Raw genomic sequence first — 144,179 nt, 5'->3', positions numbered from 1 at the left:
CCTAGTTTACTCATAGAATTGTTAGAAACAAATTTTCTGAATCTTTGGTGATTGATTATGTTTTTCATCTGTTTTCTAGCCCACACTTGATTGATACTTTTATAAGGATAGAATTTTAAATAGGTTATATCCCATCTGAATTTTTAAGTGGTTTCTATGTTTTTCTAAAACAAATAGAAAATGAATACTTTCAAAGTTCCTCCATACATGTTTCCCTAACATTTTAAGAATTCTTAGAGAATATCATATAGTGATATAAAGTAACATTACTTCAATTTAAAAAGAACCTTAGACAATGAAAGAAGGGTATAGAATGCATAGTAATGACATTTGAGATTTTTTTAAAATTTTATTTTATTGAAGCAGGGGCATACCCAGTTGTGCTCAGGGCTTACTACTAGCTTTGTCCTCAGGAATTACTCCAGATGGGTTTCAGGGGACTATATGTAGAGCTAGGCATTGAATCCAAGTAAGCCACATCAAGGTAAATCCCCTTCCCACTCTATAATCTTGCCCTGTTTAGTAGTTTGGGGGAGAAACCATACTTGAAAGTACACAGGGGCTATTCCCCTCTCTGTCCTCCAAGGGGAATAAGCCTAGAGCAAAACAAGTGCCTTAACCCATTTATTATCTCTTTGAGATGAAATTTTGCTTTAATGTAACACTAACTAAAAAAATGAGAAAGCTACAATGCAAATTAAATGTAGTTTCCTTTGTTAATAAATTATTAAAATTCCAAAACAATAATAGTAGAGCACCACATCAAGAGCCTTTGAAATACAGGACCCTGAGAAACTGCAGAGATAGTATACTTGTGAAGCTGACCTATTGTAATATCTGGCTCTATAGATTATATCCTTAATCAACACTCTTTCATTTCACTGAAAATTACAGTCCCTTTTATAAAATACATAGTAGAACCCTTCTTTGATGCAGAATTTCAGAGAATTATATTTAAAGTGATAAAAACAATAAATGTGCAATACCATGTTATTCATATGAGTGGAAAGACACTACATATATGTGGAATATTTTTTTCTGTATTGCTGAGAAAAAAAGCGTTAAGTGTGCTGCATTGTGTTGCATCTTTTACAGATGGATACCTGATAAACAGACATTTCACAGTTCCAAATTTATGTTTTAGAGCCACTCCAACACTTGAAATTTGTAAGAGAAACTACAACTCATTGTTGATTATCACATCATAATCTGCAATTCTAATGGATGTTTTTATTGATGTTTCCTCCTCATTCACCTTGCAGATAGCATTTTAAGAGTTAGCACTTAGGTCTGCCTTAAGTTGTAAATCATGGGTGGTAACAGAGTGTGATTTACTATTATTCTGCTGTGTGTTCTACCTGATCCCGATGGCCCTATTGAAATGATACGGGCTTATCAATTTCAAACCAATTTTTGAGTTGCACATGTTTTGTTTTGCTGTTTAAATCCTGGATTGGTTTCAGATAATATGTATGACATAAAGTAAATTATGGAGATTAGCTAATTCAGTTAAGCTTTTAGACATATAACAGATGCTCACCAAATAGTTATCACACTATTATCTTTAGAAGAAAGGATAGGAGTAATATTATTTTTCAAATGACTAAACATAATAGCTTTGTACAAGAGAACATTTCAAAATATTCTAATTCAGACACATTAATGTATAGCTTCATAAACAGAAATGAATATTCAGCTTCTTTCAAGAACAGCACTGATACTTGTACAAGCATTCCACCAGTTATGGCCTACTGTCGGTCTTTGACTAGCTAAGATGATTTTTCATATTTTTAGACATATTTATATATATTTGATATTTAGATATATATTCAGATACATTAAACATGTTTATTTTTAAATAAAATCAAGATTTACAGCATCTGAAAATTATCTAATTTATATTTCAGTGACCATAAATATCAAAACAGCCATACATTTATTCACATATCGTCTGTAGTTATTTAACAACAGTTGAACTGCTGTATTAGTGAACTTATGGTACACAAAGCCTAAACCTTTACTCTCTGTATCTTACCAAACCTTTACTTCTTATCACAGGCATAATCAAACACTCAGATTGCTAATACTCTGCCTAGAATTACATCACCTGAAGCAGCTGGCATTCACCATCCCAAACAATGCTGGTTCCATAGTCCTGGTCAGTTTGGTATCCTCTGATACTTGTTGCTACTCTTTTGGCTCAGCTTCTTGTCACAACCACAATTCACACTTACATCCGATAAGACATCAATTGCTGTGAATCAAATAGAAGATGCACAAAGATCCTACTTAGATACAAAATGCTACTCTAACAGTTAGTATTTAGAAATTTCAAGTGTTTTATGGATGCAATTTTTAAATTTTTGATATAATTCTTCATAGTGTATCTTTTTTTCTTACCCACTATGGATATTAAATACATTCTACATACTTAGCATTCTTATCTAAGAGAGTGGGGTCTAGAACACAGAAACTAGTTTAGGGCAGAGGAGAGAGTTTGAAGGTGGTAGGATAAAACATTCAAGATAACTGGCTTAGTGATTGACTGTTAAGGCACAGAGTGAATAAAGGAAGGAAGGATGGATGGAAGGAAGGAAGGAAGGAAGGAAGGAAGGAAGGAAGGAAGGAAGGAAGGAAGGAAGGAAGGATTGGAGTGCTTAAAACTTAAATCTTGCTAAACTTCAAAAGTTGGATCTGGAAAATTACATTAAGGACGTATAGAAAATATGAGTAGCACTGTATCACTGTCCTGCCGTTGTTCATTGATTTGCTCGAGTGGGCCCAGTAACGTCTCCACTGTGAGACTTCTTGCTACTGTGTTTGGTCTCAGGGACCTTGCCAAGCTATGCTGTGTGGGTGAGATACTCTCAGTAGTTTGCCAGTCTCTCCCAGAGGGGCGGAGGAATCGAACTCCGGCTGGCCATGTCAGCTACATGCAAGGCAAACACCTTACCACTGTGCTATCACTCCATCTGAAAATATGAGTAGTGAGTGAAATAAGTTCTGTGTCTGAATGCCCATAGTAGAGGTCACAAATTGTGGAATCATCTCCCTGCCCACCACTATACACTGCCACTCATTTCCAAGAATAATAAATGTGGTAGAACACAACCTTAAATGAATTAAATGTCCATTTCTCTTCATTTGCACCCCTGAATCTGGACACCCCCTAGCTGACCAAGAATGCACTGAAGATCACTAAATCAGTCGAGCTATATCTGCCTGTTAGGTATTAAAATTTTGTTGGAATCTTCCCGTGTGTTCAAATGACTTGGATTAGATTAATTTTTTTTTATTTTGCTTTTCAGGTCACACCTGGCGAAGCACAGGGGTTACTCCTGGCTCTTGCACTCAGTAATTACTCCTGGCGGTGCTCAAGGGACCATATGGGATGCTGGGAATCGAACTTGGGTTGGCTGCGTGCAAAGCAAACGCCCTACCCACTGTGCTATCTCTCCATCCCCTAGATTAATATTTTTAATAGTATATTATGTTGGAAAGCTTATGGATAAACAGATACTCTGCTATATTGCTAGTGGGAAAACAAAAGTTGTACAATCTGTATAGAGAAAAGTTGCCAAATTCTAGTATATTACATACTCATTTCCCTTTTGTCACAGAAATTCCAATTATAGACATATAAAGATACAACAGATTACAAAAATTATGTCCAAGAGTATATTTTCAGGACATTATTTAGAATAGAAGCAAATTGAAAACAATCACATCTATTACTAGTAGCTGAACAAACTTGTGTTGGCAAATATTTTTAGTTAAAGGACAAATAATAAATATTTTGTACTCTGTACAATCTGGCTCTATGGTCTCTAATGCAGGTATTCAACTCTGCTGTTGTAGTACAAAAGCAGCATAGACAACAAATTTCAATGAAACTTATTTGCAGACATTGAAATTTAACTCTAGTACAACTTTCTTTGTGTTTCATTGACTGAAGTATCTTTGCTTTAAAAAATAATTATTATAACACCTCATTTACCAAGTGTTCATAATACTTTTGTTTCAGGTATTAAATGTTCCAACACAAATCCCACCACCAGTATGACCTTCCCTTCACCAGTATCCCTAGTTTCCTACCCACCACTCAAACTTGCCCCTTTAGCAGGCAAAATTTACTTCATATTGTTTGTTACAACACAAAAAAATGGAATTACCAAATTTAGATCAGTAAGTGTCAATGAGAAGGAGGAGAAGGAAGAGGAGGAGGAGGAGGAGGAGGAAGAGGAGGAGGAGGAGGAGGAGGAGGAGGAGAAGGAGGAGAAGGAAGAGGAGGAGGAGGAGGAGGAGGAGGAGGAGGAGGAAAAGAAGAAGGAGGAGGAGGAGGAGGAGGGGGAGGGGGAGGAGGAGGGGGGAGGAGGAGGAACAACTTTGAAACTTGTATAATAACTCAAATGCAAATTGCACCATGGTGCTCCCGGAACGAAAACGAAGTGGTGGGAAAATTGTGCCACTGATGCATTTAGAGATCGGGTAGAGAATTTTTCTTAGGGAAAAAGAAAATAAGTTTAAATTTTAAACATAGTGGGTAAAGTGAAATGTAATTGGTGATTGAAAATCATTGCAAGTTGGCACTGTTACATAAGATAGTCTAATGTTCAATATTATATAAATTAATGTCAATTTATTCAGGTTACTGAATCAAACTAGAAGAATAATGTCACAATATAGCACTGTAGCACTGTCCTCCCGTTGTTCATCGATTTGCTCAAGTGGGCACCAGTAACGTCTCTATTATGAGACTTGTTACTGTTTTTGGCATATCGAATATGTCACAGTTAGCTTGCCAGGCTTTGCTGTGCAGGCGTGATACTCTCAGTAGCTTGCCTAGCTCTCTGAGAGGGGCGGAGGAATCGAACCAGGGTCTGCCCAGGTCAGCCACGTGCAAGGCAAACACCCTGCCCGCTGTGATATCGCTCCAGCTCAATGTCACAATTTATCTGTTAAAATCCATAGATGATATAGTGAAAAGAGTGGCAATCAACGTATACTGTAGTTTTAGTTATAGTCATGTACCCATATCGACCTGTTCTAACCAATGTGACGCTTGGTTGTGATTCACTGGTTAGGAGAAACAGGGGCCTTAAGGAGTAAATGAGAACTCTGCTTTTTGTCCAATTTTTCTATAAACATAAAACAGCACAATTAGACATTTTAACTATTTTTTTTTGTTTTAAATAGTGGAAGGATTGCCACAACTTATGAGGCTGCAAAATAAAAACTGCCAATTTGCTCCTTCAGTGAAGCTGCCCTGAAAAATAAACTTTGGAATAAACACAGAGGGCACTAAACAACAAGTTGAATTTAGGGAGACCATCACTAATAGCAACAGATTGGAACTTAAGACTGTGGAATGAGCCCTCACTCTGGTGACAGGTATGGTGTACAAATGATGCATACATCACAAATCACAAATCATCCTGTTATTCGTCGATTGCCTCGAGCAGGCCCCAGTAACGTTTCCTTCATCCTAGCCCTGAGATTATATTCAAGGCTCTTTAGGAGAATGAGACCCATCATTGTTACTGGTATTAGGCATATTGGGTACGCCACGGGGAGTTTGCCAGACTCTGCCGTGTGGGCAGGCTACATTCGGTAGCCTGCCAGTTTGTCCAAAGTAGGAATGAGATAATAAGATGTCATAATAAGATGTCACATAATAAGTGGTCTCAGCATGGTGGTGGCTGGTCCTGGAGGTCTTTGGCTGCCGGAGCCCTGGACGGGGCAGGGAGGAAAGCTCAACCCGCTCCCCTCCAATGGGTCCCGGGGAGCGAGGACAGTCAGGCGCGGGGGCAGGAGATGCATACATAAAAACGTATAATTAACAACTACCCACTTTGTACATACCAGTTCATCAAATGGTATAAAAATGATTTAAAAATCAAGAAAAATACTAAAAAGAAAAAAGAAAAAAAAACAACTACAATTTTTTGTGGGGTTTGGGGGTTTTGTAGGGATGCAGGTAGGGTTGCTACACCTGGACGTGCTCAGGAGTCACAGCTCTGAGCTCTGGATTGATCCTGAGAGTGACTGAGCACCCACGGAGAGAGCTCAAGGAATGAATTCAGGCCGTTCCCATGTGAAAGTGTGCTCAGCCCACTGAGCTAGCTCTCCAGTAGCTTAACTGTTTAAAGGAACGTGGAGTCTGTACTACCACCATGACATAAATTGTGTATGTATGTGAACTATGAAAATCATGTAAACTCTGATACCTCAATAAAAATTATAACAAAAAATATTTAAAAAAATATAAATAAAAATAAAATGTAAAGATGCTATTAGTTCCAGGTAAATCCAAGTTCAACAAAAGCAGCAGTGTATATGTTCAAAAAAATAAAAAGATATTTGAGAGGTCTTAATTAAAAATCATCTCAGAGAAATATTAGTTTTAAAAGGAAATTGCTTGAGACAGGTGCGATTTTTTTATTTAAAAAATTTTTAATAGTGAGACATCATGAGGTACAGTTGCAGACTTGCACATTTTTGTGCTTGGGTTTCAGTTATATAATGATCAAATACCCATCCCTCCACCAGTGCCCATTTCCCACCACCACGGATCCCAGTATCCCTCCCACCCCCCATCCCTCCCATTCCACCCTGCCTCTGTGGCAGGGCATTCCCCTCTGTTCTCTCTCTCCTTTTGGGTGTTGTGGTTTGCAAAAGAAACATTAAGTGGCAACCATGTTTGGTCTATAGTCTACTTTCAGCATGCTTCTCCCATCCTGGGAGGATCCTCCCAACACCTTTATTTGGTGTTCCCCACTTTATTTGAGCTCCATTTTCCCCTAGTATGTGTGGTTGGCCTCCAAGTCATGGAGTAAAATTCCTGGCACGAATCTCAGCCATTCTTGGGTGTTAGTTTCCTATTTTGTTACTTTATGTTCCCCAGATGAATGCAATCTTTCTATGTCTATCCCTTTCTTTCTGAGTCATTTCGCTTAACATGATACTTTCCATGTAGTACCACTTGTATGTAAATTTCGTGACTTCCTCTTTTCTAACAGACAGGTGCATTTTTTTTCAATGAAACAACTTTAACCAAGTTAATCAGCAATAGAAATACAATGACATGTAAAGCCCCTTATTTTGCATGTTTCAATTGTCTGCCATTATCTTTACTTATGTCACAGCCACTTTAAGCTCATACTTATTTGTGGTCTCTCTCTCCTCCCACTAGACACAGTGAAAGTTCATCATTTCCTAGATATGGTAAATAATTTTTCTGTTTAAAAAATAGAATGGGGAGGCTGGAGCGATAGCACAGTAGATAGGGCATTTGCCTTGCACGTGCCTGACCCAGGTTCGATTCGCAGCATCCCATATGGTTCCCCGAGCACCACCAGGAGTAATTCCTCAGTGCAGAGTCAGGAGTAAGCCCTGCGCCTCACTGGGTGTGACCCAAAAGCAAAAAAAGTATTGTGGGGGGCGGGGGGGCAGAGCAATAATATAGCATGAAGATGCTTGCCTTACACGTGGTGGAATGGGTTCAATCTCCTATACCCCATATAGTACCCGGGGAACTACAAGAAGTAATTCCTGTGTACTGGGAGACTGCAGAACCGGAAGTAACCCCTGAGCATCACCAGGTGTGATCCAAAATACAAAAATTAATTATTAAATAATAGAATTGGAGGGGGAGTGACTGTGCAGCGATTAGGGCATTTTCCTGCATATGGTTGACCTGGGTTTCAACCCCAGCACCCAATATGTTCCCCTGAGCCCACAAGAAGTGACCTCAGAATTCAAAGCCAGGAATAAGCTCTGAGCTCTGTCAGTATAGCATTTTCCACTTGTAGATCCCAAAAGGAGAATATACAAGGTAAAATTATGAACTATTATTCAACCAAAATTTGGTCATACTACATGGATATGCAAGAACAGCCAAAATAAAACTGCTAAAATTAAAATTCTGAACTCTATAATGATTAGCTTAATTAAAAAAAAAATAAAACAATCTGAGTGCCAGTTAAAAAATTCCTCGAGTAAAACAACAGCATTTGCATCTGAAAACTGATCTTTCAAATATGGTTTTTGAGAAAAACCTCTCTGTCCAAGCCATGAATGGCTTATTCATGGAATTTTAAACAACTGCATACTTTACTTGCACACCTCACCTGTGTTTTGTTTTTTATGCACATAAAATAATTTCATAAACTAGAATCCACAGTTCACATGACACAACAGGGAGCTGGAGTGATAGTCCAGTGAAAAGGGCACTTGCCTTGCACACAGTCAGTATCTCGCCCGCAGGGCAGAGCCTGGCAAGCTACCTATGATGTATTCGATATGCCAAACACAGTAACAACAAAGTCTCCAATGGGCCCACTGGAGCAAATCGATGAACAATAGGAGGACAGTGACATATCTTTACTTATAAGTTGTTGAAGGTGGGACACCCCTGGTGAATCTTCTTTTTAGTGGTGGAATAAGGTGGTTATTGTTCTGGAGTGCCACTCACATTGAATTTATGGTTTGTTTAAATGAGTTTGTGAGGGACTCGTGGTTTTACTGTTCATCAGTCATACAGTGAAGCCAGCACAGCAGTATTAAATGATAGCACAGCAGTAGGGCATTTGCCTTGTGCACAGTCAGCCCGGCCAAGCCGGGTTCGATTCCTCCATCCCTCTCAGAGAGCCCGGCAAGATACTGAGTATCTTGCCCACATGGCAAAACCTGGTAAGCTACCCGTAACATATTCAATATGTCAAACGCAGTAAAAACAAGTCTCAAAATGGAGACGTTACAGGGCTCACTCGAGTAAATCGATGACAGCGGGAGGACAGTGCTACAGTGCTATCATTGATGCTTTTTTTTTTCCAGAAAATTTTTTTTGCTGATCGTGTTTCTTGATACAACTGGAAAGACTGGTCTTTGTACCTGATAGATATCTTACATAATAATATAAATTGCAACATATACTTGGCTGATTCTATGGAAAATGATTGGAATAAGACTACCAAAATGAACTGTAACTTCATCAACCAAAAAGTTTGCTTGTTTATTATGTATTCTTTAATATTTGCACTGGTTTGTGATGCCCCAGAATTTCAGGATAGCTTCATACCCCTCTGTGTATATAACACAACACACCCAACTACTGCTTTCTACTATCATTATAACTCCTGTGTGGTTTTCATCATACACCTTCTTTTGCCCTGTAGTAAACGGTTTGCCTTAAGGTTAAGTAATAGTTTTGGTGGGTTTTGTTTGTTTTTGTTTACTTTGGAGCCAGAGCTAGAGAGGCTCTGGGGCTATTCCTGGCTCTGGTATTCAGGAGTGGCCTTGTGGCAGTGTTCACAGTAGTATGTGGTGCTGGGGTCAGCTACAAGCAAGCACTTAACGTCTTGTACTATCTCTCCATCTGGTATGTTTGTTGTTTGGGAGGAATTTGTTTGCTTTTGTATTCATATTACACGCATGGATGAATCTATACAACAAATGTCTTTTATTTCCTTTTTTAGTTCACTTAGCAAATTCACCTTAAAGTTCTACTCATTTTGTCCCAAACACACAACTCCACCTTTTTCATTACAATATATATATTTATATTTTATATTTATATAAATTAATGTAAATATATAAATATATTTTATGTTTATTTTATATATTTTATTTTATGCATAAAACATATAAAATAATATACATATTTCTATCCAGATCTAAGATCCACTTTGTGTCAATTTTTGGTAAAGCATGAGAAGTCTTGTTTATAATCTCCCGTCCCCCCCGACACACACATATATGATTATTCATGTTTTTCAGCAGCATTTGTTGAAGAGAGTATTTTTGCTCCAACAGATTCTCTTTGCTTCATGTCACAGCTGAGTGCTGGGGAGTCTATTTGGCATTTTATATTTTGTTCTATTGTTCTGTTTCTCTAACTTTTCTCCAGTACAACTCTACCTTTTTAACAGTAGTTATCCATTGAAGATTCAAAACAACTTCCTTTTATTAGTCATCTATTGATGAGCATTTAGTTTGATTCCATGTTTTAACTATTTGAAATAATACTATGAACATAGCACTACAAATATATTTTCAAATTCATGTTTTCATGTGCTTTGGAACAATGCCTCTTATTAAATGCTATTACTGGATCCTACTTTTACTTCATATAGGAATCACCGCATCATTTTCCATAAAGGCTGTACAATTTATACTCCTGAAAACAGTGTGCCTCAGTTCTTCCTCCATATCCTCTCCAGCATGTTTTGGATTAGAGGGCTTTTTCGCTGGTATAAGGTGATACTTCTTTGTATTTCTGATTTGCCTTTTCCTACTGGGCTGGAGGATAGCACAGCGGTAGGGCGTTTGCCTTACAAGTGGCCAACATGGCCGACCGGAGTTCGATTCCTCCGTCCCTCTCGGAGAGCCCAGCAAGCTACTGAGACTATCTCACCCGCATGGCAGAGCCTGGCAAGCTACCCGTGACGTATTCGATATGCCAAACACAGTAACAAGTCTCATGATGGAGACATTACTGGGCCCGCTCAAGCAAATCGATGAATAATGGGAGGCCCGTGACTGTGATTTTCCTACTAATAAGTGATATTAAGTTTTTTTTTTTTCATGGATTTATTGGCCATCTGATGCTATCTTTGGAGTAGTGTCTACTTAGCCCTTTTGCCCGTTTGAAAAAAAATGTTGCTGCTTGCTTTGTCATTGATTAGCTCTGTGACTTCTTTATATATTCTGGATACCTACACCTTGTCAAAATTATGCAACAAATATTCTCACAAAAGCTAGGTTACTTTTCCTTTAATATTTTCACTGTTTAAAGGATTTTAAAATTAATGTACATACTTGCTTTTGTTTTCCTTTGTCAATGTAATTGAGTCTCCTCGTATATCTTGTTTGTCTGTGGGGGCCACACCCAGTGATGTTCAGGGCTTACTTCTGGCTTTACACTGAGGAATCACAATTGGTTATGCTGAGGATACCATATCGGATGCCAGGGATCGAGCCCTATCAGCTTTATGCAAGGCAAGCACCCTACCCTACTGCTGTCACTCTGGCCCCAGCCTAATATATTTCTGAGGTAGATATTCTAGTGTGTATCATCTGTATGTCCTTCTTTGTTATTTATAGTCTCATGTATAATATCCAAGGTATTACTCCATTTTGAATTAGTTTTTGTGTAGTGTATTAAAAATGTTTTTTTTTACATTAGCCTTTATAGTTATCCTAATAGCAATTGTTTCTCTTCTCCTTTGCCCTAACCCACACGATTAAGTGCCTTAGCAAATAAATGCTAATATAAAAAGCTATACTGATTACATGGTAATCTACTTGGGTCATTATTTTTAGGCTAATTAAACCAACTCAGGGTTATTCATATAATGTCATAATAAGATGCTCATTATGTTTAAATGGGAAATGCTTATTTATTTTTCTCTTTCTTATCTTACTATTTTGAAATAAGTTACTCCATAATGGCAAAGAAATTAATGAGAACATATGTAGACATAAGCATTTATGTCACTGATTTAGAACACTGCAATGCTAGAAACTCAAAGATTTGATTTAACTGTGCTATTCCAATCGCATATAGCCATCCCTTCCCCTGATGGCAATTTTCATGCCAGATTTTTAATTTTACAATGAAGCAATTAAAGATCCAAAAGCATTGCATGATTTATCCAAGTTCCTCAGTGAAGATCCTGGACTTGAATGCCCGGTCTCCTTCCATTTATATCATGTTATCACTTATCACTTATCACTTAATCCCCGTTATTCATCGATTTATTCGAGCGGGTGCCAGTAACGTCTCCATTCATCCCGGTTGCGTGCTAGCGTAGCCCAATGGTATCTGTTCGTTTTAGGAACATGTAGAGCCTCAAACTGATCATTTAGGGTCTTGACGAAGAAGTCTGACCATCTTATAGGTGGGCGTCCACGTGATCTTTTGATGTCTCGTGGAATCCAATCAGTAATGGCTCTAGTCCAGCGGTTGTCTGTAAACCTCATTATGTGTCCAGCCCATCTGATTTTTGATGTCTTGGCAAATGAGACAGCGTCCCTGATTCTTGAGCGTTGACGAAGATCAGAACTCCGGATTCTATCTCTCATTTGAGTGAATCATGATATTCCAAGCATAGTTCTTTCGATTCCTCTTTGAGAGACCCGAATAGCGTTCTCATCCTGTTTTCGTAGGGTCCAGGTCTCTGAGGCATATGTTAATGCAGGAAGAATAGTGGAATCAAAGAGATGTGCTCGTAGCTGGAGGTTCTTTGTACTTTTAGTTATTTCTTCAATGCTCTTGAAGGCATTCCAAGCCGCTCTCTTCCTCCTGCGTAACTCAGGTGCCAGGTCATTCATCATGTTGATTTCTCGACCTAAGTATATATAACTGTTGCATTCGGAGATGGTGGTTCCGTTGAGAGCGAATGGAGCGTCAGGAACAAGGCTGTTTCTCACAAACATTGTCTTCGTAAGATTCAGCTGTAGTCCGACCTTTCCACACTCACGGTCAAAGTCCGCAAGCATTTGTGCCGCTTGGCTGATGTTTGGTGTTATTAGAACGATGTCATCAGCAAAGCGGAGGTGGTGTAGTTGCCGACCATCTATCTTCACTCCCATGTTTTCCCATTCTAGTCGTCGCATGATGTTCTCGAGGGTGGCACTGAAGAGTTTTGGTGAAATGGTATCACCCTGCCGAACCCCTCTCTTGATATGGATGATTACTTCTTTGTAGAATGGTGAGATCTTGGTAGTGAATCCGCAATAGAGCTCACGAAGGATCCTGATGTATTGAGTTTGTACGCCCTGATTGGCTAGGGCTTCCATGACCGCTTCCGTCTCAACAGAATCAAAGGCCTTCTTTAAATCAATGAACGTTAGACAGAGCGGCATCTTGAACTCCCGAGATACCTCAATGAGCTTGGTTATTGTGTGGATATGGTCGATGGTACTGAATCCTTTTCGGAATCCAGCTTGTTCACATGGTTGTCCTTCATCTAGTGTTCTGCTAATCCTATTCAGGATGACTCGAGTGAATAGTTTGTAGATGACAGACAATAGGCAGATTGGGCAATAGTTGCCAATGTCGTGGATGTCTCCTTTCTTGTATAGTAGTACAGTCCTGCTGGTTTTCCATTGGGATGGAACCTTGCATTCAGACAGGTAGCGTGTGAAGAGTCGAGCCAATGTATTGATGAGTACTGATGGTAAGTTCTTCAGGTGTTCAGGTCTGATCTTGTCTGGGCCAGGTGCTTTTTGTTTCTTTACCGACGAGATGGCATGTTGGATTTCGGAAGGGAGAACATTGGGAACGACATATCCATCATGTGGTATGTGGTATGTGGGCAAGTGGATGTGGCTATTAAAGAGATCTGAGTAGAAGTCATGAATAATCTTCTCCATTGCCCTTCTGGAAGATGTGATAGATCCATCATGATGTCGGAGGGCAGTCATCTTGGTTTTGTAGTTGGTGAAGGACAGGCGGGCATTACGAATGTTTTTCCCAGCTTCTGCTGCATCTACCAGTACTGCTGCTCTCCTGTTTTTGAGGTCATCCTTGATGGCTTCTCTGCACTGTTTTGCCAGTTCGGACGTTTGCTTGTGGTTGCCTGAGGCTCGTGCTAAGCCACGTTGGCGAATAAGTTCAAGAGTGTTCGAAGAAAGACGGTTTTTTTGTGGTTATCTCTCTCTTGGCATTCCTTACACAATCATGGAGGTGCTGAATCATTCGATCGTATTCCTCATCAATGTTGTCAATGACGGCATCTTCCCATTATATCATGTTACTTTAGGTAAATAGATTCAATTCTGCTTTCCCTTGATCTTTGTCAAAAAATAAAAATGTTAACATTGGGCTGGGAGATAGTTCAGTGATTAGGGCACTCCTGACTAGGGTTCATTCCCAGCACCACATGGTTCCCCCAAGTATCTTCTGGGTGCAGCAGGGTAGGCCCCCAGCACCTCCAGGGTGCCTCAGGCATCTACAATAGTGAAGATCCTGAACACTACTGCATCCTAGGTCACTTCTGCTGAACTAAGGCCATACTGGCTGAGAATCAAAGGTGGGACCCCAGAGCTCTTGAGTACCCAAAATTCTCTCCAGAAAAGTTAAAGTAGGATGGTTTCTTGTTCCTCCAACTTCAAGACGCCATCCATGATCTGTGTGTAACTTTGTGAGAGTTGCACTTTAGCAATGTAGCACTGTCCTCCCATTGTTCATCGATTAGTTTTAGCGGGCGCCAGTAACATCTCCATTTTGAGACTTGTTACTGTTTTGGGCATATTGAGTATACCACAGGGAGTTTGCCAGGCTCTGCTGTGCGGGTGGGATACTCTCAATAGTTTGCTGGGCTCTCCGAGAGGGATGGAGGAATTGAACCCGGGTCTGCTAAGTGCAAGGCAAATGCCTTACCTGCTGTGCTATTGCTCCAACCCTTATTAACTTATTATTTATTAATTAACTTATTAATTAACTTATTAACTCCAGAACTTATTAATGCTAGGATCACTGAAGTTTCTGAGAGTAGAGGTAGTAATGTTTGACTTATGTTTTTCTCTTACATTTACCCTTAGCTATAAAAAACAACAGTACAACAGGTAGTGCTCTTGTCTTGCACACAGCCAACCCGGGTTTGATCCGCGGGATCCTATCTGACCCTCCAAACCCCATCAGAACTGATCCCTAAACTCAGAGCCAGGAGTAAGAGCTGAGTACTGTCATGTGTGACCCCAAACAAACAAAAGCAAAAAATTTATATACGATCCAGCTCACCTACATAAATTATACAATAGCTCATCCAAGGGTGATTTTCTAGGACTACTTTTTATGTCACTACACGTTTCAAAGTTTCTGATAAGCTCTCATGGTTTTCTTATTTGTTTTTTAGGAGAGACTTTGTATAGAAGATCAGTCACTAATGAAAAATCTTCATCTTGTTGAACAGAGACCAGCCACGTTTCCCGGGGGCTATTGATTTGCTATTGCTGCTTTATGTGCTTCCCTTCCACTAACACATTTGGTTTGTTGGAAGGGTACCCTTCTATCCAAGATCATCAGGCATTCTTACTGAAGACCAGGTTTGTGGATTAATACTTAACCCTGTTCAAAATGACATCTTTCTCCCACTTTTCTTTTAAAATTCCAGGTAACCTAAAATAGAGCCTAACTGCTGGAATAGTTAAACTCAATGAAAGAGTCATAAATATATGGTTGATCTTATGTTTTGTAGAAAGACTAGACAGCCCCCAATTTACTTCTCACCAACAACTCCCCACCTGTTAGATTTGTGGCTCACAAATGACACAAATTGTTATAATTCTTAAGTCTTAGAGTTCAACTTGTTTCCAGCGTATTTAGGCTGTAAATAGAAGAGTCATAATCCCTATTTCACATGCACATGGTTGTGGGTAATTTCCTTTGGAGATGTTAAATACCTTTTATACTGTTTTCTTACATATCTTGACAAAGGTGTTAAAATTCCGTTGTTATATGGGAGAAAGGTCTTGGAGAAGCTTTAAGGAGTCTGGTAAATTAGTTACTTTAGTAATTTCCAACTCCAAGATTTATATAAAAATAATAAAAGAGTAACTCCTTTTCATCATAATCTTCAATTTTGAGAAGAATATACAGTCAGAAACTGAATTTCTGTCCAGTGGCTAACAGGTTGCTACTAGTTTGAGACTCCTGCTTCTTTGTGTCCTCTTTGAATTGTGAAGATTAGTGGCACAGTAGGTTATTGTGGGTTATCTTGCAGTTAGAAAGTCTTTGGGCACACATACTCCCAATTGAGCCCCAAACAATGTAGAGCAGGACTTCTTAAGAACAAAAGTATGTATCAAACACCAGTAATCTAGAAAATGCTGTAACTTAGGGGCAAAAATGGCGGTACAATACATGAGTATCTATAATCTATTCTTTAAGCAGGATCCCTTTAATGATCAATACATTCAAGATGATAGCTCAGAGAGCAATTTAGAGTTATGGTTTATGCAACTGAAAATCACATCGGCGAAATGTTATTAATTCTATATACCCATTAGGTGCAATACACAAACATGCAATACAATTTTTTTTAGTAATACTGTGTCAAGTATACTTGTCTTTTTTATTTCAAGATAAAATATCACAACAAAAACAGGCTGCTTGGAAGCTTCAAAAGCGTCAATCACTTTCATAGTTAGCGGTACTGCCTTTCTTTGGGGAGCATTTTGTATGAGACAGAATGTGCCCCTTTTTGCCAGGGCAGACAAAGGGAGCTGAATAGAGAGAATGAGAGCCATCCCACCTGTTCCTGATAGTAGGGGAGAGAAAGAAGAGACTTAGCTTGAAGTCATGCTTCTACTGCTATTTATATATCTTACTCTTTTATTTCATTTGCCATTTTCTTCTACACCTAGATTTTTTTCATATACAGACCAGTAACTTTCACTCTGTCACCACACTGGAAGATTCAACAGGGTTTCCCAAGAGCTGCCATCCCTCCCTCTGGACCCGAGTTTTTAGGCTTGCTCTCTGAAACTGAAAGGAAAATCTCAGTGCACGAATGATTTCTAAAATGATGTCACCTCACCTGTCTTTTACCCCTTTTCCCCAATCTTTTTACTATTCATGCTGTGGTAGAGGAAAATGCAGGAGTACATGAACAATGTATTCCAGAATTGGCCCCAACTCCCTCCTGCAGCTCCCCCGCCCACTAGAATCCACTTAAGTTCTGCCTTTGACCAGTCTTTCTGCTCCAGGTGACTGCCTCTGCCCTCCTTTGGACTTGAGCAATCTCTGCTGCTCCTTGCCCAGCTGGAGCCCATTTAAATCCCACTTTGGTTCACTTTCCTTTGTCGGTGCACACCCTGTCAGCCTGTTAGTCCCAGGGACCTCCTGCTTTTGATTCCCCACCCTATCTGAACCCAACACAATCCCAAGTCCACCTTCCATCCTCCTCCACACTGCCTTCCCACTGGAACTTTGCATCAGACCCCATGCCCACACATGCGTCTTCTTGTCTCAGATATCAGCTCTGCTGCTCAATGCTGTCTACACTCTCACCCTGCTGGGAGCCTGTAGGATCACGCTGTGGTCCTGGCAGACGCCTGACCTTCCCCTGGTTAGAGCTTAGGACATAGTTCTACCACCACTATGCCGTCCTGCCAAGAAATCTTCATGAGATAGTGGTGGTTGCCACAAGTCGGTAGCACCTTAAGCCTGTGAAGTCTGTGAATGGGAGCATGGGATCATGGCTCAGACCACTTGCAACTCAGAACTCCACCCTTAGCGCCATCAAAACAGCAGGGCTAGTGATAAAGAACTTTAGCTGCTTCAGTAGATGGAGACCGCCGTCCAGTTAGGTTCTCAAGTCCCACACACTCCTTTAGAGTATAAGAAGATAATTTTATATAGGAGGCAGTCTTCATATTTTTATAAAGACTCTACCATCCCGTCTCCACTTTTTATACACCTCTACAGTGTCTTTGGCCATGCAAAGGGGTGAAAGGAATACACAAAGTCAGAGAACTTTTTCTAGACACCATATTGTTTAAGCTTCACAACTTTCATAAATCCATGAATAAGCTCTACCTTGGACCCACACCAAATGAAGTGATTGAATTAAAATCACACACTCACAACTCTCTTATTTATAAAATGCTTAATTAGTATTCCATTTTATCCTCAAAACATATCTTGGAAGTAATAATAACAATAATAATAATAATAATAATAAAGAAGTAACTTTAGTTCAGGTGATAAATTAGTGAGTGGGGTACTGAGCTCCTAAACATTGTTTTCTGATATTAAAGAATAAGGTTTCTGTGTTATATTAGTCTTACTGTAATCTGGAGATTCTCTGAAAGGAATGACAAATTTCATATAGTAAAATATAAGACAGAACCTTATACTTTTTGTCATGTCAGAGCATGAAGAACAAAGATTTACAGCCTCATCTCATCCTACTTTTCTTCAGAGACCATTTTGATGATCTCTCATATCAAAGTAGAAGGGCAGATAAATCTTAACTTTTATTTTTTGTGAATGTTTAATGAAATTTTAACCAAATCACTGTGAGATACAGTTACAAAACTTTCTTTTTTAAACTTTATTTTTATTTTAATGAATCACTGTGAGATAGTTACAGACTTACATATTTTCATGATTACGTTTCAATCAATGTTTGAATACCCATCCCTCCATCACCAATGTTTCCAGTGTCCCTCCCACCAACCCCACCCCTTCCTACCCCTGGCCTCTGTGGCAGACACATTTCTTCTTACTCTCTCTCTCCTTTTGGATGTTATAGTTTGCAATATAGGCACAAAACAGCCATCATGTTTGGTCCATAGTCTACTTTCAGCATGCATCTACTATCCTGAGTGATCCGTCCTACCATAATTTACTTAGTGGTCTCTTCTCCCTCCCAGCCGCCTTTTCCCCCGAACACATGCGATTAGCTTCCAAGCCGTAAAGCAATCCTCCTGGCCCTTACCCTACTATCCTTAGGTGTTATTCTCTTTTATGTTACTTTATATCCCACAAATGCATGCAGTCATTCTTTGTCTCACTCTTTCTGACTCATTTCGCTGAGCATGATACTCTGCATGTTGATCCACTTATATGCAAATTTTTATGGTTTCATCTCTTCTAACAGCTGCATAGTATTCCATTGTGTAGATATACCAAAGTTTTTTTAACCGGTCATCTGTTCACAGGTACTCAGGTTTCTTCCAGATTTTGGCTATTGTAAATAGTGCTGCAACAAATATTCATTTTTTTTCATCTCTGGGATATATTCCCAGAAGTGTTATTGCTGGGTCAAATGGGAGCTCAAATTCTAGTTTTTTTGAGAAATGTCCATATTGTTTTCTAGAAAGACGGGACCAGTCGACCTTCCCACCAACAATGAAGAAGAGTCCCTCTCTCCTTACATGTATGCCAGCACCGGTTGCTTTTGTTTTTTTGGGTGTGTGCCAGTCTCTGTGGTGCGAGATGATATCTCATTGTTGTTTTGATCTGCATCTCCCTGATGATTAGTGATGAAGAGCACTTTTTCATGTGCCTATTGACCTTTCAAATTTCTTCCTTGAGAAAGTTTCTGTTCATGTCATTTTCTGATGGGATTGGATGTTTTCTTCTTCTTGAGTTCAACCAATTCCTTGTATATCCTTGATATTAATCCATTATCAGAAGGGTAATAGGTAAATATCCTTTTTCATTCCGTTGGCTGTCTTTGTATCCTGGTCGCTGTTGACCAAGCAAGTGAAAGCAGAGATAAAGAAAGGGGGCTGTCTTAAACTAAGAAGCTTCTGCACCTCAAATCTTGACTTTTAACAAAGTTTAGAGGGATTATAGAACCGTGCCCACAGGAGCAAATGTGGTTCAGGTGAGATTGATAAATGCATTTTCTCCATGTATGCCTTTTTTTTTCAAATTTGCAAAAGGGGTAAGAGGTCACTGAATAAGATGAAAACCTGTGAACATATGAAGAAACCTTCCAGAACAGTATTTATGGCAAGAATTATTCATAGCCTTGATTTGTTCTTTTCCTTTCTTGTCTGTTCTTTCTTGTCTGTTTTTCCTTTCTTTCTTCCTTTCTTCCTTTCTTCCTTCCTTCCTTCCTTCCTTCCTTCCTTCCTTCCTTCCTTCCTTCCTTTCTTTCTTTCTTTCTTTCTTTCTTTTTTTGGGCATAATCCCCCAATGCTCAGGGGTTAGTCCTGGTTATGCACTCTTGGCAGTGCTGGTGGGGGTCAGGGGGCCCGGGCATATGAAAAGTCAGGAATTAAAATGTGTGCAAGGCAGGCTCTCTACTCTCTGTACTATCTCTCTGACCTTCTTGATTTGTTCTTTAAAGACCAAAACTCCTCTGAAAAAAAAGGTGTTCGTATGCTCCAATAATTTCCACAATTAAAGAATAGTAGTTCCTATGCCAGAGTGATAGTATAATGGGTAGGATACTTGCCTTGCACATGCCTTGCACCCAGGTTCTATCCCCAGCACCCCATATACCCCCACCTGCCAGGATTTACCCCAGAGTGCAGAGCCAGGAGTAAGCCCTGAGCATCACCAGATGTGACCCAAACCCTTCTCACCATCTCACCCCACAAAAAGAATAGCAAGTTTCTGTTCTCAAGCAAGATTATTAAAATTATAGTAATGGTACTGCTGCTGCTATTACTACCACTGCTAATCTGTTTTAGGTTTTATTTTGGAATCATCTTTGATTTTTTTCTATCTTACCTTCAAATTCCAGTCCTACCCATTCCTTCTCTACTCTGTTAACATCTCTATTTTCATCACTTTCACTCTAATTACCATCACTTCTTGCTTTAATTCCTTTATCAACTTAAATGATCTTCAAATTTAGTTATTCCAACCAATCAATTTTCTCTCTAGTAGTCAGGTTGCTTTTTTTAAAAATAGAAAATTAATCATGTCACTTGTCTAGTGAGAATCCTTCAATGCCATCTATTGTAGTTATGAATATATCTGAAAACATTTACATGAATTATAATAATCTTCTTTATTTGGACTTTTTCTACACCTCCAGGTTCTCATCCTGTTCTTTTATATATAGTAAAAAGAAAATATGTAGTAAAAGGAAAAAGTAAACAAAACCCCAGAAACTAAGAATACTTTTTTAGGGCCACCCAATAGTGCTCAATGCTCACACTTGGTTGTGTGCTCAGGGGTTACTCTTGACTTGTTCAAGAGATCGTATGGGGTGCCAGAGGTTAAATTCAAATCAGCTGCTTGCAAGGCAAACAGCCTACCCATTTTACTACTGTTCTGTCCCTGAAGAATCATTTTTAATGAGTAGATAATATCTGAAGATCCTGATTCTGCTGTCTCTACTGGGCTGGTGTCCTGGAGCCTTCATTTCTCCTTGATATACTGAAAACATGGACTTGTCCCTACACTGATAGAACTAAACCAGAACATTTACTGACTCTAGTTCCAAAGTTTTCTATAACTTCTGTTGCTGCTACATAATGTCTGTATCAGAATCAGAGAAAAAAAATGGCATCTTCATTTTTTTCCCCTTTATGTTTTGACAGTACTGCCTATTGGCATAAAGAATAAGAAATAGGTTTATTAAAGTGTCTGCAAAATGTTGTTTCATGGCTTCCAACCCCTGTGATTCAGAGAGCAGAATCACATACTCTGGTGGCATGTATACTATTGGAATGGTGTACGCATGAAACCATCATTAGCAGGAATGTAAATCATGGTGCTTTATGAAGAAGGAGGAAGCGGAGATGGAAAACAAAGTTATAAACTGTACACTGGAGTCTTTCAACACACACACACACACACACTTTTTTAAGGAGTAATACCTATATATATATTTTTTTCCTTAGTCTTAGCCTAAATTCATTATTGAAACTATGTTGATATCAATTAGTAATCTGGGTCCTTTGGTACACAATCTCAGACAGACATTTCTCAATTCATTACTACATTGGCATATAAGTAATTTGCTGTACAATTATTCATTTAATATCTCTCTCCCTTGCTAAGTTGAAACTCACTGAATAGAGGATCTCTATTGCTTTTTATATTGCACTGCATGACACTTGGATAATCTGGAATTGTTGGATAAATGTATTTTCCATTGTAGCATTTAAAAGAATAGTTATTTAAATCGTTGTTAATAAACTCTCCAAGGATAAAATATTTAACAATTGTAAAAGTTTATTTTTATCATTAGGCAAAAGAAATTATTTTCTCAGGGACTGGCAGAAATGATGATATTTTAGTTTTTCAAAGAAAGCTATATGAATGTCAATTCACTATTATCCTTATTTCACAATAATTTAAGTAAATAAATGTTCTAAAAATGTGTAGGAAAAGTCAATTTAAGCAAGTTGAAGAAATTCTTGCAAGGTAGAAAGGGCAATTTGAAAGCAAAGATCCCCTGCATCTCTTAGTTCTAGACATCTTGGTATAGAATTATATATGGAAACAACAAAACTTGTTTACAAGCCCATATATTTACAGATACTTTATACCAAAATGATATGATTAAATAGTGAATGGCAACAGAAAGCACTGAAGTATAGTGAGGGAAATCAGGCTCAACCCTTCACAAATTGACAGGTGGCTCCCCAATTTAGTACTATTCATTAGTCTACTCCTGTGTTTAGCTTTTTATTCTCATAGTAGAAATAGTGGTCACCAGAGGAAAGCAGAGCTATCATCAGTCTATTACTTTAAAGTAGGCTACTAGTTCTGAAATTGGATTTTAAGAACACTATTGTTCAAACTGTTTGATTTATTTCTAAAAGGTTAGCTGTATCTATGCTCCTCCATTTTCATTTATTTAAAATAAATGAATCTGTGAGTTCCATATGTTTTGATGGGGGGGGGGAGTAGAGATTAGTTTACTGTCAACAAACTTTTAAGTTATTGCTGAGGAAAAGAAAAGACTAACAGGTTAAAGTAAATTAGAAAGAGGTTGATAAAAACTATAGAAAATGAGAACATCATGTGTTTTAGGTAGATAAGCAGAAATGTCACCTAGCGAGAGAATATGACTAAGTAAAGGAATGTGGGCTTGGGTTTAGCAGGAATGGAAGGATTTATTGAAAATATTTAAATATTTATGATATTGTTTGCTAAATGTTTCTGGAACCAGAGGCGATATTTGAAATCATGAAAATGTAGACACTGTAATTGATAAGGCAGAGTCTCCTGCCCCTGCACCTGGCTGTCCTCACCCGGGCTCCTTGGAGGGAGGCAGGTTGAGTTTCCCTCCCCCTCCAGCAGAGCCCCGGCAGCTAAAGACCTCCAGAACCAGCCAAGCCATGCTGAGACCACTCTCCACATGTCCAGACAAGTCTCATGCATGATGGAACTAGCGGAGGAACCCAGGCATGAGGGACCTGGGGCTAAGATCTCCAAGCCTGCTAAGATTGGGACTGGGCCTTCTCCACCCAGATCCCCCATCTTCCAGTAGGTAGGCGTCACACCCACCAGCTGCCGCCAGCGCCAGGTTGGTCCCATCAATCCATCAACGGCCAAGACGCAGAGACTATAAAACCCAGCTCCCCGAAGCGAGTGTCTGCAATCGCGGCCGCGCAACATCTTATTATTTCATTTTTCCTTTGGAGAACCTGGAAGGCCACTGAAAGTATCCTGCCCACATGGCAGAGTCTGGCAAACTTCCCGTGGCATACCAATATGCCAAATACCAGTAACAATGATGGGTCTCATTCTCCTAACCCTGAAAGAGCCTTGAATATGGGTCTTTTAAAACCTCAGGGTTAGGAAGGAGACATTACTGGTGCCTGCTCGAGGCAATCTATGAACAACAGGATGATTGTGATCGTAACTGATAAACCATTGAGATTTTATCAAGCATTTTATGGCAGAAATGCTGCATGCTGTTAGAGAGAACAAAGCAGACATGGGCTGGTGAGGGCACTATTTAAATGTTTACCATAGAGTACAGTATGGACTGACTGGGGAAAAGAAAAACCAAAGTGTGGGATTACAGACTTGGAGGTGGGAGAATACAGACATTGGAAGGCCAGGAGTGATGGTAAGAAAGAGTGGTAGGAAGACAAATGTCTAAATTAGAAAAAAGGTCTGAAGTGAGACATTCCCTCAAAACCCAAAAGTTAACAGTAGATTAAAAAGTGGTGTTTTTTTTTAACTCAAAAATTCCAAGTAGAAGGAGAGTAAAAAGGTGTAGGTTCTAAAGAGGATAGGTTACTCAACGACGGCTTACAGGACATAAAAGTAAATATAGGTCAACCAATCCAGACAATAACCTGGGTTGAAAGTGTGAGGAAAAACATACTTTTCTGTAGGAGACAAAGGAAAACTCTTACATTTTAAGAGAAAAATACATGTTTGATTTCATTTAAAAAGGCAAGGATATGGAAAATGTTCGTAGTGGACCAGGGGTTCTAAATGTCTCATGAAAAAAACAGTCTGGTAAAAATAGGGTGAGCTAGGATAGTGTCAAGGCAAGCAAACTAAGGTATGTTGGTTGGAAGTAATGCTAATTTTATGTCAAGAATGTTGATGAAACAGAATGTTGATGAAAGAAATAATTGTAAAGGCATGTGGAAGGTGTATTCATGAAAGAAAACCCCTGTTCCCTCCTTAAACTACTTGTGCCAATTTCTAACTAAAATTAGTTATGTGTGTGTGTGTTTCTACATCAATTATCCAGCTCTTTAACCAACTGGGTGTTCTACAATTCAATTATGATACTAATGACATTGAATTAACAATCCACACAGGTTAAAAGCCTAGTTTCACAAGACTGTCTGCATATCAGATGTCAATCAGTAAATCCCAGGTTGTCACCTGTGCTTCAAACGAGCCTGTTTCTAAGAGGTTTTATAGAGATACCTTCCAAGTATCTTGCCTTAAAGGATTTAAGAGCTAGACTCAAAATTAATACTGGCAAATGCCTCTGGCATGGACTACTGTGTATGTAAAGAAATGTTCCACTCTCCTTTCCCTTTTCCTCTGAGACGCCTATACAAGGAAAACAGTATAGCACCCTCAATCAGAAATCTTTCTTCAAATTTACAGAATATATCAAAGCATGCCTCAGAAGACTGGGTCACAATGAAATTTATTGACCACCCTGGTGCCCACCAGTCTGCAATATGTCTAAAAATAAAATTCGCTGTTCTCTCATACAGATTGCTTCTTGTGATCATCTAAGCAAGGCTATTCTCAAGGACATGGGAGTCCTACTCTCTAAACTACCAATGATGGGTCTCATAGCCTAATAGCTTGTTCTTCACCTGTCACCCTGTTCCTTATTGAGGCCAGAAGAGGGGGCAGGTGCTCAGAGGTTATACCCTCAGGATTACTCATTTGTTACAAAGACTTTCAGAGCTCAGGAAAATTCTTACTTACATTTACTAGTTTTCAGTAAGGACTACAACTCAGGAAGAGCCAAATAGAAAGAATACATAGGGTGTTGCTTGTAGAAAGAGGCACCAGAGCTTCCTTGCCCCACTTACCTTCCTTCCTCACCTACATCTGTTTACCATCCTGGTCCCTCTTCGATTTTGAGTTTTTAAATAAAGGCTTCAGGATGTATCATGATTGATTCAATAGTCATTGATGATTAAACCAATCTCTAGTTGCTCTGCCCACCCTGAATATTAAGGGGAACTCTGAATGTTTCAATCACCATATTAAGGTGGGTGGTTTCTGGGAAATATCTAGGAAGTATTCTGGGAAATATCCAGCTGGTAGGGCACACGCCTTGAATTCAGTGGACAGGGTTTGATCCTGGGCATCCCATATGGTTCTCCAAATCCCACCAGGAGTAATCCCTGAGTGCAGAGCCAGGAATAAGCATTGAACACCACCAGGTGTGGGCATACTTTCCCCCTCACCACCCAAAAGGTGGATAGTCTCTTTGGCAGTCAGTTCCTCACTTTTGAAGACTTACCTCTAAGCATAAATGCCAACTGATTAAAAAAAAACTTGTTATAACAAAGACATTCCTCCTACCCCTTGCCCTTGTCACTCAGGAAATTCCAAGAGTTAGAAAAGTTCTGTTGCACACACCAGAGAGTACATCAGATGCATATATTTTTATTTTTATTGTCACTATTTGTCTTATATTAATGCAGGAACTAATTACCATGGATTCAATGGCTTGTAACTGCATAAATTTTACTTTAGGAGTGAGAAGTCACCTGGTCAAAATCAAGATTTTAGTAATCTCATTCCTTTCTGGAGACTGTGGAGAATCTTTTGCCTATTGTGTCTTCTGAAACCTGTTATGTTCCTTAGCTTTTTGTCCTCTTTCTTTAAAGCAAATACCGTTGCAGATCTCCAGTCACTTTCTGAAACCACATCTTCCTTTTATTCCTTTGCCTTTTTCTAGATGTTTAAGAACTCTTGCAATTACACTGGGCTCAACTGAACAACCCAGGATATTCTCCCTATATGTTGTCGACTGATTAGTAAACTTAATTCTATTTGCAAAATCGATTTCCCTTTGCCATGTAACCTTACATATTCTAAGGTATGGGAATTAAAATGTGAATATCTTTTAAGGACCTCAGGAGACACACCACAGAGGTTTATTAGCAATAAAGAAGATGCTAAATGATGGAAGACAGTGTTCTTCAGAATTGGTTTTGAGATTTCAATTGAATGAGCCTATGAGTCTTTTTAAAAATCAACTTTTAGGCTGCCAGTGACTGACATTTGATTCCTGAATCCATGCTTTAAAATACTAGTTCCACTAGCTACTGCTGCTATTATCGTTACTACTGCCAGTAGGAACAAATATGATCTTCTTTTGGATTTCATGTGTCAGACATATTCTAAAGTCATTACATGAACTAATTTTATCCTTAAACAATATGGAGGAAGAGGAAGATATTATCCCTTTTCCTATTTTCATGCAAGGTACTAAGAATACCAGTAACTTGCTCAAGGCCACCAAGTAGCTGATTTGAGCTTCAGAACCTCTATCAGCCTCCTTATGTGTATCTCTCTCAGCTGGGAGTCTTGGAGTAGCTTATGAGCATCTGTTCTGAGTTAGATGCCAAAGGGTTCAAGTTAGAAATATAGTTTCAGGTGGAAGGAACTGTTGAAACAACTGTGGGAGAAAGTGGCTCTTCATTGAACTGAATTCAGCAGCCTTCCTTCCTTCCTTCCTCCCTCCCACTCTCCCTCCCTCCCTCCCACTCCCTTCCACCCTTCCACCCTCCCTTCCTTCCTCTCTCCTTCCCTTCCTTCCTTTCTTCCACTTTTGGGTCACACACAGTTAGCTATGCTCAGGGCTTTCTCCTGGCACTATGCTCAAAGATCATTCCTGGGTACCAGATGTGGTTGCCAGATATTGAACCCAGGTCGATTATGCAAGGCAAGCGCCTTGCTCCCTGGATTACCACTCTGGACCCAGAAAACAGATATATTTTGTTCAAAATCTGAATACAACAGTACAACTCTACAAATCTCTTTTTTCCCCTTACATTTAATAACTATTTTTTAACTAAAGATGACATAAAAGAAGCCATGCTGATTATAAAACCCCGAAAACTATTAAAAATAAAGGAATAATCTAACATGAAGACAAATTATAAAATTTTCTGAGAAATTTATAGCATCATTACTTATTGAAAACTTTGTTATTTGATCACTTTCTACTCCATTTTCTATTCCATGTGTCTTTTAAAAATATACCTTTACCTTTATCCATGTTTTCATTACTTTGAGGGCTTCCTTTGTATTCATCATCTTTTTGTTCACGTCTTTTCTCTTCTGCTTCTTTTGACTAACTCTTAGATAGTCACACTACATTTAAAACACTTTGTAAACAAACTGTCTTTTAAAAATACTGAAATTCCTTTTGTATCTTTTCCCTTTGCTTTATCATTGCTCATGTTCACAACTTCATTATCTGCTCCTTACAAAATTTCTGCTGTATATATAGCCTCCCAAATTCCCTGACAATTGATTCTAATTTACCTTTACACTGACCTCTGATTTTTCTGACAAACCTAATTTTGTAATTTCTTCTCTCAAGATTCTTTACTTTTTCCCATCATCTGTCAAGTAAAATGCAAATTTATGAGATTTTAAAAAAATCTGTTAACTATTTTGTCACCATTTTTACTTTTCCCCCTCTTCTAGAAGTTACTGAAATACCAGTTTCCAAAATACAATATATTTTTGTTATGATTCCACGACTTTTCAACTTTGTCCTTCTATTCTCTCTGCTTTTTTACCCTATCCATACAGAAAATTACAAGTTGGTAAGATGATTCAAATGTTATCTTTGATGCAAGGCCTTCCCAAGTTTCTCTTAGGGAGACGGGGGATGGCGTCTCCCTCCTATGCTGTACTATCTTCCATTGTTTCAAGAATGTTATTATTGTATCGATATTTGGGGTTAGGACTTAGACTTTCTCTTTCTCAGGCCTATGTATATTCTAGCACACAATTCAATCATTTTTATTAAATTAAACCACCTTTTATTAAACCTGCCATGATGCAATATCATAGCCTTTCTTTCTGCCAGGATATTAGGCCCTGAAACTGTAGTCGTTGGAACTCTAGGACCCCAGAGAAATGAGTTGTGTAAGTAAAGTTAGAATTTAGAAAACTTTGTAGAATGTCTATATGTTTTCATTGTGTTTAGGAGAGAAATGCAATTACTCTTTCCCCAAATAATATTATCTTTTAGTCCCATGATTCTCAAGTGCAATCAAGCCTGTAAGATAATCACCTAATCATAAAAAACAATTTGACTTGTTTTTAACCATGATCTACATAAATTATTCAACCAGAAATGCATGACAATTTAAAAAACCAAAAGAATTGCCTCCATATCATCCAGATTTTTTTCTTCCAAATCTACCTCTGCTTATTTGGATTATTGCCAATGAAATATAGCTAATTTTGCTTTAAAAAGATTTACAGGTATTAACGAATTGGTGGTTGCTCTGTGACCTTTAAGATGACAAAAAATAATAAATAAAATAAAATAAAAACTTTTGTAAAGGATTTGAGAACAGTCACTTAAAAACAGAGCACCAATCAAGACCCAATCAGGAAAGCATAGTATGTTATAGACAGAGCTTAATAGTATTGTTACAAAAGGATTGGAGGAGGCTCCCAGGCAGGAGGAAGCCCTGAGGTAATCCAGATATGAACTATGGGAAGCTATTGCCCCCTTTATAGCTGACAAACTAAAGGAAATGCTTGGGGTTACTGGAGTTTAGAAGCACAATGGAGAAATACTACTCAACTAGGGCTTGAACCGCTGAGAAGTGGACCTAGTCAGATTAATGCTGCCACCCTCAAGGGGTCATGATGGTGGTTCTTTGTGTGTAAAAGAAGTGGAAGCTGGAATCGATTGTGAATTGCAGAGCTCAGACTATTACTGCTCAAGTGAGGCTTAAAGGAGCAGGAAGCATACACCTAGGAATGCCTTTTTCCTGCTCCTTACTTTCACCTTCCCCTCCAGTGATTTCTATTGATAGCATCTACCAGGAAGTCAGGTGGCCAAGAAGTCAAGCAGTTTTTGTGACTCCAGACTTTATATTACAAACGCTGAGTGTGGAATGGTGAATACAGAGTAGAAAGATAAGAGCTTAATGAGCAGCACTAAGAGCAGTTAAAAACCAAGATTCTTGGGGCCTGAGTGATAGCACAACAGGTAGGGCACTTGCTCACATACTGAGACCAAGCTGGTTTGATCCCCAGCACCACGTATGGTCCCCTGAGCACCACCAGGAGTGATCCCTGAGTGCAGGCTGGGAAGAAGCCCTGAGCACTGCCAGGTGTGGGTTCATCCCACCCCATAAAAATCAGTATTTTAACCCAAGATTGATTAATCATCTTGAAGCTTAAAACAACTCAGTATGACCACTTGTTCAACACCTTAAAATGAATAGTCATTTAGACCTATTACCATATAACTTAGTTAGCATTTAATCATCTACTCTGGAATATATTTGACGGATACTATTCCAAGAATTTGATTTTGAACAAAGAAAACTAAAGGTCCCACCCTATCCTTGTGGAACTGTTGACGGAAAAACAGACAACACATAAATGCAGAACATGTCAGATGAAGCACAATGGTGAAAACAAGATGAAACAGGAGTTGGGGCTAGAGGGAATTTTTCCAGACTGAGTGGTCATAGACGCTCTCAAGCAGAAAGTGACCCATGACAGCGAAAGCAATATGAATGTATGGGAAAGATATTTTCAGTAACACTTATTCCCATTTAGAGTCTAGTAAAGACTTTGTAAGTGGGTGAGCTTTTATAGGTAAAGCAGAATTTGCATAATTCTCCCTTAGAAGATGACCGTGATTCCAGATAGGTAACAACTAGCTATCAGATATCGTATCAAGTCCAAACATTCCACAAATCATTGCTCATCTGTTCCATGAGGAGACAAAAAGATAAACCTTCACATAGTAGGTTACAAAAATTCTGCTGATTGTAAGAGGAACTAGCTGAAGTACATAATGGTTTACCATTACTATGAAATACGTTGGTTCAAGGATGTTTATGAAGTCCTAATAATCTCAAACCTTTCATTTGGATTGAGTGAATGTAAAAAAAAGAAAACACCTTACATAATTACTTTTTTGTTAATTCGTCAACCTTCGTTTTTAGTTAAGAGTTAATGAAATTTGATAATTGGCCAACAGTCTTGAGGCAGTAAGAGGGATGCACACTATCAGTACACTTAACCCAAAACAACAAAATCACGTTGGCATTAGGATCACGTTACTTTCTGTTCAGGTAGTTTCTTCATGGAAATATAAGCATACTTTAAATCACGTGCCAAGTTAACTCTAATTATTGTTTCTTAAACCATAAAGGTAAACTTATTTGCAATGTTAGAAAACAAAGAAAACATTACAAGTGGTATAAAAATAGGCGCTACTCTCCTGTTGAAGATTTAAAAAGATATATATTCTGGTACTTAAAAAAAAAGTAAGCTGTACTATTCATATTTCTCTGTAACTAGTAGTAATTCTCAACATGAAAGTTTTGGGTGGGATGTCTTCATTTGAAGATAAGGCAGTTTAAGATAGGCTATTAAGAAAGTACCAATATGAAGTTTTTTTTTTTTTTAGTAACTTTTTTCTTAGCTTTAAGAAGAACCTTGAGAGGTCAGTGTTGCCTATTAGAAAGCAAGCACCTGGTTTTTGTAGGGAAACCAGCCCAAGTGCTGCGTAGTATTTGTGCTTAACCTGGGTGCCTAGGTTCCTCCAGTGTCAAGCAGGAGTAAGACTAATCGCTGAAGATGCCGTATCAACACAAATCATTAGAACATAATGCGTGTATGCACATAAAACACCAGCATGGTGCTCATTTAATGCTTATAAAACAGCTATAAAAACTGCACTTTGACTCTCCCTTCACTTTAGGTCAGAAGAGAACATAATCATAGCATGCCATTAATCCAATTTCTCAAAATACGGAGGAAATATATATGTTTTTAAAGCTCCATATCATCCTTTTGAGAAGCACTAAACCTGCTAATCCCTCCAGGTCTCTGTAGCAATTACACGCGCTTCTCTCCAGCTTCTTCCCCCCTCCCCCAGCCTTTGGCACCTTTTCAAGTGTTGGCTAAATTACTTTTTCTGAATGCTGGGAACCATCAGGGAAGGGCGAGGGAATGAAATTGGCGAGCAGTATTAAAATTTGGTTGTTTAACATTTAACTGAGTATCAACAACGTGTTAAAGTGCTATCTAAACAGATAATTAGCTAGTTGCTGCGCAGTGGGCTGTCTAAATTTAGCAGTGAGATTAGGTTTAGGAGAGCGAAAATAGGAAAATAAATGATCTCAGGGGAAACGGCGGTGTCAGCGCAGTTGAGGAATGTCACAATAGCTACAATTCGTCAATTATGATCATCATCAGGGAATCTCCTGAACGAGGCAGGGCAAGGTCTATTCATAACAGCCTCCCGGAATTAGGTGATAGTAAAAGGAGTTAGCTGCAGGAGAGGCGAGGCAGGAAGGGGAGAGAGACAGTCTGGCACAGGCGAACCAGAGGAAGAAGTGGGTGCAGGAAAAGGGGGATCAAAGAGCCCTGGGTTTGACAGGATGGGAGGCGGAAGTTAGGAGAGAAAGACGCGCGCTGGGCTGGGGCAGGAATGAGGTGTAGCCCTGGAAGTGGATGAAATGTGAGGACAGTGGGTGGAGGGTGGGTCGGGAGATCCGAGCCACTGAAAGGGTGGGCAGCTCGACGGAGGCGGCGTGCAAGCTTTAGTTTAGCTCCGACAGGCGGCGAAGTCCTGGCTGGATTTCCTAATCACAGCACACCGGTGGCCCTCTGGGGGTGGCAGGACCCACGGAAAAGTAATGACATGGGTGTCAGGATTGAGGACGGGCGTCCTCCACCTCCGGGCCCTCTCTGGACAGTCCCAGCTGTCCACGCCCCCCTCCCCCGGGTGTACAGCCGAGCTCCGACCACCGGGGCTGTGCTGTGCGTGGTGGGGCTGCAATCCGGGGCGCGGGAGGGTCCCGGTGGAACCGAGCCGCTCCCAAAGAGGGACCCCCTTTCCCGAGGCTGCTTTCCCGCGTTGCGTTCAAAAGCAAAAAAAAAAAAAAACCAAAAAAAAAAAAAACCAGGCACCGAGAATAAAAAAACGACACGTGCGAACATGCAAAGGAAACAACACCAAAACACCAAAACGCACTCGAGGGCGCTCCTCTGGGGGTGGGGACCGGGATGGATGGGTGGGTGGGTGGGCGGCGGGGAAGTCCGTGGCCTCTCCTGTGGCCAGTCGGCCGGCGCGGACAGCGGGCGCAGCGCCGATGAAGCCAGAAAGCGCGAGCGGGGTGGGGAGTGGGGGTGTGGGGAGGGTCTCCCTCTCCTCGCCCGAGCAGCAGTTCCACCGAGCCGGGAGCAGAAAGGACGCCCGTGCAGCCGCGCGGGGCGGGGAGGCGGCGGCGGCCGGGCAGGAGGCAGGGGCTGGGGGGTGGGGTGGGGGGGCGCGCGGCGGGTCCCAGGAAGCAGGAAGCGGCGCCGATGGGCCAGTCGGGCGCTGGCCCGCCCGTCCGGGTCCCCGGCCGGCCGAGAGAGCGCGCCGCCGTCCCGCCGCCCTCCGCCCTCCGCCGGGGTCTGCGCCGGCCGCCGCGGCCCCGCGAGGGGCGGGGTGGGCGAGACCATTGGCAGGCCGGGCGGGGGGGAGAGGGGGCCGGGGCGCGCTCGGGGGCGGGGCCTGCGCGCCCAGTCCCGGGGGCCGGGGGCCGGCTCTTTGGCGGCGGAGGCGAGCGATCCCGGCCTCGGAGCGCCGAGCCGAGCTCCTCGTCGGCCCCGGCCGGCCCGGAGCGGGGAGGCGCGTGCGCGGGAGGGCGTGGCGGCGGGGGGCACCCGGGGGGCGCGCGGCTCGGGCGGCCCGTCCCCCTGCCGCGCGGGCGGGGTGGTGCGTTCCGAGTTCCCAGGAGTTCGAGGCGGGCGGGTGCCGGGCGGGGGGGGGCGGGGAGTGGCGGCAGCGGCGGCGGCGGCGGCGGGCGGGCGGGCGGCTCCCGCCTCAGCCTCGGCAGTGGCGTCGGCGACGGCGGAGTCGAGGCAGCCGCGAGCGCTCGGCTGAGTGTCCGCCGGCGGCGACGGCCCCGGAGCCGGGAGTTGGGACCGCGCGCGCCGGACCTTCCGCCGCCGCCGCCGCCGCCGCCGCCGCCGCCGCCGCCGCCGCGCAGAGCAGAGCCGGAGGCGCCGGGGCCGGGGCGGGGGGCAGCCCGGGCGCCGGCGAGGGAGCGGGCCGGGGGGGAGGGTAGGGCATGGCGCGGACCCCGGCGCCGGCTCCCCTGGGTCCCGGCGGCGGCCGAGCACAACTTTGCTCCGCTTCTCTGCCCGGGGCCGGGCTGGTGCTGCCGCCCCCGACGCCCCCGCCGCTGCTGCTGCTGCTCTTCCCGCTGCTGCTCTTCTCCCGGCTGTGCGGTAGGTGAAGCGGCGGGCGCGGGCGGAGGGGGCGCGCCCGGGGGTCCCGCGGGCCGCGGCCCGGGGCTGCGAGGCGGTTGTGCCGGGCGGTTGGCGGCGCGAGCGGCGGCCGCGGACTTTGGCTGCAAACTTTTTCGCCGCGCCCGGGGCGAGGCCGGGGAAGGGCCGGGGCCGGCGTGCGGCGTCGCCGGGGCGGATGGTGGAGCCGAGCTCGGGGCGGGGGTGGGGTGGGGTGGGGATGGAGGTTTTTTTTTTGTGTGTGTGTGTGTGTGTTTTGTGGGGCTGATGAGGATTCTTTTCTTTTCTTTCTTCCTTGCTGCTTTTTGTCCCCACGCCTCGTGCTTTCGGCGCGCTGGTGCTCCTCGTGGCTCGCTCCGGGGACCGTTAACTCCCCAGCTCGCGGGCTCGGGGGCCGCGGTGCGGGGATGCGCCTCGGCCGCCCCCTGGTTTTTTTTTCCGCGGTGAAACTTGACCTGGGATTTCGGCTCCCCCTCGGGGACCCGGGCCCGGAGGAAGGAATGAAGCCGGTGGGGCTCAGCCCAGCTCGCACACACCGCGCACGCCCGCCCGCCCCAACCAAGCACCGCGCGGCACCGCACCCTGGAGCCTCCCCACCCCACCACCCACCCCTCCTTGCAAGCCGGAGAGGGTCGCTGCTCTGACCCCTTCCCCCAGCCGGGCCCGGGATCGCTTTGCTGGGTCCACCTTGCAGCCTTCCCGGTGTGGGACGGACGTCCCTCCCGGTCGCGGTCGGTTCCAGCGAAGCCGAGAACTCCGCGACTTTGATTTGGGTGTTGCAGTGCCCGATTGCCTCGGCCGCGCGCCTCTGCTCGGCACCCTCCGGCCGCGGCTGCCCGTTCTCTTTTCTTCCCTCTGGGTAGCGTCTTGGCACCTCGGGCAGCTCATCCCCCTTAAGTTCTGGTGTTAGGGGTCGGGGGCGAGAAGCCTTTTCCGTTGAGGATCCGGGCCCAAACCAAACCAAACCAAACCAAACCAAAAACACGCAACAACTAAAGCCCCCTGCTTTCCTGTAAGAGTTGGGCGTTAGTGATTAGTAATGCAGCCGGGCGATGTTTGGGAGAAGGAGGAGGCGGCCAGCAGTCTGCGGAACCGCCCCTTCAATTGAGAAGACTGAGCTCTGCAGGACCTTGGGCATCTTCGAGGGTCCTTGGTGTAGAGGGTGCTGGAGTCAGAATTTAAACTTGCTCAAAGATTGGTTTACCGAAGATTCCTCTCCCTCCCTCCCTTCCCTTCCCCCCCTTGCTGGTACTTAAGATTGTTGCTGGATTTCAGTTGTTTTCTTCTTGACATCCTAAAATCAGAAGTCTTAACTTAGTATTTATTAAAAGGAGAGGTATGTGTGGATTTCTTGGGTAGTGTGATTTAGGAAAAAAAAAATAAATAAAGAGAATTCTGTGTCAGGTTCTGAGGGGAGGGAGGTTTTCAGGAGATTCAGTGCCCATAATATAGGCTGGCACTTCCCCCTACTAGTCAACTATGTTTCAAGCCCGGCAGTGAAAGTTTCTGATTTACAGTGTAATAAATGACACGTTATCTATTATGTGTTGTTTCTGTAGATTGCTTTCCGAATATTGGTTTCGAGGTGCAATTCTAAATGCTTATTGATGCAAGATTCTGTATTGAATTTGTGAATTGTTCTTTTCCATTCGGGGATGTGGATTAGTTAGGTGGGGAGGGAGTTGGAGGGAAGTGTTAACAATTAACCATCCTGATTGAGATTGTGATTAAAGACTGAAAAGAGTATTATTTGTGGCTGCAATGAAAGCTGAGCTAGGCAGAGCCTTGTGGAAGACTGAAGCTAGGTCATTGTACAATTAATACAAGGAAATAGAATTCCAGCAATACTTTGAGTGTTTGTGCAAGAGAAGTGTTGATTACTTTCTGAAGTAACTCTGATTTTTAAAATCGAAAAAGAAAAAAAAACAAAAGTTTAGCCATAGTGTACTTTTGGAAGGACTTTAGAGTTCCCAGAATCCAAACAGTGCAGGCAGTGGGACTGTGAGTTAGTGTAAGTGTAAATTGAAGTTTTTAAACTAAACTCTGCTTATGATTGTAGAAACAGACTCTAGCTTTGTGTTACTGTGCACTGCTCATTTAAAGAACTTCCTTTTTTTGGCTTAGAGTGTTATAACACCTTAATTTGTGAATCCTTATGACAAGTTTTTTTTTTCCTTTTCCTTCAACCTTTCTCTTTTTAGAATTCAGTCTTTGAGTAGGGCACAGCTGTCTCATGGATGCTTAGTAAGAAATTAGATTTTCTTCATCTAACCTGTTAATCGATCTCACACTCAGTACTAATTACCGGGTTAGGAATGTGTTACTGTTGAGTAGTCAGTTTGTAAAGCTTAGATGTTAAAGAGATGACTAATGACTCATTAATCATAATGATTTACTTATATCACATAAAGGTTTTCTATGTGCTATTTTTTATTTGCTGCTTACATTTAGCTTTTGCCTAATTGCGCTTAGCTTATGTGGTATTAACACACGATCATTTTTAAATCACATTTACTGGACTGCTAAAAAAACCTCTCAATTAGTACACTTGATATTCTGATGTATATAAAAAAACTTACTATTGGTGTACTGTGTGAGGTCACTGTCTTATTTGAAGCATTGAACTTTTAAAATGAAAATTTTATAAGTTGACACACTACTAGTGTTTTTTTTTTAGTTTGTTTCAAGAAACTGGACTTACAGTATAATCTAGGATGAATCTTGTTTCATTTAGTTTGTAATTCTGTATTTCATTCTCATGAGAATTCATAGAAGATAAGATTGACCTCACTTTGAAGTTTGTGTATTTGGTGGGGGGAGGTATTGGATGGGGGGGGGCTGGGCCACTGATGGTGCCTACCAACTTCCATGAGAGAATATTAGCAGATGTATTGATGAAAGAAAAGATAGACTATTTGACCCTTGTTAAGGTTCTGTTTGCGTATAGGATATGATGATTCTATTTTCAAGGTGGAAATTGAAGCTGATGGAAAAGATGATCTATGATAATTGAACGAACCTCTAACAGCAGTTCCAGTACTTTATATGTTCCTGGTATACGATACACACTTGGAGATATAAAACTTGAATAGAGCTAGTCCTGATTTCAAAGCGCCTGCTGCAGAGTGTAAAAGATAATAGTTGGTTATTGGACAGATTAATGTTCACCATAGAAATCTCTATGAGGTATACTGTGCAGGTGAGATACCTCACCCATGAGATAACCATACTGAATGTGAACTGAGGATGAAAAAGTACTTTCTAAAGTATCTCCGAGCAAGATTATCTTATTGAGGGTAATAAGGTTGTAGGTGATACAACTTTGTATTCTCTTTCTCTTCACAGTGGTTTAATTGTAAATTGGTAGGTTGAGTCTGTAAAATACTGCCACTGTAAGTTGTTGGGCAAATCAACATTAGTAACCTTAAGGTTTCCTTGTTTTAAAGAAGAGCTGAACTACTGCCTTATGGAATTCATGTGAGGATTAAGTAAAAGAAGAAAAGAAAACACTTTTAGTGCAGAAATACAGTAAATACCCAACTGTTAGCATTTACTATATTGTACATTGTAAGTCAGCCAACCTTGTGTTATTATGTTCAACCGCGATGTCTTAAATAATTGAGTTTTAGAGTTAATTGACTTGTATCTGCTCTTTATATCTTTACTGACTGTAGAGGATCCTTAGTACTTAAGTCATTGTTAAAATTTATTTCAAATAAATATAGTGGGGAATTTTCAGAATATTGGAGAATAATGAAATTAACTCAACTGTGTAATTGTTTGGAACCTGGTTGACTCACTTTAATGGTGGCGAAATCGTTTTTTGGTCTGCAGTTTCATAAGGTGACTTAGAGTGTCAGTGACTATTGAAAATGTGGAGTTTGGAAAAGGGAGTCAGTTTCACTTATTTTATCAAGTTACTGAAAATGTCAGTTTCGAACTTAACAATACATAAAGCCCATATATATGTTTCTACAACTTAAATACAGTTGAATAGTTAATCAGATTTTTACATTTTTAACAAGCAAAAAAGACCAAACCTTTTTTTCTTGAATTTAGCTACAATATCAGAAGTAAGCGTTTAAAAAAGCTAGGCAGTTATTTGTGTGTTTGTGCATATACTGCCTTATGTCTCTGTGTGTGCGTGAGAGAGAGAGAGGGAAGGAGGGGGGAGAGAGAGAGATATTCAGCAGCTACGATTTACATTTTGAGTCTAAATAGTTAAGGAGTAAATGCTTTGGATATTGGCTTTTATTTAAAAATGGAAGAGGAGCTGGCTGAAATACCCTTTTTAAGAAACAGAGAATTTGGCATTCTATAATTTACTCCTTAAAATTACAAACAATATAGTGCTATAGCATATTCTGTAATTAGTTTGCATAAACGAGATAGGAGTACATATGGTTTATAAGAGATGTGGCATTAATTTATATGCTACGTATAATTTTATACTGTAGTTAAGTAACCCTTAAATTACTACTGGAATGATTACTAGGGATGATTTTACATCATGTCATATTTTTGATTACTTATTTTTAATCTAAACTTTCTAAAATCTTGAATTAACATCCTTTCCTGGATTTAATTAAAAATTTAAAAAAATATAGTAGGTTCTCACATAGTCTATTCATTTATTAAAATAAAGTTTATTCCAAAATTTATCAGGTATGTGCTTAAACTATTTTCCTAAATGATTAAGTTCAGTGGAATTTTAATAATTTCAAATTTAATGGGAACTCATTCTGGTGATCTACATGTAGCCATAATTCTAGATATAGCCATAATTCAGGCCCTATGGTTGTGCAGAAGATATTATTTTGGTTACTTAGATTGTGAATTTCACAGATTTTCTTTAAGATAGCACCCTTGAATTTTAAAAATTTATTTATTTGTATTTTGACTAACATACTTTTTGCTAATTAAGATGACTAGGGAAGAATTACCTGTTTCTTTATGAGTTTACATTCAGAGGCTGGAATTTAAGCCATATATAATAACATACCAAGTCACAATTAGGGATTGACAGTATGCTTTTGGCGCTTCAGATTGAATTATTTTGTAGTTGTAAGTGGTAAATGATACAGATGGCTATAGATACTAGAAGTTGTTGTAACATTTTAAAAGGACCTTCATTTGGTTTCCTTTAATGATTTAAAACATTCAGATTTATTCTTAAAGAGGTCAATTAATGTACCCAGGAGTACTTTAGAACTCCTAGAGTTCCTTCAAAGGAAAACCTTTTATAAGAAGGAGGGAGGGTTTATGCAACACTTTTCTTGTTCAGGTAGCCAGAGTTAACAAAGTAGTCTTTGCGGATGGGTTAATACCACAACTACTAGAGAATTATTTTCAAAACAACAATTCCAGGCACCTCCATAGACTTGGATCAAATGGTTTTTTTGCAGGAAGGGTTGGGAGTTGGACCAGAGGATTGGGACTTCTGTGTTTTGAGGGTTTTTATCTTTAGATGATTCTTTCTTCCCTTGGCAAGCACTGTTTCATTTCAGCATTTTTATTAATGATTTGACCTGATGTATTGGTTGTTCTTAAGTAGGCTGCTCTATTTCTTTTTGAATCTCTAAGCATTGGGCTGGAGCCATAGCACAGCAGATAGGACCTTTGCCTAGCACGAGGCTGTCCCTCTTGGAGAGCCTCGCAAGCTACTGAGAGTATCCCGCCCACGTGGCAGAGCCTGGCAGAACCTGGCAGAGCCTGGTAAGCTCCCCGTGGCGTATTCGATATGCCAAAAACAGTAACAAGTCTCACAGTGGAGATGCTACTGGTGCCCACTTGAGCAAATTGATGAACAATGGGAGGACAATGCTACAATGCTATTTCTTAGCATAAAACATTTGATTTATTAAAAGAGTTTAGCAATCAGGTCAAATTTAGTCTAAAAGCAGCACTGTCCAATGGAAATATATGAGCCATATTCATAATTTTGAGTAGTCCTCATGCAACATTTACAACAATGGTGATATTAGTTTTATATATGTATTAACAAAATTTGTATATCGGTAGAAATATAAAATAATTCACACATTGATATTAAGTCAACATTTTACATTTTCTTGAAAGTATTTTGTGAAATTTACACTTACAGATTGTTATTTGGACAAACTGTACTAGAATGCCAAGTGTGACTGGTGATTACCATACTGTCTAAAGTTATGTTATGTAGTTCTGAAACTGATTGTTGTTTCTGAAGCAATAACCTTCTCTGTTCTTAACTCAGAGGCATAAAATAACATGACTTTTCGTTCCTGTTAGTCAAATTAGAAATGTCCGGTTTGAGATAAATTTTCTCTGAAACCTTTACACTTCTTCCATAGTTTTTCTTCTTTCCTAAAGTGTGATATGTGCTCATTGTATAATATTTCATTATCAGTTGTTTGGGGACATATAATCTCAGCAGAAAAGTCTTTACCTCAGTCTCTGCTGTATTTATGGAATAAACGTTTAAAGCTACATGTATATGTGTATACACATACATATATACACTATATATGGGTATGTGTATATACATATATATATACCTTCTGAGATAATTAATATCTATAGATATATTTTTTGGTTCTGTAAACTGCAGAGTATTATTTACCCTAGCATATATATTGCTTAATTAAGCCGCTTCTGTGGGACATGGCTTATGTTTGAAATGCCTCATTTAGGGTTTGAGTTTTAGCATAACGATTTGTAAATTTAAGATGCTAATCTTATTTTGCAAGGAGTGTTAATGGGAAGGACATGAAAAAAACTAGAGTACTAGATAAAAATAAGTGACAATAGGACTTCCAACTCAGTGTTTGGGAATATTGTATCGAATGTCTTCTACTGACATTTTTTAGAGGAAAACCAACCATTTTAATAAAAATGTTATGAGAGGCATATAGAGTAACTGGAAAAGGAATGCATTCTAGTAAAGGCTGATGATGCTTAGATCACCTTGAAATCAGAATATAGGGAGGAGTTCCTAGAAGAAAGAAATGATGGGGTGGGAGTGGAGGAAGTGAGAAGAGGGGGACTTGGAAGTAAAGGGGGAAAGGGCCAGGGGCTGTGAGTGTACACCAGTGGCGTAGAGGAGTGGTGTAACCATGTAACCAAACCACAGAGTAAATGGAAGCGGGAGGTCCAAACCGCAACAACCAGACTTTATGTGCCTGTCAGAACCGCAGTCCCGGCGACCTGGGGGTGGTAGGGAGGGAACCAGGGCACTGAGAGAGAGAAGTTGACACTGGAAGTGGGACTGGTGCTGGGACATAGGATGCCTTAAACCCACCTCTAACTTTGTAAACCACAGCGTCCTAATAGTTTTTTTTTTAAGTAGTAGGATCATTTTCATGTATGACTTTCTGTTTGTTACCTGTGATAGGTATCATAGTCATCATTAAATGATTAGGTCATTTTCGAAAATTGTTAATAGATATTTTTAATTTAGTCATAGCAACTGTGGATTAGATTAAGATTTATCTTATACATGTCCTGTCTTAAACTACAAATTCCCTGTGATTTTTATTTAAAATGAAAATAGTTGTAGTCATTCGGTTAGATACTAAATCAGATAATAAACTCTCTAGATTTAAGATACGGTTAGAAATTTCCTATTTACAAAATACAAATGCCAAGATTTTCCTTAAGCCTCAATTACATATTATTTTGCTCCCTGGGGGTGGGGAGCGTTGTGGGGTGGAATGCCTTCTAATACCATTGGTGAATCTTAGCTAACAGGACCAGCGATTTCGTGCAAGGCCCTGCATCTTTGGAATGTGCACTGCTGGTACCTGGAATTGAACACAGGTCTGGGCCATGCCAGGCAGGTGCCCTAACCGCTTAACTGTCTCTGAGCTCCCCTCAGTTTGTAAATATTTTACTGAAGAGGTTGAAGCAGAGGTTTTTTTTGGACTAACGCTTTGATCCTCTAGGGTGCAGGGGCTAGATCATGGTATTTCTGACCAAAATTACTGGTTACAGCAGGGCCTGTAACCATTAAAAGGTAAAAGGTAAATATTCACTACCAACAGAACCTCGAGAAGCATATCCAAATAATACAGTTGTATTGACTATCAATTTTGATAACAGCTTTCTATTTCTATAAGCAGATATGTTGTAAATAAAGTATTTTTATTGTTGTTTTGTCTTTTTTTTAAAGCAGAATTAACTCATAATTGTAATAGCAGTAAGGAACTCCTCTTTCAAGTACTACTGCATCTTTCACTGTAGCACAGTGTTGAAAGGTTTTATTACATTTTAAAGTTGGTAGAGCCCTTATACTTGACTTTGCTTGAAAAACTGAGTAACAGAAAAAGAAGGCATATCAAGACTATTATAATTAACTACTATAATTAATATATTAATGAAGATATTAATGTTAATGGAAATACCTACTTTTAGCAAGAAATAAAACTGGATTAGTTCATTTTTTGTGTATTTAAAATATTATATTTGCAGTTTTAATGAGAAAACTTTCAGCGTTAGATGTAGAAAAGTTACCGACTGTCATAATTATTTCGAAGCCATGCTTTTTTTTTTAAATCAAATTAATTTTTCTGCAATGGAATCTGACATTGATATATTTTTATTATATTTTAATCTATAGTGAAAAGTTTAAGTCGCTGATATAATTTGTTTATAGTATGCCAACAAATCTCTCCTAAAAGCTTTAATCTTTGCAACACCTGTTAAAATATAAGAATATTTGAAGATCCCTAAGACAAAAATAATTTTCTTTGAGAGTATTGTTGTTGCTTTGCTGCCCTCTACAGTCATCTGAGATAGTCGCTCTAGATTTTTGTCTTGCCAGATGATTAAAACACTTCTCTTGAGTTGTTAGCTTTAAATTTTAGGAGTGGGTTGAGTAATAATGTTAGACTATGACAAGTTACGACATTTGAGCTCTAACTGTAGTATTAAAAAAAATAAATGACTTACATATTACAAGAGGGGAGCTTCAGTCAGGTAATAGGTGACAGACAGAGCACAAGTATTGAGTAAAATAAGCGTGTGAACTTGGTGACTACTCCTAAACTTATAAACTCATTTGTAACATGGTTTACTAAACATTAAAATACAGAAAATAATTAAGACTTAGAACAGTCGCCAAAACATCTAGTTTATTCTGTACGTAGATTATGTAATGTATTTTAGATTTGGTCCGTATTAATAGATTACAGTGATTTTTTTTTTTTAAATATTGCAAACAGTATTTAAAAGTATTAAAAGTAATTATTTGCAAGCGTATGCAGTTTGTGATTTTGGTATTGTGGTCTTTATATCCGGAGACTGCTACTTCATTTATTTCTGTTACATTGAGTTTGGGGGTTTGTCCTTGATACAGACATCGTATGAGTATGGGAAAGTCTTATTTCTATCCATTCCTTGTATATTTATTGTTCTTTCCTTTGCTTATAGCATTGACTGGTACTTTTACTGTGCTGTTGAGTTAAGCAGTTAAGACTGCTATGACTATAGGTATTGTTATTCCATAACTAAACTCAGATTTTTTAAAAACTGAGCATTTCAAATTTAAATACAATTTTTTTTATTCTTTTTTTTTTAAGAGCATTATCTTAGTTTTAAGATGATCATTGGTTTTCTTTTTTTATAATGAGGTGACATGTTAGAAAATGAACAGTTTTTGTGTTTATAGAATTTATTATATTTTGGTGAATATATTCTTTTGTTGTGTTATTGGCTTAGACAGTTATTAATTTACCCATAAAATTCATGAATTAGATTGGTTGATAGTTTTTCATTCTTAAAATGTTCTTACAAAGGTTTGATATTCAGGTCAAGGACTCAGAAGGTGTTGCAGATTTCTAAATTTTAAGAGTTTAGTATTGTCACTGTTTTCTTTACTAGGTAAAAAGCTGTCTGTAGCTAGCTTGGGTATTTATGGGAAAGATTTTGGCTTTAGGCATACCCAGGAGTTCTCAGAGTTTATTCCTTGTTCTATTCAGAGCTCACTCCTTGTAGCTTTTAGGAAACCTAACTAGATTGACTGCTTGCAATGCATTCACCTTACCAGCTGTACGATTTCTACAACCCACTTCCTTTTTTTCTTATACAATTAAGCTCAGTGATTTTTTTTCTGATTGTGGCATTATAGGTATGGCAGCATATAAATATTTAAAAACATTTTAAAATTGTTGAGTTTTTTTATAATTCCATTTATTTTGGGATATATACATTAACAACATTAACAGTGGCAGTTACTTAAACATGAGAATTACCTTCAAAGCTTTGTTCTGATTTCAGGTTTTGCATGCAGCAGAAGTTAAATTTTGGCATCTACCTATAGCTCTGTAGCACTATCCTCCCATTGTTCATCAATTTTCTTGAGCAGGCACGAGTAACGTCTCACAACAAATTATTAGACTTTGCTGTTACTCTTTTTGGCATATCGAATATGTCACGGGGAGCTTGCCAGGCTTTGCCATGCAGGTGAGATACTCTTGGTAGCTTGCTGGGCTCTCCGAGAGGGGCAGAGGAATCGAACCCGGGTCGGCTGCATGCAAGGCAAACGCCCTACCAGCTGTGCTATCACTCCAGCCCATGTCTATACATGAAAATAATTTCATTGCTGGATTTGTTGGAATGATTTTTCTAATTATGTATGTATATTTCTCAGGGTAAATTGATTTGTTACCCTTTCTGATCTTCTATGTTTTTAGTTAATGGCTCACATATAGTAAAATCATAATTCATTCTTTGGATTTGTTCACTTTATTATTTTGTGAAACTTTGCTCTGTAGAGTTGAGTCTGGGGAGGTGCATTCAAATATGCAGTTGTTAGATCTTTCTTGAACTTGACTTACAGCAATCTGTCTAAAAGTGCTCCTCTTAAAGTGTACTTTGTTGGATTTCAGTTTGTTATTGCATTAGGGTTTTTTAGTGTATACAGTTACCTCATCATGTAGGTGTTTGGGTTTCAATCTGCTGTTCCTCTCATTGATTAATCCATATTTTCATTGCTCTTCTTTGTAATTGCATTAGGGTTTTTTAGTATGTACAGTTAACTAATCATGTATGTATTTGGGTTTGAATCTGCAGTTTCTCTCATTGATTAATCCATATTGTCATTTGCTCTTCTTTGTTTCATTGCTAATTTTTGTTTGATTTGGGGACGTCATCTGCTGGTGCTCAGGTCTTGCTTACTCTAGGCTCTGTGCTCAGGGATCAGTGCTGAATCCTCAGAGTGACCGTATGCAGTATCTGGGATTCAAACAGGGTTCAGCCATGTGCTGCAAGGTGAGCACATTAAATACCCGAATCTTCATATTGTTACTGTCTGGAGTTACATTTCTTCTGCCTGGGACATCCCTGGTATTTAGTGTGAGTAAACTTCGCTGTCTTTTTTCTGTTGCTTCTGTTTGGGCATCCTAAGGAGTGCTCAGGATGCCCAGGGTCCACCAGTGATACACTGATGGGTGATGATTCAGTGCTAGGGCCTAAGCAGCATCCACTGATTATGCTGTGCCAGGTCGCACATGGGCTCTTCAGCAGTACTTTGTGTCTCCTGATCCAGCCCTGAGCATGCTCGATGGGTTTCAGGGTTCCCTTTAGTGATGCTCCATAAGCTGTGTGGTGCCAGGGTGGGGAAAGACTGGAACCTAACATTCTCTTCTCTTAAAGCTTCTCAATTTTATTTCTTCTTTTCCCTTTTTTGCCTGCTATTTTCATATTCTCTTAAAATCTATAACAACTTTATTAATAATTCACCTGCCATGCTTTTACTGATTTAAAATATGCAGTTCATTGAGTTTTAGGAATTTTTCAGAATTGTACCACCCAATATTTGGCAGTCATTAATTTATAGATTTTCCTATTATACAAATTTCATATAAATATTATCAAATTTGTAGTCTTTCTTCTCTGGATTATTTTATTTAGTATAATTATTTCATGGACTGTGCGTAGTGTAATTTTTTTTGTACTATTCCATTGTATGGTTATATTCCAATTCCATTCATATATTAATTGAATGAATGGATTGTTTTTACCTTGGGTACTGTTAGAAATAATGCTGCCATCAGCTTTTATCTCCCAAGTTTTTTATGTGGGCAGATGTTATTTCATATGGGTATTTTTCTTAGTATTGGAATACCTGAGTCTTGTGGTAATTCTGACCTTTTGTTTCCCAAAGTGGCCATACTTTCAGGTAGCATTGGAGGTGACGTCTCCTTAAAATCCTTTTTTATTACTTCACTTTCTGGTTGTAGCTTCCTGTCAGGTGTGAGGTGATAGGTTGTTATTATTTTGATTTGCCTGTCCCTGATGGTAATGATGTTAAGCAAATTTTTAAGTATTAATTTACCATTTACATGTTCTTTCAAGAGGCAGCCAGAACTTTTGCTTGTATTTCAGTTGTGTTTCTTTTCCTTTTTTTTTTTTTTTGAGTTGCAAGAGTTTATGTTCTGTTTCAGTCTTTTAGCTTTTTTTTTCCAGTTTTGGATGGTTTCTATTTTAGCACAAATATTTCGAATTTAAATCAGTTTTATCTTTAAAAAATATCTTTGCTGCTAGTACTTTTGGTGTTTAAGCCCACGAATTATCTAGAAAATCTTTGTGTGATATTTTTTGTGAAAATTTGTTACTGAATTCTAGGAATTTAATCTAATTTTAGCTTTTACTTTTTGAGAGAAGGAATGCAGCTTCTTTTGAGAGTGGTGAGTTGGGCCTCATCTGCTGGTACTCAGAGTATGTTCCTGACTTTGTGCTTAGGGGCAACGTTGGTGGTACTTGGAGAATCATACGTGGTACCAGGAATTGAACCAGGGTTAGCCACATGCAATGCAACTGCCTTTAACCTATGTACTGTTTTTACTAGCCCCTCTGTTTTTCAGTAGACGGGCGTTCAGTTATTGGTAACTTTGTATAATGATTTATTTTCCATTGAATTATCTTGACATATAATAATTCAAATTACTGGTTTTTTGGGAGGGGGCATACCCACTGGTACTCAGGGTTTCTGTCTCCGTGCTCAAGGGGTCATTCTTGGTGGTGCTTGGGGTGAGGGCTGGGGGGTCTCAATGGTGCTGGCATTTGAATTGGGTTGGCTGAGTGCTAGATGAGTGCCTTAATCCCTAACTATCTCTCTGACTCCTCAATAGCCTTTTTCAAAAGTCAGTTGACCATTAACATGAAAGTTTACACTGGACTTTGTGTATTGTTCTCAGAATCTACATGTCTCTCTTATAGTTCTACAGTTTTGACTACCGCAGTTTTTGTACTTTTTTTTATTATGATAGTTTTGCAAAATTGAAATTTGAAATGTTAATATTCTAATATTTTGGGGGACGGAGGGCGGATAATTTGGTCTCTTTAATTTCTGTAAGAATTTAAGATGAATCTGTTAGACTTTGTAGTGATGCCTGATTAGATTTGAGTACAGATTATGTTGGATATGTAATTAGTTTAGGGAATATTGCCATTCTAAAGTCTTCTGATATGTGAACATGGAATAATTTACCCTTTAAATTTTTTTTGTTTCCTTTAGCTGCTGGAGCGATAGCACAGTGGGTAGGGCGTTCGCCTTACACGCGGCCAACATGGCCGACCCGAGTTCGATTCCTCCGCCCCTCTCGGAGAGCCCGGCAAGCTACCGAGAGTATTCGATATGCCAGACACAGTAACAACAAAGTCTCCAATGGAGACGTTACTGGGCCCGCTCGAGCAAATCGACGATCAACGGGAGGGCCTTTACCTTTTACCTTCCTTTAGCTGCGTTTTATAATTTCTAGATAATTTTTGTAGATTATTGATAAGTTAAAATTTATTTATTGCTAGTTAATATTGCAGTATAGTTACATATCGTTATTGTATTTATATCCTACAACTTCAGTGAACTTTTATTCCTATCGTGTGTGTGTGTGTGCGTGTGTGTGTGTGTGTGCGTGTGTGTTTCTCCTGGCCACACTCGGCGGTGCTCAGGGCTTGTTGCTCCTGCCTCAGTACTTGGGCTCGGGGAACCATACAGAGTGCTGGGGATCAGACTTGGGTTGACCACTTGCAAGGCCACTTGCAAGGCCCTATCCATTGTATTATTGCTCTGGTACCTCAGGATAATATTTTAAAAAAGGATTTTATATATTCAGGGGAATGTATTCTATAAATAAATTTTTTTGCGTGTGTGGATATATTTACTGGAAATGATAGTGTGTACACTACTATTGAGCTACATATCTAATTCCTTAAAATTTTATTTGCATGCTTTTTATTTTGAGCTGGAGCAATAGTACATCGGGTAGGGCGTTTGCCTTGAACGAGGCCGACCTGGCCAACACAGGTTGATTCCTCCGTCCCTCTTGGAGAGCCCGGCAGGCCACCGAGAGTATCTTGCCAGCACGGCAAAGCCTGGCAGGCTCCCCATGACGTATTCGATATGCCAAACACAGTAACAACAAAGTCTCAGGATGGAGACATTACTGGTGCCCACTCGAGCAAATTGATGAACAATGGGAGGGCAGTGACTTTATTTCACTATTATGACTTTTTTACTATTAAATAGTATAGTAATAGTATAGTATAGTACTATTAAATAGTATAGCACTTTGTAAATACCTATTACTGGATTCAGAGCATTTGATTTTTTTTTTTACGAATTGCTATTTTTGCTAATTGTTTATATACGTGTTTATATAAATATATGTTTTAAACTATGAATGTTTCTTTCTAGTTACCATTAGTTCTATATGTCATTCTCTGAAAGTACTTATTACTGATAGAATTGAAGAGCTTGCTGTATATTTCAGTTACACAATCAAAAAATAGAAGTTGATTTTTAGTATCTGTTACTTGAGAATCACATTATTAACACCTGAAAGATAAATTCTTGCTTGCATTTTTAAAGTAGATCCTTTCAGGAAACAAACTGGTTAGTTGGGGGAAATGTATCTCAAATATAGTAATTTTGACAATAGAAAAACTGCAGTACTTTGTGCTCAGGCTGAGAGTACCCAATCATGGACAAACTTAGAACGGGTTCAGACTTGTTGAGATCATGTGATTCAGTGCATTTTGTAACTGGGAAGTCTAAAACTGGTCTGAGGCTTTTAGGTAAAGAATAAGCTATATTCTGTGAGGGTGAGTGTGTAATGGAACTTCTGGTGCTGTTGGGAGGGTGGACTTTGAGCTACATGCAAGGAGACTTCTAATTGTGAGAATTGAGAAAGGTCATTGCCACAGGAAGACTGCAGAGAGGGGTGGACTGTACATAGTATCCTGATAGCCATACTGGCTTTATCCATTGTTCTCAGGTCCACCCTGAAAACTCTTTAACTAGTCTGTACTGGACATAGAAGGAGATCCTCATGCAATATTCCCACAATGCAATCTCTGGACACAGATTAATCATATTTATTTTAAGGGAGAAATACTGTAATTTGTCATAATGCATAGATGAAAGATACATTTGTAGTTGAAAGGCAATAATTCCAATAATTGGTTAGCACATAAGAGTTCACAACATAAAGATACTTTTAAAATGAGTTCCTACATAAAATGGAGTTACTACAATAAGCACATACTATGCTTTGTATATTAAAACCGTAAGAAATGAAAATTCTATATGCTTTTATTAAAACTTTGAAGAGTGAGGTTGATGCAATAAACATTAAAATTTATTTAGAAAGAGGGCAGGGGAGATTTAGTTAAGGTTCTTGCCTTGTATGTTACCTGACCCTGGTTGAGTACCTGGCACTGTATGTGATCGCCCTAGCACCATCAAAAGTGACTCTTGAGCACATAGCTCGGAGTAGATCCAGAATACTGTTGTCCCAAAACAAAAATTTAGAGAGTATGGAATTTAGGAATGTTCTTTTACATCTGTTTGTGATTTATCTCAGGTTAGCAACACTTTACAATTTCAAGACTACAGCTTTATACTTCTGTGTGTGAGATGCATCACATCTTGGGGCTGGACTGATAGTAGAGTAGGTAGGGTATTTGCCTTGCACACAGCTGATGCAGGTTTGATCCCTTGATCCCTAAGGCCTCCAGGAGTAATTCCTGATTGCAGAGCCAGGAGTAAGTCCCCACACCGAACACCACTGGGTGTGGCCCAAAACAGACTGAGGGGAAAAAAGCCTCACCACTACTACTGTCATCAAATTCTCAGTGGTATCCAACCCACCTCCAAGAAGAGGCCCATTTCCTTTCCCACCACCACCTTTTAAATACCATTGTTTTTACTAAGGCTAGGACTTAGTTTTGTTTTTGACCGCTTTCTATCCTCTAGTTATTCTTGTTCTACATATAGGTGAATGAGCTGGTAATGTTATTTAAAACAAAACAAAACAAAAAATAGCATTCTATTAAGTGGTGTATGCCGTAACTTTTTAAAAAATTTTTATTAGTGAAACACCATGAGGTACAGTTGTAGACTTACAAATTTTTGTGTCTACAACTGTACCTCATGGTGTCTCACTAATAAAAATTAAAATCTCAGTAGGTATTTCGATTGATACTGTAAGTTCTGGTCTTTGTGTCTAATACTGATACGAAGAAAATGGTGAAACCATCCTTTCAAGTTAGTGGTTTTATATCATTTTGCATAATTGCTGGATCAGATGATATTTCCATATTTTTGAGTTTTTTTTGGATCACATCTGAGAGAGGTTATGTTTGCTTGGGAGACCACACAGTACCAGGCATTATACCCAGATTCCCCACATTACAAATTGGGCACTCATTTTGTTGAGGTATTTTCCCTGCCCTCTATTTTATTCTATTAAGAACTCTTGCACTGTTTTTTATAGAGGTTATGCCAATTTACATACCTACCAACAGTTTATCAGATCTCACTTTTTTATCTCCGTCATCACCAGTACTTATTTCCATTGTTTACGATCAAGTTCATTCCCACATATGGAACATCTGGTTTCTTTGGAAAAGTGTTCAAGATTTTGTCCATTTTTTTTGTTGAGTCCATTGGTTGCTTGAGTTTAGTGTTCATGAGATGAGTGTGTTCTTCATGTATTAGAGCTGTATTGTCCCTTAGAAGAGTGGGTGATGCACCAATGTCTTTTCACAATTTGTAGCTTGCTCCAAGTTGTTTAGGAGGTGTTTCCTTTGTTCTGTAAAAAATTGATCTATTTTATTTTCTTCCTTTATTTTTGGGCTGTACCTAGTGATGCTTAGGGACTACGTCGAACTCAGCCCTCAGAAGTTACTTCTAGTACTGCTTATGGGGTCATGTGCTGGTGATTGAACTTGGCCTCATTAAAAAAAAAACTTTTTTTAAAAAAAAGCACCTGCTCTAGCTTGTATAATTTGATGTAGTCCCATTAGTTTATTCTTGGCTAATGGAGTTGAGTCTAATTTGTTTCCCTTGCTGGTGGAGTTGTCTCTTTAATGTCTTATGAGTGTCATGACGTACATTGACTGGCTTTTATGTGATATACTTGTTTTATAGATAACTAATTGCTTTACAATATCAAATTTTGACAACTGTTTAATTAGACCTAAGAAGTGGCTAATCAAAAGGTGAATTATGCTTGTGCCTACAGTTAAGGAAGGGAAAAATTAGTACTTGCCATCATTTTAACCTTTCGTAAATATTGATTTATTAATTTTCTCCATTGTCAGTATTGTAGTGTTTTTATTTCATAATTTATGTCATTTATTAAAAGTGAAGTAATTGTAATTGGAAAACTGTTTAAGCCATTCCTTGACATTCAGACTTTTTATTTGCATTCTTTTTGCCGTTTGTGCCAGAAAGAGTTCTTTTGATGTCTTCAGTAAAAGAGGTATTATAAGATCCTTAAGATCACCCTCACATTCAGTGATACCTAATTAGATACCTCATACGAGTTGGTTTACAGTTTTATTAATCAACATAGTGTACTAAATAGTTGTGCAGGGGGAAAAAATGGCGTTCAATATAAAGGTCTGAGGCAGAATGTGAGTAAAATGTAGGCACAAATTTCAAGAACCTTTCCCAGTGATGCCACACAAAATATGCTAAATTTTTCCAAAAATTTTTGTGATGCACGGTTGAAATGTTGCCTGCAGTGGGCGCTAAGTAGAGGCTGCACGTCACTTTTTATTTGGGGCTGATCAAGTAAGTGTTTCTTGCACTAGTACATAGTGAAATTCCAGATTCCTAAAAGGAAATCTGGCATACGTTAACCTCTTGTTTGTGCGCATAGCTTAAGCATTGTGAGGAAGCTGCTATCATAAATTAATGGCAGAAATTTTCCCAAAATATTTGTTCCCCATTGCCAGCCGAAGGCATCCTTGCAAAAAGTATTTTTCAGCTACAGCAATTTGGCTTGCAATGTTAATATATTATTATTGTGTGTATCTTCTTTATATACACAATAATCACGTGTATAAAAAAAACACAGATCATTGTCCCTGAGATTTTTCTTGCATGCAGATATTATGAAAATTCTGCAAACTTTCGTTCTGTGCTTTTCTGATACCCAGAAGGAATAAAAGAAACACATGTCTTTTTTTTATAAAAAAAAATCATTTCTGTGTTACTGGGAATTGAACCTTGGAGCAAACGTACTAGACTTGTACTCTGCCATTGTCTTACTGCCTTTTGGAAAGATTCTTTTTCTTTTCTTTTTGGTGGGGGGTTGAGGTGTGGGGTGGTTGGCACTGGAGATCTAAATCTGGAAAGGCCCTCTTCATAAGAAACACACCCTCTAATTCTAGGCTACATCTCTTAACTGGTGCTTCTGCATTTAAAAGAGTTGTAGATCATAGGAGATAGGGCTGATATTGTCCTTTCATCACTCAGTAATAACAGACAGTTTTGCCGATATCCAGGACACCAGAGCATCTAGTTGTAGAGATGTGAGAAAGGTGCATTTTGTAGTTAAAGGAAAAATGTTGCCCAAGATTACTTTTTTTGAGATTGTTTTCTGTATTGAAGGACTTAACCACATCCAAAGGATAATCTTAGCAAATATTTATACCCTCTTCCTCTATCAACTTTACAGGTATAAATTTCATCGAATTTCATAAGTAGAATTTTACAAGTACAAAGTGCAACAGCTTCACAACTTGAATAGAAATTTCTCCAAAGAAGTTGTGCATATGACCAACAGGCATATGTTTATCATCAGTCATTAAAGAAATGCTTTAAAAATCCATCATCAGGTGGGGCCAGAGCAATAGTACAGTGGGCAGGGTACTTGTCTTCTACATTGCTGACTTGAGTTTGATTCCTTGCACTCTGTATGGTGCCTGGAGCACTGCCAAAAGTGATCCCTTAGAGCAGAACAAAGAGCATACCAGTGGAGCCCCAAAACAAAAAATTATGTCAAGGCAATACATCACAGCTATTAAAAAGAAACAAGAAGTGTTGCTGAAGATGTAAAAACTGGAAATAAGGAACAGAGATGGTATAGGGGTTAAGGTACTTGTCTTGCATGATGTTCAATCCCTGATATAACGTTAACTCCCCTGAGCATAGCCAGGAGTGATCCTTGCGCAGAGAGCCAGGAGTAAACTAGTAGTACCATTGGGAGTGGCCAAAATTACCCACCCCTCTCCCTACAAAAAAGGGAGATTGCAATGGCCCTCCCGTTGATCATCGATTTGCTCGAGCGGGTCCAGTAACGTCTCCATTGGAGACTGTTGTTACTATGTCTGGCATATCGAATGATAGTGTTTTTTAATGTAAGAGGTATTTAACACAGTTATTAGAAATGTAAATTGGCACAGTCACTGTGGAAAGATGATTTCTGCGAGGATTTTTAAAATAAAGGAAAACATCGTCACATATGATCCATCAATTCTTAAAATTTCCACCATGCCAGGATTCTGTCTGAAGAATATGAAACAGTAGTTTAAAAAGATAAATGTGCCCCTATGTTCATGGTCACTGTCACTGTCCTCCCGTTGTTCATCGATTTGCTCGAGTGGGCCCAGTAACGTCTTCATCGTGAGACTTGTTACTGTGTTTGGCATATTGAATACGTCATAGGTAGCTTGCCAGGCTTTGTAGCTTGCCAGGCTTTGTAGCTTGCCAGGCTCTCCGAGAGGGGCGGAGAAATTGAACCCAGCTTGGCCGGGCTGGCTGTGCACAAGGCAAATTCCCTACCACTGTGCTATCGCTCCAGCCCATATTCATGGTAGCATCTGTAATACATAAGATATGTTAACAAACTAAGTATTCATCATGAATGAATGTGTAAAGAAGATACGGCATGCACATGCGCATATATCTATATGTGTGTATCTATCTGTCTATATGTATATGTATACACATAGAAGAACACAAATCAGTTTAGAAGAATGAAATTTTGGCACTTTCCAGTATAAATAGATCTTCAGAGGAGGGTCTGTGTTAAGTGAAAAAGCAGTAAAAAGAGAAATGCCGTGTGACTCTACTCATGGAATATAAAGCAAAGCACATGAACAAATAAGAACTCAGATTGGTGATGGCCAGAGAAAAGGAGTTGAGGGGTGGGTGCTAAATAACGACGTGCATGAAGATACGGTGATGGGTGAAACATCACGTGTGGTGGTGGTCATGATATATAAAGATGTCAAGATATAATGCACACACCATATTTTATAAACCTGTTGGCTCCATTAAATTATTTGTAGGTATTGGGCAACAGCTGGCTCTGTGCTCAGGGGTGGCCCTGGCAGGTTTTGGAGGGCTGAATGCAGTGCCTTGCATTGAACCCGGGTCTGCCTTATCTTCTCTACTATCTCTCTGCCTCCATTAAACACATTTTTTTTTTTTTAAAGAAAGTGAAGCTGGGGCTGGAGTGATAGTACAGCAGGGAGGGTGTTTGCCTTGCACGCGGTTGACCTGGGTTCGATTCCCAGCATCCCATATGGTCCCCCTAACACCGCCAGGGGTAATTCCTGAGTGCAGAGCCAGGAGTAACCCCTGAGCATTGCTGGGTGTGACCCCCCCCCAAAAAAAAAGCGAACAACAACAACAAAGAAGCTACTCCAGTAAAGTTCTGAGTTTTTTGAAATGTCTTTTCTCTCGTACTTGATCATACCACGTTATTAGAATTGGAACTAGAAAAAAATGACCACTTTTTAAAACGTCTTAGTATGTCAGATTACCTGAACTGTCACAAGAGAAATAGAGAAAAATTTAAAAAAATCTTACCTAGTCACCAGATTATAGTTATTTATGACTTGGTTTCAGGCATACACTGTTCCAACATCGTCCCTTCGCTGGTGTCCACTTTGTTCCACCACCAGCCTGCCTCTATGACAGGCACTTTATAATAAAGTTTTGGCACTATGGCTTATAGTACTGTTACTAATAGAGTTTCACACTAACACTTTGCCCTTTCAGCAGCCCCCCCCCCCCCCCCGTTGTCACTTCCCTCCACCATTGTTGCAGTGTTCTCTTTCCTGTTTTATGCCGCTCACCCGAGCCCCCTTCCCCTTCTAGCCACCCTCTCCCACATTCCTGCCGCCTGCCTCCATAGCAAGGTTCCTATTGAACATGAGTTCTCATGTTTTTTATTTCTATTGTAATTGACATTTGTTGTTTGCTATTTTTATCTCTTACATGTGAGAGATTATTCTCAGTTGGTGTCTTTCTCTCTGACTAACTTCACTTAGCCTGATACTCTCCAGATCTGGCCATGTAGCAGCAATTTGCAATATGTTATCTTTTCTTAAAGTGGAGTAATATTCCATTGTGTACGTACACCATAGTTTCCTTATCCTGTCATATATTGTTTGTTTGAGCACTTTTTTTGTTGTTGTTCGAGATTTTTGACTGTTGTGAATAGTGAACTGCAGTGAGTGTAGGAGTGCAGATCTCTTTTTCTCCACTGCTTTTTTAAAAATTTATTTCACAATCACAACCATCCTGTTACTCGTTGATTGCCTCGAGCAGGCCCCAGTAACGTCTCCTTCATCCTAGCCCTGAGATTTTTTTAAAAAGTGCCATATTCAAGGCTCTTTCAGAGTTAGGAGAATGAGATCCTTCATTATTACTGGCATTTGGCATATTGGGTATGCCACGGGGAGTTTGCCAGACTCTACCATGTGGGTATAAGCCCCGCCTACTGGAATTTGGAGGATCTGGGTGGAGGATGCTCAGCCCCGATCTGAGTAGGCTTGGAGATCTCAGCCCCGGGACCCGCGTACCTTTGTTCCTCTGCCGGTTCCTTCATGTGTGCGGAGAGTGGTCTCAGCATGGCGGTGACTGGTTCTGGAGGTCTTCAGCTGCCGAAGCCCTGGTCGGGGCGGGGAGGAAAACTCAACCCTCTTCCCTCCAAGGGGCCCCGGTAAGGACAGCCAGGCGCGGGGGCAGGAGACTCTGCCTTAAATTTATTTATTTTTTATTAGTGAAACACCATGAGGTACAGTTGCAGACTTACAAGTTGTTGTGCTTGGGTTTCAGTTATATAGTGATCGAGTACCCATCCCACCACCAGTGCCCATTCTCCAACCTTACCAATCCCAGTATTCCTCCCACCCCTCCCAGCCCCCATCCCACCCTTTTGTTCTATCTCTCCTTTTGACTGCTGTGGTCTGCAGAAGAGACATTGGGTAGCAATCATGTTCTGTCTATAGTGTACTTTCAGCATGCATCTCCCATCCTGGGCGGATCTTTCCAGCACCCTTTATTTGGTGTTCCCTTCTCTATCTGAGCTGTCTTTGTCCCTACATTGTGCGGCTGGCTTCTAAGCCATGGAGTGAATAACCTGGTATTTATCACAGCTGCTCTTGGGTGTTAGTCTCTTATTTTGTTACTTTATGTTATCCAGATGAATGCAATCTTTCTATGTCCCTCTCTTTCTGACTTATTTCGCTTAGCATGATATTTTCCATGTAGTACCACTTGTATGTGAATTTCATGACTTCATCTTTTCTAACAGCTACATAGTATTCCATTGTGTAGATGTACCAAAGTTTCTTTAACCAGTCATCTGTTCTCGGGCACTCAGGGTTTTTCCATATTCTAGCTATTGTAAGCAGTGCTTCAGTGAACAAACAAGTGCAGATGTCACTTCGACTATACTTTTTTTGCCTCTCCGGGATATATTCCCAGGAGTGGTATTGCTGGGTCAAATGGAAGCTCAATTTTCTAATTTCTTGAGAATCGTCCATACTGTTTTCCAAAAGGGTTGAACCAGTCAGCATTCCCACCAGCTCTCCACTGCTTTTTGAGCTTTTGGATTGTATTTCAAGAACTGGAATTGCTGGGTCCAGTGGGAACTCAGAGTGTCCATATTTTTTACCGGAAAGGGCTTGAGTAGTCAACATTCCCACCTGCCACGGTCTCACCCCAGCCCAAATCCATAACACACTGGTTATTTTTGTTTGGGGTCTACACCCAGGGATTCCCAGGGCTTCTCCTCGCTCTGCACTCAGATAATTACTCCTGGCAGTGGATACCAGGGTTTGAACCCAGATCAGCCCCCGCAGATGCCCTACCTGCGGTACCATCATTGTGCCCTGTGTTTTTGTTTATTTTGATGTGTGCCTGTCTCTGTGGTTGTGATTAAAATTATTTTTTATAAATTTTTTTGAATAACAATACATTATTATTTGAGTAAATAGTTATATTATGATTAAAATGCAGTTTTATTTGTGTTTAAAAAAGTTCCACAATAGTGGACCAATAGTACAGCGATTAGGATGTTTGTTTGCATGCAGCTGAACTGGGTTGAATCCCTGGCATCCTACGTGGTCTCCGCCAAGCATATAATGTCTTACCCAGGAGTAATTTCTTAGTACAGAGTCAGGAATAATCCTCTGAGCATCTCTTGGTATGACCAAAAAAGAAAAAAAAACTTCCACAATATCACAGGTTGACAAGGGAATCAAAAGTGCAGACTAAGTAATTTTCATGAAAACATACTTTCCCCATGTGTTGCACCTCTGGTAGAAGTAGTACTGACTTGAGAACTTTAGCTACTTATTGATTTTGTTTGGAAAAGTATTGAGTTTTCTAAAGGCTCCTGTAATTGCCCTTGTTGGTTTTCTTGAGTTACTTAGTACTCATGGGATGGAGCGATAGCACAGTGGGTGGGGCGTTTGCCTTGCACGCGGTGGACCCAGCTGACCCGAGTTCAAGTCCTCTGCCCCCTAGGAGAGCCTTGCAAGCTACCAAGAGTATTTCGCCCGGACGGCAAAGCCTGGCAAGTTACCTGTGACATATCCAATATGCCAAAAACAGTAACAAGTCTCACAGTCGAGACGTTACTGGGCCCGCTCGAGCAAATCATGAACAATTGGAGGACAGTGCAGTGCAGTGACTTAGAACTCATGATGTGTGTTTATCATGTTGGAGTTAGAGGTTTCTTCAGGAGGCTTCTTGTCTCCTCGCTCTGTTATCTACCATGGAGCACAATTGCTAGTTTGTATGGTAAATTGTAGGATGGTAAACTAGTTTTTGTACAAAAAGATACTTGTCATCTTCTCACCTGGCAATCATAATTTGAATTTCCACCAGCAGTGGATGAAGATTCTTGTTGAGCCACATCCTTGTCAGTGTCTGGTTTTAAGTGTGCTTATTTGCCATTCTTACATTAAGATAACTGTTAAATCAGAAATCCCTTAAAAAAATCAGCTTGTATATTTTGGGTCCTTATTGGGTAAGTATAATTAGTCTTTATTAGATAAATATATTTAGTATAGAAGTGTCCACTATATTTATTACAGTATTAGACTTTAAATTAGAGGAGCTTTTTGTGAACATTTTCTTATAACCTGAGACTTATCTTCAGATTCTCTTGATACTGTCTTAGCAGGGTTGAAATTTTTCATCTTGATTAATTAATTAAAACTATCAACAGTTGTGCCTTTGGTGTTGTGATTTAAAAGAGTTATTTCCATACTCAAGATCAGTTACCTTGTAGGAGATTGTATAGATTTGTTTTTTCACATTTAAGTTTATAATTCATTTTGACTTCAGTTTTTGAAGGGTATGAAGTCTGCTGAAGCTCATTTTTCATGTCTGTCAGTTGTTCTAATACTTTTAAAATACCTATTTACTCTATTTTTGGCCCTTGCTCCAATAACTGTAGTTGAGTATAGTTATTGGCTCTATTTTAGTATTCTTTATTTTTTTCTTTATTTTTTTTTGTCAGTCCTTTCACTAGTCCCCTACTTCATTGCTCTCTTTGTCACTCTTTAAGTCATATAGTTTTCATGTCTTTTGACTTCTGTTCAGTATTTGTGTTGGGTATTCTGGGTCTTTTGTTTTCAAATACAGATTTATTATCGGTATGCTGATGCCTACTAGGTAACTACTGCTTGCTGAAATGGATAAGGCTCAAGTTGGGAATAAATGTCATTGTGACAATATAGTCCTTTTTTTTTTTTAAATCAATAGATTATCTCTGCAATTTATTTATTTATTATTTTGCTTTTTGGGTCAGACCTGGCGATGCACAGGGGTTACTCCTGGCGGTACTCAGGGGACCATATGGGATGCTGGGAATCAAACCCGGCTCGGTCTCGTGCAAGGCAAATGCCCTACCCGCTGTGCTCTCTCTCCAGCCCCTATCTCTGTAATTCTTTAGTTTGATTTCTTTTTGTAGTTTTTTAGAGATCTTTTATATATTTTATTATATATCTAAATATCTCACTTTAGGAGTGCAAAAGTAAATGAAATTGCTTTTAATTTTAAATTCTGCATATTCATAGGTAGCATATAGAAAAGCACTTGTATCTTTTAACCTTGCTGTAATTACCCAGCATTTTTTTTTGTCTGATCATCTTGCTTTTCTATATAGTCATGTAATCTGTAAGTGACATGCTATATTGAAGAACTTAGACTCTGCAGCATACAAGGATAGCACTCTCCTCCCGATGTTCATCGATTTACTCGAGCGGGCCCAGTAACTTCTCCATCATGAGACTTTGTTGTTACTGTGTTTGGCATATCGAATATGTCACAGGTAGCTTGCCAGGCTTTGCCGTGGGGACGAGATACTCTCGGTAGCTTGCCAGGCTCTCCGAGAGGGGCGAGGAATCGAACCAGGCTTGGCCCGGGCTGGCTGCTCCAAGGCAAACGCCCTACGGCTGTGCTATCACTCCAGCCCCATACAAGGATATCTTTAGTCAAAGCTAGGGGGGTCTTACCGGCCGTGTTCACTTTTGTATTGTTCATTATCTTCTTTAAATTCTTGCTTGCATAACCCTTAATGAATTATTTAAATAATTTTTGTGTCTTGTAATTTTTTTCCCTGTAGAATAGTTTTATCTCTCTAATTGAACCTCGTCAGACTATAATATTTCCCTTTTTCCTATTCCCCCCCCCCTCCCGCGCGCTTTTTTTTTTCTTAGCAGTTACTGGGTTCTTCGCTTCAGAGCCTCTCATAAGGTTGCACTCAAACATTCAGCTGGAGTATCTGAAGGCTTCACTGGGGAAGGGGCTCTGATTTTTTTCAGCTGTACTCTTGGACCTCTTACAGTGGTTTTCCCACTTCATTAATAGTTGGGTGTTTGATTTTCTTGAGAGTCTTATTTTTTACTTCTACAGTACTAGGAACAACCAGCTTTTTTCAGTTGTTTCTATTGCGGGTGGGGGGTGGGGAAAGGAAGGAGAGAGGGAGGAGGGTGCACATACATATATACGAATGTATACCTACAGGAGGGGAAGAAGGGAAGGGGAGAGAGAAACAGGAAGTGGAGAATGATCTTATATTAACATTGACTTTCAAATTTTAAGATATATTTTCTCTTACCCTTCATAGGTGCCTTAGCTGGACCAATTGTTGTGGAGCCACATGTCACAGCAGTATGGGGAAAGAATGTTTCATTGAAGTGTTTAATTGAAGTTAATGAAACTATAACACAGATTTCATGGGAAAAGATACATGGCAAAAGTTCACAGACTGTTGCAGTTCATCATCCTCAATATGGATTCTCTGTTCAAGGAGAATATCAGGGAAGAGTTTTGTTTAAAAACTACTCACTTAATGATGCGACCATTACTCTGCATAACATCGGATTCTCTGATTCTGGAAAATATGTGTGTAAAGCTGTTACATTCCCACTTGGAAATGCTCAGTCTTCTACAACTGTAACTGTATTAGGTATGTATTCTTGAATTGTGTATTTTGCTTGAATTGTGTATATTTGTTAGGGTGAGGTAATATTAGAGGTAGTCTTGAGTGTGTAAAATTATTCAGATTATATATGAATTTGCTTAAAATCACAGTTTTCAAAACCTGTTTTAAAATTAAACAAGGTTTTGTATTTACAAACCTTACCTATAATAATGCTGTACATTTTAAAATTATTTTATATTCTTTATGAAAGATTTATTGAATTATAATACCAAGTTCTGAATTTGATGTTTTAGGCCTTTAATCAAATTATTGTCCTTAAGATTTTTATTTTTAAAATTTGGCAGTGATCCTGGGGCATTGGCACTACACTTCTGTTTTATAAATACTGTTTTACTGTTGTGAATTTGATTACTGGACTGTTGTTCACAATGACTATATTTCTTTTTAGTGTCTGGTAACTGTTAAAGTCTATGGTAGTATTTAAAATGATTTACTATCATTAAGAAAGCCATTTGTGGGCCTGAAAGAGTGGTTAAGGCACAGACCTTGCATGCAGACCCCGTGGGTTTGATTCCTGACACCCGTAAGTGTCACCACCTCACCAGTAGTAATCTCTGAGCACAGAGCCAGGAGTAAGCCCAAGTACCCTTGAGTACTGCAATTGTGGCCTCAACAACCCACCCCCCACTCTCAGTCCCCATCCCCCCCACATACATGCACACAAAACTACTTACTATGAAAAGTAATCCAATATTAAAACATGAGTGAATAGTTTAGAAATGATAGAACAAGAATTAAGGAAATCCAGCAAATGTAGCCATTTGCACTCAGAGTGAGACCACTTTATTGAGCAAGGGCAGTCTGCGCTGAATCCACATGGTTGGTCTATCAGGGACTTAGTTCAGTTGAGATAGTTTCTTTTTTCTTTATTTTCCTCAGCTCTTCTGTTTTGTAAGTTCTTTTATACCTTTCGAGCAGCAGACATGTACACAGTATGCTTAAAAGGAGCATAGTTTTTAGGGTCACTGAAGTGCAGAAAAGCGATTTTGTATTGATTTGTTACTTTTTTTTTCATGTTGAAAGGTACTGTTGAAAAACACAGATAAAATTAAGCATTTGAGGATCTTATGTTTAAGATAATACCCTAAATTGTGGGGAAAACAAATGTATGCTTAAGAAATTTAAACTGAGTAAATGTTTTGATAAAACACACTGCTTAAGCATTTGAAAACTCACATGGTGGCTATTCGATTTTAAAATGTTCACAAAAATTTACTGTCAGGAACATAATAGATAGCTTGTATGCAGAAGAAAAGAGCTTGTGGAAACAAACTTTTTGTTCACTGTACAATTTAAAACTATTGTTTGAAAAGAAACTGTGCACTTTAAAAATTATAATTGACTGTGAGGTGAAGAAATATTTCTTAGTATAAAAATACAGTTATCCATCAGAGGGAATAAAATGATAAATTTTGATACACTTAAATCTTAAAACTGTAGTCATCAAAACATATAAGGGTAAAGAGGCAGGCAGGCACTGTAAAAGGACTCTTCTTTAATCACTGGGGAAACGGCTTTATAGGCATTTTACAGGAGAAATTCCCAATAAATCAGAAATCCATGTAAAAATTCTTAACCTCATTTATGAATTTTGAGAAATTAAAAATAAAGCAATGATATAAATTATATATTATATACACCTTTGTATACAATTGTATACAAACATATACCTGGTAAACAGATGTGTGCCAATATCAACTAGTGAATACATGGGCCAATCAAAGCTCTAAAATGGGGAATAAATTGGTAGTTTGAAAAGCTTGTTGGCATTGTCTGGTAAAGCGGAATATAAACATAGCAGCATTTCCAGTGTAAGGAATGAAGTAGAGAAACTTTTTCATAAAAGTTCCAAGACAACATGAATGAAAATATAGCTGATAAAATCGTTTATACCAAATATTGTTACTGTACAACAGTAAGTCAATCATAAACATTTTTGTGGGTTAGGGAGTCACACCTGAATGTACTTGTACTTAGTACTTCTGACGCCGGCTGGCTCTCTCCTAGTGGGGATCCAGGGATCAAATGAGGTGCTGGGGATTGAACCTGGTTTGTTTGCATGCATGGCAAGTACCCTACCTGCTGTACTCTTTCTCTGGCCCACGCCATATACCATTCAAACTAATAATTTATACAGTTGGCCACCAAATCTAAGTGATCTGAAAATGAAAGCTAAAAGTCTTACAGAAGGGGAAGTCATAAGGAAAATAGTTTATATAAATCAAGAACCAGTTGCATTTAAAAAGCAGTTGGAAATTTTGGAAACAAAGTAGTAAAATCTTAATGTATAGAATAAATTAGGCTTGATTGACAGTAATTCAAGAGCTGAGTAGTGAGGAATTAGGCAGAAAAATAAAAAATTTGGCAATTGTCAAGGTAGATGCTATTAAAGAGAAACATGGAGGAAGGAATTAAGACTTCTAATTTTCAGGAATTTTAATATAAATTCACTCTGCAGATAACCTCTTTATGAGAGAAAACCATTTAAATGATTATTTGATATTGACTTATTTGTCCTAGCACATGATTTTTTTTCTTAAATAATACAAGATTATGTGTAGATTTTTTTATACTTCCCTAAATTAGTGAAATATGGCTTGGTACAACAGTTTGGAAGAATATAAATATGTTACATAAAATTTAACTAATGAAGTATAAATCTTTGAACCACCCTAACAGTTGAACCCACTGTGACCCTAATAAAAGGATCAGATTCTTTAATTGACGGAGGAAATGAGACAGTAGCAGCTGTTTGTATAGCAGCCACTGGAAAACCAGTTGCAAGTATTGACTGGGAAGGCGATCTTGGTGAAATGGAATCTACTACGACTTCTTTTCCAAATGAAACAGCAACTATTGTTAGTCGATACAAGTTGTTTCCAACTAGATTTGCTAGAGGAAGACGAATTACTTGTGTTGTGAAACATCCAGCTTTGGAAAAGGACATCAGATACTCGTTCATACTAGATATACAGTGTAAGTAAATGGCAATATTTACTTTACAGCTTGTTATGTGTCTTAATTTTATTCTTTTGCTGTATTTCTTTATCACACTTTCTAATTTGAATAGTACCTGGATAGTACATGGATATGCAAGCTCTCTTTATTGACAATTTTGTTCCTGATTTTAAAGTCATAAAAATTCATTTAAAGTTACTCTTTGACTCAAAACTCTTTAGCTTTATTCTTTTTCAACTTTGAAAATAGTGTCGGAACTTCATCTAATTTTGGAAAATTTGACCTCAGAGGGGCTGGAGCGATAGCACAGTGGTAGGGCATTTGCCTTGCACGCAGCCAACATGGCCGATCCGAGTTCGATTCCTCCGCCCCTCTCGGAGAGCCCGGCAAGCTACCAAGAGTATTCGATATGCCAGACACAGTAACAACAAAGTCTCCAATGGAGACGTTACTGGGCCCGCTCGAGCAAATCGATGATCAACGGGAGGGCCTTTACTTACTTTACTTTGACCTCAAAATGTGTAATACTTAAAATCAGACATTTACTTCCCAGTCAAGGGTAATGTTGCTATTTTTCAGCTTAAGGATGTTTCTGGCAAAACACTTTTATTTCTCTAGGCATATTTTTATTATCTTGAAAATAAGTACTTTTTCAATGTTATTTCTACTCTGATTTTACTGATCACATTGCAAAATTCACACATAAAAAAGTGTCTTAAAGGGATCACAGCTATTTTAAATAAGATTGTAAACTGATCCTTTTAAGGAGTACTCTCAGGTACGCTTTTGCCTCACACGTGCATATGTATGTGATGCCTTATTTTCTATATAAAGTTTTTCAGTTTTTGATGAATTCTTCCTGTATAGCATTTTAAAATTGAGACATAAGAAAGGTAATGATGCAGATAAATTATAGTACTGATAATGAAATCTAAGCATATTAAAGATAAAATTAAGGAAATGTTTAGGTTCTATTTTCGTTTCCACTCATACGTAGATCATAAATCTAATTTTCTAAATTTTATTGTTACTGGCTCTTTTGATATGCGTGAAATTTTAAATTGCCCGTATTCATTACACTTGATGTAATGGTTTCTAAAGCTAATTCTGAGGGCCTTTTTCGCCATTTATAGGATTAAACTTGAGACACTCTGGTTACTTTCATATTATTACCATTGTACTCCTGAGTGGAAATATCTTCTTTTCACCTCACTTTTCTGGAGAATCCAATAAAAATTTTCATTTTTTTCACTTGCTACCTTGCTTTCACAGACTCTTAACTCCCCACCCCTCTTTTTTTGGTAAAATTCAGGGCCCATTGTAAGTATTAGTACTGTTCTTCTCATAGTTTTTTCTTCTCTCTGCTTGTTAAAGGACTGGATTTTTTTTTTTTTTAGTTTGTATTATGTATCGGTTCTTTTAAATATAATCCTAAATATATTAAAATACCTCACATAATATATGATTTATTGTTAGGCTTAGATTTGTTTTTGACATTTCTTAGAGTATGCATAGAATTTTCTTTTTATTTTCTTTAAATTTTTTTAATTGAATCTCTAAGATGTACAGTTACAAAGTTGTTCATGATTGGATTTCAATTATACAATTTTCTTTGTAAATTGGATTTAAAAGAATATGTTGAATGGGGTTGTAGAGATAGTATAACAGGTAAGGCACTTGCCTTAAGAGCCGCTGTCCTAAGTTCAAGACATAGTACCATATATGGTCCCACCAGCAGTGATCCCTGAGCCAAAATCCAGCAGTAAGGACTGAGCACAGTAGGGTGTGACCCAGCCACCCAAAAAAGAAGAGAAAAAAAATGTGAACAGAATTTAAAGTCCTACATCAGAAATTGTGTCTCAAAATTGGACATCATTCTCTGGGGTGTATGTTTAGTAACCTATCTCCTCTTCCTTTAAGAGAAGGTTAAAATACATATAAATACATATAATACATTCTCTCAGTAACCTTTTAGTTTGAAATCACAGAAATGTTTATTTTGGGTTCTGGGGAGCTAGTATAGGTATTGAGGTGCCTGCCTTGCAGCCAGCTGACCTGATTTCAGTCTCTTTCACCACATATGGTCTCTCCCAAAGACTGACAGAAGTGCTCCCTGAGCATAGAGCTAGGGGAGTAAGCCCTGAGTACCAGTAGTGTCCACTCCCCAAAACCCCCCAAATCGCCAAAAAAAAATCCCAGAAATGGTTAATTTTGTTATATTAAAGGAGGGGTGCGTTTTTGTTTTTGCTTTGTTATTTAATCATTAAGATAATTTTTTAAAATTAAATTTAAATTTCCCACCTGTTTTCAAACCTTCCTTTACAGTACATCTTGGTTTCCTGGCAGAACTGAAGACTGAGCTGCTCTAACTTCTCATCTCACAGTGTTTGACTTTTCTGGTTTACAAAGTAGCTTAGGAAAAGATGGAGATATACCCTGTACCATGTGTAAAGAGCTTTTCCTTAGAGGAGCCTTTTATTTCCCATCCTCAGTTTAAATTAGGCTCTTATACTTGGATTTTTTTATTAGCATAGTGACAAACTTCAAATGTTACCTATTACTATTCAAATACAAAATTAATTTAGTTGCACATTTAAACTGATAGTAAATTTTTATCTTTCTGGAGCCAGAGCAATAGCACAACTGGTAGGGCATTTGCCTTTCATATGACTGACCCTGGTTCAATTGCTGCCTTCCCATTTGGTTTCCTGAGCACACTGCCAGGAGTAATTTTTGAGTGCAGAGCCAGGAGTAACCCTTGAGCATTCCTGGGTATGACCCAGAAAGCCAAAGGAAAAAAAAATGGTCTTCTTTGATTATACTCTACATAAGTTAAAATATTTGTAGATTCATTGAATGGATAAGAGTTCAAGTTTTGAAATAGTTGAGTTCTTAGTTTATTTTTAGCTATAAGTATAGTCTTAGAGAAAGTCTGTTGCAAAGAATGATGAAATCGTGCAATTTCCTGCAACACGGTTGGAACTGAAAGATAGTCATGTTGAGTGAAGTAAATCAGGAGAGATAGAGGTTGAACTCAGTTTTCTGTGGAATATGAAATACTGGATGAGGAAATGTATTGTAGTGAAGGGGGGGTGCTTAGATCATCCTTGATCCCAGTGTTTAGAGAGAGTTAGAAAAGGAAAGAAAAGAAATTCAAGGGGGAAGAAAAGAACAAGAAGTAATGGGTTAACATGCATCAGGGCTTCAGTTGCAACAGAGACATGAGTGAGGGGTGTAGCCAGGTACCCAAAACAAAGACTTGACAGAATTGAAGCCATGAGATTCAGGGGCAACAACTGAAACTGTGCCTGTCAAGTTGATAGGGATGGGGGTTATGGGTTATGGGGCTCTGAGAACACTGGTGGAGGAAAGTTGACACTGGTGGAGGGATTGGTGTTGAACTATTGTATGCCCAAAATGCAACTGTTAGTAACTGTAAATCATGGCTCTTTAATAAAAAAAGTTTTAAGTTTGCATTATCTCTAAATGTGTCTAGAATATTATAATTTTATTATAATCTTTGTAATTGAGGCATTTTAAGGAATATTTTCTTATTCATAATTTATTTTTAATGCAGCTATAACTGTAATTTGCCATCCTAACCAATTTTAAGTATAAAATTTAGTGATATCTTAACATTCTTGTGCAGCCATTCATCCATCTTTTCATCTGGTAGAACTGAAAAATTTCTACCTATTAAATATTTTCTTTCCCTGTCCTTCACCTCCTTGCCTTCTTTCTGTCTGTGTGTATGTGGACTATTCTAGGTACCTTATAAGGGATTTATACATTTTTTGCCATTTTGTCACTGGCTCACTTAAGTTAGCATAAGGTCCTGAAAGTTTTTTCTCATTGCTTTATGGTCTAGACTATTTTTTTTCCAGACTGGATCATACTCCACTGTAACCCAGCATCACAGTTTGTCTCTTATCCATCTTTTTGTGCATTTGGTTGTTTCATATTTTAACTATTATGAATGATGCTACTATGAGCGCACAAATATTTCTTGAAATTTTGTTTTCAGGTTTTTCATTTGAAGTATTATCAACATATTATACTAATTTCACTTATGCAGAATGGTTAAACATTTCTGCATATTGAGATGTCACCACCATAAAAATCTAGTGATGCCCATCCCCCACAGTTAGAACATTTTTTATTGTGATGAAAGGTTTTAAAATCTGACCTAGGAACTTTATTATTGACTATATTTGTCATCTGTACATTCTGTTGTCATAAGAAAGTTTTGACCTTAACCCATTTTGCCCACGAGTTCTGCACTTCCTACTTGGCCAGCCCCCATTATTTTCTCTGTATTAGTGAACTTCAGTTTTTTGTTTATATTTGTTTCCGTATGTAATGAGAAACTGTACAGTATTTATGTTTGTGATTAACTATCTCATTATACATGCGTAGTTTATCCTTCATACATTTATTAGACACACAGGTTGCTTCTCCAACTTGGCTATTGTTGTTGATAATTGCAGTAATATATAGGTACATACATATATTTGAATTAGTGTTTTTAATTTCTTTATACAAATACCCAACTCTAGAAGGAATTGCTAGAACATAGGTCATTGTTTTTATTTGAATCTCCATTGTTTTCTGTAGTGACTGAACTGACTCATATTACCAAAAGGAATACAAAATTCTCTTTTTTAAATCTGTAACAATATTAGTTTCTTTCCTTTTTAATACTAGCCATTCTAATAGGTAGAAGGTAACATCTTATTTCAGATTAAATACGTAAGATTTTTTTATATGGTAACTTGGTAGTTAAGTGACAATGTCTGATTAAATTAAATGCCATCAGGTACAGTGTGTTATATTCTATGTTTTATTTTGCTTTTGGTGATTTTAGCTAGCTGAGTATTCTTCCATTCAAGTAAGCATGTTAAGTACAACTTTTCATATTTGGCCTAGTCTTTTGATTCTTATTGTCCATCACTCACTTGTTCTTTTGTCAACTAATAATTTTTGAATATTTTGTTACTACAGTTATATATGTTAGAAGAAGGTAAAATGATTTCTTCTGGTTCAAAGTAACATAATTATATCTTGCTCTGTTGTTAACAGAAGGTAATCTGTCCTGTCATTCATTTATTTTTAGATGCTCCTGAAGTTTCAGTAACAGGCTATGATGGAAATTGGTTTGTAGGAAGGAAAGGTGTTAATCTCAAGTGTAATGCTGATGCAAATCCACCACCCTTCAAATCCGTGTGGAGCAGGTAATAATGTCATCTGTACATTTCAAAGAAACTTTTAAAATGAAGTGTTCCTGAATGTTTATTCATCTGAAACAGTTATCACTGTATAATACATTTTTATAGTAATAGCTAAAAATAAATAAAAGATTTGTGTCTGTTATCCTGGTCCATCACTCCCTCTTTGCAACCTATTCTTACAATTCTATTACTCACAGTGACTCCTTTAGAAATGTCAGCATTTCTTTCTGGTACTATCACTATAGTCTTTAAATGGCTGTTGCTTCATGAACTATATTTCAACACCATGTTTTGGTAGATGAACTTAATTTTATATCTCCCTCTTCACACACAAGCATAACCTTGTAGATTCTCTTCCCCTGGATAGTTCCAGTGAACCTAGTTAAGCTCTAATTACTGTTTTCCTCCCTAAACATTATTTACCAAGAAATAAGTGTTATCCCGGAATTTTTATTTTTTGTCAACTTTGGGGGACTCTTTGTTTTCTCTGACACTCGTAATTGTACCTGCTTTACTCTGGATATCCTTTTTCTTTTAATCTTGGAAATTTCAAACTGCTGAATGAAGATTTTCATTGACTTTGCTCAGTTTTTAAGGGGGTCCCCTTTCAATCCAGAGACTTACATCTCAACGTTGGATAATTTTTCTTATAAAGAGGACAGTTTCACTTCTGGTTTTCCTGTTCGTCCTTACTCAAAGTTAGTTTATTTACACACTAAATGTTGAATAGTTTGGGTCAATTTTCACAAGGATATATTTCCCCCCACTGATTTATCAAGTAAAAAGTTTTTGGATATATTTTTAGTTCCCAAGAGTATTTTGTTCGTTTTCATAGCAACTTTGTACTTTGTAAAGATTTGGGTTTTTTGTAGAGATATTAGAGTTATATCTTCTGCAGTTTTTTTGTTTGTTTCTTTGTTTGTTTCTTTTTTTTTGCTCCAAGGTTTTTTTTTTTTCCCTTGAAGTATGTACTGTCTTTTAGCACCAAGGATTTTTTCCCCCCTTTTCATTTTGTAGATATGAAAAAAAATTATGGGTTGTTCAGTGATTTAATGGTGATGCATTAAAGTAAAATGCTTAAGGGATATTCTCTTTGTCTCCTGGGAATTACTCATTAGTAAGTTTTCCACAAAAGTAACTGGAATAAATAAGTTTCTGCTGTGGAAGTTCCAGATACAAGAGAGTCCTTTTTATTTCCCTCTGATGGTCAGCTTATTGAGTCTTCATTTTTCTGAATTCTGTCCAGATACTAGGCTTTGGAAGTAGTTTGAAATTAAAGACCTGTTAATCTGTTTCTTTTTTGTCACTCTAAGATTGGAAAATGGACTTAAAACAGTATAGTTAGATTCATTGCAGTGAATGACCTTAGAATTTCTAAGAGCTGGAATTTATTCCTATTATCTGTACAATAACATATATTCAGGGCAGGATATCTTTGCCAAATTGATGTAGACAGCACTTGAAAGGAATTATTTTTCCTTTGGTTTTTGTCACAAATACCCACCTGATTTCATCATGGGAAGGCCTGTCTCGATGCTTCAGAAACTTTTTTGGGTAGGGCACAGTCTGTAGTTTGCTCAGTATAAAATCATACTTTTAAAATATTTAGTAGAAGCTACTAGAACATTAACCTGTGTGTGACATGACATTTTATTAAGAAAAGTGTTGGTACATCTTTAATGATTCATCATTGACTAAGAATTGCATTAGTATCTTTGGTACTAGATTTTTTTTAATCATCTTTTTTCTCACCTTTCCTATTGTAATTTGTTGGGGTTGCTGGTAAATTTGGAGGAATTGTTAATCTTGTAGCACTGTAGCACTGTCCTCCCGTTGTTCATTGATTTTGCTCTTGCGGGCCCAGTAACGTCTCCATTGTGAGACTTGTTGTTACTGTGTTTGGCACATTGATTACATCACGGGTAGCTTGCCAGGCTTTGCCGTGCGGGCGAGATACTCTCAGTAGCTTGCCAGGCTCTTTGAGAGGGGCGGAGGAATCGAACCCGGCTTCGCTGGCCTGGTTGGCTGCGTGCAAGGCAAACGCCCTACCGGCTGTGCTGTCGCTCCAGTCCGTTAATCTTGTATTAATTTCAAATTATTTTATAATACATTCTAGTAGATGTAAGAAGTATTTATCATTATGAACATTTTTAATGTTTATCATTAAAAATTTAGTTTTATCTTTCACCACTCATTTGCCACTTTTTGCCAAATTTTATGCCACTTCTTTTCTCTTCAGGAGTTCATTAATGTTTTCTTATAATCAATATTTGTTGTATTTTAATTCATTTGTTTATGTAGGGTATAAGAGTGAACTCATGTGGCATTTATTTTTGTCTTTGTTTGACTAACTTCACTAACAGTAACTTCACTCTAGGTGTCCATATTGTCATGAATTTATAAACTATCATTTTTTTCGGCTTGAGTAGTGGGTTCCATTGTGTATGTATGTGCAGTGTGTACTGTATGTATTCATTTTTTTCACTAGTTTCTAAATGGAACAGCTATTTAAATACCTCTTGGCATAGTCTCAAAGTATTTCGAGTAATTTCATGCTTCTTAAAATCTAGGTTGGATGGACAGTGGCCTGATGGTTTATTGGCTTCAGACAATACTCTTCATTTTGTCCAACCACTGACCTTTAATTATTCTGGCGTTTATGTCTGTCAAGTGACCAATTCCCTTGGTCAAAGAAGTGATCAAAAGATTATTTACATTTCAAGTAAGTCACTATTTATTGACAAAATTAGTTACTTAAATTGTTGTTTTAATTACAGTCATAGCAATAACATTGTGATTCATATGCTGATTTATACTTGAAGAAAGTTCTTTAGTGTGAGGTTTTCCAGATAATCTGGAGATATGATTAATTGTATCTGAAATGCATGTATAAGTGTCTTACCGTTAAAGAAACATCAGAATACCTGTACAGTAAGCTTCTGTATGTTTTAAGGCCTCTTCTTTGCAGTTAAATTTCCAGTTATATAATATAAATGTTTACTTTTTAAATAATATACCCCTGTAGTGTTTGCATTTCTATACTAAGAAAAAATTTTGTTGGAGTATTTTGTTGGTTTTGTTTTTGTGGCACCAATCACACAAATGCCTTATAATTTAGAGGACTTTGATGACCAAGTTTACTGCCTTTATTTGTCACTCAGTACTGTACTAAAACATGTTGCGTTATTAAGAAGTTAAAATGCCGTTGCTAATGAAATTAAAATTTAAGATACTTCTTATTAACATTAGGGACCTATAGTTTTCATGGTCGGTTTTAACTGTGTTTGTTTCTGTTAATTTGACTTATTAAATTTTTGGGCTTTCATAAAATAAACACTTTGTGCTTTTATGGATATAATAAATTAGCAATGGAATGCTCTTACAAAATTACATAAATATTTTGAGCACTTCCTTAGTGTAGAGTATGCATAATATAAATTATGCTCAAGAATCTAGTAGTCTTCACAGCTAACACAGAAAATTAAAGAAAAAATGAAGAGAACCTTGGGAAATGCAGGTTTGTAAATTTTGCAATAGATAGTTAATGTTTTTATCTCTATTTAAATCTAAAACTAGAGGCTTTAGAAAAGTTTAAAGCTTGCTTAAATGTTAACATTTTTCAGGCATTTTAATATAAGAATTTAAGAATAATCTCTTAATTACCATAGCACTTACACAATTTATAGTTGAAGTCTTGTCTCTTATCATCTATCTTCACATGTAAGCATGTTGTGATTGCTTCATATACTACTGCATACCCAGCATTTAGTGCTTGGTACAGGATATGGACGCAGGTTTATCTTTTCATAAATCTCACAAGAACCGTAGAATTACGAATAATCCTCTGGTAGCCTTTCCTGCCAGCAGTAGCACTTGGTAGAAAACTGAATGAGATCACATATTTGTCTTGTAGTCTGTTTTCCTTTGATTTTTTAATTTAAAACAGGATGCATTTATTTCAAATGTTACAAAGGGCTGCTTTTTGTTTCTGCTATGCAGAATTGGATGTGCAGTATTACTGTAAATCTTAAGACTCAGTGTGTTAATGCTTATTCATTTAAAGTTCAGTGTTTAATTTGAGCATTTATATGTAGTTGGATTCCATTGATGATCTAAATTTATGTCTTTTGACACTTGCTTCTGTTTCCCTGTTCTCCTGTTGACCTGTATGTATAACTGCTTTTTATAATCTTCCACTATATGTAGAGGTATGATAGTCATTAACACTTAACATTCAAAACTGTGCTAATGATACCTCTCCTGCTCCTCTTACTATATCTATTTTTCGAGTCGTATGATTTAGTTTTTTTGCTTGTACCATCCTTGCATTTACTCACCGTATAATTCTCGATATTTATCCTTAATTTTAGGTTGTACTTGTTCCTCATTCATCTTCTGAACAAGTCAGTATCAGCTTTCCCATTTTGTTACATATGTAACATAGTACTAGTTCTTCATTTTAGTCAACTTGGCCCTAACCATCAAGCAATCATTGCTTCACTTTTCGAGCAGCCATTTAATTTCCCTGCTGCGGTCGGCAGCCTAGATGATCTTTTTTAGAGGACATGTCATTTGTCATCCCTCTATTTCAAATTTTCCTTCGACTTCTTGTTTTAGCCAAAGTGAAAACTAAGTCCTAGAGTGATTTATAGGCTCTGTTCTTGTTGTGACCCTCCGATCTTTATCATACACCTTGCTTACTTGATTTTAAGCCACATTGACTTCCTTTTAGTTCATTGAATACAGGAAGCACATTCTGGGACAGTGGAAGGGGCTTCGCAGGTAGGCTCAGAATGTCCAAAGCCTCCACCCAGTGATTCTCAGTCAGTTTTGGGTTGGTTGCATGCAAGGCATCTGCCCTACCTGCTGTACTCTCTCTTTGGCTCAGAATGGAAAATTCTTTTCTGACTCTTGTTACTTCTGTCTCCTTTTCTACCTTATTGAGGCGTGAAATACTACATAGTTGTATTCCAGCATTTCGTTAGCATCTCTAGACCCCCCTGTCCTAAAGGACAGAATGTTTGCTTGCTTTAATCACTATTCCTACCATCTATAGTAATTTTTAGCACTTAATAGCTGCTCGATAAACTTTTTTGGGGAGTGGCATGAATGAATTCAGTAGAAAAAATTGGAAAGAACTAAAAATTCAGAATTCAAAATCAAATTTTTATTATCTTTGATAAGCAAGCCAGTCTAGTTTTCTTAATAAGACTCACAGTACATTTTTTAAGTCAAAATTTGCTAACTTTTATGAGAGGAAATACATGTTTGAGTGAATACCAAAAATCTGCTGAGTACTTCAGAAAAAGATACCATTACAAAAGAGCAAAATAACTTTCTTGAAGAAATCATCAAGAATTAGACCTAAACAAACAAAGGGTTAGGCTTTAGTTTTCTTTCCAGAGTCCTGAAAACTACTAGTACACTGTATTGAATTTATATAATTCCTCAAAAACTTCCTACTCTATCAACTAACCTAAAAAAAATTCCCAAATGACTGGTAAAAACCTAGTAAGCTTTTATCAGAATAAAAGGTCATGATTCATATATTGTAAGTGACTAGTCTTTTTCATTTTGTTTAATGTATGTTATATATATATATATATATATATATATATATATCCTTTAATATTTTTTTTTTACCTAAATTAGCACTGTCCTCCTATTGTTCATCCATTTGCTCGAGTGGTCACCAGTAACATCTCCATTGTGAGACTTGTTACTGTTTTTGGCATAGTTACCTCTTTACCTAAATACTAAATTTATATTCCGAAATTTCAGGTATGCTTTTTATTTACGTCTGGGGACCTCAGGATCGTCCTGAGGTCTGGGGGATCTCTCCTGATGATGCTCAGCCAGTTGGTCTTGACAGCTCAAATGCTGAGGAGTTGCTTGGGCCCATCAATGCCAGGGAGTAGGCGTCCAGTGCTATGGCTGGTGATGTTCAGGGGACCATGTAGTGCTGTGGTTAGATCTTGCGCTCTGATGATTATGCAAGGCATGTGCCTGGACTGCTGGGCTATATTCATCCATCCCTGTGATTTAGAAAAAAAAATTGTAAAAGGAATGGGTCTTCTAATCCTCTTACAGTTCTTTTAATAGACTAAAATTTCTACATAGCTGTTTGAAGGACATTGTTATTAATTCTATTAGACATTTTTCCCAAGTGGAAAACCTTAAAATTTTGGACAGCAGATGATTGATTCTTGGATCTCATTAAACTTCAGTTGTTACTAATGTTGAGATATTCTCTTAACCATACCTTAGCAGTGACTGTTTAGCCAAGCTTAGTCAACTACTGGAAATGCTTTATTTTTTTCCTAGTTGCTTTTATATGCTTTTCTCGAATTGCTGATGTCTCTCTCACAATAGAAAAGCATTTTTCCATATATAAATTCTCCAACCCCTAAAAGTCAAACTGTATGCATATACAAATCCAGACCAATCATCAGACTTTACAGTTTGCATTTTAGCAACCTTTAAAGATAAAAAAAAATGTATCTTAAAAAGAAAAGAATATGTGCATTTTGTGTATCTAAGCAATTCATATAAAGTCTAAAAAGTTTCATTTTTTAATTTGTTAATTGTAGGTTAATGATATAGCCTCAGCAATCTTAGTGGGCTGTTTATTTTATTAGGTGGAACTCATTAATTTGAAGATGGGAAGAACCCAGTCTGCTGCTTACTTATATTTGTTACACACTTGTTTATTACACATTTAGTAAGAATATTTAAAGATGAAAAAATAAGGAAGACTTTTGGGAATATAAATGATAAATGTATATTGGTGATTTCCAGAATAATCCTTTTACCTCTTCATTTGGCTTGGAACTCATTGTAATTATATTGCAGCACGGAAAAATTAGAAAACATGACCAAGTGTCTAATACACATTACTATTTTAAATGCCCATTTAAGAATAAGAATGTATTAGGAAGTCTCTCTTTAGGGAGTGATACTAATAGTGAGGTTAGAATAGTTTTAAAACTGATTGAGAAGAAAGGAATGTTGCGGTAATAAAATGTTGTGAGAGTCACTGGAAGAAATTTAAGATTTTTAAATAGCTTGGTTTTATTTTGTCTATCCTAGATTCTTGAAAGCTGTTTATCATTACACCTGCCTTAATTGTCATCAGTATGTGTTTACATAAAGAACTTTACGAGCAGAAATAGGAAATGTCAGTCATTTTTTTTTTTCTGAAGAAGCCTGGTGATAATGTTCAGTCATATATATATGTGTGTGTGTATACATATACATATATATAGGACTCAGATGTATGCACTTTCAATATTAGTATTTTATTAAGACTTAGCTAAAATAAAATTTTATTTGCATAAAAATGTATGGATTTTATTATTAGGCTATTTATACTTTCATTTAACTTGTGATGCCAGTTCTAATATGTTGTTTGGGAATATTGTAAAGATTACATAAAACTATTTTTCATTCACTTTACACTGTCTTGTAAATGGTGACTTTTCAGTGTTTCTATAATAACCTGAATCTGTGAAATTGGATTGTTGTGAGACTTTACAGTTTTTTAATACAGTGAAGGTTAATTGTCACCCCCACTTTTCAGGTGAATAGTTTAGTGAATACTTGCTCACAAATGAGAAACTTGATCCTCTGATTTACATATAACTAATACACACTTTCAAGGAACTTGACAGAATTGTTTGATTGGGTTAAACCCCTAAGAAGTTAGTTAATACTGTTTTTGTTAAACCTATATTGTACTTGCTAAATTTTTACCACATTCTATACATATGGCATTCCGTGATGAAACCTGGTTCAGTAAGTATTTTCCTTTAGCTTGTAATTTTAGAATAACTTACCCCATGTAGATGTAGTATTTCTCTAACAACCATATTTTTGAAAGCTTTATCAACACCATTCATTTAAAAATTAATTACAAAGATTACCATTTGAGTCATTTGTTTTTATCAGTGAAGAATCTCAAGATTTTTAACTCATTCTTCAAAATTCTAGAATTGTGATGATCTACAGATCCCACTTATTTGATAATTAACCAATATTTAATTTTTACTATTTATGTTTAGTTGCTTTTTAATATTAATAGCTGTTTACTCTATTATCTAATGGCAATATGCAGGATCATTTGCATCTAATATTTAAGTATTATTAGAATGTTCTCTCTAAAATATTAGCTATTCCTTTTGAGATTTCTTAATGTGACATTAAATTTTGCTGATACGAGTAAAATCCCAAATTTCCCAAGTGTTAAGATATTGATATCTTACCCATGGGTTATAGATATAATGATGAAATTTTTTTTATAACACTTTATACTTATGACATGTTTTTACTTTATTTTTATTAGTGTCATTTGTTAACAGACCATTTGGCTAACACGATATGAACCAGGCATTTTATTTTTTTAAATTACTTAATAAAAGTGTCTTTCATGTGTCCTTTCTAGAAATTCTAATGTTTTCTTTATTTAAGGAAAATATTTTTGAGAGAATTAAACCAACAGCTTATACTGTGGTCACTTAACAAGAATCTATAGTTTTTCATTCTTTTAAAGACATGTTCATATCTTACAAAAACAAGCATATGGGAAAAGATGGAATTAAGCAGACACTTTAATTTCTACATTCTTTCATTTAATTTCCTTGTGCTACTGGCTAAGAAAATGTGCACTTGAATATTTTTGTGTGTGTAATTATTAAGCCAGCAGCTTATAAGATACTTATGTAATACTGTTAATTAAAAAAGTTTTTTCTGTAGACTAAAGTATGCTTAAACTTGGAATGGAATGATCTAGTTTTATACCGTAAGATAATTCTCCTTTTCTTCCACTACATCAGTTACTGACCAGTTGTCAATTTTGGGTTTTTTGGGGGGGAAATGCGTCAGTGCTGTTACACTCTAATCGAATCAAGAATGAAAAACTATTGTTACTATGAGTATTTATTCATTAACTGTGCTGTCTTTTCAACTTGCTGCTGAATCAGCCTGCATTGACATTCTTTGCCTTTCTGTGTCTTGTCTATCTTTGCTGTTTCCATTAGATCCTCCTACTACTACAACCCTTCAACCTACAATTCAGTGGCATCCCTCAACTGCTGGCAACGAGGAAATAGCAACAGAACCTAAAAAATTGCCTTTCCCATTGTCAACTCTGGCAACAATTAAGGATGACACAATTGGCACGATCATTGCTAGTGTAGTGGGTGGGGCTCTTTTCATAGTCCTTGTAAGTGTTTTGGCTGGAATATTCTGCTATAGGAGAAGACGGACGTTTCGTGGTGACTACTTTGCAAAGAACTACATTCCACCATCAGATATGCAAAAAGAATCACAGATAGATGTTCTTCAACAAGATGAGCTTGATTCTTACCCAGACAGTGTAAAAAAAGAGAACAAAAATCCAGTGAACAATCTGATACGGAAAGACTATTTAGAAGAGCCCGAAAAGACGCAATGGAACAATGTAGAAAATCTCAGTAGGTTTGAAAGACCAATGGATTATTATGAAGATCTAAAAATGGGAATGAAATTTGTCAGTGATGAACATTATGATGAAAATGAAGATGATTTAGTTTCACATGTAGATGGTTCCGTAATATCCAGGAGGGAGTGGTATGTTTAGGAACCATGAAATGTGACTAAAGTGTACAGTGTCTCATTCATACTAGTTGATCATTTTCAGATTGTTCATACTTTTTCTTGAGGAAGAATAAGCTTTTTCAACTTGATTTTCAAGCTTTTTATATTCTGATTTGTCAAATGAAAATGTAAAATCTGGGTTCAATGTATCTGAGCTGCTTTACAATTTTTTTCAATGCTGTACTACTGTCTCAAGATTTAAATTTTAATGCAGAGTACTTTTATTGGTCTGACGCACAGGTAAGAAGAAATGTCATCATTAAATGTATGACTTTTTTTGGTACAAAAATTAAAAACAAAAAAAGGAAACTACCTTGGCATTGTGTATTAAATGTTTACTTAAGAGTATAATTTCAAATATGATGCTGTTAAACATATACCTCTCAAAATATCACCACTAAATGATACTATGTCAAAATTGACCATAAAACTAATTCAAAAAAAAGTTTATATATTTTATTATACAAAAATATTCAGCCTAATGAAACACCTTTCCTTTTCAAGCATTATCTTTTAAGTGTCTCTAAAAATGGAGTATTTACCTCTGCATTTTAATGAGCCTTGCCATAATTATTGTAGCGTGGCTTTACAAAAATATTTTGTTGCACTAAAACTGTGGTAGTAAACTCAGTGAAAATAATTTGTGGAAGAATATAATTAGTTGGTCACCACTTTTGTCCAAATGCATACAAGAATAATTAAAATATGCCTTTAAATATAATTATTAAAATTTTTTATCTCTAGAGGACAATTCGAATATTGTCATGTGAACATGAATTTTGGTACATTAAGTGGTAGTTTTGTTTTAATGCTTTACGTTCTGAACATAGGATAATAATAAAAAGATGTTATACAGTCAAATATAATGCACAAGAGGGCATTTTAGTATATGCAAAAACATGAATAAACTAGAATTTAGCATACCAGTTCTAGAAGTGAGATGTATCAGCCAAGGATCTTTAGGAAGATTTTTCTAGACCATCTTACTTTCATCATTTACTTATGATGCTTTTCAAACGGGTAATTTGATAATAAAATAGAAAAATCTGAATTAATAGAACCATTCACATAACACTTGCTGATGGATGTGGCAAATTACTCCCTTTTGCCTTCTAAATGTATGTATGTGTTTGAAGTTTTTTGTTTTCACTATTAAAACTGGAAACACTGAGGGGGTTGTTTTTGTTTGTTTGTTTTTTTTACATAATTCATTGTTATTTCCAGAAATCATGTATCTTCTGAAAAAAAATGTTATCTCAACCTTCCAGTGTGGATTTTCTTTGTTGGGTAATTAATTTGCTTCAATAGTGAAGTCCTGTTAAATTGTAATACGACAACTATTTTGAAGCCCAAAGAATATGTTTTTTTCTGTTGATGGTTTATTTGAAACAAAGGACTTTGTAGAATTGCCTTAGGTGTTTTGCCAGGGAATTTGAAGTGGATATTAGAAGAATCATGCATTAAATAAATTATTTTGTTAACTAAAAGGCAAAGTAGGTCCTTTTTTCTAACCTTCCTAACCACAAATCGGCTCGTCCAGTCTTACAAGAAAGTTGTAATGTGTTCATAGAATTACACAAGTGGTGAAAGCTTTGTTGCTAATAATTATTAGCTATTTTCTTTATTTTAATTAGTGGTGCTTTTTGAAAATAAGAAACATTTCTTAAACACACTTGGTATAAGGCTTTGGTTAAGTAGTCTCCAATTAAGTTCACAGATATTTTAAAATGTCTTTTTTTGTACAGTTCGCCATTGCTATACCAACACTATATTCTTTGGTTTAAGTTATTGAAAGAAAAAACTTAACTTGGTATGATGTCCTATGTTTGAAGTGGCTTTGAAACATTACATGTAAGCAATAATGTAACCATATGCGGGTTGATAAAATTTCTAAATATGACTATGTTTTAATCAAAATTTCATCTTTAGAAAAACGATATGAAAGGCTACAGAAATTTCAGTAGTCACATTTAGAATCGTTCAGTTTGAGAAAAAGGAGCAATGTATTTAACAATTTGTGTTTAAAAGTTTTAAACTTACCTAGGATTCTGAACTTCTGTTATGGTTATTAACATGGTTAATATTTTTGTTTTCTCTCATTCTGAAGGATGGTAACAAGCAAACCTACTAATATTTGTTCTTTTTCTGCGTGTAAATCATTTGGTACACTAAAAGTTTTTAGAATTCTGTGAATGTACTAGTGGGTTTATGTTCATTGTACATGGTCTCATTAGAACTTTATGTGCATGTCTACTGACCTTAGAGATGTGTTTTTAAACAGGAATAGGATTAAACATTTTGCTAAATTCTTGAATATCCAATGTCCACACCTGATAGATAAATGTGCAGATTGTACGTACTTTTTTTTCTTTGAAAAGTTAAATAAGTTTTACTTTGGCCATGTTTATATTTATTTTTTATTCTTTTTTGAAATCAAATTTTTGTATCTTAGAACTTTTTTTCATACTGGTTGAAACATTTTAGTAATACAGTGGAGAAAAACGCAGCTCACTTTATTCTCATTTTAATTAAAAGTCATAAAATTTTCAATTTCTGAAACGTATTTGAGAAGTTGGATTTTATAATTTAACTTCATACTTGAACAATTTATTTTTAAATTATAGATGCCTAAAAATATGTAATTTGTCTAATATTAAAGAATTCACGAGATTTTTAAGAAGAAGTTGTTGCTTCTGATAACCTTAGGTAGGAAGGTATTATGAACCCAACCTTGGTCTAATTTTCAGCATTTAGGGGTTGTAAATGTATTGAATACTTGTTGAGAAATATAATTTTTTGCCTTTGGTAAATACTTCTGAAAGCATAAGTATGAATTTTACTTTGGAGTTAATCAGTATAAAATGACAAATGGTATTCATAGGGACTTCCTAATGAGAGAGGTTAACTTCTTTTCTGTTGACTAATTAGAAATGTATCTCTTCATACGGTTCTTCTTTCAGACTTCCGTTATATTGAGTTTTAATTTAATTTTTTTGTGCTAGTGTCTATCAGCCTCCCTCCCTTTTTCTGCTCTTCTCCCCTCCCCTTCATTTTCCCGTCCCCCTTTTCTCTCCCGGAAGTCCCCCTTCTCTTCCCTCTCCGTTCTCCCTGCTCCTTCCCCTTGTCTTTCTTCCTTGATGCTCTCCTTTTTCTTTTCTTTTTTTCTTTTGTTTGTTTTGTTTTGGGGTCACACCCAGCAGTTGCTTGATGCTCACAGGGGCTAAGGCAGTACTCCTGGCATTGCTTGGGGGACCACGTGGGATGCTGGGGATCTAACCTGGGTCAGCAGCATGCAAGGCAAAGGCCCCACGCACCATACTGTCACTACTCTGTCCCTCCTTTTCCTTTTCTTTCTCTTCTCCCCCCCCCCCCCCCCACACACACACACACACATCCTCTTTCCTGTTAGTACTCAGGGCTTACTCTTGGCTTTCGGTGCAGGGATTACTTCTGATGGTGTTAGGGTTTGAAACGGGGGCAGCTGCATGGAAGGCAAGCACCATTACCCTTTACTATCTCGAAGCCTCTGTTTTTTTTTTTTTCAAGTTGCTCGTTAATTGGTATTGCTAATAGCCGTGAAAAAATGTTATTTTTCTTAGGGGCCCCCAGCCAGTTGTGCTTAGGATAGTGTTTACTCCGGGCTCCTAGCTCAAGGGTCACTCCCTAGAGGTGCTCTGAGGGGTATTGGTGAAGGAACCTGGATTGGCCATATGCAAGTGCTTTACCTGTTGTACTCTTTCTCTGGCTCCCAAATCTTTGAGGTTTTTAAAAAATTATCAAGAAATACATTCCTTTGATTCTAAGTTATCCTTATTAAAAGTTAACTTGCTGAAGAGAGAATGAAAATGGGAGAGAGGAACCATTTTTTAAAAACAATTTGATGCTATTTTATGCAAATTAGAATTTCTTGTATTATACAGAATTATATCAGGTTCAGAAAAGTGAAATTCTAGGATTTCAGCAGTAAAATTTCACAGATTTTGTGTTTTTTTTTAAATGGGCCTTAGTGTTTTTAAATATTTAATGCATATGAGTTTCTTTGATTAGCAATGCTCTTGTTTATAGTGAACTCTCTTATCTCTGACATTTAAATTTATGATAAATGTTTCTAAATTATTTTAGAAATTGCAGTTTTTTTTAAAAAGATATGCAGTTTGGAAGTTTGAATTCACTCATGCCAATAAAGAGTTGCACATGAAGAGTTTTGTAACAATACACCCAGTATACCAGCTTTTTATTTCTTTCAATTCTTTCGTTATGCATTATAGTGTGCTTTGTTTACATCTGTGGGGTCAGACTTTAAAACTAGACAGAAAGCTTTTGCTGTATATACTTTGTCTTTTTTTAAAAAAACTTGAATTACACATTTGAAGGAAAAATAATCCAATTTTGAGTGTTTTATTTACATTTGGTTTATAATCTGTTTATGAATTTAGCAGAGTAAAAGTGATCTTTTGTTGTATGACTTTACAATATAGATAGTCCTAAATGTTTTTTTTGTTTTGTTCTGTTTTTTGTTTTTTGGGACACACCCGGCGTTGCACAGGGTTACTCCTGGCTCACGCACTCAGTAATTACTTCTGGCGGCACTTGGGGGACCATATGGGATGCTGGGAATCGAACCTGGGTTGGCCACATGCAAGGCAAATGCCCTACCCGCTGTGCTATTGCTCCAGTCCCCAGTCCTCAATATTTTTATATAGACTTGCTACCTAATTTCAAAGCTTGAGTAATAAGATTTATCTCAGGGAAAGCTGCTCTGGGAGAAATGGTTTGGTCTGAAAAGTAGAGGTGACTGAGGCTTTGGACTTTTTTTTTTTTTTAAATTTTCGGGGGAGCCTTAGTTTTATAGACACATATAAAACTAGTGTAAAAGAAAATTGATAATTATTGATTCATGGTTGTTTTATTTAAACTCCTATCATGTAATATACCCATATAAACCTGCCATTAGTCCACCTGTCAGTATATTAGAGTGTACAACACTGAAAGATAAGGAACGTTTGGAAAATATGACTGCAAAACACCAAAAACTGTACAGTATCCACTGAAAATTACTATGTGTATGTTTGCAGCTTTGATTATTATCCAAAAGTGAGTGGTTGAAAAACAAATTGATTTTGAACCAAACCCGACAGTGCTCTTGACTGCTTGGCAGGGGTTGTTCTAGGGGTTCTTCAGGAACTGTGGCAAGGATCTCTTCTGGCCTTCTGCATGTAGGCCTGTCTCCTCAGCCCTTGTACAGTTTTTAATCTTAAGTGCCAAGTACTGCTCTTTGACTTCCATAATTTTTCCCTTGCAATTGAGTTGTAGAAATAGCATCATTTGCCCTGCACTTTCCCAGTTTGAGTTTTGCTAGTTGCACCTCTGTATTTTCTGACTTGACAGGAAGATCTGAAAGCCTTTGGAAGATCAGGTTTAATTTGAGGGTGGGGGCAGACAAATTGCTTTATAATAGTGGTATGTTCTTCCATCAGAAGGTACTTAATGCTTGCTTTTCTTTTGATAGCAATAGTCATTTTATGTTCAAAGTCTCTTATAAGGAACCTGCTTAATGTCTAGATCTGTTAACTGTTCTTTTACCCCATACCCTGTGCTTTGATGTTCGAATGCTTATGTGCATGCTTTCTCTTTCACTGAAAATTCCCTTTTCTCTGTTTTCTGCTATTGGCAGCCAATCAGTGTTCACTGCTAACTCATGATAGTTTTATTTACCTTTTCCATTTCGGAGCTAGCAGCTGGTGCTCATATTTCGTATCATCTTATATCTAGCATAACTTCTCAATTTTAACTTTGACTTATTATTCCTAGTTCATCGGTCTCCCAAAATCTTGTTATTGACGGACTCAGATAAATATTAACAAGTGCTTTATGCGTGTGTTTATAAATTATGTCTTAAAATAGAGAGGTTTGCCGGTATGCATTATAAACTACACAATAATGGATAACTTAACAACAAAGTGTTTTTTCGAATTCCTTTCATTCATCCTTTGCCCTTGTTGATGTTACTGTGAAAACCAGGGTGGCACATATTCCTGACTGTGGTGCCAACATGTTTATTCCTGGCTATGGTGGTATTTGCCAGGGGGTTGCACATCAGGTTGCGGTATTTGCACACTCCGTTTTGATGCTCACTGGGGTTTGCAGTCCATTAGTTGCAGTGATTCCACACATCCTCACACATGCTAGCGTGGTACAGCCAGAAATCACTTGTCGTACTACAAATCACAGATAGTAGAGTCAAATCATAGATAGTAGATTCGCCAAGTTCTTTATTTAGTGCGTGCTGAACAAAGGATTTGAACTCAGTGCGTGCAAGAGAGGTGCTCTTAGACCTTGGGGTTTTTTTCTTAGCCCTAAGTAATGTTTTTAAGTGGTGATATTTTCTCAATGAAGATTATTTGGGGAAAACTATTGTTTCATTTTAAATGTTTCTTTTTTGAGTTTTCTTCACCAACTGCTTTTGAGAGAGCTATGCAGTTGTGCTCTATTTTTTAATCTTTGTTTTACACTATTGGAGACAGTTATTCAAAGGCTAATTCTATGCATGTTGCTCCGTGACAGAGATGAGAGCTAAAACATAAAATAGGTAGATTAAAATGGAAGAAATTCATTGTTAGTGTCTTATAATGCAGGTTCATCTCAAGATCTGGTTTGGGGTTTGTCTTTTTATATTCAAGATGTTTTCCTTTGATTTGCTACTGATATCCTTGCCCCCTATATAAGCTTCTATTTCAGTGTAATATAGGTGTAGTGTGAAGTTCATTGTTAATAATGAAGTTTAATTTGTTTAATTTGCTTTTAAATTTGGTTGAATTGAGGGATTTCTGTTACATCTGCTAAGATTGCTTAATAATATTGATGAAGTTTGTAAATTTAGAAAAATAAGATATTGGCGTTGATTTTTTGGTTGTTACATAATATCCTTAAATGTTTAAAAACTTTTATTAAAAGAACCATGATTTATTCAATTACTGGTAATGAAGTTTTGGGCATAATGTTTTAGCACCAGTCTCACCACTAGTGTTCCCAGGTTCCCCTCCAACTCCTCCAGTCCGCCACCTTGGCAGGTCAGAGTTTGGACCTCACGTTCTCAGTGTTGTTGACTCTGGTTTAGATATATAGCTTTACCACTACCACACATTACTGATGAACTTGAGGGCACATAAGTCCTTCTCTCCTATTACTTCCAATCCTCATCATCCCCTCTGAAGATTTCTTTCCCCCTCTGTCCTCCCTCTGTCTACCTTGACCTGGGGTCAAGGGTGATCTAGACATCTCTCTACTACATTCTAATCTCTTTCATCTTATTCTCTATACCACAGATAAATGAGTTAATCCTGTGTTCTTTTGGCTTACTTCACTTCATATGATATCTTCCAGTTCCATTCACACCAAATGATTTTATTTTTCCTTGCATCTGCATATTAGTCCATTGTGCAGTTACACCACATTCTTCATAAACCACTCATCTGTTTCTGAGTACCTAGGTTGATTTCCACAGCTTGCCTATTGTATTAAATACTGCAATGAATGTGCATGTGTGTTTTTTTTTTTTTGAGTAAGCGTTTTTCTGTGTCCTGTTGTAGACAACTGAAAGTGGAATTGCAGGTCATATGGTAGCTCAATTCTTTGTTGTTGAGAATTCTCCATACTTTTCCACAGGGGTTGAAGCAGACAAAATTCCTGCCAGCAGTCAGTGAGGTTTATTTTTTTTTTTCACCATACCGTTGTCGACAGATTGTTCCCACTATTTTTAATATGTCCTATTCTCTCAGGTGTGAGATGATGCCAACTTATCTTGATTTGGATTTTCTTAATCACAAATGATGAACACTTTTTTATGGTCCTCTGCCACCCCGTCTTCCACCAAGAAGTGACTTTTCATTTTTAATTAGGTGACTTTTAGTTTTCACTCAACCCCACCTCCTTTCTTAAGCCATGCAGACTTGTTATCCTATTTGTTTGATTCTGTTGCTTTTGTTAATGACATCATATCATTAAAGTCCACTTTGAGGTCCAAATGTTGGAGCATTCTACATATATTTTTCTCAGTATACCCAATTGATTCTGACCCAATCTCAAGGTCTTGAGCCACTTTGAATTGAGGTTTGTGTGAGTTTTTTTAGGGGTCGAAGTTATGAAAGTTATGGCTCAAGCTTTCACTCTTCATATGTGGTTATCCAGGTTTTTTTTTCAGACCATTTGTTGAAGAGATTATTCCATTTCATGTTCTCAGCTCCTTTGGCAAAACCATTATGGGAATTTGGAATCTGTCCATAGATGGGGGGATTTGTTCTTGGGTATTTGATTCTGATTGGTAGGTCAGGATATCTTTATTCCAGTACCATGCAGTTTTGGTCACTATAGCTTTTTAGTAGTTTTATTTTTCAGTGTGGCTTTGGCTACAACAGGTCTCTTCTGATTCCTCAAACTTTTTTACACTTTCCTAAGGCCTTGAATATAGTCTGAATTTGGATGAGGATTGCATTGAATCTATATAATAGTTTAGGTAGGATAGTCATTTTCACTACTGATTCTTTCCGTCTATGAGCATGGGATATTTTTCATTTTCTAAGCTCTTCTATTTCTTAAATGATAATAAAGTTTTTATGGTATAGAACTCCCAGGCAGGTCCTTTGTTTTGCCGATTCCTAGATATTAGATGCTTTTTAGGGACTGTTTTGAATAGGGTAGACTTTTTGATATCTGAATCATTTGCATATGAGCACTGTAGCATTGTCCTCCCGTTGTTCATTGATGTGCTCGAGTGGGCACCAGTAACATCTCACAACAAGTTGTGAGACTTGTTACTGTGTTTGACACATCGAATATGTCACGGGTTGCTTGCCAGACTCTGCCGTTCGGGCGAGATACTCTCAGTAGCTTGCCAGGCTCTCCGAGAGGGGCGGAGGGATTGAACCTGGGTTGGCCACGTGCAAGGCAAACGCTATACCCACTGTGCTATTGCTCCAGCCCCTGCATATGAGAACACGATGTATTTCTATATAGTGACTTGGTAATTGGCTATACATTGATTTATTTCTAGGAGCGTTTTGTGTGTGTGGGGGATAGGGGTTCCTAAGGGGCTTCTATGTATATTTTCATATCAGGTGCAAATAACGATAATTTTGACTTTTCCACTTTGGATCCCTTTGTTTTATTATAGCTATAAGATCTCCAAGCCTGCTCTGCTTGGGACTGGGCCTCCTCCACCCAGATCCCCCATCTTCCAGTAGCTAGACAGTTACACCCACCAATGGCCAAAATCCAGAGACTATAAAAACAAGCTCTCGGAAGTTTATTGTTTAGCTCTTGCTCTCGGAGAACCTAGCAGGCTACTGAAAGTATCCCGCCCGCATATATGCCTGAATGGGAACACCTGTAAAGGTGATTAGAGTCTGCCCCAAAAGCCTCCATCCCTCACGGAGAGCCTATCAAGCTACTGAGAGTATTCCGCCTGCATGGCAGAGCCTGGCAAGCTACCCGTGGTGTATTCGATATGCCAAAAACAGTAACACTGATGGTCCTCATTCCCCTGACCATGAAAGAGTCCCCAGTATGTCATTGGGCTACACTAGTACATGACAGGGATGGATGGAGATGTTACTGGCACCCGCTCGAGCAAATCAGTGAACAATGGGGTGACAGTAACAGTGAGAGTGACATTATAGCTAAGACATATATTGAATAAAAATGGAGACATGGACATCTTGCTCTTCTACCTGACCTCAGAAAGACATCCTTGCTCTTGTACCTCACCTCAGAATACTTAGTTTTTTTACCTTTAAGAATGATACTGGCTCTAGGCTTGTGATAGATAATAAACATTACTATCTAAAGGGAGATTCTTTTCACCTCTGTTCTGTTAAGGATTTTTTTCTTTTTTTTTTTTTAAATCACCTTTGGATGTTGAATGTTGTCAAATCTTTTTTGCATCAATTGATATGGTCATGATTTGATCTTTGCTATTGCTAATGTACTGTATAAGTTAATTGATTTGCATATGTTGAGCCATCCTTGCATCCCTGGGATTCATCCTACTTGACCATTCTGTACAATTTTTAAAAGGTATGTTTAATTGTTTGACAAGACTTAAGGATTTTTTTCATTGCTATTAATCAAGGAAATTGGTCTGAAATTGTTTTCTAGAAGTGTTTCTAGAATCAAGACACTTCTAGACAAAAGAGGCATTTGTATGTTTGTTTCATCGAAGGTGTTCTGAAGGATACCTGTGTCTTTAAAGCTCAAAGGAGCTTTGAGAAACAGTAAATCTCTGAAGATTTGAGAGAACTCACCAATGAACCCTCTTGGAGAGCCTGTCTAGCTACCGAGAGTATCCCGCCCGCATGACAGAGCCTGGCAAGCTCCCTGTGACATATTTGATATGCCAAAAACAGTAACAATAACGGGTCTCATTCCCCTGACCCTGAAAGATCCTCCAGTATGGAAGTGCTGGGAAAGACAAGTAAGGAGAGGCTGCTAAAATCTCAGGGCTGGGACGAATGGAGATGTTACTGGTGCCTGATCAAGCAAATCGATGAACAACAGATTACAGTGATACCAGTGAACTCATGTAGATTTGAACTTTTGTTCTTGGGAAGATTCTTAATATTTCAGTTTCCTTGTGATGGACCTGTTGAGAACTTCTACTTCCACATTGTTCATATTTAGGAGATAAGAAGACTAAGAACCTTTCCATTTCTTTTAGGTTCTCCAGCTTAAGAGCATAAAGTTGTTATTAATAACCTCATATTTTGAAATGGTGAAGGATCTTGTTGTGATTTCTCCCCTTTTATCTGATGATTCGGACATTTTCTCATTTTTTCCCCTCATGAGACTAGCTAAAAGTGTGTCTGTCTGTTTTTTTTTTCTTTAGAGGTATTAACTCCTGGTTTCAATATTTGTATTGGCTTTGTTAGTTTCTGTTATCATTTCTGCTCTAGTTTTGGATACTTCCCTCTTTGTGCTACTTTTTAGGTTCATTTCAAATGTGTGTTTAGGTTGTTGATTTGGGCTTTTCTTTCTTAATGTAGGTCTGCATTGTTAGGAATTTCCCCCTTAGTATAGCTTTTGCTGTATTCCGTAGATTCTGGTAGTTTCATTAATTGCAAGAGAACGTTTTGGTTTTTTTTTCTTGATTTCCACTTTGATCCACTTGGTAGTGTTTATTCATCATTAAAATGTTGGAATCCATCTCCTTTTGGTGCTTAATTTCTATTTTCATGATGTATTTTGAGAGAGTTCTTGGTTTGATTTCTGTATTTTCAAATTTATATATGAGTTACGCCCTAGTATGTGATCTGTCCTGAACAATGATCCATATGCACTAGAGAATAGTATGTATTCAGCTATTGGAGGGGGTGGAAAGCCCTGTATATATTCAGTAATATCAGTTCTACTAGCCCATCATTTGGTTCTTGTCTCTACTGTTATTTTGTCTGGTTGATCCTTCATCTAGTGATGAAAGTGGAGAGGTAAAGTCTCCCACTACCATTTTGTTTCAGTGTGTTTCTTTAGGTTTGCAAGCAGAAACTTTATGAACTTAACTAACCCTTCATTTGATGCATAAATGTTGATCACAGTAGTGTCCATCACTGTCTTCAATTACTGGTCTGCTATAAGTATTGCTGTCCAGCTTTCTTTTGTGTTTTTTTTTTTTGGTGTTGTGTTTGTTTGTCATTGGCTTGTATGATTGTTTTCTGTTCTTTCACCCTGAGTCTATATTCTGTGAATTTAGGTGTGTTTCCTGGGGATATTCTTTCCAGATCCATGCAGCTACTCTGTGCCTTTTTATAGGATGGTTTAATTGACATTAAAAGAGGTTTGAGGCTGGAGCGATAGCACAGCAGGTAGGGCGTTTGCCTTGCATGTAGCCAACATGGCCAACCCAGGTTCGATTCCCAGCATCCCATATCATCCCCCGAGCACCACCTGGAGTAATTCCTGAGTGCATGAGCTGGGAGTAACCCCTGAGCATTGCCGGGTGTGACCCAAAAAGCAATAAATAAATAAATAAATAAATAAATGAGGTTATTGCTATAAAGGGACCATGATGCCTCACGTGCATGTGTGCATGCATGTGTGCTTGCCTATGTATAATTCTTGTGGAATTGGTTTGGTTGTCCAAATGTTTTAGCTCTTGTATGTCTGAAAGTTTTTGCCTCAAGTCTAAATGGAAGCTTTTTCAGAGTAGTGAACTCTGGGTTGAAAGTTTTTTCCATTCAGTACTTTGAATATGTCATTCCACTACTTTCTTGTTCCTGTGGTATCATGTGGGAGGTACATTGTGATTCTTACCTCATTTTCCTTGTGTTTGAGATTTTTCTTCTCTTGCTGGTTAAAGTAGTTTGTCTTTCTCATTTTACCATTTTGGTTACTGTGTATTTTGGTGTTTTGTTACTTGTACTCTTGAATCTGTGCAGAGATCAGAGAAGTTCTGTTATTTTTTTCCACTAGTTTTTTTTTTCTTTCTCTTTTTCCTCACCTGGTATTCCTTTAATTTGGCGAGTATTCCCCTTGTTGTTACCAAGAATCTCGCGTTCTTTTCTATTTATTCCTCATTGTTGATGGCATGGATTTTTTTCCTCAGTGTTGCTTATAGTTCTCTTCATGCAGTATTCTGTTGTGACTTCCTATTAAATCCTTCAATTGCGTTTGTATGGCGTTCTTGAAATAATCCAAGGATTTATTTCTTCTTTTAGTTGATTGAATTTCTCTGCCAGTGATTGCTTTGTTTCCATTGCCATTGCATGGAGTGTTGATTTTAAGTCCTTTATAAGTCTTGAAACTATAGTTGAGCTCAAGGATTTGCCAGCATATTTGTCCCCATGTACAGGGGATTTCCTGTGGCCTTAGAGATTTGTGGGTGCTGACAGTCATTCCCAATTATCTGAGTACTGATCTAATTCATTGTTATAGTAAGGGGCTACTGTTTGTTAGTCTAGGAATTTACGTATTTTGAGAATTTATGTGGTCATAAATTATTTTTGATTTATAATTTATTTCAGTAGTTACGCAGGTAGAGTTCTTCCATTATTACATACAATAATAATGAAAGTATTCAAGAATAAGTATTAGAACCTACATGCACAGAGAGTTATTGAGATTGGATGAGTAGAGTTGTGTTAGAATCCACATAGTTTGGGGTATCAGAGCAACCTGTTGGATCCCTGGAAACCGTTGATTGGGAGTAGTGCAACTTGAGCTTCTGTTGCTCTGGTGGAAGATTCTGGAGCCCAGGGAAGAGCAATAAGGCTTTCCATTGTCTTCAGCATTGGGAGAGGGTGGTCAGCTCTGGGAGCTTTCCGATGCACATGAATGAGGTCACAGATTGTGTCAGCTTACTGTGTTTAGGGGAAGTCATGGTGCCAAGGGTGGAGCCCCTGATTCCCCTTATCTGCAGGTCCAGGCAAAATCTGATAGGCACTGGAAAGGGTGGGATAGTCCTTCAGTTATACCTCTATTCAGCCAATATTGTGCAGAAGACATTACTAGAATAAATGCACACTCGTGTATAACTAACACGGACACCCTCAATTTATGATCAGATGTCCATCTCTCACTGAGGACATCCATGCCATGGCTTCATTACATTTTGGCTGTTTAATCTTGACTAAGTTACTCGATTGAACTCTTGTCCGTTATAGTGGCTTATAAGATGTAACTGCTGAGAGAAAACATGCAAGTGAAGGTTTAATTGTATGATTTTATTCTCTTCAGAATTGCCATCACACAATGTAGGCACCAGGGTGGCAGGTGAAACACCTGACACATGACCAACATAGGTTATGATCAGTGTGTATTGTGTATTGAGAACTTTGTATTAAATAATGCATTCTCCTTTTTTTCTTAATGATGGAATCTCTATATGCTGGTGGAAAAAAATATATTTAATGAATTATTTGACCCCCGTTTGGAGATGTGCTTTTTTTTTTTTTGCTTTTTGGGTCACTCCGGCAGTGCTCAGGGATTACTTCTGGCTCTGCACTCAGGAATCATTCCTGGCAATTCTCAGGGGACCATATGGGATGCTGGAAGTTGAACCCGGGGGTGGGCTGCATGCAACGCAAACACCCACTGTGCTATCAATCCAGCCCCAGGAAATGTGCTTTCTGATTAAAGTTATTAATATATTTGTCCTATACTTCTTACTGCCTAACATAAACCCTGATTATTTGTTGAATGAATGAGACTGACCTGATCCAGGTAGAGGACTTTTATCAAGTTTACTGAGAAAATATTAAGATGGATATAAAGACTTAGATGTCATGTCAGGAGGATTAGCATTAGAATGTTTTAAAGGAATATAATTTGATTTATGTATATATAAAATTAGTAATATTAAAGTGATGTGTATTATGGAAGCAAAAACTGGGTAAAAGATAAGTTTATAGATGCCACATTAACCTGTGAATAATATGCTGACATTGACATTTGATGACAAATGAACTGTATTTTTTTAAAGTTATGAGAGTCCTTTTAAAGGTCTTAAAATTTAAGGATGAGTGGAAAGGGGCTAGAGAACTATATACTCACCCGTTTTAAGTTGATTAAGCAAATTGTAAAATATTTTTATATGGAATTTTGTTTTTTAAATACTGTCATGCTTCTGTCACTGTCACTGTCCTCCATTGTTCATTGATTTGCTTGAGTGGGCCCAGTAACCTCTCCATTATGAGACTTCTTGTTACTGTGTTTGGGATATTGTCATGCTTCAGTTCCATTTATAAATTAGGTGTACCCACATTTGAATAACTTTACACTTACTCATTTGCATTAATAATAATAAAGAAAAATAAGTTTAGTATCTTTTGTTAATAATGAAAGTCTCATATACATCATATTACTGGTGTGATTTCAAATTCTATACACTTGTGCACGAGTGAACGGTCAACAAAAGGAACATTTCCATTTAAGAAAAAACCTTGAAGAACCAGTGTGGAAAAACAGTAAAATTGACAGGTCAGGTGTGTTTTGTGCCACTAACAGGATATGTCACTTGTTAAATACCTTTGGTCACATGCTCTTAATAGATTTCTATTGCTCTGTTGTTAAAAACTGAAGATAAAATATAATTTATATAGTAGAAGTGGTGGTATAGAATAGATTATATAAGTCAAATACCCTTGAAATTTAGAATGGTAAGGTAATATTGACTCCTCTATTAACAAATAAGGGTAATGTGAATGAGCCAGTTATATAAAAATAATTCATAATTTTAAATATAATTTAAAAATCATTTGCATTATTCACTGTTAGATTCTGTGTTGAGAAAAGATTAAACTAGGTGACTTACATTTGCTCAGTATCTGAATTTTAGTCAAGAATGTGGTGAATTAAAAAAAGAATGGGGTGAATAAAAAGAATTAAAATAGACTAGCAATTTAAAACATACCATGTTGCTCAAATTGTTCTAAAACAGTTGGAAGATAATTTTAAGTGTTTCTTTAGAGATGATAATAAGCAGATCAAACATTTTTAAACTTCTATGAAAAACACATTAAAATTCCAAAACTTAATTCTGTTTACATTTTTAGTCAACCCTTAGATCTTAAAAGTAATGCCAAGTTAAGTGAATCAGAGAGATCTTTATTGTCAAGTAGAGGATTCAAAAGAAGGATTTAAGTGAGATGTATTAAAAAACATTCCCGGGCCCTGAACCAAGTAGTAAAGTGATACTACCCTTGCACATGGCTTACCCAGAGTCCATCTCAGGAACTCATAATGGTCCCCAAAGCCCACCAAATGTTACCTGAGTGGAGAACCTCTTGTAATCCCTCAGCATGGATGGGTGTGGCCAAGAAGCAACCAAAACCAAACCAAAAACATTTCCAGTAGAAGCCTACAACTAGAAATTTCTATTCTACTCATCATTTCCCCCTACTACTTTCTGTAACTCATTGAATGAGCAGTTTTTAAACAGAACTGAGTGTTATTTTTAATATTTGTTGCTTTGTGTTTGTTTATGGGCTACATCCAGCTGTGATGAGTTTGAGTTCTTACTCCTGGCTCATGCTTAGAGATCGCCAGGGATTGAACCCAGGTCAGCTGTTGCCCTAGCTCTCCTAAATTAAATATTGCTTAAAAGAACATTCTTTAAAGTGACTTCATTGGGACTTTTTTATATGCCTATAATGACACTTTGTAACTTGTTAGTCACCATAAAATTTCATTACTGACTTAATGTGACTGCATTGTAGCCCTGTCCTCCCATTGTTCATCGATTTGCTCGAGCAGGCACCAGTAAAGTCTCCAAAATATATAAATAATACCCACTCAGAAATTGATGGTTTGTCCTACCTGTAAACTTAACTTTGAACACACAGGTATAAATATGTTAGTAAATTCTCGTAGCTGGGAGACCATAAAATAATCTTTTTATTTTCAAAAACGACTCTATGAAATGTTAAATATGTTTTAAAACATTTACAATAAAATTTGTAGTACAATCTCACAGCAATCAATATTTAAAAATCATGTAATAGTTTCATTAACAAACAGGGCAAGAGTTCCATTTAATATTTTTATGGTAATTATATCTTAGGGAACTTTGTTTAACTGCAGAAATCAATGGAAATTTCTGCAAAACTACTATTTTAATACTTCCAGTCTCAAAATTTTACAGTGTTGCATTTTTGCTGTCTATTAGGTTTGCAATGTTTTTCTTTGTCTCTTCAAAATAGAATAGAGATAATGTGTCCATTGTTTGTTAACTTATTATGACTTTTTTGTGATTAATATTTTAGGGTAAACTTGAGTTTCCATCCTTTTCTCTGTTCTCTTCTCAGACAGTCTTTGCCCATGGAGAATAGATCATTTATTTGTATCTTTTGAGAATATTTTCATAACTTAAGGCAAAACCAGAACACTAGCATGACATGTTAAAAACAAAGGGTGTTAGTATACTGTACCTAAAAGTAATAAATTCTTCAGTGTCCTCTAAATTTGTCATTGCATAATATAGTTCTGATATTCCTTGCACGTTATGGAAACCAGGGTATATAGATTCAGCAACTCTTAAAATTATTTGAAAACCTTAATTTTTATTACTTTCCAGATGTTCCACTTAAGCCGACCTCTTCCATAGCTGTAGCTGGAGCTGTAATTGGAGCTGTACTTGCCCTTTTCATCATTGCTATCTTCGTGACTGTACTGCTGACGCCCCGAAAAAAGAGGCCATCCTATCTTGATAAAGTGTAGGTATACCTTGACTGTACTCACCTATATGTGTTTAGTATGCATCAGTTTTTACATATTGTGAAGTGTCTGAAATAAGGAAGTAAGGATACCATTAGTGATGACTGTTTTCAGTAGACTGTCTCACAGTACATCTTGTTGAATGAACAGTGTTGAAAAGCACCCAAGAAAAGTCCTAGACTTCCTTTTCAGTGTTTGATTATACTGTCTTTCCAAGCCCGGCAAGCTACTGAGAGTATCTCGCCCATGCAGCAAAGCTTGGCAAGCTCCCCGTGACATATTCAATATGCCAAACACAGTAACAGCGAGTCTCACAATGGAGACCTTACTGGGCCCGCTCGAGCAAATCGATGAACAACGGGAGGACAGGACAGGACAGGACATTAGATATTAAAGCTTTTTCTTAAAACAATTTTGGTTTTGGTGAATTACAAATTGCATGATGTTTGCTCATCAAGATAGAATTATAAAACCGAAATTGCAGTTTGCTGCTGTACCAGTGTGCTAATTCACTTTATTTCATCAACACCTTTGTTTCCTTTGTAAAATGTGAATATTTTTCATACTTATTCCAAATTATTTTGAGCATCTTATAATTTCATTATATTATTCAATAGAATATTTTTGGAATATTCAATAGAATATTTTTGGCTGGAGCAATAGTATAGCGGTAGGGCATTTGCCTTGCACGCAGCCAGCCCGGCGGAGCCAGGTTCGACTCCTCTGCCTCTCTCGGAGAGCCCAGCAAGCTACCAAGAGTATCTCGCCCGAACGGCAAAGCCTGGCAAGCTATCCGTGACATATTCAATATGCCAAATACAGTAACAACAAGTCTCACGATGTAGACGTTACTGGGCCCGCTCGAGCAAATTGATGAATAATGGGAGGACCGTGACCGCGAAGATAATGTTTATTATCTGTGTAGTTCTTTACAATTGGCATTATTGCATTTTTATTCATGTTTTTACATTAGGACCTAGAGCTGATACTCAGATGAAGTTTTGTCTTCATAATACTTTGTATACGTCTCTGCCTCTCTTATGTGACACTTATAATACTGATCTTTTCTGATTGTAGACATCTAGGGGCTGGTCTTAGATCAATCGCAGATTAGATTGTAATCTTGTGCAGATTACAGCTCTCTGGCCTTTGTTTTCTCACCTAGGTGATTTGTGGAATCTTAAACTATAAATTTGCTGTGCTTTTTTGTTAAGTGGGTGAAAGTAATTACTTTAAATAAAAGGACTGTAATGATTGGAGTGGTTTAATATTTCAAAATACTAAACTAAATAGTGTGTTTAACTTCATCTTGTTCCCAAATTATTTTAGGATTTCTGTAATTTAAAAAAAGCATAGTTTAGTAGTAGGCTAATACATCTATGTTAGCATTTTACTTATTCTTTGAAATTATATAAAATTTGCTCGAGTTCGAGCAGAGAGCCCCGCAAGCTACCGAGAGTATTCGATATGCCAGACACAGTAACAACAAAGTCTCCAATGGAGACGTTACTGGGCCCGCTCGAGCAAATCGACGATCAACGGGAGGACCTTTACCTTTACCTTTACCTATATAAAATATTTCATGTATGCATTATGATGTTATTGAACATTAGAGAGTTTGTATTTATGTCACTCCCTATAGTTCTCAATCATGTATCCTTCAGTATAAATAGCATTTTTGTTTTATTAATCACAAGAATTGAATATTAACTATCTGTGATTTTGAAATATAAGCATCTAGAAAAATTTTTCCTAAAGTACAGTGAGCTAAAGGCTATATATTTTGTTGTTTTGTTTTAGATAAACAATGTTTAAATATATAAAAATACTGATTTTAAAAATCAGATTAGGTCATCTTGGCAGAAATAAATGTATTTCCTCATGATATAATAATGGTCCCTTTGCTTATTTCAGGAGGTTAGATTTTAGTGATCTACGTATTTAAAAACCTTAATTTAGATGACGGATATTTACAATGATCTGGGATTTTGAAACTTTTGGAAGTGTTTCCAAATTGCAATATAAACTTTTTATATTACTATTTTAAGATATAATCTTAAATAATGTTATGACATTTTGGAGTAAAATGTCTTCTATCACATTTGATTTCCATTTCACACATCTTTTTTTAATATTTTAGATATGACTGAATGTAAAATTGTACAATATTTAAATGGATTCATATACTAGATAACTTCCTTGGTAATTAAAAAAAATGCTTCTGTGCTACTGCTTTAAATGTTAAATAGTTTGATCTTTGTAAACATTAGAACCTTTAAAACCAATTTACTTTTTTTTCCACTTATAAGTTAATGGAAATACAAAAGCTGAATTGAAATTAAACATTTAAGGCAAGATGCATATTGATTAAGGAAAAATGTCTACAAAACTTAAGGAAACTCTGATTATTTTCCTTCTTTTTTCTTCCGAAGTGTGGTAATCACATTTTAAAATCTTTTTAATGCAGGATTGATCTTCCACCCACACATAAACCTCCAATGTATGAAGAACAGTCCCCTCCTTTGCCTCGAAAAGACCTTTCTTATCAGGTAAGTATTTGTTACACTTAAAATGAGATTAAAAAAAAATGCTAAGCCATGTATGTTATTTCAAAATGTATTGCTATGCATTAAATGTTGCATAATAATACATTATATATTGATTTGCTGTTTCTGTGAAACATTTTGGGAATCAAATTTTATCTACAAATTATAAACACTATTGGGAATATAGATATTTAAAGCCTGTGGCAATTTTAGTAAATTGTTGGTATGATTTGTTGACATAAATTTATTCTAAAATAAGCATTTACAAATAAGAAGTAGAGAGTTAAATGTTTTTTGGAAGTCTATGAGAATAGACTTTTCTCCTTGGAGTATGAATACATGTGTGCGTGCGTGCGCGCGCGTGTGTGGTAGTATGTTCTAGGATAAAACTTTGGCATTCCTTTAGCAACAGAAGTTTTAGATAGCATAGTTAAAAAATATGGCTATAAATATTTTGCCATATTTCACAGTGAAAACTTTAGAAATTTATTTAAGAATCAGTTCATGTAAAATTCAGTGTTTCTGCCATATTCTATATCTAAATTTATATATTGATCATGTTTAGCACAGAGCTGGGGAATATATCTGGCCCGCAGGCCATTTAAAGTCCTTGAAATTGTTTGGTCTAGACCTGGTACCTGATGGGACAGATAAGTGTGCTTTTTGTCAGCTGCCTGTGACCCATCTGCTTGTATTGTATGTCCTGTGAATGAGATTATCAATATCCAAATGATCCTTGGAGTAAAAACGACCATTCCCTCCACCATGCTCCCCAGGTTTAAACAATCAGAATGAGTATTTTATTTTGGTTTTTAGTGATTTTTTTTTCTTTTTTGCGCTAATCCTCCTGCAGCCTCATGGACGTCTAACCCTACCTCTATAAATAGTATTTTCTTCCTAAAATATGTCCTGTATCTTTGAGGATTAATTTAACTTGATTAAGTTAAATCATCTAATTGGGTGGAAAAACCTCCAAGTGAATATATTAGGATGTTCACAGCTTCTATTCCTTGTTGACTATATATATCGTATCATCAGTTTACTGCCCCAGCATGAGGCAATGAAGAACATTTAGTGATGTGCACACTCTGGTAATGGACACCAACTTCATTATCTTACAGGTGTTGTATGGGGTCAAGATGTGCCATCTTTTTAAATCACTTGTTTTCACGTAGTAGTAGAATTTCATATCTCTGGTATATACATGAACTTGTTAAATAATCTGCAATGTTAGTATAATATTTAACTAGAACTGTGAGCTGCTGTGGGAGGGTAACTGTCTTTCTCCATAAAGCAAGCTAGTAATTAATGAGAGGATTACTATATTTAGTTATGGGAATTATTTTTAGAATAATGGAAGCAGTTTTGTAGGGCATCCCTATTCGAGTTCATAAAATCAACAGATTATATAATTTTATATTTAATATTTTCAAATTAAATATTTATAAAAACAAGAATTAGAAAAATTTATTTGGCTCAGATGTTATGTCCTGAATTTTAGTTAAAATTCTTTAATGGTTTTTGTATATAGACACTACTAGATAAACATAAAAGAAAGTTTTTTTCTTGATTTGAAGTTGACTGCAGTATAAATTAAAATTTTAATATCCTTGAAGTTAAAGAAGCCTTCCTGCATGAATTAATTTCGAGGTAGGAGTGTTGAAGCATGTGATGAAATTGCTCAGTTGTTGATTAATCATTTTACTTGTTTTAAGTAACATAATGAAAAGCATAAACTTTGTTAAATGAAGAGTTTTGTGGAAAAAATAGTGAAAAGAACTTGAGGGGAGTTTCAGGCAGGATTATGGATCTTCCTGGCCAAGAAGGCAGTACTGCTTGGGCTCAAAGGCCCTGGGAACCACTGGGGCTACACCAATCAGTGCTCTCAAGGGACTATGTGTGGGTAGGGATCAGACTTGTGGTTTCTGCATGCAAGACATGTACACCAGAATTTTAAGCTATTTCTGTAGCCTTGGTAGTACCAAGTTTTGGTACTACCAAGGCTACAGAAATAAGGTTTCTAAAGAAATTGTTGGGAGAGTATCTGCTAATGACTATTAAGTATTAGACTGAGAGTCAGATCACTTAGTGACTTTGCAACTTTTTCTTCCTCTGTAAAATAAAATTGGTAAAAAAAAAAAGGTTTTCATCTTCTCATTATAGAACTTATTCTTTAAAATATTGAGAACAATCAGTTGCTGATTTCTTGCTCTTATTTTGCATAGGAAAGGCAGAAAGAATATGAGTTGGAACTGAGATTTTAATTCTGTAATGCCTTTAAGAATAATTAGATAAAATCATTATCCATCTGTAGGATAATTTGTTATGATTCAAAAATCAAAATGCCACGTTAATTATGGCTGTTTGTGTTATAATAAAATATGTTATCAAAATGCAAAGTACATAGAACCATTTCCTGGTAACCAAGATATTTGGTAAGTGTGTAATTACAATCTAATTATTTCATGCAAGGATAGCATGTTTTAATAGTAAATGCCTCCAGAATGTTCCTCTGTACTAGACACCTCATGAAATGGTACCTACATGAAGTCATTGTAGTCCTCAACCTTTACAGCCAGACCTAGTGACCCGAGTCTCAAATGCTGCCATGTTTTAAGGAGGAAAGTCTCACCGCCCATCAGTACTGTGACCTTGGGAAACCATGGGAAATCACAGTTCATTCATTCCCTCCTGCATTACTCTGTCATTGTTTTTGTGATAATAGCCAATTCTTGAGGATTTTCTTCCTTAATATATGTTAATAGAATTGGACTTGGCTAGAATTGTGAACATACATTCTTTTTCCTTGAGTGGAAACTATTGCATGCTATAGAGAAGATGCATAAAGACATTCACATGCATGAGGGAAATATAAAACTTGATTTTGCCTGAAGATAGAGCCGTAGAAGTATCCCCAACTTTCTCATATTATTAGATAATGATGCTACAGAAGAGTTTACATTTAGGAAATACATTTTAACTGAGGACAGTAAAATACATTCTATCTTTTATTTATGTTTTATTTTCTAAACATGGTATAATAAATACAAAAGTATATTTTTGGTGCAAATAATTCCAACTATAGAAATGTTTTTCAGTTATGAATAAACTGTACAGAGAGATTTTTTTAACTATAAACAATTACAATTTTATGACTTTGTAACAGCTAGACTACTTTAAACAATATGCAAATTTTATGGAAAGCTATTATTTTTCATAAAGACACTGTAACAAGGTGACAACCTCTAACATTTAATGATTCCAAAGAATTTTCAGTATCAATTCATAATTGCTGAAAAAAAAACTCAAGTTTTTAATTATACTACCAAAATATTGTTGCTATACTAAATAAGCCATGATAAAGCTTGAACATTAATCAAGATAAAATACTAAGCTTTATGAGAAGGAATATTTTTAATATCTCAGCACAACTTGGAAACTTTGCAAAAGGGTATTATCCTAGACATTAAGTTGATTGTGTATTATGCCTTGGTTTTCAAAACTTAAATTTGTATTATTGAGATGCAATCAGGACAGTGAATCTTGAATGCTTTACTTAAGACCTCTATTAAAATCATACTGCCATCAAAGAACTAAGTCTTAAATGGGGTTAACTCTAGACTAACTCTTAAGTATATATACAGAAGTTAAAGAACTATTGAAGTTAAATACAGTAAGCTAAGCACAATGAAATTCCTTGACAAATTTTAGAGGATATAATAGCTTTCTTTATTTAAAAGCACCATTTCCTTTGGGGGGGTGGGCATTTATTTCTAAGTACTGTGAAGTCTTGAACAGAACTAAGTTATTTCAAATGTTTAGAACAAAGGAACTCAGTTGGTTTCAGAGAATAGTTATTCATTATTTGTGAATTAAATTTTACACTGACATTATCAATCTAATTTTACATTGAATTCAGAGTCTTAGTTTACATTTTCTGTCTTGGAAATAGGGGTTTTCTTTGAAAGTTTTATTTTTTAAAAATGCTAACAATAAAAAATGGCAGGGCTATATATATATACATATATGGACTTTCATGAGAATAATATACACAATATATTATTTAAGGTAATTTATCTCTGTGTCTTTGTTTATAATGTTTAGTCATTTTTAAATTGTTGTCTGTGTTGTTTAATCATTGTTTTTAAGACTAGTAGATTCTGTGATGGAGATGTTGGTTAAGATGTTGGTTAAGCTATTATATACATCTAAATGAAGAGTTGTTTTAGATTGTTCACCTTTTTGTGCAGAGATGTGAGGCATTCATGCCTGCCAGAGTGCCTAATTTGCATTACTAGGGATTAATTTTGTAACATTATACTTATTACTACCCTTTAACTATAAATTATTATTTGGAGACACTCTTGGACTATTGATTGATACCAATTTTTTTTCATGTATTGTACAACATAGAATTTTTAGGAATGTCTTAATTTTATCACGACCATCCTGTTGATCGATTACCTCGAGCAGGCCACAGTAACGTCTCCTTCGTCCTAGCCCTGAGATTTTTTAGAAAGTGCCATATTCAAGGCTCTTTCAGGGTTAGGACAAAGAGACCCATCATTGTTACTGGTATTTGGCATATTGGATACGCCACGGGGAGTTTGCCAGACTCTGCCGTGTGGGCAGGTTACATTCAGTAGCCTGCCAGTTTGTCCAAAGTAAAAATGAGATAATAAGATGTTGCGGCCGCACGCTTCCGGGAGCTGGGTTTTATAGTCTCTGGGTCTCAGCTGTTGATGGGATTAAACAGCGCCAGTTGGTGGGTGTGACCCCTGCCTACTGGAATATGGAGGATCTGGGTGGAGGATGCTCAGCCCCGATCCAAGCAGGCTTGGAGATCTCAGTCCCGGGACCCGCATGCCTTTGTTCCTCTGCTGGTACCTTCATGCGTGTGGAGAGTGGTCTCAGCATGGTGGTGGCTGGTTCTGGAGGTCTTCGGCTGCTGGAGCCCTGGTCGGGGCAGGGAGGGAAACTCAACCCGCTACTCTCCAAGGGGCCCTGCTAGTGTTAGTATGTGTATATAATTGTATATAATTGTACCTGCATCAATATCCAACTACTTTCTCTAAGACTTTCTTAGTATTCCTGGCTTCTCGGTTATTCCATTTCTTAATTCATTTCCATAATAGCCTTTCTCCTTTTCTGATGATTCCAGTATTTTCTTCCCCTAATTGAAATGAGTCCTCTATCTTAAGCACTTCAAAAAGTTTTTATTAAGCTAATTAAAATATCTAATTTAGAATAAAATGTATCAATGTAATTTACACTAAAGTACTTGTTACTGTGTTAGTCACTTTCAAAGTATTATTGGAGATAGTAATCTTATTTGAGGAACTTTAGAAGGGAGGAAGAGCAACATGGGTTTAACTTTGTAAGTTTCCACAAATTACCATTTTACTGCATAATAATCAGATTATATGCCAATATTTTTGCCAAAGATGGGGTACCAAAGTTTTGTGAAGCTTTAAGAAATAATCTTTGCATTACTTAAATAATTTATTCTGATGTGGCCTTTGGCACGAGATAAGCATGTATGGAATACTAATAAATATATATTAAAATTGAATAGGAAATTAATGCATTATAATTTCTTTATGACAGATTAGTGAATAATTTTCCAGACTGAAAATAAAGTAAAAAAATTAATTTTGATTGCTTGTGTGCTATAATTGAAATATTAGACATGAGAAAATTTGCATGGTGAAGTATGGATTTATGAAATTTCTGTGCTAGTCATTGATTTCCTTATGCAGTGATGCAGTGTTCTGTGCTCATCAGAAGGTGTGTTTAACTTCGTCACTGTGTCACAGTGAATTATCTTCAGATCCACCTAGTGTGTTTGAAATTCCTGTTTTTTGACATCTGTTACATGTAGTACAAGGTCCCAGCTCTTAGTTACCCACATTCATATCAAATACTGTCCTTAGTATTTTCAGCAGGTGATCACTGTTCATCATCCATTCATTGTATTAATTGTGCAAATTAAAGGATTAGTTTATGCGTACGGATGGAGCCTATACTGAGGCTTGTGAATAGAAGTGCATAAGAAGACAAATGCTCTTTCATATACCCATGCTGAATACATTGCTGCTCTGCTTAATGTTTAAGTGCCATGACAGAATTATACCAGGTGATGATTACACAATGAATTGTTGAAAACCAGTTTTTGACTTAAAAAACAGTGTGATAATTATGTGGTGAAATGCAATGTATTATTTAATATTTCAGTTTATTGTTTCATGAAATGGCGGAGAACTAGAAAGTGATGTAGGATAGTTTTAGAAAGAGCCAGAAAATGAATAATTGATCACTTGATTTAAACTGGTTCATTTACTGGCAAATTTGTTTCTAAAGTGTTCATTGGTTTAAGAAAGTACTCAACAATTAAACATGGGGCATAATTTTTTTAAGTGTTGGAAGTTAGAAATGCTAAATTAAGTTAATTATACATAATGTTGAAATATTTAAAATGCCAAATACTCAGATGATTTTTAAAAATCTTTTGTTTAAAATTAAAAATGAATAGATGGAAATCATTTAAAAGGATTTGTTCTGGGTGATGTAATCAAGACCACAGTTGTCTTGTAAGAGTCAACCTTGGTCATTTAACCTAAGAGTCATTCCATTTTCTTACGACTATGGGAATTTTGTACTGTCTTGGCAGCATATATTAGATGAATTTTCATAGTTACCAAGCAACCACAATACAAACAAATGTCCTTTCTTAGCTGTGATGGTAGACACAGTTATCACTCATTTTCCTTAGATATATTTTCATCAATAGTTTTGTTTGTTGCTTGATTCCATTTTTTTTTCATTGATCTTTTGGCTCATATTCTCAGAGTGAGATTTTAATTCTTCAGCTTTATATATAGTAATCTCCATTTGTTTGCTTTGCTGATTTTTGCAACTTTTTTATATTGTTGACTCATTTTTTAAAATGTAATTTTAACTATTTGGGCATCTGTATCTGAAGTGAAATGTTCTAAATTCAGACACGTGGAAACTTACTACTTAGAAGGGGGCAGAACTTATTGAATGGTAGGTTACTACTTGTGTGGTAGGTTACTGATACTGCCTTGTATTTTTCAAAAAGGTCTTAGGATCATTTTTATATTTACAAATGTTGCAGGACTCATTTTTCTTACCGTTGTAAGCTGATTACTATCAAATATGGATAACACATTCATGACCAACACTTACAATGAATTATTTTAGGCCTCTTACTTGTCCTTTAAGAGATTTGAGTTCATTTTGCATTTTCTAGAATTATGTGTTTGCTTATTTTTTTTTTCACAGAACTGTGCTCCGTAATGATTTCCTATTTCCTAGTGTTTAACTGTAGAGTATAATTTTACTTTGTAGTTTCGGTAAACAGAGGTAGGACCAAAATGATGCTTACAGGGGACTGGAGTGATAGTACATTGGGTAGTCCCTTGCCTTGCTTATGACTGACCTGGTTTGATCCCAGATACCATATCTGGTCCCTCAAACCCTCCAGAAGTGAGTGATTCCTGAGTGAAGAGCCAGGGAGCACTGCCAGGTGTGGCCCCACAACAAAAAATAGGAAAAGATGATACAGGAACATATATGCTGTTTTAGCTCATGAGAAAATAGATTTGATTACCAATTTTATTAATATAAGAAAGACTTTGTAAATAATTCAGTCTATCTGATAACATGGCTGCTACTACAAGAAATAATATCTATTTTCTGCTGTGTTCATTTAAAAGACTGCTATTCTTTGTTGTGTTATAGCAAGGATTTTTGCATTGGGAATAAAATGAGAATATGCAGATTTTTGCACAGTTAATAAAATTTTAAGACCCTGTATAGTTCGAACCTTTAACGTTTGTTTTCCCTGACAAAATAACATATGTAGTAGATTGTTTTATCCCATTGTTGTTTCTTGGGACTCGTGTTCTATGTGGACATCTTAACCCAATTCTGAGTATAATATTTAACTACATAATTATTTAACTAGAGTTATCAGAAGCATACATTAGAGGTGATTAGTTATTATTTTATATGTTTTCATTGAATTTAAGATCTGTTGCCATGTCTAGATTAAAAAGTAATTTGAAATAAGAAAATTTGTTCTAAAATTTTCATCTTTTGTTAAAAATTTCATTTTTAAAGGCAAATTATTTATTGTTGTTGGTTTAAAATTTTGACTGCTTATGTAGATATTAAAGCTTAAAGCAATCCTTGAATAATATCTATACAGTAGCTTTAACTACAGTGAATATTAGATGACATGTGAAACTCCTAACTGTAAAATATTTTTTGCATACGAACTTTCAAAGAATAAGAATTGTTAAAGTTTTTAAAAGGGAAATCTTAGCTTTGTAATGATTCTTGTTTTAAATTCACTGGCACTTTCTAGAATACAATAATCTCTGTTTCAAATGTTTTGTGGTTAGTAATTATTTAGGCTATCCTTTTTATTAAAAACGATGCCATGTAACTGTATTTGTTTGAATCATTTTGAATGCCTTATTACAAATGCATGTGTTTCTATGGAAACTACAAGTAATCCTTTATAAAGGTGATGTAAAACAGTGGTTTTACTTTTAAGTAGAACCTGATAAATAGCAGCCTTATTCAAGAAAAGGTAGTTCCACATTGAAAAGTTTTACAATGGTTACTTCCAGCTGAGCTATAAACTTCATACGAAACTGTAAAAGCATGTCTGTATGTACCCTCTCCCAGCAAACACATTTATCTCATGTTAGAACACAAAAACATGGAACATAAAAGAGAAAAGAACAGGTGATAAAATAGACCTCATTAATATTTACTTTTGGAGAGATGCCATTTAAAAAAAAAAGGACTTGGCCAAAGAAATAGTGCAGGGGTTAACGATTGCTTTGCATACATCCAATAATAGTTCAGTACCTGGCACTATATATGGTCCCTTGGTCGTTGCCAGGCATGATCTCTAATCACAGACCCATGTGTAAGCCCTGAGCATAGCTGGTGTGGCTCAAGAAAACCAAAAATAAACAAAAAGCCAAACAAATCCCAAACAAAGCAAGCAAACCAGACTGGGGGAAAAATATCAGAAGATGAAGGAGTAATAACCAGAATAAATAAAGAAGCCTTACAGTTTAATAATAGGAAGATAGTAATTCAAGTCTTTTTTTAAGAGGACAAAGATTTTTTATACTTTTCATCAGTCATTAGTATTAACTAATTAGAATGTGATGTGAAAAGATACATCTCACCATTAATTAGCATGTGAACAAACACTCCTCATTAATTCTTAGAGATCATGCCACAATGAATCATCCTACACACCCATTAGATTGGCTAATGTTTTTTAAATTGACCAAATTTATAGGACAAGAACTCCCCATAAGACCCAGCAATACCACTTTACCACTTCTTGGTATTTATTCACAAAACAGAGATATTTATTCTGAAGAGTATATGCACACCTATGTTCATCGAACACTTAGTACAGTAGTCAGAAATGGAAACAACACAAATGTCCAACTAGAGATGAATGGATCTATAAGTTCATATACATATGTATATATATTACATACACACACAACACATACATACAGTGGAATACTATGCAGCTCTAAGAAAGGACAAAATCTTTCAGTTTGATGTGACATGAATGGGACTAGAGGATGCCAGGCAGAGGGAAGACAAGAAAAAGGAATCAATACAGAGTGATCTCACTCCTTTGTTGAACTTAGATCCACAGCAAGGTAGCCGCAAAGGGCTAAAGGCAGCACAATGATGCTGTGGACCAGAACTGATCACAAAACTGAAGTTTCTTGTGGGGGGATGGGTTCATTTTATTTTATGTCCTTAAATCTAGATGTATTGTATAAATTAGAAGCCTACACAAAAAAGTTGTTTTCAGAGATTATTCCCTTGTCTCCCTTATAATTCTTGTTTATAAAGATTTATATTGAACATGTGATACAGTTTGACTTCACAAGCAATGACACAATTTGTTTTTTATTTTAAAGTCCTATTAACTGAGTAATTCTTTTCTTGCTGGCAGTTTACCACCACAGCCCCCTCTACCCATTATGAACAGTGTGTCATCCAATTTTTAATTTTTTTTAAAAAAATATGCTATAATGAGTTGCCAAAGGAGAGTTGTCAGGGCAGCTTATGGCAAGTGTGAGTCACTATTGAGGTCTCATAACTCAGCTTCTGCTTATGACAAAGTTTAGCTTCAGTAATATCCCAAGAAAGTTGTCATTCTTCCTCATGTTCAAGTATCTTGATTAGCAATTTCAATTTTCATATACCCAGGAAAAACAAAGTGCCTCACAAATGTAATAGCCAAGTTTGAACTAGAGTGCCAACGGCCACCTCTCTGAACAGGTTTGACTATAACTGGAGCCAATTATATATAAATGTAGTAGAATTTAGGGAAGGGGAGAAGTTACAGCAAGAAATGCTTATAGTTCACTAATAGTGGAGAGCAGAGGTAGCAACTCATTTAACTACAGATGTTCTGTGGACACCCTCGCTGACAAACAGTAACAATTCGAGAGTGTCTCCATACCTGTCCTTTTGCAGGGAGAACTCTGCTCTTCAGTTCAAGTCCCCACCTCATCCTCACTGGAGAACTCTTGAGGCCACTGGTAGAGTCCAAGGAGGCCTGATCTCAAATATGAACCAATTACATGCTCAGATTTATACCGTACTTTGGAGGCTGGAGCGATAGCACAGGGGTAGGGCGTTCGCCTTACAAGCGGCCAACATGGCCGACCCGAGTTCGATTCCTCCGCCCCTCTCGGAGAGCCCGGCAAGCTACCGAGAGTATTCGATATGCCAGACACAGTAACAACGAAGTCTCCAATGGAGACGTTACTGGGCCCGCTCGAGCAAATCGACGATCAACGGGAGGGCCTTTACTTTACTTACTTTACTTGGAGGCATCTTATCAGCGCCCACTGTTCATTTAGCTGGGACTTTATGCACACCAAGTCTTTATCCTTACTTTTCACATTTTGCTTGTATTGATTGTATGAGTCGCTCTTTCTATTCACCCCAGCTTTGTATCCAGTTAGTGCCTTTTCACTTCAGTTATCCCTGCATTTTAATTAGTGAGAGTCATTCTATTAATGCACAAATTCGGTCTCTCGGGGCCATTAAAATAACAGCACATTAAAGCAAGACAGTGTATTATATTTTTTATAGAATTTTTATAATATTAGAAATCTAGCCTCGTTTCAACTTAATCCGGATTCTGAACTCCAGTTATTCTTAAAATTATTTTAAGTATTTTAAATTACAATTATAGTTTTTCAAAATCTAGATGATTTTTATTTACCTAGATTTAAAGCATTTCATATCTTAAATGATGTGTCAGACTTTCGGGAACTATCTGATAGCTTTTTAAATATGTAAATTCTCTAGCTTGTGATCACTATTTAAAAAAATCAATGAGTGTTTCCAATGTTTTTAACCATTTCTTTTTTTTTTAATGTAGCAGTATTGCTATTTATTCAGCCATTAATTAGTCTGATTGAATTGGGCATGAACTCCACCTTACTTTTTTTTCTCTTTTTTATAAATTTATTTATTGAATCACCATGAGAGCATTTACAAAGCTTTTGGATTTAAGTCTCAGTCATACAATGATGAAACACCTGTTTCTTCACCAGTACCCATTTTCCACCACCAAAAACCCCAGTATACCCCCCATCCCACACCCTCCCCCTACTTGTGGGGCAGATGACTTCCACATTACTCTCTCTCTACTTTGATTATATTCAATATTTTGACACCAGACCCACCATTATTATTTGGGATTTTACCCCAACACTCATATCTGCCGAAAAGGCAACCATAGACAATTTGTTTTCTATTGCTGATTATGAATAACATATGATGTCACGTGGCCATAGTAATGGCCACACAATTTTAGAATTCCGAAATTTTAACAAATCTAGAGGGATTTCTGCCCAAACCTACTGGGTTCCAAATTTGTTCCTGAGTCTCTAGGATTATGGCCGTTAAGCAGCTTGATCAGGAGTCATAGAGACCGTGTGTAGGAGGTGACCCAGGGTCTAGTTGGGGTGGGGAGGAAAGGGCCAGTTCCACCCCCCCCCATCCTGTGAGGCCCCGCTGTCTTGTCACATGACTGGCCTCTGGAGGATGGCTGCCACCGAGCCGCAAGGGGGAGCAGGTGGAGGGACAGCATCCTTTCCCCCCTGGGTGGCCCGGTGCTGGTAACCTACTGTGGGGACCAGACGCATTTCTGCTAAAAGCCACTGGGTTCTGAGATTTGTTTGAGTCTCTGGGATCATGGCAGTTAAGCAGCTCAATCAGGAACCAGAGAGCCTTGCCTCCAATTATATAACTGAGGCAGAGGTGGTTTGTGGGTGTGTATCCCACATACCTAACTTTTGGCCATTTACTTTCTTGGTAAACTTGACCCCAAGTTGTTGGGGTCTAGCCAAAGGCACAGCAGGCAGCAATTTGGGGTATCTAGAAATCTGAAGGGCACCATCAGGCTGTGGATGTACTCGCCTCACAGGTACAGATTGACCTGCTGGCAGCACCATTCCCCCGTGTTTTTAACCATTTCTTATATGATCTTTCTCCCTGTTTCCTTTCTGAATAAAAATATAGCTTAAAGCTTCCCTTTATTATGTTATCTAAAATAAAATACAGTATTCTGGGATAATAAATACTAAATAAACATTATAACATAATATTTTCCTATCTTTTCGCTCCATTTGTGTATTAATGTTTGCTCTCGTTCATATGTGTTTGTGTGTATAGATTTAATAGCCAGCTTCAGAGGACTGTTCAATCAATCCAAATGCCATTCTTTTTTTGTTGTTTGGTTTTGGGGGACCCACGCCCAGTGGTACTCAGTACTTACTCCTGCACTCTGCACTCAAGGATCATTCTTGATGATGCTGGTTGATTTCCAAACAGGGTTGGCTGCATGCAAGGCAAGCGCCCTAACTGCTGTCACTCCAGGTACCCTTTCTTGCATTATTGGCGGAAGCCAACTTCGTTCTTCCCTCTCTCCCTTTCCCTTCCTTTCCTTCCTTTCTTTTCTTTCTCCATCCCTCCCTCTTTGCTTCCCTCCCTCAATTCTGTCAACCATTTTTATTGAAGTATAAAATAGTTTACAAGAATTTTTTTAAGGGGCACGGTATTATTTCACAAGTGCCACCAAATTGTTAATATTCTGACACCACTGTCCATTGGATTATTCCTGTATTTCCCCAACATTTGTAACCTTAATTCATTTAGTAAACTTAATTCTGTTGTCACAGTCTAGGGTTTATTTTCACTGGCTCTTGCCTCTCCCATTTGCTTTGTGTTTTATAATATATCATATCTGAGCTATAGGCTATCATTTTACTGCCCTGAGTCTTGCAGTCCTCAAATGGGGCTTCCACACACCTCTGACAAATACTGTGACTCAAATATAAGTATGTGACCATGTATAACTCCTTAGCAAGTATATGCTTTATACCAGTGTACATTGTAAATCAATTATGTATTCTGAGAGGAGAGCATATCTTTACTTTATGAGCTAGTTCTGCATTTCATAAAAGCATTACTATGCCAGATTAAGGCCTTAAATGGACTGATGGAGATTTGAAAATATCTTCATACCTCTACTTTTTCTTTCTCCAAAGTCTCATTTATTTTCTATTGATAATGAACAAATGAAGGGTCTCATTCTCCTAACTCTGAAAGAGCCTTGAATATGGCACTTTTTTAAAAATCTCAGGGCTAGGACGAAGGAGACGTTACTGGGGCCTGCTCGAGGCAATCAACGAATAACAGGATGGTTGTGATTGATTGTGATTGTGATTGTGAATGAACAAATATGGTCATTTGTGTATTTAAAAAATTATCTCGGGGCTGGAGCGATAGTACAATGGGTAGGGTGTTTACCTTGCATGCAACCAACCTGGATTCAATCCTCGGCATCCCATATAGTCCCTCAAGCAATGCCAGGAGTAATTTCTGAGTTCAGAGTCAGGAGTAACCCCTGAGCATCATTGGGTATGACCCAAAAAAGCCAGACAAACAAACAAGTAAAAATTATCTTTAAATTTCCCCTTACTTCGTTCAGTGTTTAGGCATAAATCTCCAAAAATAATAAAAGTAACATTCTGAATAAAAAAAAGTAATGTGGAGTTCATGCCCAATTCAGTCAGCTTAATAAATGGCTGAATTAATAGCAGTACTCCTATGTTATAAAGAAAAAAAAGGAATAAAATCCTCACTGTTTAGTTTGATACGGAGATGGCGAAAGGTGAAAGGAGACAGTTGAAAGTAGGATGGAAATAGGTAATAGAAAATTAGAACTTTTAATTGAATTCTTTTTTTAAATAAATTCTGTTATTATGAGCATTGCATATATGTCAGGCACTGCTCTAAAACTTGCTTATTAAATCTCATTTAATTCTTTTTTTTTTTTGCTTTTTGAGTCACACCCAGCAATGCTCAAGGGTTACTCCTGTCTCTGCACCCAGAAATTACTCCTGGCAGTGCTTGGGAGACAGTATGGGATGCTGGGAAAGAAATCCTGGTTGGCTGTGTGCAAGGCAAATGCCCTACCCGCTGTGCTATTGCTCCAGCCCCTCATTTGATTCTTATAGTCAGTGAATTTCCCAGATGTGAAAATTGTGTTCTCCGGTCTACAGATGGGGAAACTAAGGCTTTTGGAGACTAGCAATTTTCCCAAGATTATTTATTCCAAAGGATACCTGTCTGGGTTCTTGACTTCAATTTCTTGCTCCCTGCCAACTGAGGATACATTTCAACTTCATTAGAATTTACACATTTTGCATTTGCTAAATCAAGGCCTTGCCCCACATGATTTATGGGTATTTTAGTAATGTAGCTCTCATAACAATTTGTGAGGCAAATTCCGGTATTATTCCTTTTCCTTTGAATGAACACCAGAAGTACAGAGCACTGTATAACTTAATCAATGTCATCCTACTAAAATTTAGGATTAAAACCCAGGCAGTCCAGTTTGTAAAGATCCATAATGTGTCAGAAAACCTGAAAGACGGCTAGCCCAGGAGATCGCGACTTCAGTCCTAAATCTATCATGCATAAATTCTTGGGGCAGAGGGTGGGGGGGTACAGATACCTTTAACTCTCTGGAACTTTGTTTTCTAGTAAGTGAAAAGAGTGTTTGCTTCTGCTGAATTCCTGAGGTCCTTCTTGCAACTAACATTTTAAATTTCATATGATGAAAAAGACTAAGCAAGCCTCTTGCTTCTTATCCATCAGTTGTTAAGGCCAGCTGAGACTTTTATAGCTATGCTACCCTGCACACTTTGTGATTGGAGCCAGAAGATAGATGTTCAGATATGCTGTGATCTGATATGTCAACCTTTCCCAACACATCAGGTGCTTTTGTATCTTGGAGGATCAGGGATTCATCTGACAGTGCACATTGCCATTTGAAAGCTATTCTATGAAGATAGCATATGACCCCATTGCATATAGGGCGGAACCCCTCTAAGGAAAAGCCTCTTAAATTAAAACCAGTTTGTAACACATACATATGTCATCTCCTGGCAAGCTAGAGCAAAAGCTCAGTTATGTTGTGAAGTCCATGTCCTTTCTCAGAACAACTCACTTTGTCATATAGCCTGTGCTGGTTCGGGTCTTTGTAGCCAAGTACTTGATTATTTTCTTTTTCAATGTTTCACAAAGGAGGGAGACATTCAGACATATTGTTGGCATAGGCATCTAAATAGTCTAGGTTCTCTCTTTGTATTTTAATTGAATGCAGATTCAATGCAGTGATATTTTCAAATAAATAAATTGGAGGCTTTGAAGTGCAAAGACTGCCTTTGCAGTGTTAAGACCTCCTTTTCTTTGGGATTTTTGTCATATTTGATCACTTTTCTCTGAGTCCTACAATTAGGGTTTTAAGCACTGTAATCCTGGCACTTACCTCTTTCCCTGGTGTGTGTGTGTGTGTGTGTGTGTGTGTGTGTGTGTGTGCGCGCATGTGCGCACGCACGCGCATGTGCGCACGTATGTGTGTGTCAGCTGCTTCTCTCCATCACTCACTCCCTCCTTGTGTTGACGCTCACCTTCATTCCCCGTCACCCGCACCTGGATGGGTCCACACACATGCACATCCTGGCATCCTGCATTCTTCTCAACCCTTTTCAACTTGAATGTAGAAGTCTGATTGAAGCTAAGTTAAAATACATACTCATAAGTGAATATGAGCTGGAAATAGACACATTTAAACCTAGATGTGGAAGAAGAGGAAGAAACATTTTATGTACTTTACACATGAAACAGTCTAATGGTAGCCTGCATTCTATGTAATAGAAAAGAGATTGAATTACCTCACTTCTTATGCCCTCATTTGAAAAACTAAATTTCTTCAAACCATACTAAAAGTAACGTGGTATGGTGTTCAAAATCGATTTTAGGAGGAGAAAATTAAAATGGGTCTTTATGTTTAATTATTGAACATGCTAAGCAGTAAAGCTTTCATCTTTATTGTTGCCATAACTAATCTATTAGAGAATCCTCCGCCCACAAATTGTTATCAGGAGGATATTTTTCCTGTTGCCCTGTTTCTTTGATCTGCCAAGTGCTATTCACCTTGGTTGGATACCTCATTCTTTTCTATGAACACAGTAATGCACCTAGACTCACTGTGAAATTCTCCACAAGTCTTTTAAAGAATCTTTGTTCCACCTGTATTGTCAAGTTCCACAAGTCCTTTTGAACTAAAAATGAATTTCTAGCAAGGCACTGAGAACTACTTTGGATGAAAACTGGTAAAAGATTTTTTTTAGTTTTGGAAGCTACTTCTATTGACTGTATTCTTTTCTTCTCACAGGAACTTATGTAGAATTGCAACATAAACAAAATACAATCAAAAGCAGATATTATTGAGGAACTTAACTGTTTTTTAGTAAGAGATAAGAAGCATGTGCTTTGTGGAACAGGAGACATAATCTCATTCCTTAAGTCTTTTCACTGCACACACAACCCTGAGAAACTGCCTAGAAAGAAAGGTGACACCTTTGTATACCTGACACTGTGCATCAGGAATGCACAGAACTGCTTAAGGTCCAGACAGACTGCTTCCTGCAACAATATTCACACACAAAAGTGAACAATATAAAAAGGAACAAAGAAAGTGAAAATTTAAAATGGTACAAATTTAAAATGGTTTATCAGATATAAAATGTTAGAAAATAGAATTAAATAATATTCATAGTATGGAAAAGTCAGAAGCGGACTCCCTCTGAGAAAGGGCCGTGGGGATCATCAGTCCATCTGTGATTTAAACAAGGAAATCCAGAGGAAGGACGCGATAGAGAAAATATTTGTGGAGACATGATATAATTAAAGTAGGCTAAAATAAGGTGTATCCTGTGTTCTGGATAGGAGGAATAAGAAAATATCAATAGCCAGGTATATTGTGATATTTTAGACTATTACGGGTGATGGGCTGGAGCGATAGCACAGAGGGTAGGGCATTTGCTTTGCACATGGCCCACCTGGGTTTGATTCCTCTGTCCCTTTCGGAGAGCCTGGCAAGCTACCGAGAGTATCCCACCCGCACGGCAGAGCCTGGCAAGCTGCCCATTGCGTATTCGATATGCCAAAAACAGAAACAACAAGTCTCACAATGAAGCCATTACTGGTGCCCACTCGAGCAAGTTGATGAACAGTGGGAGAACACCGGATGAAAGAAGACCCTAAAAGTTGTCAGAGAAGTAAAAATTATATAGCAACGAGAAATAAACGCTATGCTTTAAAAAAAAATACACAGATGGTGCTCACTGTCTTTGATGTGTTGCCATTCTGGGTCTCTTAGGAAAACTTGAGCCCTCTTCCAAATGCATGCCACTCTTCTATAATACAGCATCTCTGTGGACAGGAATGTCTATTTCTGAACCTGCAGCTGCTCCTCATCTTTACAGGAGCTGCAGAGTTTTTCTCCATGTGATAACATTTAACCCTTCCCCTGTTGTTGCCTCATTTGCAGTTCTTCAGCAGTTTTTACCTCTTCTGAATCTTCCACCTCTAGTGCGTGATCCTTTCGATTAAGTTCTTTGACTCAGTTGATTTATCTTCATCTTGCATTGAGACCCATAAATTTAGTCTTACCTTTTTTTTTTTTAAGTGATAGCAGCTTTCCGCTTTCTCTTTCTTTCTCCCCAATCTCGTGCTTGTTTCAGTGTCTGTAATAGGAGCGAATAACTCAGCACCTAGGAATTTTTATGGGTTTTGTTTTCTCTTCCCTGTTAACTGGCCTCTCTAATAAACTCCTTCCTACAATGGAGGGCTGGTATTCCTTTCTCATTTCATTGTAAATGAAGGGGGAAAAGATCTGTGTTCTGGTTTTTCTCATGGAATGTGATCTTTCTCCTATTTTCCTCTTAACCTATAGCAATAATCTGTGCTGTTATTCATACTATTGTCCTTATTTCACGGGTAAACTTAATGCCCCATAAACCTTTAATGGAGTATATGTCCTAATCTTACTTTTCCTCATATTCTCTCTTTTTATAGGGGTGCTCACAGCGTCTTCAGATTTTACGTAGATACACAGACCTGTTGCATTTCTGCCTTCTGTGTTCCCTGCTGTGGGAGTCCAATCCTGGGTTCTTGTGTGAACTCAGCCACATGCACCATCAACAGCCGCATTATAACCATTGCGCAGATCAGAATTTCTTAGGCACTATTTTCACTCTGTGGCTTCCATAAACCTGAACCTCCGTAACTTCAGCCTGGTCTCTTGTCAGACCCAGCCCTGTGCTTCCTTTGTGGCCATGCACATTTTCCCAGTACACCAGTAAGTTTGGGTTCCCACTGGCACTGTTGAACCTTGTCTCTAGTTTAAGATTCTGAGTAACACTGTTTACCCACCTCTCCATAACTTAACTTGAACATACCTGTCATATCTGCAATGAACAGTATAGTTCTATCATTTTGTTTTTGTTTTGGGGAACAAAACACACTCAATGATGTTCTGGGGTTATTCCTGACTTTGCACTCTTTAATTACTCCTTGCAGTACTCGGGATACCATATGGGATGCTAGGGATCGAATCTGGGTTGGCCATGTGCAAGGCAAGCTTCTGTATTATATCTTGGCCCCTATAGTACCACTGTTTGTTATCACATTTCAAAAAGTCAGTAAATATCTTAAGTGCCCATCTTATTTTGCACCAGGATCTGACCTGAACTGCTACTCTCATGAATTTATTTTATTCATTTAATGTGAAGTGAAAAATTCTTTTTTTTTTGCTTCTGAAATATGTATATGCTCGATTATAGGAATATGTACCATACCCTATTGGAGATGTTTTGTAACTTTACAGAATATGTAACTTTCACCTTTATAAATAAATATCTGCATAATCCTACGTTCCCAAAACATCTATTTCCATTTCTAAAAGTTCCACATAAGAAATTGTGAACTCTCAAGATTTGAGTTACAATTTGATTAAATCAAAGGTGACTGGCAGTATGCCCACAATATAAGGAAGAAAAGAAAATGTAAAGGCATAAAACAGGCTTTTCTCATTTCTTGCTTTATTTAATAGCTGTTTGGAAAACAAAATAATAGGAAACAAAACAGATCAGTGTGCGTGCTTCGCATGTGGGAAGACTAGGTTAGATTTCCAGTACTTCATGGTTCCAAAAGCAGAGCAGGGGGTGACTGTATAGAATCTCCAGGGGCAGCCAGGGAGAGGCCCCAAAATGCGCCATGGGGCAGATGGAAGGAGGAAATGAGGGCCAAGCCAGTTGATTGATCAGATGCCATTTGCTCCTGTTCCAGTCTCACTGAGCCCTCCATTCCAGTCTCACAATGCTTCTCATTCCTGTCTCATTTTGTCTCTCCCACTCATCTCTCTGTGCTCCATCTTGCAGCCTGGGCTCTCTCTCTCCACGTGCCTGCTCCTGTATTCTTCTTCTACATTATTCTCTCTGTCTCCCTTTCTAGCCTCTTCACACGCCATCTTGCTTCCCTGCTCTTCCTCACTCTCCAGCTCTCTCCAGCTCTCTAGTCTCTTCAACTCCCCAGCACTCATGGCTGACACCATGCCCAATCAGGTAGCCAAATCAACATAAGAAAGCCCTTCCTGACTGCCAGGTTCAAGGGCAGAAACATCACCTAGGTGTACATCCAAAGCCCTTCCTGACTGCCCAGGGGCAAAATACCTCTTAAGGTGTTTTTCTCCTTTCCTCAGTCCAATAATTCTATCAACATCTTAATACTAGTTATTTTTGTATGGACACAGTAAGAGATACATTGAGGGTTGTTGGACAGCCCTCGTGGGAACATCTCGCCACAGACTCAGACTACAGTGCTCAGACCAGATTAATCATTAGTAACCCTAGCAGGATCCGAATCTAGTTACTACTTTTTGGATCATGACAGCATTTGTCCATGACCAAGCTCTTAACTTAGGTAGAGAGAACAGATGCCCAGGAGGAAAATATATTACTTGAGAGTCACAGTACAAAAGCATAGCATATACTGTCTTCCTGTGTCCATATAAAAAGGACATTGCTCTGAATAAACTATGCAAAGGACTTAGGGAGAAGAGAAAAACAAGTCAACAGAGCACAAAGAAAGAAGTTTCCAAATAAACACAGAGGAATAGGAGTACTCTGGTGGGAGCAACCCAATAAACCTAAACTACTTGAGGCTATGCAGGAAGGACAAACCAATGTAATCCTAGTGGTGACCTCTGGACTGGTGGAGGAAGCTTCCTTGTAGTCATATGAGCTGATTTCTAACTAAGGATATCTGTGTACAAGTCACATGAGACCTTGTGCAGGGAAGATCCAAACTGGCATCACAATTACTTTTCTAATTCAAACAAAAATGCCTCCTTGGAGTTTTAAATTTATGAAATGGATTCATTGAACAGTTTCTCTATCTGTATCACCTCCCTTTCTTTACTATTAGATTTAATTTTCTTCAAAAGGAGATATTGCATGTATTACCTTTTTTAAAAAAACAATCCATTAGGATGCCAAAGGAAAAGATAGGCAGATATTAACTGAGTATGTTCAAAGGATTCCTCAGGTTATGTGAAAACAAAGACCTATCCATGTTTTATCTTCAACCCTTTTGTTACATTGACAGTAGGAAAAGGACACTATTGCAAAACTTAATGTGATCATGATTACTTTTTAGTGGGATGAAATATGAAGTGTTCAGCAATTAGTACATTATTATTTCAAGATCTAGTATATCCTCCATTTGGAAAGTTTTAGGAGGCCTATTTCATTTTTTTAATTATTTTTGCTAATAGCAATTTGGGGCCACACTTAGCTGTGTTCAGAGATTATTGCTGGATGGCTTGGGAAACCTTTTAGAGTACATAGGATCAAACCTGGTGGGCCACATACAAGTCAAATGCCCTACCCCCTCCTAGCAATTTATTAATGACACCAAATTCTTAACAGTACATTTTGAATTAAGGTTATCTGGTTGCTTTGAAATTGCTTGAAGATATTTTAAAAGTGTGAAAATGAAGTTCCTAAAAATAAAAAAACAAAACTAAGTTAATGTAGGCAGTGACTTTTCAAAGAAGTTCACATATATCTATTCTGCCCTAATATTTAAATATTTAATTTTTCTTTAACTGATACATAAATGTAGATGTAGAGTGCTTGAAAACAAGAATCTTTAAGATATTAGTATAAATATGAGATTTGGGAAGGTCCATTTAATTATAATTAGGCTTAGAATTTGGTTCTTATTATAGCATACTTCCCTACTTGTACTTACTTTAAGCTCCCCCATCTCTCTTTTTTGATCCTGATTTCTTGAGGTGTGACATTAGGTTGCTTGTAACCAGACCTTGTTTCCTGATGAATCCCCATTGTGCTATGAACTTCCTTCTTAGTTCAGCTTTAACTGTGCTTCACAAGTTCTTGTAGCTCAAGTCTTCATTCTCATGTGTATTCAGGAATCTTTTATATCCTTTTCATTTCTTCTTTGTCCCAGTGGTTGTTCAGTATTGCATTATTTAACTTCTAAGTATTTTAAGTTTTTCCCAGCTTGCTGAAGTGATTTATTTACAACTGCCAATGTTATGAATTGTTAGAGTATTTCATGATTTCTGTTTTTATTTTGTGAAGGCTTGTTTGTGTCCCAGCTTGTGATCTCTCCTTCAAAATGATCCATGAGCACCCAAGAAAAATGTTTAGCTTTTGTAAATGGAGAGCCCTTTAGATGCCAGCTAAGCCCTGCTCTTCTTTTTAATCATTTAAGGCTGCTGTTTCTATCGATTCTCTGTCTCTGTGATCTACTCAGTGGTGAGAGTGTGGAATTAAAATCTCATACTACTTTGTTGCCAGTATTTTCTTTCAAGTCTGTTAGTAGTTTTATTTGGATGATCCTTTGGTGTTAAATCTTTTTGGCGAATATATCCCGTGATCATTTATAATGTACATCTTTTTCTTTTAATACCTTAAAGTTGAAGTCCAGCCCTACAGGTAAGGCTGTCCCCATCTTTTTAGCTTCTCCTTGCCCGATTCTTTCCTGACCTTTTATTTGAGCCTGTGTTTACAACAACCCAAGTTGAGGCTCTGGGAGAAACAGAAGGTTGGCGTCAGTCTTAAGATTTACGTAACTTTGTGATTGGTTAATTCAGACCATTGAAATTAAGTGAAATTATTGAAGTAAAGAAATATTTATATGTGTTTTTGTTTCAGTGGTCTTGGTTTCTGTAGCCTTTTATATGAGACCTCTTGGTGCATCTTTCATTTCCAGTTTAGTGACTAAGAACTTCTTTAGCTGTTGTTTGCCTTTGAAGTTCTGAAGTAGACCACTGAATTTGAATAATAGTCTAGCAGTATGAAGTTATCTTGTTTGGATGCTTAGTTCATTGACTGTATTGGATACATAATCCCACTCCCTTCTGGCCTACAAGACTTTATTTGAAAGGTCTTCTGTTATTTTTATGGGAGTTCCCTTTATAGGTGATTTTTGGATTTCCATATGCTGTTCTCAGGCTGATATCTCTATCTCTCGTATAATTCAGATGTTACTTCTCTTTGTTATAACAAAGAGAGGCTGAGCCTCACGCATGAATGAAGCCCCACAGAACCAGGTAAAGTGGAATTTTGTGACCTTGGACTCCAGGCTCAATGGGATCCGGAAACAGAGATCCTCTGCCTGCTTCGACCAATCCCTGGTGACCCAGAGACCACAGGCAGAAGACCCCCCCTGCCAGTGCCAGATAAATGCCTCATCGGCCAACCTCCACTACCTCCACTACCCAGCTGCCTCCACAATCCAGGGTGCTTTCCAGCTTTGTGGCTGTGCGACACATCATAAGACACTTAATACCCATTTTCCACACCATATTGGATAGGGTTCAAATATGGTGTGAACCATGGGATCACCTGTAATGGCCATTAGAGGACACCTGAAAGTCTCCATCCCTTTTGGAGAATCCAGCAAGCTGCCGAGAGTATCCCTCCCACATGGTAGAGCCTGGCAAGCTCCCCGTGGCGTATTTAATATGCCAAAAACAGTAAAAACAATGGGCTTCATTGCCCCTGATCCTGAAAGAGCCTCCAATATGGCTGCATTGAGAAGGATGAGCAAGGAGAGATTGATAAAATCTCAGGGCCGAACTAGGCTGCCAAAATGAAGAAGGACTAAAATGACTGTCTGTACTTTCAATACACGTATGCTGGCATTGGAAGCATCCATTGAGGACCTGATGGTGCAAGTGCAGAAGATCAAGTACAACATCATTGGTCTGACCGAGACAAGAAGGCATTGATCACATCACGCCACTTTTGACACTAGAGAACTGTTCCTCAGAACATGTGATGATAGAAGCGTTGGTGGTGTTGATGTCCGTGTCAATACAAACATGGCCATGAGCATTGATTCATTCGAATGCCTAAAAACCCAAGTCAGATGATTATACTTGAATAGATGTGGCTCACTGTCGGCAGTTTCGATTTTTGATGTCTACGCACCAACATCCAACTATGATGAAGAAGAAATTGAGAAGTTCTACATGGAACTGGAGAAGTTCTCAGAGAAGACCACACCTTCTACAAGATCATTGTTGGTGATTTTAATGCCAAGATAGGACTGAGAAGGTTGCCCAAAGAACTCCACATCAGGACCCATGGCCTACAATGGAATGAATAGGGTTAGAGACTGAGTTCATCATGTCGACCAAGAGCATCCATGGCAACTCACAATTCCAGAAGGCCAAATTTAAATGTTGGACATGGGAATCTCCTGGTGGAAAGTTCCACAATGAAATTGACCACATCGTATTCAATTGTTGGTTTTGCCTGACCAATGTTGCTGTTGTTTCAGAATTCCAAATGGGATCAGACCACCATCTCATTCATGCAAAATTCTACTTCACGGAGCAGGGACAAAGGACTACAAAGTTTAAGAAGAGAACTCCCAGAATGACCACCAACTGGTAGCTCTTTGGCTCTATCGCCGTAACGTGGGAAGCTGCCGTCATTGACAACATTGATGAGGAATACAATCTACTGGTTTAGCACCTCCATGACTGCATGAGGAATGCCAAGAGTGGGAAAGCCACAAAAAGACGCCTGGAAACTCTCGAGCTTATTCACTAAAGTGGTTTGGCATGAGCCTCAGGCAACCACAAGCTAACCTCTGAGCTCACAAAGCTGTGCAGAGAAACGAAAAAGGAAGACCTCAAAGAGAGAGGAGCAGCAGTGTTAGCTGATGACAGAACAATGTCATCCCATTGTTCATTGATTTGCTTGAGTGAACGAACACCAGTAATGTCTCCATTCGTCCCTATCATGAATTAGTGTAGCCCAAAGGCATCTGCTCACTCCAGGAACATGAAGTGAGACTTGTCACTCTTTTTGGCATATTGAATACACCACGGATAGCGTGCCAGGCTCTGCCGTGTGGGCAGGATACTCTCAGGAGCTTGTCGGGCTCTCTGAGATGATTGGAGTAATTGAATCTGGGTCAGTGGTGTGCAAGGCAAATGCCCTACCCTCTGTGCTATTGCTCCAGCCCAATCTTGGGAAGAATGGAGGAGATTGTTTAGAATTGGAAAAAGTGAAGAAAAAGGGAACACAGAAATTGGCTCCACAATGTCAACATGGGTAAAACAGACACCGTTAAGCTCATATTAGGCAAAAAAGGACTGGAACCTATCAGCACAAACAGCTCCACTACTCCTCACCCCCTAAGACAGTTATTGTACAAATGCTTATGACGCATTTTTAAATGTTACTATTGCTCCCACAATAAAGTTGAGGAAACTGGGGCTTAGAGACATGAAACAATGCTCCCATATTTAAAATTTTTTTTAATTCAGAGCTGAGATTCTAATTCTTGTTATGCTCTCCTATAATCTGTTTTAAGCCACCATAAAAACTGGCTATCAAGTACATCCAGTCATTTCTTAATCTGACTACAGAAGGATAGTGCAAGCAGAAAGAAAATGGGCAGCTTAAATGGGAAATGGCATAAAGTGGAGAGGAAAGATGAGAGAGGTGTAGTGCTCGCTGGATGTCCGCCACTTGCTTTATCATCATCTGAACTGTTCAACTGAAAGATTTGGGTTCCAGTCTTGACTAAGGAAAACAAAAGACAATTTTTTAAGAAATTTGATACTCTTGAGTCTTTATTCTGGTGCTATTTTCAAATGACCGTGATCAGGCTATTGTTGAAAATAACAGCAAAAAAAAGAGAGTAAGGGAACATTAAATCAGAAATCACTGATCTGATGAGGAAAAAAAAAAGACCAACAACTCAAAAGAGGAACAGAACAGTGCTGATAGAAGCAGAGGAACAAATCAGAGTATTAGAAGGAAAGATGCATGAGGCCACCCAAAAAGAAAAAAACAGGGGGGCAAGGGAGAAAAATGAAGAACACATCAGGGTTCCATGAGAGCCTGAAGAGAAATCACTTGTATCACCTGTCATCCCATTGATCAGCAATTTGCTCGGGCAGCCACCAGTAATGTCTCCATTCGTCCCTGTCGCATGCTAGTGTAGCCCAATGGCATCTTCTCGGTCCAGGAACAAGAAGAGCCTCAAACCATTTGTTCAAGGTTTTGAACCGTATGACCATCTCGTAGATGGACAGCCATGCATTCTTTTGACATCCTGTGGAATCTATTCGGTAACAGCTCTAGTCCAGCGGTCATCTCTAAATCGCATTATGTGTCTGGCCTATCTGGTCCATCTGGCTCATCCGCCTTGGCAAACAAGACAGCGTCCCTGATTCTTGATTGTCTACAGTGGTCAGAACTCCAGATTCCTTCTCTCACTTGAGTGAAGCGTGATACAAGCATAGCTCTTTCAATTCCTCTTTGGGAAACCCGAATAGCATACTCATCCTGTTTTCGTAGGGCCCAAATCTCTGAGGTGTATGTTAGCACCGAAAGAATGGTAGAATAGAAAAGATGTGTCTAGAGCAGAGTTTTTTCATCCTCTTAACAACTTCTTTGATACTCCTGAAGGTGCTCCATGCTGCTCTCTTCCTCCTGTGCAGTTCTGGCGCCAAGTCGTTCCTCATGTTGATTTCTCCAGGTACACATAGCTGCTGCATTCAGAGATGTTCATTCTGTTGAGGACAAATGGAACATCAGAGACTAGTTCATTTTTCATGAACATTGACTTGGAGAGATTCAGCTGCAAGCCGACCTTTACACACTCACAGTCAAAGTTGGCCAGCATTTGTGCTGCTTGGCTACTGTTTGGTGTTGTTAGAACGATGCCCTCAGAAAAGCAGAGGCATAGTTGCCAACCGTCTATCTTCACTCCCATTTCTTCCCATTCCAGTTGTTGCATGACATCCTCGACGGTGGTACTGAAGTGTTTCGGTAAATGGTATCACCCTGCCGAACTCCTCTCTTGATATCGATGATCACTTCCTTGTACAATGGTGAGATCCTGGTGGTGAATCCGTAATACAGCTCATGGAGGATCCTGATGTACTGAGTTTGAACACCCTGTTTGGCTAGGGCTTGGATGACTGCTTCAGTCTCAACAGAATCAAAGGCCTTCTTTAAATCAGTGAACGTTAGACAGAGCAGCATACTGAATTCTCAAGAAACCTCAATGAGCTTGGTCAAAGTGTGGATAAAGGTCCATTGTGCTGGATCCATTTCAGAACCCAGCTTGCATGAACAGTTGTCCTTCATCTAGTGTTCTGCCTATTCTACTCAGGATGACTAGAGTGAACAACTTGTAGACAACGGACAACAGGCAACTATCGGGGGATAGTTGCCAATGTCATGGATGTCTCTCTTCTTGTACAACAGAACGGTCCTGCTGGTTTTCCATTGGGACAGAACCTTGCATTCAGACAGGTAGAGTGTGAAGAGCTGATCCTGGGTATTGATGAGAACTGGTGACAGGTTCTTCAAGTGTTCTGGTCTGACCTTGTCTGGGCCGGGTGCTGTTGGCTTCTTTACCAACAAAATGCCCCATCGGATTTCAGAAGGGAGAACGTTGGGAATGACATATCCATTGTGCAGAATTTGGTATGTGGGCAGGTGGATTTGGCTATGAGAATCTGTTTTTATGATGTTCATACTCACAATTGCTTCTTAACTCTATCCAGGTCCTGCGTTTAGAAACATTGACACAAGGTGTTCTGTCCCACTCTTGCATATTTCCTAGAATATACCATTCCCAATTCCTCCATCAGAATCACTAAAAGTTAGAGTCAGAATAGATGTGTTACTTTCTTGTTTCCTTCCTTCAACTCTGTGCAACACCAGCAGGGATTGAGAATCTGTTTTATGATGTTTACGATCTTGATTACAGCATCCACATACCGTGGATGCAGCCATGGCCTGTCACTTAACCCCATCTGACAACACTGGGGTCTTCTTGGAGTAGGGCCAGGCAGCCTTCCCACCCCACCTGCCAGACCATGGCAACCACACTCACCTCCCATAGCTTTGTTGACTGCCCACTGGCTCTGCTTTTCAGATTTATGAACTCAGTGTCTGAAGAGCTCTAAGCCAAATAGATAAAATTTATGAACACACCAGTTCCCCAGCTGAAAATTCTACAGTGTCCTCAGGAGGGGAGCAGGCCGAATTCCCACCCCAGGAGCTTCCACACTAATGGCCTATGGCCTAACTCCCCCTAACTCCATGGCTTCACTAAGAATCTGTTAGACTCATCCATTTCTTTAGATCCTGAAGTTTCTCAGTTGTATGATACCTCCAGATCCCACTATACTGAGATTCCAGTAGGAGCACACCAAATTAGATGAGAAAGTAAAATAGCCAGCTAAATTCAACAAAAATTATACAGAAGACTCAACTAGCGTCGAATAGCTTAATAAATCCTCAAGGATTTAACAGCCCCATGATGAGATACAACAATTTTCACAAATTTTACTGAAGTACCTTTGATGATTCCTTTAGCCATTTGGTTGTAATAAGCAATATAAAACAAATTATCATGTGCTTGCTAAGGGGTCAGGCTTGGGTGGTGGTTAGGAAAATGGGAATTGATGGAGGGAAGATCACTCAGGTGGTGGGATTGGTGTTGAATTGTCAGACAACTGTATTATGAACAACTTTTTAAACCATTATATTTAAATAAAGTTAGAAGGAGAGAGTGAGAGAGAGAGGTGGAGGGGAGGGAAGGAAGGAAGAGGGGAAGAAGAAGGAGGGAAGGAAGGATAGGGGAGGGAGAGAAGGGAAGGAAAAAAGGGAAAGGAAGGGAGGAGGAAGGACTTTGATTAATTCCCAATAACTCTCTCCCTTGACATGTAATGTGTAATTTACAGGCTTTTTGATAAACTTTAGGCTTTCTCCCTAAATGCCCCTTTTATAAAGCTCATATATGAGTTGAGAGTAACAAAGACACACGGAAGGATGGCTATTGGACTAAGCTCATTGACAAGCTAATTATCCTACCACAGAAACATTCTAAGAGCTTAGGGAGATAGCTTAAAGGACTGGAGCAAAATTTTGCATGCAGTAGACTGAGTTTCATCATTACTACCACACATTTCCCAAAGCACGGTCTGGTATCACCCTGGTGGTCCAAGTTGCTGCCTTGCATCACTGAACCCTAGCACTGAACCACCATATCCATGCAAAAGGGCAGATGATGTCTATTGCCAGGAGTGGCCTCCAGGCCTGCTGTGTTCTGCATGGGAGATCCACCCAAAAACACACAAATAAACTAAGATGAGTAGATCTTTATTCAAATTTCTGTCTGAACAAAATTACAAATTACTACATGTCATAACCTTTCAAAAATCATTCATGAATAGATTAGAAGCAGTGACTTTAGATCTGTCACTGTCGGGATTTACTATTTATAAGAAGCATTCATAAAAATTTACCCTTATGGGTAACATCAGGGGAACCATAACAAATTATGTATCTCATTAGACAAGTGTCTAATGTTGTTGCAAATTTTACTTTATTCTAATACATTATTGCTCATTGCAATCCGGTCTGTCATAACTGTTAAAAAAGTAACTGAAAAGGGAAATGGTATCTTTCCTCATTGTTTTAGTATTTTTTTACATATTCTATGAGAGGTACTTAATAGGTAGGGATGTAATATAATTTATGCCTTGAGGAATCTTTGTCTTGTGAATAAATGCATGGCTATCGTTTATGACTATATAAAATGTACTACGTGCTTGTGGGCTGGAGCGATAGCACAGCGGGTAGGGCATTTGCCTTGTACGCAGCCAATATGGCCAACTCGAGTTCGATTCCTCCGCCCCTCTCGGAGAGTCCAGCAAGCTACTGAGAGTATCTCGTCCACACGGCAAAGCCTGGCAAGCTACCAGTGACGTATTTGATATGCCAAACACAGTAACAAGTCTCACAATGTTACTGAGCCCGCTCGAGCAAATTGATGAACGAGAGGACAGTGACAGTGACGTCTTGTATCATGTCAGATTCCAGACTAACTTCTGCTTCTCTTTATTGAGTGTTCTCCAATGTAGAATATCATAAAACAGAAAGGCAATTTTAGCTCAGCTTTATTGAATTATGATTTATGTAAAACTATGCCCCACTTCAAGGTCACAGTTTGGTAAATTTGGCAAATGTATACATTGATGCAAATTTAACCACTACCCCAATTAAGAACTTTTCTGGGACTTGAAAATATCTTGAACATTCCTTTCACTGCTAGTTCTCCCTCCAACTCTCATGATTCCTAGCAGTTATCTTCGCATGCCTTTTGAGGAGAACTTCACATAAATGGGACACAGTACATTCCTTTGTCTCCAGTTTCTTTTGCTCAGCATAATGTTTATGAGATCCATGTTGCTGCATGAATAAATTTTCTTTCATTGCTGAGTACTAGCCTATTGTATGATTGCACTTTAATTTGTTTATTCATTCAACTGTTAAGGACAGTTTTTTACAAGGTTTTGGAATATTGTGAATAAAAATCCTTTGTGTTTTTTGTAATATATTTGTTTGGCTTTCATATAATGCTATCTTATGAAAGGAGTTACAATGAACTTTCTTTACATTTTGCAAAAAATAAAAATTAAGAGTAGTTTTAGTCTTCTGAATGTCTAGTAGAATTTACTAGTGCTTCCATGTGAGCCTGAAGTGTCTCTGTGGATTTTGTGTCTTTCAAAAACATTTTTGTAAATTTCATCTACATTGTTGGTATTAATCGGTATAAAATTGATCATGTTTTTTATCCTTTTAATTTAGATGAGATCAGTGGTAATGTCATAATTTATTTTAATAGTGATTTGTTTTTTTTCTTTTTTTAATTAGTAGCTTTCCAATTCTGTGGTCTTTTCAAATAACTATCTTTAGTTTCATTAATTTTGATCATTGTTTATTTGTTGCTTATTGACTGTTTTAGCTGTTACTCCTGTTGTTCTACCTCGTTTATGATTTAATTTTCTGGGGCTAGAGGAGTGGTAGGATGCTTGCCTTGCATGTTACCAACCCAGATTCAGCCCCAGAACCTCTCCATGCACCCTGAGCTCCACTCCCTGAGCACCACCAGGTGTGATCCAGTGTACAGAGCACAGAATAAACCCCGAGCACCATTGATGTGGCTTAAAAACAAGCAAAACTGTTCAATTTCCTTTATACTTTACTTTTTACTTTCTTAAAAATGTTTAGATCATTAAGATATTTTTCCCAATATAAGAATTGATAGCTATTATTTTTTTAATTTTATTTTTCACTTTAGGGGCCAAATCTGGCAGTACTCAGGACTTACTCTTAGCTCTGCACTCAGGTATCACTGCTGGCAAGGCTTAGGAGACCATATATGGTGCAGGGATGGAACCCAGGTAGGCTGTTTATGAGGCAAGCTCCCTACCTGCTGGACTATTGCTGTGACCCAAAAGCCATTAATTCTTTTCTTAATATTTTGAGCTCTCATAGTTTCACAAAGTTTCACAAAGTTTAGTATAGAATTATTTTATACCTATTAATGACTTTTTAATCACTCAATTTAAAATATTTTGCCTTTTTTTCCATTTTTCTATTTCCTTTGAGTTATTTAGGTGTATACTGTTTACTTTCCAAAGATTTTGAAGCTTTCCAAATGATTATTGATTTCTCATCAATTCTTTTAGAATTAGGAAATATATCTATAGGATATAAATCCTTTTTAAATTGAAACTACTTTTATTATGTACTATATTTTTATTTTAGATACAATGATTTGTAATATAATATTGATAATGAGAGAATTTCATGCATAAAATATTCCAGCATCACACCCTCCGCCAGAGTGTATGCTTCCCTTCACCCATTTGAAATGAAATATTTTATATATACTGAGACAATGCGTATTCTCCTGTTGAGTAAAATGTTTTGCCAATGTCAATTATGTTCAACTGATGAACAGTGTTATTCAGGCCTTCTCTGTACATAATTTTAGTTTACATTACTGTCAGTTATTGAGAGATATTTTACTTTTAGCTACATGAATATGCTTTTGTACTTTTGTTCTATTTCTTACTTTAAGTACTCTTTTAATATGTATGTACATAGAATTATTTTGGTAAGTTGATCCTGTTTTAGTTTTAAAAGATTCATTGTACTTTTTTGTCCAGAAATTATATCTATATTAATACAGATACTTCAGTTTTGAACATTTTGTGATTCAGGTGTCAATGGTATGAGTTTTTCCATTCAGTTAGAATATATTTCTACATTTAAATTTTACTTAACATAGAACACATGTAATTGAATATGATGTCCTTTACTCAGTCTGAAAATTCTGTTTCAATTGTTATATTGTGTTTATATTGGTTCTTTCTCTTTTTAAAAATTCCCTCCTCCCTTTTTTTCTACCTTGTTTTAAATTAACTATTTTGTTTTAAATTAACTATTAACTATTTAGTTTAACTATTAACTATTTTGTTTTATATTAACTATTTTTGTGTTTAGCATTCTTGAATATATAGCCATACCTTTTTGCTTTACTTTTTCAGTATGTAAATTTTTCATATAAATACTTGCACAGACGTGTTATCATAACAATGTACAGTTTTATGTTAGGCATTAATGTATACTTCAGTTTCTTTCCTTAACATTCTTATAATTTTGTTTCTGCATTTGTTGTACACATGTATACTCATAGTTTCAGTTGCAGTGTCTTTAACAAAAATTTGAAAACCTATGAATTCTTATTTGGAATTTATTTTCTTCAATAGCAACTTCCCCATAACATTCCTTATATACAGGTCTACAGACAACTTCTCTTGGTTTTTGTTTGCAATTTTCAAATTTTGTTTCATTTTGGTGCCACACCTGGCAGTGCTGTGGACTTATTCCCATCTCTGCAGTCTTGATCACTCCTGATGGTGTTTGCAGGACCATACTGGGTGTCGAGGATTGAACCTGGGTTAGCCACATGCAAGATGAGTGCCTTCCCTGCTCTACTGTCTCTTCGCCTCCTGTTTGTAACGTTTTAACATTATACCTTAAGGTATTTTTTGTTTTATTCTGAAATTTTGTTTTTTAAGAAAACTTCAGTGGTTTCCAGAAATAGTACCTGAGCTTGGTTCCGAGGTCCTCCTAGGCCTAAGCTATACAATATGACAGCAACTAGATACAAGTGGTTTGTAATTTTTTTTAATTTTTTAATAGTGAGACATCATGAGGTACAGTTGCAGACTTACACATCTTTGTGCTTGGGTTTCAATTATACAATGAAGATTTAGTTTCTGGGTAGACATGAAAGAGCACTATGCAGTAATTTGCTTCATTTCTAATGGACTAGCCAAGATTTCTAGCAGAATCAAAATAAGTAATGCATTCATGAATTCTTCATGTGATCTGTAATCCGATTGTCTGGTTCCATTGCAAATAGTTCCCAGTTAAATATTTGGTTATGTCTGAGGTACTCTTAAGTGACAATGGAAGTTTACCCAAGGATGTGAGAGGGAAACCTTGTAAATGCCTGAGATGGAATAGCAACGATAGAGGGCAGACTAGGTGCAAGTTTGTTAGGTGTTTAGAGGATCTAGTAAACTTAGGAAAATAGGGTGGTCTTTCAACAGCGAGGTATTGAGTTTTAGGAATCATACTAAACCAAGGCATTGAGAAGTATGTTTAAGGACCCTTTAGAATTTAAATGTTACCATAATAGATACGATCTCTCTAAAGATAAGGAGAAATTTGAGCAGGCTTATATGGCAAAAGGGATTTGAAGAACAGTGGTATGGAAATTCTTACGGCAATAGGAGTGACTTATGTTAGATGTTTTTCTAAATGTGAAACAATTCTGAAAGAGGAAAACAGTTTGGGGCTAGGAATTGGAGGGAAAATGTGAGGGAAAAGTTTGGGAAGGTAAGAACATGCATAAAAAAAACAACATTTAAGGCTTTTAAGTCAAAAGGCTTGGAAGACTCAAATTTGTCAGCAGCAGGAATGATTTTGCCAAATTGAACTCTAGCTTGTAGTCTTTCATTGCCAGATCAAGTAAAATAACCAGGATTATGTAGCTCTCATGAGAAGAAGAGCTTGAAATCTTATTTTTTTTTCATTATCAAAAATAAACCATAATGTTTCTGCAAGTTTTGTTCATGGATTTTAGTATCAGTTGCGTCACTGAAAATAAATTTTCATGTTTAAAACACAAGTAAAAAGCATCTGTCACTGTCACTGTCCTCCCGTTGTTCATCGATTTGCTCGAGTGGGTCCAGTAATGTCTCCATTGTGAGACTTATTATTTAATGTTTTTGTCATATAGAATACATGACGGGTAGCCTGCCAGGCTTTGCCGTGCAGGCGAGATACTCTCAGTAGCTTGCTAGGCGAGATACTCTCAGAGTAAGTGAAATATGTACTAAGGTAAAATATAGTAATACATAAAACAGTAGTTTTAGCAACTTGAGAGTCAGCAATGAAGGTCTCTATGACTTTTAGTAGCTTTATTTTAGAAAAATAAATGCAGGTTATAGTTAAAAATTTGCTAAGAGGTAGTACTTGAAAATAGGGTCTTCTAAATGCATAATAGACATTTAGAGTAACCCATGGCTTTGTAGAAAAATTGTGCAAATAATGTACCCATCAATTAAAATCTCAGTGGTTAAGTCAGTACCTATATATTAAGCACCAGATATATGCAGGTCACTTTTGTATAATCTGTGGTCCTTTTTAATACATCAGAATATGCAGCGTTGTAGGCAATGTATTGAGGAGCAGGATAAGAACATTTGGACTCACTGTTAGATTAAATGAAAACTTGATGTATTTTGTCAGAAATTAGAATGCAACATATGACAAGCACAGCATGCTTTCTGTAGTCCTAATACTTAATATAGGGCTCTCCCTAGAATACAGGAGACTTCCATCTGCATAATTTAATTAAATAATGTATTATAAAATTTATATGAAGTATAGAGATTTATTGATCAGATATGCTATCTTGGGTAGAGAAAAGGAACTTAAGCATTTACTTAGTTTTCTGTTTGTGCACAAAAGTTAATCGTGGTATCTGGGCACCATTTCCTGTTCAAGTTTTACAACTCTCTTCTTGTTTATATTGAAATCTGCTGCTTCTGGCTAATTTTATGGACAGAAATGAGTGGGGTTTTCTTTTAAGCATCATCATCATACTCGTCTGACCTATGGTAATCTTATTCTGGGAATAAAATCAGCATGTATTATACTTACTGCTGAAATATACATGAAACCACAGACAGAATCATTAATCTTGACAGAACAAAGTAGCTCATGACATGACTCTGGAGCCTTAGCATCAATATTCTTACACACACTTATCATTAGTTAGATATTAAATAAAGACATTCTTTCAGTAGGATACAAGAAATCCAGTACTTGGGGACACGGATGCTGGGAAATTACACTGGGGGACGAATGGTTGTTGGAACATTTTATGACGGCAACACAATCATGAATAATTTTGTAATGCTCTATCTCACAGTGATTCAATAAAAACAATTTTTGAAAAATCCAGTACTAAGTAGTTACATAGGATCTTCTTTCAAACCAAAGATTTGCCCACAATGTCCAAAGTCACAACCCCCTGTATGTAAGTTGCCCTTATTCAATTTCTGCATTCGTTCCATGCATCTCTGTACTTCTTTGTTTGGAGTCAAGTTTCTGTCAGTTTGGGGGAATTTATTAACTCTCACGGTTAGATGGACTTCTAAAATGAAAATAGTTAGCCATGCTGCTATTGCTCATAAAGCCGTCTCTTTGAAATCTGGCAGTATGGAAACAAAAAATAGATTTTCTTCCCTCTGAATTTCCTAGTACTGTTACAGTGCTGGTCATATTGTTATTCTAGACACTGAGTCATATGTGTTCTTCCCGAATACAGATTTCCAACAACTTAAAGGTAGTTACGTGTTTTGTTTATAATCAAATGTGAGTTTGCCTAGAGTAACCAGTAAAGTGTGGAAGATAACTTATTTTGGGGTCATTTTAAGTTTATTACTTGGTGGGACTGGTGAAAATAGTTTGGGGGTTCAGGTGCTTACTTTACTTTGCCTTGCACAGGACCTACCCCAGTCAGAATGTCCAGCACTACACATGGTCCCCTGAGCACCACAGGAATGAATCCTGTGTACAGGGACAGGTGTAAGCCCTGAGCACCGCTGGGTGTGGCACAAAAGCAAAGTGTTTGGAGTTTCATGGCACTAACCTAGAACAGCACTTATTCCAATCAAGTCTTCTCTTGAACTCTGGAGTTTAATTCTGTTTTGGGGCCGTGTCCAGTGGCTTAGGGTTTACTCCTGGTTCTGGCTCAGGGATAACTCCTGGTAGTGCTTTGGGAATTATAGGGAGTGCCTTGGATCAAACCCAGGACTGCCACATGCTAGGCAAGCATATCACCACCTCTGCATTAAGAGGCACTTTTTCTAGAAAATACTCTTCTACCTGCCTTGTCTCTTGTAAAATTGTGTAGAATTCTCTCTATTAATAGAGCATAAAATTAACACAGGTAATCTAAAAATTAGAAACTAGAGGAAGTGTTTTGATTTTTGTTATTTTTTTCCTAGTTCTTTGTTAATTTTTCTCTTGAACCAGTGCCAAATGATAATTTCTAAGTCTCAGAGCAACGTGGAAGAAAATACCTGGGCCTTTGTTTGCAATGTAAGAATGTCAAGATGATGATACTAGGTACCAAACCAAATGTGGGATGAGTGAATGGCTTGTCCTCAATGAAAAATGACCTCCACCATCTACCATTTGGGTCTCACTCTGTGATTATGTTCCCCTGACCCCACTCTTCTCTCAGCCAGCACTTGGGTACCATGGCAGATGGGAGGTGGGTAGGTGCACACAGAGATAGTTATGGAATATAGTCCTGGAGGGAAAGGTGGGGGGCAGAGTTTACCTGGTGAACCACGGTGGGAGAATACTAGCCAAGAACCAAGGAGAAGGTTGTAGGATAACATTGGTTTGTCCTTTCTGCCTTACCACAGGGAGCTTAGGTTTATTGGGTTACTATCATCACACTGCTCCTCATTCCTGTCTCCTCCTACCTCTTCTACTCATCTCTCTGCACTCCATCTTGTGGCCTCATCTCTCGTCTCTCCTAGTCCCTGCTCCTGGAAAGGACAAACAACTGTTATCCTACAGAAGATAAGTGGTAGGAAGCAGGATGGCTTTTCGAGCTGAGACTACAAGTCCTGGAAGTATGTGCTTCATTGTCTCCTTAGACATCTTACAAAATAACAAGCTGACAGTGAAATCCAGAAATCTGAGATGTAGAACATTAAACCCCCAAGTGCTACTCTTCCAACTGCAAGGTTCTATGTGTGTGTGGTCACATGTTCATGACGCTAGCCCTGCCTTGGATTTCTGCAAATGTGTGCCTTTAGTATCGATGGAGGAAATCAAGACATGCTGCTGGGGTTGAGAGAAATCGGACAGTACAACTAGGAAACAAGATAGATTAGAGGCCAAAGAGAGATAGTTGTTAAGGTGGGTACCTTGCACGCAGCTGACCTGGGTTTGATCCTCAGCATCTCATAAGGTCCCCTTTGTCCACCAGGAGTGATTCCTGAGCTCAGAACTTGGACTAAGTCCAGAGCACTGCCAGGTGTGACCCAAAAACCATTAAAAACAAAAACATGAAAGCATGGTGCGACCTATAGTAAAAGTATAAGCATAAAGAATGGGATAACTGAAAGCAAGGAAAATTTGGATCATATGGAAAAGTCTTGTATAAGAAATGATGATTTAATTAGACCATGATGGGTAATATTTCAAATGTCAGAAATTAAGGGACAAATCTTTTGGACTGAAAGACCACCGCAAGATATTGATATGGAAAGCATTTTGGTAAGTAAGCTTCTGGTCTAGGATTTCCAAGTATGCTTTCATGTGTTTATTAAGCCTCTAATTTCTAGGCGTGGGTGATATAGAATGTTCAATTAATAATTAAGTCAACCATTAATAAGTCAACCAAGTACTGTTTAAATCAGTTTGTGACATAGATCTCAGTCTGTGACTGGAGGTGCCTCCATTCTGAGCCTGTTTCTTCTACAGAATGAAGGTACTGAATCTATAGAATGAATGCAAGATAAAATGAAATGTTTATTAAAAACCTCCAATGAACATATTCAATCTAGTGAATAAGATAAGCATTTAAGAAAATATTCATGATATTTTATGCAATGAAAGCATAAAAGGGGGAGAGACTGTTTCTGCTTGTGGGTTTTATGAAGTGTTTCCCAAAAGAGGTGATATTTAACTTGTGGGTGAATTGGTATGTTTGTAAACCAAAAAGATTTTTTTTTCAGGATGAGGTTCAAACCCCTTTCATCTGTGAGGAGTTGGGGGAACAGAGCCTAGGCAGGAAGGGCTGGGTGATTGTACACAGCTAGAAAGGCACAGAAATAAATCTGATCACCACCACACATCACTTTAAAATCAAAGACTGTTCAACTGAGAAAAATAGCAAGAGACCTTTTGTGCTGAGTCCTCCCTTCGGTAAGGTGTAAAGGAGCCTTCCATAGAGCCCCTGAGTCAGATGACCTGTGTGTTTTATTCCTTTCTAAAGGGGAAATTTGGAGAGAAAGAAGGGAAGGGGAAGGGGAAGAACGGGGGATGGGGAGAGAGAGGAGGAGGATTTAGTTGGCAGACATTTAACAAGACCTGATTGTCTCTTTTGGAAACAGCAGTCTTAGTAGTATCAGTGGCTCTGTTGTCGAATGTGCATGGTGCCTCACAGTTCATATCCTTTTCTGTTCTTCTCCTCTAGACCGAGCACTTGTCTATGCAGACTCAGTTCAAAGAAAGAGAGGCTGGAGGTCTTCAGCACTCAGTAAGTAATGTGACCTTGCTCCCTGGGTCAGCCAAGGCAGAGTTAGTGGCTCCCATTCTTATTAAAATACCATCTGACCTGCAATAGATGTAATTGTATTCCCTCCTTTGCTATGAGTGTCTGTAGTATGGCTCAACTACTTGAACACAGTCTCCTTAGACATGATAAAGTTCTCTGTAACCCATAACCAGGCGAAGACTTGTTCTTAGGGTGAGGGTGGGGGCTCGTTTATATTAGGTGTGACCCAAGGTCAGTTAAGGTACAAAAGTCAGAGAAGAGAATATCTTTATGATAACTTTTTGTTCACAATTATGTCCAACATCCAGCCAAATTCCAGTTTATTCTCTAATCCCCCAAGCTGAATCATTGAGGGGTTGTGCTGGTTATTTGATTTAATTCTTAAATTGGAGCCATTCTGAGAGACTTTGAAGTTTACATACAACCTTGTTTCCCAGTTTGCCTGAACTGATGCCAGTTCCAAGTTTTAAAACCTACATTTGCCTACATTCATTACTATGTTCTATGTAGGAGTTTCTACCACCCTTTCCAGATAGTGTAAGGAACAAATGGCCAGGGTTGGAGAGAGAATCCAACAGGCTAGAGACCATGCTCCAGGCCCAGGCACCTTTTATTGTCCCATGGTTACCAAGAACCATCCCTGAGCACCGGAGCCAAAAGTAGTTCCTGAACATTTTGGGTATCACCCACAATTTTTTAAAAAAAATTAAATATGGCTACAATATGATAAGTTGTTGAACTTGACTATTCATAACTTAAAAGGCTTTACTATTCATAACTTACAACTTATTCATAACTAATCAAGGACATACATAGACTGTGTTTCTTCGTATTCTTGCCTGTTTTTACCAGGGAGCAGAAAAATGCAAACAGCTGCTCTACTAATCTAAGCAATGTTTGAATTTTTAGAATGGATTAAATAGCAGGAGGTTTGACTATGACGAGGAGAACCCAGTGGAGGAAGATGGAATTCAGCAGATGTACCCGCTTTGCAATCAGATGTGCTACCAAGACCGGAACCCCAACAGACATCTTCAAGCCAACGACGCCGAGAGAGTTTATATCAACCCGCGAGAGCATTATGTGTGATCCACGTTTTTCCATTGGATGTTCTAACAAATGTTTATTCTTAGATTGGGGAGAGAAATACAGGACAATAGTGATTCTTTGTTTCTCTCTTAGAGAAAGCAATTCCAATCTAAGTGTTTCAGAAGTCATGGTGAATGACTTGGAGCCAATAGAGAATTTCTCTCCTTCATTAAGAGTTTCTTAACCACCAGCTGTGTCTGTGAACTTGAGTCTAGCTTTGTGTGTTTCTGGAGAATGGTGTTTAACTACTAACATTTGGCCTATGATGGCAAGTTCATTTAAAAGTAGAGCATCTGCCTATGATGATAGCAATGAGTCTCCAGAAAGGAAGGCCCCAGCTGGGAGAATTCACCTCCCTGGGTCTCAGGCACATCAGCCTGTTCATCTGTAAGTCAAAAAGGCAGAACAAAGGAGTTCTGAATCCATTTCACTAATTTGAGATGAGATTTGGCGTTCCATGATATCACTTATTATAGTTACAGTATGTGTGTACAAATAAGAGACCCAATGAAGGATGCAAAAATTTTCTCTTTATACAGACAACAGTGATAACAAAGCATTATTTAAAACTTTTAGGGTGTTCATTGCTTTCAAATTGCTGTGATACTATAATCTATACTGTCCTTCTTGATCACTAAAGTCTGCTGGATACATATCCATGCTGTTACTGCCCACTCTTGCTTAACTCTGTGATGACCAAAGTTCTTCTCTTGCTCTGTCTTTGGTCCCCCAGTTCTGTTCTATGCTAGCCAGATTAACCTATTTCCCACCTATTAAATACTAAAAGCCCTGTCTAAATGATGGAGAGCCTTAAGCCCTGTCCCTCTTTTCTGTAATATTGTATATGACAAGCTCATATTTCACTATTGAAATTTCCTCCTAACTAATCCTTGTCTACATTGCAGCTTTAGATACCGTTTGCCTTCTTTAGATTGGTTTTGGTCAAGTTTTATCTACCTCAAAAAAAGCTTTCTGGAAGATTCCTTGAAGAATTGCCTTTAGTTACAAGTCAGATTGAGAAGATGAAATCCTAATGATATAAATAACCCACATGTCCTTATCCCTGCCTACTAATTTACTTGGTCAACAAAAGTGAAAAGATGCTAAGAAAGAAAAAGAGGGGGGAGAAAGTAACAATTTACTACTGTAGCACACAACACTTGAGTGCTAAATGTTTGCCTTGAGTTTCTCATGTCCCTTTGCCAACTTTCCCTCAGACTTAAGACTGAAGATTTTAATTGTGGGGTGAGCAGAGGAAGGGGAATGTGTAAACGTTACTCCCTCTTTTGCCTTCACAAAACTATTTTTTTATATGTTCTTGAAGATCAGAGGTATGCTGTGACTCTATAGACTTGTCATCTATTTGGGAAAAGCATCTGAAATGAAGTACATATTTAGAGGGGCAGGAGAATATTGACATAAATCTCTAAAATGAGAGCAGAGATACAATACTATTTGTGTTATACTGACTCTCTTCTCTGTATCTTTTTTTTTTTTCAGTTGCCTCCTGGGTCAGACAGATTATCCAGGTTGCTCTACAGTTGGGATATACTTCCCTCCTTGTACTGGGGTGTCCATTTCTGGGAGGAAAGAAAGCATGCTTCAATTCTAACCTAATCTTTTAACAACATAATTTGCAATTTCCAACTGTATATATATATATATACACATACATATATGTATATATACGTATATACATATATATATATGAGATCTAAGGCTAAATTCCAAGGACCCTCATTACTGTATTACTGCTACCTCAGAGTTTATTTTCAAGTTTCAAGTTGACACTGAAAGAAGGTATTTAATTTAATGACTTGGAATACATGTTCATATTATTGAAAGTGTAGGAAACTTTGCAATTGTTCTCCAGCAGGAAGATGACCCTGCCCTTGGCCGGAACTCATATTACCAGAAAAGTGTTTCCCAAATTCCAGGTGTCATAGATGAGAAAGAGGAGTTGCACAGCTGTTTCTTTAGAGTGCTTCAAAGCATCATACACATTGGAGATGCTTTTTAGAGTCCTTTTTCAGAAGGAAGTTGCATTAACTTCACGAAAGCACACCAGGAGAGTGAGATACCTTCAATGTATTAAGAAAGAAAGTAAGAAGTATGGGTTTCAGTTGTCTTCACGTTCTACCAGGAAGCACCCACTATCATATACATTTTTCTTTTTTGTTAACTTGATGGGAAAAAATCCAGGATGTAAATATCTTTCAAACCCCCCATCTAGTTCAACATCCTCTCAGGCAGCTATATTTCTTTAACAGCAGATTTTATAGCTGACCTGACATGGGTCATATAAGCTATAGAATTGCTTATTCTGATACCTCCCATCTGTTCTCTCTAAATAGCAAGTAGAATAGAAAGGAGCCCTAAACAGATTTGATCAACTGCCTCCTCAACCAAAAAAAAATGCCATCTAAAATTAGCTTGTTAATTTCTAAGTATGGAGAGGAGACTGCTTGAGGAAGGCTGTTTGCATTTGAATCTTAGATTCTTAAAGGTCAGTGAATGAGACCCATAACTGATCCTAAGTGCTCATTCAGTAGATCGTTTCCTAAAACGTAATGAAAGAGAATCAAATCCCCAATGTACTTACCCACTTATGGTTACAGTTTTACATTTCAAAGTGGGAATATGCAAACTCCATCTAAAACACACAGCCTTTATTGCCAATTTGTAGGCACTGCTTGCTTCCTTTTGATTGTGTTTCAGTAGCAGATCGCCAGGTTCTTTGCATGCCCCATTGAAACAAAGCATCGACACTGGCTCGAGTATCTGAAATGATAGGATAGAATTTAGATCGTTAAACAGCAGTCGTTTTTTTTCTCAATGAGGATTCCCTTTTCTTTGATTTTAAATTTATGAAAGTTCTTGCTCTTTGGGGCTTGCAATGTAAAATCTTTACCTGCCGTAGCCTTCTCTATAGCAGGTACCTTGTAGATGCTAAAGAAATGCGTTACAATTTAAAGGAACTAATCCCTTCATTAATTTTTATGGCCTTGTTTACTCATAAGAACAGTACAGTTTCTTTACCCATCTTTTGAGAATGACTTCCCTAGTCCTCATTCAAAATAGTCTACTACTCACTATTTTGTTTTTCATTGCGCAGTCTTCTCCCATTACTGTGCTCATCTCCCAGTGCTGGTTTATATGAAGGTAAGGTATTCTTTAAGATCTCTGATCCCTGGGTTATGGCACAGAATATAGATCTACACCAAAAAGCAAAAAAATAGGCTGCAAACGCAGCTTCACTCTTTTCTAGACATGGAAACCTAGTTAAGTCACTTGTGTAGGGCATCCCATCCAGTGCCCTTATTCATGAATCAGTGGTGTATTATTTATTTCCTATCAGCCTTTTTTTTGCTATGTTTTGAGAGTTAAGCAAGGTAATAGTGTTAAAATGTATAATCTCTCTTCAAACTGAAACCCATGACTTCATTTATTATTGCTGCAGATGGAGCCTAAATTTACAGTGCCCTTGCCAATATTTAGAGTACCCATGGTGTCCCCAAGGAAAATCAAGATACAACATAAAAAATTTCTTGGCCTAATTTGAGTAGAGTCCATTTCAGATGGAAGCTACCCCTTTTACTGTAATAAGCACTTGTCATATAAAAAGCTTGATGCTTAGATCGGTAGCCTTCTGAGATCTGTCTAGAATTGAAAATGCATGTTACTGTAAATAGTGGTTGCTCTAGCTTTCCAGATTAACTACTGTTACCACTTTGCATTACTGAGTCTATCATATGGATTGGATATATCATTTCCCAGACGTAGGCCAAAATTCCTGTTTGTCCCCTTCCCGGGAGGCACTGAGAGTGAACTCCAGATTCCTGGATCACCCCAGTCACACATTAGCTCTGACTTCTTTCAGATAAGGATTTGAGAAGTGGTGTTAGAGAATAGTTCTTCATTCTTTTATAAGCAAAAGCATAAGGGATGGAAGAAAGAAAATGTTAAGAAATTATTATTAAAATAAAAGCAAGAAGGTGTGCTCAATTCTGCATTATTTTTGAACTTCTCAAAATGCTTAGATTCTCCTGTCTGTTAAATCCATCATAGATGCAAATGCAACCAATGACACAATTAAAGCTATTGTCCAGTTGGCTCATTTTCAGTGGGCATATATTTCCAATTCCTTTTTTTTATTTATTTGATATACTCATTGCTGTAATTAATGTGTTTCACCTGCACTGAGTACATAGGGATTGTGGAACTCCTAGGGGAGTACAAAGGAAACGGCAGACTCAGGCAGAAAACCAAAAGAGAGGAATAGGAAGAGTGTGAAGTAGAAATCTCACAGCCTCCACTAATGCATTAGCTATGTGTTTCTATAGTTCCTGTACTTCAACTTAGAAGCTCCTTCAACATCCTGCAAATAAGGTTATTTGCAGATCTTAACCCCCCCCAAAAAATTGTTGATAAACAACAATCAATCCCTCCTCCAAAAAAAAAAACTAAATAAAAGGAGGAAAAGAGGATCAGGGACTTTGATAAGCAATGAGTAGATTCATTTTATTACAATCATAAAGGTATGTGTGTTACTTCCATTCAAGAAATGGTTTTAAGCTGACTTCCTGGATTTGGCCATTTGTAATTATTAGTTTGCTGTGATAGCCTAAAATAGATTGGGGTGGGTGAATGCTCCAGAGCTCCTCACCTCACCTGATGTTAATTTACACTGAAAGCGTGTTTTAAACAAATGTATGTGTCCCTCATGCTCCAGGCAAAAGACACCAGAACAAACAATCAGTAACAACAGGTTTTCTAAACCTAAAAGCAATCCCATCTCTGTTTGGGAAGCCAGTGATAAGTAAAAGGGTCATCCAGTAATATTCCAGAAGACTCTGGGTCAGGTGCTTAGGTTCTGTTTACTAACAAAGTAGTCATCGAGAAATACCAGGACTTTGGGGGCTTAAAAGTGTCTTTAATGCCTCTTGACTGATTGGAGCAGTCCACATAATTTTAACACCACTAATTTGACCACTGAAAGTAATCACCTATTAACGGAGTCTCTGGTGTTGAGCTATAAAGGTTTTATGATAATGGAACCCTCAGAAATGGCTAGATCTTTCAAATGATAACTAATGACATTTGGAGGGTGTTTTACCATAATGATACTTTAAATGACAAACATATAGTACAACAGGTAAGGAACCTGCCTTGCATGCTGCCAACACTGTATATCGGATATCGTCCTTCAAATACCACCAAGAGTGATCCCATGCACAAAACTGGGAATAAGTGATCAGCACAGGTGGGTGTGCCCCCCTGAAAAAAATATTATCTAACTACTCCTAGTGGGTTAGATAAGGTATATATTATGCATATTGTACAACTAAAGTATAAAGATATTAACATCCTAGGTAGTTTAAATGAAAACATAATTGAATATATTAAGGATTTCCAATAATACTGCACACTCACTAAGTTAAGATATGGTAGATATATTCCCTGCAACAGTCAACTACCTGCTGAATTGTCTCATTGACATTTTTCTTTGGTGACAGCCTTTTCTTCCCTGTGTATGTGTGAAAGAAAAAAGAAGAGAGTTTGACTTAAAGTTTATCAAAATTTTGCAGTTCACAGCATGCAAGAGAAATCTCACATTTTGCAAACTTCTGTTTTAGACTTGAATTATTTGTGCTTTAATTTTATATTTTCAAAAAAAGGTTTAGTGGTAGATATGGAGTGACTTTGTTGGGTTTTTTGCCGTAGTTGGGTAAGTTTTACTTTTTGAAAGTTCAGAGCCATGTAGACTAGAATGAGAGAGTGTCAAAATTCATGTAACACTAAACATCTTTTCCTCATTCGTTATCCATTGAGAAAGACCATGATATGAAATTTTCTTCCATATGTCAAAGAGAAGGAAAACCATCTTTAACAGAATGAATCTTTATACAGTTAGCTAGGAATCAGTCTTTTCTATTGAGTCATTACCTAGAATAGTCTTATCAGTGCAATGTTTGAAGATTAAGAAGACATAGATCAGATAACTCATCTCCCTATATCATAAAGTACTGATTATTATCTCTGCCCGTGTAGCATAAATACTTGAGATGCAGGAGGGCAAATATTATCAACGTTGTCATAAAGTGCATCTAATATGGCAACTATTTTTCCATATGTTGAAATGGGCAGGATCCTGTCATCCAAATGGTCCTATTCAAAAACTGCGTAGTGTAGAGTTGGTCCTTGAACCAGCATTTAAGAAGCATGTTGAAACCAAAGAGATAAAACTTTTTACTAAAAGTTAAGATTAAGTTGTAACTGCCATCTCAAAGTATCTTCAATAACAAACAAAAAACAATTTGCTGTGATATTCAGTCTTATACTCCACTTAGAGGTGGAGACTTTC

General features: G+C 37.7%; 1 protein-coding gene across 2 annotated transcripts; it reads left to right on the top strand.

The window, feature by feature from the left end:
- Positions 1-32,934: 32,934 nt before the first annotated feature.
- NECTIN3 (nectin cell adhesion molecule 3) lies at positions 32,935-138,424 on the top strand. Of its 2 annotated transcripts, XM_056109381.1 has the most exons (10): positions 32,935-33,093; positions 33,129-33,367; positions 60,031-60,372; positions 63,088-63,384; positions 68,480-68,597; positions 71,165-71,316; positions 95,287-95,425; positions 97,894-97,975; positions 136,646-136,708; positions 137,636-138,424. In XM_056109381.1, exons 2-10 carry the CDS (start codon positions 33,208-33,210, stop codon positions 137,813-137,815), a joined length of 1,533 nt encoding a protein of 510 aa, XP_055965356.1. In that variant the 5' UTR covers positions 32,935-33,093; positions 33,129-33,207; the 3' UTR covers positions 137,816-138,424. The 2 variants fall into 2 exon arrangements, with proteins under 2 accessions (XP_055965356.1, XP_055965355.1); XM_056109380.1 differs by lacking the exons at positions 95,287-95,425; positions 97,894-97,975; positions 136,646-136,708; positions 137,636-138,424 and adding an exon at positions 77,630-79,818 and having other exon boundaries at positions 32,938-33,093.
- Positions 138,425-144,179: the final 5,755 nt, after the last annotated feature.

The sequence above is a fragment of the Sorex fumeus genome, unplaced genomic scaffold (assembly GCF_029834395.1).
Source record: "Sorex fumeus unplaced genomic scaffold, SorFum_2.1 ptg000265l, whole genome shotgun sequence".
Lineage (NCBI taxonomy): Eukaryota > Metazoa > Chordata > Mammalia > Eulipotyphla > Soricidae > Sorex > Sorex fumeus.
This window is presented reverse-complemented; position numbering and strand designations above follow the sequence as displayed.

Excerpts from the sequence above, each read along its gene's own strand:
- NECTIN3 (XM_056109380.1), top strand. The coding sequence starts at position 33,208 with ATGGCGCGGACCCCGGCGCCGGCTCCCCTGGGTCCCGGCGGCGGCCGA. Across the intron at positions 60,373-63,087 it reads TACAACTGTAACTGTATTAG|TTGAACCCACTGTGACCCTA; the intron begins GTATGTATTCTT and ends CCACCCTAACAG. Across the intron at positions 63,385-68,479 it reads GTTCATACTAGATATACAGT|ATGCTCCTGAAGTTTCAGTA; the intron begins GTAAGTAAATGG and ends ATTTATTTTTAG.